The sequence below is a fragment of the Brachypodium distachyon genome, chromosome 2 (genome assembly GCF_000005505.3).
Source record: "Brachypodium distachyon strain Bd21 chromosome 2, Brachypodium_distachyon_v3.0, whole genome shotgun sequence".
Classification (NCBI taxonomy): Eukaryota; Viridiplantae; Streptophyta; class Magnoliopsida; order Poales; family Poaceae; genus Brachypodium; species Brachypodium distachyon.
Window position 1 is genome coordinate 41,910,537 of NC_016132.3, and position 140,161 is coordinate 42,050,697.

The window sequence follows — 140,161 nt, forward strand, 5'->3', positions numbered from 1 at the left end:
TTTGTACCCATGTGTTGATTGGCACGATGAGTTCCCGTTCGCCGGGTAGTCATGCACACATGTCAGGAGAGCTGCTCGAAGGGTGAACTCCTCCTTCTTATGAGCGTCCCAAACCTTTCGACCCTTCTCCCAAAGCTCCTTGAGCTCATCCTTCAGCGGTTCCAGATACACGTTCAGATCAGCTCCAGGCTGCTTAGGGCCTTGTATGAGCATTGATAGGTAGATGTACTTTCTCTTCATGACAAGCCACGGGGGGAGGTTGTATATGAACAGGATCACCGGCCATGTGCTGTGTTTGCTGCTCAAGTTTCCGAACGGATTGATCCTGTCCGTACTCATCCCGAACCTGATGTTCCTGGGCTCTGTGCCAAACTCGAGGAATTCGTCGTCCAGAGTCCTCCATTCGGCCGCATCTGCGGGGTGTCTGAGGACTCCATCATCGTTGCGGTACACGCCCTCAGGATCGATATCCGCCTGAGTCACATCTTGGTAGATGAACCACCTGGCCTCCTTCTCGTTTTGGAACCAACGCTCCAGCCTGGTGCCACACGGGAGATACTAGACCGTCTTTGCCGCCGCACCACGCTTCAATTCTTCCTCCTCGCCGCCGTCAGGATTGGGGTCTTTCTTCCTGTATCGGGATGTTTTGCATACTGGACAGCTATGCATGTCTTTGTAGTCGCCCTTATATATGATGCAGTCCAGCAGACAAGCATGGTATCTGATGACCTCTAACCCGAGTGGGCATGTAACTTTCTTCGCCTCGTACGTCCTCTTAGCCAACTTGTTGCCCGGAGGAAGTACCGTACGTAGGTAACTCAAAATCTCGTGAATCCCGAGTCCACGATGTTGTATTTTGCCTTTATACGCAAAAGCTCGAGCGTTACTTCTAGCACACTCTTATCCACGCCGGCATTTTCATATAACGGTGTCTCGGCATCCTCCGTTAGCTTCTCGAACTTACGGGACACCCTCTCATCCTCGGGGTCATCCAACTGATTCTGCAGATGCTGATCGTCCAGCATTTCAACCATCCTGCCGGTTGGAACGTCCTGTACTGGATCCAGGCCACGGTATGCTTCTTCACCAGGCTGGTCGTCAGACTCCATGTTTTCCATCTCAATGCCGCCATCAGCTTCAATGCCATCCTCCCCGTGAGAAGTCCACCTTGAATAACCTGACACAAATCCCCGCATGAGCAAGTGCATCTCCACATCCTCTGCCTCGTACAGCTTGCTGTTCCGACATCTTACATAGGGACAACACATCTTATCACCCCCTTTCCTATGGATATCTTCCATGCCGGCATCGACAAAAGTCTTCAGCCGCTCTATCCACTCAACACGTAACCTGTCCTCGTACATCCAAGCACGGCCCATCGAGCCACAACACAATTTTTTTAAAAAATAAACAAAACAGCTTGCTCGACAAAAATGGAAAACTTCGGCATGACCTTTGCTAAAAAAATAGCATTTTGCACTACGAAATTCGATGCCTGCATCAAAAACAAATTACCCCCACCCACATCGGCACGACGGCCGGTATCACATCACATAAGAAATACACGGCACGAAGGCCGGTGTCAACACACATTTAATATGTTTACACACATAAGAAATACACGGCACGAACGCTTACACACATAAGCTTAACCCTAGGGCTAACCCCCAGGGGCTAAGCTCCACCATACCAGCTATATAGAGAGAGAGCTAGAGAGAGAGAGAGCTAGAGAGAGAGATCTAGAGAGAGAGAAGGAGCTCATCCGAGCAAAATTAAAGCGAGAGAGAGAGAGGATCATCACTAGGGTAAGGGGGAGCTCCAGAGACAGCGGGGGCAGCTGAGAGAGAGATCGGGGCCGAATTTCCCGTCGGCGGCCAAGGCACCATTAATGGCCATTTTGCAAAATTGGAGAAGAATAGGAGGAGGAAGAAGGGAGAGGAAGAGGGAGGAGAAGGGGGGAGAGCTACCTTCCGGCCGCCGCCATCAAATTTTGGCAGGCTTCGCCGCCGGTGAGAAGCACAGCCGCAGCTGGTCCAAGACAGACGCGCGAGCTCGAACAGCTTCGCGCTTGTATAGGGGTTATATATAGGGAGGTCTCCAGTGGCAGGCAAATAGAATAACCTCCATTGGTGACCTCCAGTGGCGGGCAGAGACATAAACCGCCGCTGGAGGCCTCACCAGTGGCGGGTAAGATTATACCCGCCACTGTTGAGAATTTTAGTCCCACCTCGCTTGTTTACAAACGATCTGACCAACATAAAAGGGATTCGGCCGCCCATCCTATCGGTTGCTAACTAGTCAACAGTGACTTCTCAGGCCGCTGGAGTACGAAACACGATCAGTTTGGTGCTGCAGCGGTCAAGGGAAGGTCACGGTTGGCTGAGTAGCTAGCCCATCACGTGCGGACTCACCAATGGTGGTTTTTTCAGGTGCCCGCCATTGCTAACAAATGGGGCATCCGCGAGCAGTGTGCTACAGCATCAGTGACGGTGATTTGTTTCGGTGAACAAAATCACCGCCACTGATGGTGTACCTCCAGTGGCTCTTGCTGTATGCAATTTTGAGGTTTAGTCCCACCTCGGTTCTTTACGTATGGCCTTCCTAGCATAAAAAGGCTTCAGCTGCACCTCTTATCGATCATTGATACCCAGTCGTCAGTGTCTTCCCGTTCCGTTGACGGAATATACTGATGACTGGGTATTGTGATCACCTATGGTGATCACTATCTGTGGCGGTTCTTTTGGACGCCTGCCATTGGTAGCTTTTAGGGTTTCCATGGGTAGCGCCAGTGGCGGTGGTTATCACTGCCACTGATGATGGACCACCAGTGGCGGTGACTTTTTTCGGGACACTATTCACCGCCACTGGTGGTGAGGCACCAGTGGCACCGCCACTGGTGGCGCTCGTGGATGCCTCAAGAGGCCTCCAGTGGCGGTCTGTTTTTTGGTCCGTTTTAACCGTCACTGGAGGGGGATCACGGATGGGGTTTTCTGTAGTAGTGCCTGTGCAGTATTTATTTTATACATTTCTAATGAGCTAACTGTGTACAAAATCTCGTCAAACAACATGATGCTAATGACATTGCAAAATGAAGATGATGACATGAGCATGATAACATGATGAAGATAATTTAATTACAAAACAGTCCAAAAGGGTTTAAAAGGAAAAGGGTTGCTCTTGGGCTGTTACATGTTGCCTCTCAAGATTTGTGGATATGGCATTCTTTTTTTGGGCTTCCAGGTTCTTTGAATGATATAAATGTGTTGCAGAGATCAACATTGTTTTAGAGGCTCACTTCAGGGACAGCTTCGGAGTTGGAGTACGTGGTGAATGGGAACAAGTACAACATGGGATACTATCTTGCTGATGGTATCTACCCTTCTTGGTCAACATTTTTGAAGACCATCAGCAATCCATAAAGGAACAAGAAGAAGCATTTTGCAACTATGCAAGAAGCAGTGAGGAAGGATGTTGAAAGAGCATTTGGTGTGCTACAAGCTCGGTTTGCAATGGTGAGAGGGCCAGCAAGATGGTGGGCCAAGGAGACTCTTTGGTACATCATGACAACTTGTGTGATCCTACACAACATGATCATTGATGATGAGCGCGGTGAGGACGTGGACTTCGAGTATGATCAAGATGATACTGAAGTGTTGACAAAGGCAGACTACGAGCGTTGTGATCCATTTGTGCTACGGAAGTTCTTGGCGATACACGGACGTATTCAGAGTAGGCATACTCATGCTCATCTAAGAGATGATCTTGTTGAGCACTTGTGGGCGCGACATGGTGCTCAGTAGTTTGTTTATTTGCTTGTTGCCATTATGGAACTATTTGATATGCACTTGTTTAATTATTTGTGTTGTTGTGTATATTTAAATTGTTCGTAAAATTTGAATGTGGTTAAACCATATGTTATATTTTGGAAATATTTAATTGCACAAAGTATATGCATTGGACATATGAACTACATGTTGTATGTGATGACATGATATAGAGAAACTGATTTTGGAGGCTGTGAAATAGGGGCTCCTGCTGGAGCAAGCAACAGTTTTTTGGGCCCTATTTATGGGGGTTGGCCCCTATTTTCATATTTAGGGACTCAGTTTAGGGGCTATTGTTGGACATGCTCTAAAATAACAAGGAGAGGATGAAAGGCGACAAAGAGAGGCCGGGGGCGGCATCTGTTGCCATGGACTGGCGCTTCCGTTTCCGCTTCTCCTCCGAGGATGTGGTGCGTGGGGTGATTGCGCACGGGGCATTTCTTCTTCTGCCTTGACTCATGAAATCCGAATCTTTTCATCCATCGATTTCCTGTGTTGAGCAAACCCAGCTAAAAATGTCCTTTTATATGTCTAAAAACGACAGACCCAGCTACACATTAGTAATGCTCAATGTTCATTGACTACTAGGGATGAACTAAAATACAGTATTCACCTTTCTGTAAAATTTCTGGTATAGAAAATCCGATTCCTAGATGTAAGAAAGTAATAGTTTCAAGATGGTGCATTACAAGTCTGAAAGAATATCTCAGCTAGAGATTTAGATAGTATTGTTCTTTACAGTGTGATTGCTTTAGTATCTTGCATCTTCTTGTTCTTTTGGTATTGCATTACTTGGCATAATTGTGGTATCAATTTTAACGTAAGGTTAAATATAACTGCATCTCTTTCTTTTTCTTTTTTGCTACCTGATTGCTGATCGCCTGTCTTTTGTCTAGCCTGGCCAGAATTTGGAAGAGCACATACAAAAGATTGTTCATGAGTTTCAGATGCAAGCCTCGCAGGGAAATAAGCAGGCTGTCCATTTCAGTGGTGCACCGTTTTCCAATGGCGGAACATCTTCACCTGTTCAGTCCTTTCCTGTTCAGAAGTCCCAAACAAATCAGATCCCACAACAGTCATGCATGTTTGGAAATACACACCATTCACATATCATGATGTCCCAACAACAACACCCACTTTCTGTAGTGCCAACTTTGCAGAATGGTTCACAAATGCTACAGTAGAGTGCAGGCAGTGATGTCCCATCTTCACAATCACAACCTAATAAGCAACATCCTGCACAAAACCCAGAAGATAGTTCAGTGCTTCCCAACCAGCCTGCCAATAACACTACATCGCATAAGCAGAAGAAGCAACAGAACCAGAAGCAAAGGAATCAATGTAGCGAGCAAGCTAAACTTATATAATGCAGCAGAGCCCCCTAGTTGATGCCACTCAAGCCCAGCAGCATTTCTGCAACCTCGAAAAACCAAGTTTCAGATACAAATTTGGTGCAACAGGGCCCATCGTATTTTGCTGGTAATAAAGGATTGATCCCATCGGTGGTTGAAACTAGGAATCAATCGAAGATATATGCTGCTCATATACATCAATCACCAGATATTGGTAATCAAGTTTCAATGCAGGGTTCTCCCAACCAGACTTTGCTAGCTTCCCAACAAGTTCAGCTCCATTCATCGCGCAATTGCGGCAGCAACAACAACGGCACTTCAATACATCACATAGTAATATTCACAGAATCATGATACAGCAAAACCGCCATATGAACTCTGATGCTATAATAGAATTGCCCGTTGCACAACTCCAACATAATCAAGTGGTTGCATCGACATCCAATGCGAGGGGTACAGATTCCATAGCCCAGGTGTTTCATCCATACAACAACGGAAACAAGAGTCATCTCATGATCAAACTGCAGTTACCTCAGCCTCACAGCTGGAAATGTAACGTTGTTGTCTGGGTCTAACCAAGGCTTGCTGCGAAGGCAGATGTGAGGGGGTGTGCCTATACATGCACATGGTCTTGCCGCCCAGCGGCAGCAACAGAAGGCTCGACATCAACTTCAGCCTCAGAAGCATCAGAGACCTATTTGAGGCAATGTTATCCTTCAAATTCCGAACCTGGATGATGATAAAATCTCCCCGGGTTGATAAAGACTACAGAACCTGGTACATACCGGCACCGGTTCCACCAATCGGAGCCCCCCACCCCACGTGCTCGGCCGTCAGCAGGGAAGATGAGGAATGAAAATGGGATTGGACTTTGCTATTTTGTACTAAGACATTTTGTTGTTTGTACAGATTATTTAATGGTACAAACAAACTCAGAATTTTATGAAAATTTTGAGGATAGTTTTAAGATGGGAAAATTGACCTTTAGTAAAAGTTTCATAAATTTCAGGGTAAGTTTGAAAATTCACTATTGGAAATTGATATACCATATATCATTCGTATATCATATATCATGCACCAATGGCATATATCACATACCGTTCCTTTATCATATACCAGTAAATATATCGTATAACGAGGACATGCCATATGCCAATAAAAATATATGCCAGATTTAAATCTGGCATATATTTTTATTGGCATATGACATCTGAATGATATACTTACTGGTGTATGATATAGAATGGTATATGTCATCGGTATATGATATATTTACTGGTATATGATAAAGAAATGATATGTGATATATGTCATTGGTGGATGATGTATGATATATGAATGGTATATGTCATTCGTATATGATATACGAATAATATATGTCATTGGTGTATGGTATATCAAATTTCAATAGTGGATTTTCAAATTTGCTCTGAAAATTTTGATACTTTTACTGAAGATGGATTTCCCCATCTTAAACTATCCTCAAATTTTCATAAAATTCTGAGTTTATTTGAACCATTAAATAATTTGTACAAACAACAAAATGTGTTAGTACATAAATAGCAAACTCTAATCCCATTCCCATTCCTTCTCTTACCTGTTGCCCGATCACGTGGGTGGGTGGAGGGAGCTTTGCTTTGCTCAGCACGTGGGGAGGCTGTGATACCGACACCGCTAGAAAAGTGTTTTGCAAGGCCCCTATGCTTGTTTGTTTTGGAATTTGGGTATCTAGGGCCAATTTTATTTTAATTGAGTGGGATTCTTTATCTGATGCGTTAATGTAATTGTAATGACATATTTCACATAACTAGTGATTATCTTGTAATGACATGTTTCAGATCATTAGTGAATAGTGATTATCAATGTTTCATCACTTTTGTCATTTCTTCCCTTGTGATTTGCCTAGGTGTCCGTGCTATGGAAGCTGCATGGATGATAGCGCTCTTGATTCCCCAACTTTGAAGCTAATTGCAGTCACCCCAACGTCAGTTAGATAATTTGTTTGGTTTCATTTTGGCTCCACCTTACAGGCAGTTCGGTTCTAGATTGCTGGAGATGGCTCTTGTAACGGCTAATTTCTTTCGTTGTTGATTTGTAACCCTAGTTTGGGCCCAGCTGTATATTTTGTCCAAGTTGTTAGAGACAGTTCCTGTGTAAAAGCCTGTATATTCACCTCACAAGTGAGTGAATGCAAAGTGCTAATTTGCATCGATGTCTTCAGAAGGGTCATGCCATTTCCAGGAGTTCTATTGGCGTTCCTTATGTTTGTGTTGGCACATGCTGCTGGCTAAAAAAAGGAAAGTAGCTTTTGAATGTTGAAAACCCCGAAAAATAGTACATGCAAATGTCGTATATTCTAATAAAAAATTTAGCATACTTTGCGTCCTGTGCATAAAGAAACAAGTTTAGTGCATGGAAGTTGTTCCTTTGCATAGGCGCAAAAATATACTACTTGTTTCCTCCAAAAATTTACAAAACATTTCCTGTTTCCATAAATTACAAACAGCCGGGAGAATTGAATAAACTTGCTATACCTGGATCGCATATTCATGCATCTATGCCTGCCCCTCTTGATTGAGAATTATAGCTAGGGCTACACTGTTTGCTAGTTAAGGGTATATTTGTTGTGTCAAAATCTGCTCTACCGAAATTTGACAACCATTGGCTAGCCTGCAAAAGATTTGCCAAGAATTTCTTAACTCTTGTATAGTAAAAAATTTGGTATTTCCTCCAATCCAAATTAATTGTCGTGGTTTTGTATAGATAAGGATATATCTACACACCAAACTGCGACAAAGCTGCCACAAGTAATTTGGATAGCAGGGAGTAAGATTTGTGAAGAAATCGTGAGATGGTTTGATAAGATTCCATATACACCATTGTTTGGACAACCAACCAAAGCAAACAAAGACCAAGGGTGTGTTTGGTTCTTGACTATTGGCCCCTACCAATTTTTACCAACTATTAGCTAGCAAAAAAATTGGTAAAAATGTGTTGGCCATGATATATCAAAATATTGGCAAAATTTGTGAAGATAGATGTAAAAGTATCTTCAGCAGGGGCCCTAAATAGAGTCCCTATCCAGTTTTTAGGGGGCGGAGGCAAAAAAACCCTCTTCAATAGGGCACCTAAAATAGGGAGGACCCTAAATCACCTCCTCAAGCCCCATCAGGGACCTCGAGGGAGGGGGAGGCTAAGTACTGGCTGGTGCGTTGTTGGGGATGCCCTTTTTCCAGTGATAAGTTGGTTATATTTAGGAGATTTCAGTTCCATGGACATGATTCGTCCCAAATCCCACATGCTGAGTTGCTTTTAGTTAGTTATTATTCATTCCGTTTGGGTTTATAAGACCCACGAAGAATTTTAACCCAAACTTTGACCAAAAATTACATTGGTTATATGAAATTATTGTGGCACAAAATATATATTGTTGGATTCGTATTGAAAAACTCTTTCTAATGGTAATTTTATATACATATACCAAATATAATTTGAATAGTATTGGTCAAAGTGTGGCAAAAACTTCAATAGAAGCCTTGTAAATCCAAATAGAGGGAGTATCCTTTTATAGGGGTTGGAAATAGCCGAAGTTATCTCGGATTGGCCAAGAGCTACGATTCATCAAATCCGAGTTCAAAAGTGCAACGCTCATGCTTTTTTATTCTAAAACTTTGGCTGGCCACCTTCACTTCAGGTTGCGCAAATAAAGGTCTAACGGTTCGAGTCTAACTGAGACATTCTTGTGTAGGGAGTTAAAAAAAATTGTGTGTAAGGGCTTGTTTGGCATAAGTAGATTTCACGGGATTTCAAAAGAATTTTAAAGTTTTTAATTAAAATGTCGTGAAATCCATCCATGCCAAGGGCCTAAAGGTGAAAAGAAAAATCGGAGCCAGGGATGGGCAGGTTAATTCAGAACGTGATCGATCACACAGGCGTAAAGCCGAGTGGGAGTGGCGACGAGAAGAGACAAAGAAAGCGGCTTGTAGCTTGCGCGTCGCAACATGGGCACAGGGCACAAAAGTGGAACATGGGCACAGGCCAGGGAAATCTCACCGCAAAGTCACTCAACTCGAGAGCACAATGCCTGAATGCCATCGTCTGGGTTAAAGAAAGACAAGGGCAGCACCGCAGCAGGCCAAGCAGTTGATTTTCCCCTTTGGTTAATGTGTGCGTTGGCGACCCCAAAAGGACTCACGCGCGCCACCAAAAGAAAAGAAGAGAGGCCGGGGGCGGCATCCATCGCCATGGACTCGCGCTTCGGCTTCCGCTTCTCCTCCGGGGATGTGGTGGGTTGGGGGATTTTGCGCGCGGGGCTCTCGCCTTCGTCTTCTTCTTCTGCCTCGAATCATGGAATCCAAATCTTTTCATTCATCGATTTCCCGTGTTATTTGCAGACGTCGGGGAGCTCGCTGACGGTGGGGGAGCGGGTCTGCGCCGTTTTCTTCCCCTTCCTCGCCATCGCCGGGGCCGTCTTCTTCGCCCTCACCGACTGCATCACCGACATCTGCCCCCCGTCCTCTTCCTCGCGCCTCCGCAGAGACTCCTCTGCTTCGTCTTTCTTCCTCACGGTCACGGCCAAGAAGAGCCGCCGCGACCACGACCACCTCCGCCGCCGCCGCATCGGGCCGGGATGCACCTCCCTCGATTTCCACAACCTCGCCCGTCTCGCCGAAGAGTCCCGATGCTGTACTAACAACCGTCTCTTCTTCCCCCCTCGATTTCTTACCTGGAATTGTTTGCAATGTCGTTTGATCCAATCTTCTTCCTTTTCTTGTTACCAATTGTATTGAATCTAGTCTCGGTGAACGAGGTGGAGGCGCTCTTCGAGCTCTACAAGAAAATCAGCTGCTCCATCATCGACGACGGACTCATCCACAAGGTAATCGCTTCAGTTCTTACATCTGACGTGTTCTTGGGATTGGTTGATTCTCGCTGTTATTCAAATAAACGGGCTACTGCTTATTTTTATGTTTTGAATGTTAGTCCACCCATGTTGTTTAATCATGTATACCTCAGTGTCTTCCATCCGTCCTCGCTGTTTTAGGTTTTCAATCTGAAAGAAATTAGCGTGCTTGGGCTCATCAACAGTCACGAATTTGATAGATGCGATGTCCAACTGAACTAACCGGATGGACTGCATGTGGTAGATACTTTCCTCACCGGATGGACTCAAGGGACACTGCCAAGCGAGCAATAGTATAAAATTTGGCCCAACAGCCTACAGAATTATTTGCCTGTATTTTTCCATGTCAGCTTGTCGTGTGGCCTCCATGTGCAGTGCGACCTAGCATAGTCACTGCATCTCTGTATGTTTCATTGTCACGTACTCACACTCCTCTTTGTTGGCCCTCTTTATCAAAAAAATAAACAGTCCTCTTTGTGCTATCCGAAGTGACCGGACATGAATTTGATTGATGTTATTTTATTAAGCTAATGCTGTAGTAGTTTTACATTTTACTTTGACATCTGTGCAAGTCAATGTCTGCATAAGAAAATTAATTTTATAATCTCAGCAATATCTGTTCTGCATGCACAAAAAATGTGTGGGAATGAAAAATTTAGTCGATTTAAAAACACAGAAGGAACCGGTAGAGCCGTAGAGGTTTGGATGCCCTTTTCTGTATGTACACTATGATTGGAGTGTCAGAGATATTTTTTTTTCTTATCTGTTTTGTCTGTTGAGTTTTATTTAGGAAGAACTTCAGCTAGCATTATTCAAGACTCCTAGCGGACAGAATCTTTTTCTTGATAGGGTGAGTGTTTGCAGCTTCATTTTGCTATCTTTAAGTGCTACAAGTAAATTATTTACCATGTCATACTCATACACAAAGCTATTGTTCTCCTGATTCTTATGAAATTATTCCCATTGCATTTTATTGTACTAAATAACATCGTTCAACTTTTCCTTGGCGATCCAGGTGTTTGATTTGTTTGATGAAAAGAAAAATGGAGTAATAGAGTTTGATGAGTTTATTCATGCTCTCAGTGTCTTCCATCCATGTGCACCGTTGGAAGACAAGATTAATTGTAAGTATGGTTCCTGCAGAAACTACATGATTGACATTAACTTGCCGAGATATATTATATTTACAGTTGGGGCTCTCTTTCTGTGTTGTTTCAGTTGCATTTAAGCTGTATGATTTGAGACAGACTGGCTTCATTGAGCGTGAGGAGGTTAGTTCGTGACGATGTTCTGTTTTTATCAGCACCATGCATGTAGCCTGTAGGGATCATTTTATGTTTAACTCCAGCAAGGTGATCTATTGACATCCCTGTTTTTTAGGTGATGCAAATGGTTATTGCCATTTTGATGGAATCTCGTTTGAAATTATCGGATGATCTTCTTGAGGCCATCATAGATAAGGTAAGCAATCATTTGCTTTGGCTTTTCTGGTTATTTATTTCCATTTCACATGGATGCAAGTTTCTACTTGATTCAGACATTTGAAGATGCTGATGCTGATAAGGATGGAAAAATTAGCCAAGAAGAATGGAAGGAGTTTGTACTACGCCACCCTAATCTATTAAAGAACATGACCCTGCCGTATCTAAGGTTCGAATCTGAAAAGTACATAGAAATCATTGTAAATATCGTCTGCAACTTATGTGCAGTATATTTAGAACTATTCAGAAATACATACATTGGTTGGCATTTTGTTCTATGAAATGTTCATCTGTATTTACTTTGAGCAATTTCTTGCCCACCTATACCTCAGGGACATCACAACAGCTTTCCCTAGTTTTGTCTTCAATACTGCGGTTGAAGACTAAACAGTGCAAGACTTGTACTTGTCGGTGACAAGTTGGCTGGTGATTATGGCAGCAGCTGAAAATGGAGATGCTGAGGAACATCACCTACCAAAGAATCGACATCGGTGATTGTTGATTAGAGAAGGCCATATGAAAATCAAATTGGGCAGCGCAGCAAACCTAGGCCCGTTCATGCCGGCAGATTGGCAATGAAGCATCTTATCCCACGCCTGTTGATTTTTCAACTGTACATACCCTATACCTTCAGGTCTCAGAAGCACAGGACAACTGTACATATGCAGTCATCTGCTTCCATTGTCAGTCATCTTATGAATACTGATATCTGGTATTCAATCTTCCATTATCAACACTATGACCAGGATTGGCACATCCTTGGGAACGTATGAGCTTTATGATGATGCATTTTCTTAAAGTGAAAACGTTTCTGAGACGCATACTTTTGCTTGGCGATAGCTACAACATAAACGCCCCAACAATCTGCCAAGTGTTTGGTTCATGGACCAATCATACCATCCGCTATAGCGATAGCAAGCAGATTTAGTGGATGTTGTTCCTTGGTGATGCAAGGGACAGTTTATCTATTTATCTTTTTTTAGTGCTAATCATAGATGTGATCTATAGTATTTATCCTTCCATTCGGGTTAAGATTGCACGGCTTGTTGAATAACTCACCAGAAAGCGAAGTCGCACAAAAGAAAGCATAATACCTATGATGCATATTTGACCAGTTGATCCACTAAATGTCTAAATCGTGTCACATCCAAAAGTTATCAACAACAAATAGAAAGGGAAAAAACAGTGGATTTGAACTCCATGAGCACTCTACATTAGTTAAGGTAACTACTGTCATCGCGGCAATGGTGTATGTGTCATTGTACATAGCAAAACATTTTGTTGACAAGAACAGGGCCAACTCAACAGGGGAGGCCTAGGTAAGTTGCTATCAGAGTATGTCAGTTTACACGGTTCCTAATCCAGTTTATGTCTCGTTCTTGATCCAACAAACAAGGCCTGGAACATATTATATCTGCTTATTGGATTGGCATATTATATCTATATATATTCTGATTGAGTTGCTTCCAAATGGATAACGCAATAAGTGTAGATGCCCCAAGCATGGGCTCTCATGACTTTGTTAATAAGCAGTTTTCCTCAGAAATACTAGTAATAAGCATAAATCCCTGCAACCTCTAAGCGTGGGAGAATCGACGCCCTCTCCACGCTGTTACGTGGCCTTATCCTGGCCGCCCTGTTGGGCCTTATCTGCGCCGCCGTTGATGCGTTTTGCCGGTCTGCCATTCTCGAAGATTCTCTCGCCGTGTTGCTATTTTTTCTTTTTCTTTTTTGCGAAAAGCCGTGTTGCTGTTGTCTTGGGCGGTGCTACTGCCGACTGCCTAGGCGGGGACGCAGCTTGCCTGTTTCGCCGGCGTGCTCCCACCAGACGTGGCGCTCATCCGCAGGGCCTCATCTTCTACTGCCTCCCCCGCGTCATTTTTTCTTCCAAGAAAAAAAAACAGGAACTAAAACCTGTTCCCCAATGGTAAAAATCGAGAGCAGAATCAGGAAACTTCTTCGTCTGACCTCACCAGTAAAAAAGAAATCTGAACAAGACGGTAGTCCTACACGTATCGCAGATGTACATTGTAGCAAAAAACAAATACAAAACTCAAGTCTTAACCTAGATGATCTAGCTATTTATTTAGGAGACAGCAGAGGATAAGCCGGCGGCGCGCTGGAGCTTTTCTTGGCTGCTACGACTCGATCCCTCAGAAAACGTGAAACGCTGGGCCGACCAAGCCCTCGATTGCAAGTCATGCACATGGGTCAGCCCACTAGTTGCATTGGTACTTTGGCAAACATGGCTAAGAATGCTGATGCATATCTTGATATTAAAGCATCTAGCCGGGCCCCCTATACTAAAAAACTAAACTTACGAAATTTCATCAAATTAGGCAAACATTCATCAAATTAGGCGACATTTCATTAAACTTGTAATAATTTACATAATTGAAAGAAAAAACCTAGTCGTCTAGTTGGTTCATCCACGAGTCGCCGTCGTTGTCGCTAGTGTCGAAGTTGAAGCCGAAGTCATCGTCGAAGCCGATGAGATGAAACCCGGCTCCTGCTTCACCGGCACGAGTGCCGGCGCCACCTTCTTCGCCTCCTCCTTGGCCGCCTCGGCCGCCTGCCATGCCTCGACCTTGGCCTCGGACGCGTAGCAGAGGAGCCGGCGCCGCTCCTCTGCCTGCCGCTCCGCCTCCTCCCTGCTAGCGCGCTCGGCGGCGCGCTGATCCGGGAACTCCTTCGGGTCGGAGTCGCCGCGGTGGTCGATGGTGGCGCTCTCGTACTCCGGAGGAAGCGCCAACTCCTCCGGCTCCGACTTCGGCCGCCGTGCTCCGGCCGAGGATGAACCCGGCTCATCTTTGATGAGCCGGCGGGGCGCGCGCGAGGACGAGCCGGAGCCACCGCCAAGGTAGCGGTGGCGTCCGGCTGGTGGAGGAGGGGGAGGGAGGGCCGGTGGAGGAGGGAGCGGCGCGCCTCCGTCGAGCCGTGGCTGATTGCCGGCGGCGATGTGGGCAAGGACGCTATTGATGGTGTGCCCCGCCAGAAGGCGCGCTGGCCGTCTGACGGTGCGGAACATCTTGGACGACGCGCTGGTGTTCGTCGGCGAAGAAACCGGCGTGAGACTTAGTATAAGTCTTCGGTAGCCGCATATAATGGAATAATATGCGCTGGGCAGTTTTGATAGCTCTGAATTTCTGAACATAACACGTGCGACCATATATGCAGTGCTCCGAGTATGTTTTGTTAGATGGAAACAAATTCCATTACTAAACTATACGAGCAAGCTCGCTCACAACAAGGTCTTGTACTCCTCGGAAAAAAGAAAAGAAGAAGAAGAAAAAGACAAGGTCTTGTACAAAGGTAAGGTAGCTAGGAGCACCATACGACTTGGGAAGCGTGATCCATTTTGCACCGCTGCCGCTAGGGCATCTGCTACTACACGATTACAGTAGCTAACATTACCGAAAAGAAAAGTTCATTTTAAACCATAAAAATGTTGAACTTGTCTGAATCAAACTCTACTTTCTAATCCTGAGTTTTCGGCACCTAACCTATCTAATCCCGATCAATTAAAACCTCGGCTCGAGAATACTTGTTTGGTTTGGACGGAATAATGACGTGTCATGAGATTTTGTGAGAAGCAATGTATGTGGGTCCCAGGTCGCTGTGGAAGAAAATCCTATGCGACCGGGTCGTTCTCTCCCGATCCATGGTCCCTAACCCGCTGCTGAAGTCTGTCGTCCAGCCTCGCCGCCGGCCATGTCCGACCCCATCCCCCGCTGATTTGTGGCCGGCAACGACCAAATCATGCCCTGATTCCGCCTGCCGCCGCCGTCGATTCCTTTCTACCCCGAGGTACTATCGGTAAGTGCCTAGCTCAATGCTTCTTCTTAGTGGAGGAAGCATGTGCTCTCTTGTGTTACAAGACTCGACTCAATGTGGTGCCGCCTCAAGCATATGATCTCTTTTGCTGCTATAGCAGCGGCTCTTTACTCTCCTTCTATCGTCGAGAGGGACACAGTAGGCTCTCTCTTGCAACACCAAGACACCCAGATCCTAAGCTGAAGACTTAGCCTTTTGTCAAAGGACGTGTATGTATCGTGGTCAGAGAGACAGAGGGTCATCAATTCACCTGCCGGCCGGCAGGTCCTCTCCCCTGCTCGCCCATCTCCATGGATGCGTGCGGCTGAGAGTACTCGTCGGTGCTGGAGGATGAGTACTCGTGGGCTCGCATGCCGGCGGCAAGACAAATCTCACAGGCGACGAGCACTGGGAAGAAGACCAAAGGAATATTTTACGGTGGATGATAGGTGGGACCTGCTCGTCAGTAGGTGCAGTGCTTGCTCACAAAATCCCAGCATTATCCCGTCCGAGCGAAACAGGTATTATCGGGCTAAGGTTTTAATTGGTCGGGATTAGAAGGTTAGGTTTGATTCCTACAAGTTTCAGGGTTTAAAATGGACTTTTCACATTACATAATGTAAAGTATAAGAGTGAATTTCACTTTTTGACCTTCAAGTTCCATTTTTTTAACAGTTTTGACTCCATTTAGTGCAATTTTCGTTTTTGATCTCATTTAGCCAAACTTGTGCCACTAATGCATGACCCTATTTGAGAGACTTTTGCCCAAATCCCTTCCATCCTGACAAGCGGACTCCACTTTTTTGGCTGATGTGGCAAGCTAGATCACCACAGTGTGAAACTCACCGCAAGTTGCCGGCTGCATAAGGCTATTGTTGGGGTAGAGGCACCCGAACGCGTTGGTGCGCCAGCCTCATAGCGTGCGGCACCACTCGCCGCTAGCGTTGCACGCTGCGTCGTCCCCGAGCACTATCCACTCCAGCAAGAAACCGCACCTCACCATATCCTTGTAGTCTCTTAAATGGGGTCATTATTGGCACAAGTGTTTCTAATGGAGTCAAAAAAACAAAAATCCCGTTAAACGGGTCAAATCTGTCAAAAAAAAGTAGAACTTAGGATAAAAAATGAAATTCATTGAAAGTTTGCTTTGATTTCCTCGAAAAGGACACTCTTCATGGAAAGATCATGATCACTATTGATCAGCACCGTTGACCGCTTGCGCCAAAAGGAGGGCATCAGTTTCCACTCAAATCCTCGTCATTCCCCAGTTTTGAGCCATTTCCAAAGCCTTGAGACACGCTTCAGCTTCCGCATGCAAAGGATCCTGGAGATGCTGCAACCTGCCTGCAACCAGAAGCCACTGCGTCTCCATTATGTGATTACGTGCAACAAAGCCCATCCGCCGGACTTCGCAGCAGCGTCAAAGCAGGCATCAAAGTTGATCTTCAGTGTGTCTTCTTCTGGGTGCTGCCACTTCTGTTCATCTCCACTCATCCCTTTTTAAAATCTAATGCATGCTTATTAATTCGCTAGTGCACCTCCTGCAAGCTGAACACACCATCATTTGCATTGATCTTATTACGAGTGCTCCACCAGACCCAAAGCAGCAGGGCCATACATCGATATACCGTATTTCATTTCGTCAGGCAACACGAGGACCGCCGTCAGTAATTACTGGGGGGAGTAAAATGCACCCCAGGTATCTATTCTTTCGTGAAAGTGTCAAATAGGTTCCTAATCTTTGAAAATGCATGTTTAGGTCCTCATATTTTGTTAAGTGGTTCATCCCAGGTCCCTTGCCTATATGCACAGCTCCGGCTGCATGACGTGGCTGCCACCTAGGCTTGAGCCCACACGTCAGGTGACGACGTGGCGTTGCGATCTTATAGAAAACCCCCCGCGTGTCAGATGTTTCTATGAAGAAAAATGTGGCTGTCAAGAGAAGGATGAGTTCTGCAAGAGTGCTAGAAAGATTCCGTTTTTGAATACATGCAGATGTCACTAATCCTAGGTGGCAGCGCCACGTCGTCGCCTGACGTGTGGGCCCAAAGCCTAGGTGGCCGGAGCTGTGCATACAGGCGAGGGACTTGAGATGAACCACTTAACAAATGAGTACCTAAACGTGCATTTTTAAAATTTAGGAACCTACATGAAACCTTCACGAAAAAATAGAAACCTGGATGCATTTTACTCATCCTTGAGACCAGCGCAGTTTAGCAACCGCATCCGGAGATCCTCGAGACCCATTCTGTTCCATACAGGTCGGACCAACTTACAACGCAGGAAGAGATGTCCACCATCCTCATTCAGCCGTAAGCACATAGGGCAGATAGGATCACAGTCCATACCTCTACGCTGGCTGTTTAGACGCATCGTCGGTATGCTATTTTTTGGGTGCCGTCTCCACATGAATGAAGCGTTGGACCTTTATAACCCGTTTGCCACCATCATTTAGGTCTAGAATTTTAAAATTCATTTTAAAATTCAGAAACTACTCCCTCTTATTCTAAATGCTTGACTCAAATTTGTCCAAATGTGGATGTATCTATTATTAAAAAGCGTCTAGATACATTTAATATTTCGATAATAATTTAGGATCGGAGAGAGTAACTTGTTTGGTTGAAATTGGTCATAGGAATTCAATCTCAAATTTCATGAAATAACACTATATCTAACCTCACTTCTTTTTAAAAGCCCATCATTTCTTTAAAAATGGCTCTCACTATTCAAATCCATGTGGCAGACAAACACGATTTTTGATCCGGGAATTCAACCAAGCAAATGAATTCCTATAAAAAAATGGATTTCATTTTATTTCTACCGAATGAAATTAAATGATGAATGCCAAACGAGCTGTTAAGGGACAAGGTGCTTTCCAAATTAAATTCCAATCGAACAGACCTGTTCCACTTGAACGTCTCGACAACTGAGCAAGATCCTTATCACAGCACATCCTGTACAATTGTCCGTATTGATAAAAATGCCAAGCCCACTGATCCTCCATATCCTCCCTGATTAGCAGAGCTAAAATAACATTACCAGTTCGACATCCCAACTACCGACGGTTGGATCAATCAGTTCTACCACCTTCTCAATAATGACAATCCTTCTTGGCGTTATCGGCCGTCGTGACCGGTGTCTGGGCAACCGGGCTAGTTCTTTTATATGTTTGCAAAAGAGACACATGAAACATTTGTCCCTGGCAACATAATTTTTTTTCATATTGTTGCAATATTGGTCTCCCGCAACATCAAAAATTAGAACTAAGCGGATAATGATCGGATAAAGATTATATCGGACCACAGAGTCCGAGTAGACCCGGATTGGATATGGACCAATACCGTGGAGTAAATACCGGAAAGAGCACACAATTTTCTTTCCACCATGTAGACAGCGCAAACAAAATATTTATCTAATGTTTCTTGTTTGTGCTAAAGCAAAGTGTAGCATCAAGCATTCAAACTCACAACTCACGTGCATACGACAACAATAAACAAGGACGGGAACAATGTAACTGCACGCATGGTAGCAAGATACGTATCCCGTGTCAGCGTTTTCATGTGGTGGTTGCGGTCATGCCATACACGTGCGGTGCAACTAGAATTATACTATATGTAGACTGAGGAGCAGTGGGTAGCTAGGACTTCCAATGAATTAATTGGCGGCATCCAGGGCGTCTCAAACATCCAGTGCAATTTTTTCTTTTTTTTCTAGAATACAACCAAGCCGGGCATATCATCGATTTAAGAGAAGAAATGCTGCAGCGCAGCTACAAGCCCGAAGGCTGAGTCCGAGTTAGATTACATTACCCACTATCTCTCCACTCCACACCACTATCACTAAACTAGCCAAAAAGTAAGAGGACGTCTGATAATCAACAAAAAATGATGGATGATCCACATCCGTCAAATAATAGCATGCAATACCATATCCGCTACCATATCCGTCCGATATTGACGGATATCCGGATGACCAATATCCTCAAAATGAACGTGCATTTGAATCAAAACTTATATGCACAATTTACTTACCTAGTCATGGGTGAAATCTTATGGTGGCGCGTGGGCCACTCTGTCCAGCCTTGAGACCCGCCGTTGAAACACATGCCATGAAACATGCGGATAGTAAGTGTTGACTAATCGGTGCTCTCTGCCGTCCCGGTCTACCACATGCTTGTGCTCAACCTTCCTTTGTGGGTTCTTAAAGCTATCGATAAAATTCGTCAGAACTTCCTGTGGATGGGTGCCGTGGAGGCTAAGGGCGGCGCTTGCCCTGTGGCCTGGGACATCGTTTGTCGGCCAAAAATGCTCGACGGTCTTGGGCTTCACAACTTGTCTTATCTCAACATCGCGTTGAGATCAAAGGCTCTTTGGCTCTCCAAGGTCGCCAGTGAGTTTCCGGCGCACGATCGGTCCGTCTCCCTCTCCCGTTCCTTCTTCCATGCTTCCTACTCCTCACGGGTGGGTAATGGGCTCTTAACCTTGTTCTGGAAGGACCGGTGGATTGACGGCGAGTGCATTGAGGACATGGCGTCGTCGCTTTTTCAGTTTGATTAAGCCCAAGGCGATTCTCTCGCGCACGGTGGCGTCTGGCTTGCCCATGGCCCCGTGGGTTTCAGACATTCGCGGTGGGCTCTCGCTCATTGCGATTGGGCAATTCTTGCGCTTGTGGGAGAGCCTCTCCCTCATGCCTCCTCTATCTCAGGATGAGGATTCCTGTGTGTCGAAATGGACTTCGAATGGGGCCTTCTCCTCCCGGTCGGCTTACCAGGCCCTATTCCTCGGAGCTTCGGCTGAGCGCTTTCACTTCGTGTGGCTATCTAAGGGCCCCCTAAAATATCAGCTTTTCGCTTGGACTGCCTTGAGCGATCTTTGCTGGACGGGCAAGCGCCGGCTCTACCGAGGGCTTGCTGAGGGTGCTACCCGCCCCTTGTGCGACCAAGAGCTCGAGACGATTGACCACTTGCTGATTCAATGCACTTATTCACGCCAAGTTTGGTTCGAAGTTGTCTGCCAGAGGCCTGGGGTCTTTTTCCCCTTCCTCCTCCGATTGTCTTCGGTCTTGGTGGGAGAGAACTCTCTTGGCTTGGCCGATCGTTTCCCATAAGTCGTTTGAGGGCATTATTCTCCTCACCCTTCGCAGCCTTTGGCTTGAGAGGAACCGTCGCATCTTCCATGACCGTAGCCTCCCAGAGAGGCAGCTCCTGAAGGACATCGACGAGGAACGCAAGAGGTGGATGACTGTGGGTTTGCTGCGAGAGTAGTTAGTTTTGACTGGCTTCGGTCATTGTATCTGTCGGCTTAGGCCTTTCTTCTTAATACAAATAGACACACCTTCCCGTGTGGTTTCCTAAAAAAAATCGCTAGTTTCATGTGGTCGGATCAGTTTCCATCAGGATAAAATGTTCAATGCATAGACGCAGCACACACTGAACATAGAAGGCATATATATAGACTACACACTGGGAGATAGAGATACACAATCTGTTAAGACTCGGGCCACACATGCACACGATGAACTGGGAGGCACGTATTCTCACTCGTGGTCTGTGCCGCAGAAACATTAAAACATACTCCACTACGTCCGACGACGAACATAACGAACGGAAACCGAGACATGGACAAGATTTGCGACGCTTAAAACTAAGCTGTCTTTTCTGTTCCTTCATTTTATTCCTGGTCCACGATCGACATAGCAAATCATGACCAGTTCATGCGCGGTCAGCTCGATCCAGTATTTCCGTGCCATCCCACGGTGGAACGTGCCATCGCCTAATAACCTCAAAAGAAAGTTAAACTAACAGGCCCGCGTGAACGCAGCACACGTCAGCCTTTGCATGCAACAAGTAAAAATTAACAGCCTGACACAAACAACATATCTGTTGTACCACACACGTGAGGTATAACAGAGATTCACCGTGACAGAAATGAGAAAAAAATTTCACACAAGTAGGTTAAGGACTTACACAATCAAGGGACAGATTTATTTTGCTTTTTGAAAGTGGGATATCCCGGCCTCTGCAATCAAGGGATAGATATACACGTACTTCAATTAAATTGGTTTGGGTATAGTCTTGAGAGGGTTAGCCATGGACAAGGTCACCCCAATATTCTCCGACATATCAACACCATTTTGCTCAGTCAACATAGGCAGCGCCCATTCGAAACGATGCAGCAAAATGGCGAGTATCACATGCAGCATCCTACTGGCGAGGGGCAACCCTAGGCAAATCCGCCTTCCACCACTGAAAGGGATGAACTCCAAGTCCACTCCTAGGAAATGGACCTCCTTGTCGCCCAGAAACCTATCAGGGATAAACTTGTCGGGCTCCGGCCATACCTTGGCGTCGTGGTGGACCCCCCACAGGTTCATTATGACGGTGCTTCCCTTGGGGATGGTATAGCCATGCACTTGCACTGACGCGGCAGCCTTGTTGGGCACGAACGGCACGAGCGTGTGCAGCCGGAGTGTTTCCCTGACGACTGCTCAGAGGAAGGGGAGATGGTCAATGTCGGAGTGGTCAACGTGTGTCTTGCCGCTGTCGACGCTTCGGAGTTCCTCTTTTAGCTTTCTCATGGTCTCTGGGTTCTGTAGTAGCTCTGCCATTGCCCATTCGACTCCATTTGGGACCGTCTCGATGGCCGCAAGAAGTAAATCCTGGAAATAGTTAATGTCTCAGGCGCCTGATTTTTAGGAAAGTACTTAAATCTAAGTTGATGTATCAAAGCCGTTGGACTATATAATATCTAGATGTCATTCTCCTCTCCTCTTTCCATCGTTTGTCCCAAATCTTAAAACAGACACCATATCTAATAGGTGAGGAATCAACTTATCTCTACCTTAAAATCAGACAATATAGACAAGAATTATGAAACGGAGGGCCGGCGGAGTAGTTAACAGTCGTATATGTATCGAGCATGTGCATGTGTGCCTGACTGACAAATGTTCCGTTAATTTGCTTGCTTACGTACCGTGAGAAATGCTTTCACCGTATCGTTGTTGATGTCTTCATCCTGTTCAGCCATGTCAAGCATGGCATCCAAGAGGTCCCCGTTCCGACACGCACCGCCAGCAGGAGCAGAAGCTGCTAATTGACGCCGGTCGCGCCTCCGCCGCTGGATCTGCACGTCGATCAGCTGGTATAGCCCTCCCAGCTTCCTGGCGAAGTTGCGGCGCACGCCCTGGAGGTCAGCCGCGGCGAGCACCGGGAAGAAGTCGGAGACGTTGGGTTTCAGCCCAATGGCCCCGACGTGTCGCGCAAGGTCGTGCAGCTCGCGGTAAGCTGACGCGTCCACCTGGCAGCTGAACATGGCGTGCCACAGCACGTCCACCGCGGCCCGGGACGCCACGTGGACGACTTGCACCACGGACGACGCCGCCAGCTCGGAGGACACGTGGCTGACGACGGCGTCCTGCAGAAGGTGCACAGGCCGGAGCAGGTCGAGGCGCCTCGCTGAGAGCAGATTCTCCGTCCCGACCCTCCGAAGCGAGCGCCACTTGTTGTGGTTGGGCGGCAGGACGAAGACGGAGTTGGCGGCGTGGCCGGCGCCTTGCCACGCGTCGGGCGGGACACGGCCGGCGAGGGTGAGGTTGTGGGTCTGGAGCACCTCGCGGGCCGCGTCCGGGGAGGAGACGACGATCACCACGGCCGTGCCCAGCCGGAGCGTCATCAGCGGGCCGTGGCGCTTGGCGAGACGGGCCAGGGAGCGGTGGAGAAGCCGGCTTGTGCATGCCACGTCCAGGAGGTTGCCGATGATCGGGAGCGGCAGCGGCCCAGGAGGACCACGAGCGTTGCCCAGCAGCTGGAACACGTAGCGTGAGACAAGGAGGAGGAGCACCAGCGAGGACACGCAAGCAATGAAGATGGCCATCATATCGTGCTAGCTCTAGCTGCGACACGCTCGCTCGCTCACTTCGTGGAGCAAACTGAGAGCCTAACGGACCTCCATTTATAGAGAGGAAAATTGCCCCGGCCCCATATAATTATCAGCCTGCGCATGCTAATTAATCCATCTAAACCCACCCAAAACCCACCGTACCCACGTCGGCCCAAGCAACCGAACCAATGCTCAGCTCTAACCGACACACTGCAATAGGCTACTGCTCACTGTTTTCATTATGAAAATCACAACGAAAATACAGCGTCTTTTGGCACCCAACAGCAGCAAGAAAAGACACAGGGAAAGAGGAAGTTCTGTAATGCGGTTAAACCCGCCACGAACCCAATCCACACCATATGCCATCACGTATGCTGTATTTCCCAACCCAAACTAAACCATGAATCAAGTTAAGATGTCCAAACCAAACCGCATCATACGAGTTTTCCATCCACACCACACCAAACCAATTTAGAAATGTGAACTGGACCCGCGGGTTCAAACCACGGGTTGGGATTGGGTTGGCAAACTGCGTTAACACAGCAGCACGTCAGCGCTATGATATACTATCCATTTGCGATTTAATTTGTTCACGTCAGCACATCATATGCGTACTTAATTTGTTCATCATGCACGTTGCAAAGCAACATTAAGTAGTCTATCACTCTATCCAGAATTATAAAATTACAAAAAATAGTATTACATCCATTTGGCCATCTCCATTAGGCTCCCAAAATCAGTTGTGGCGCTGCCGGGTACGGTTGAAATGTTGGAGTGCTCTCAAAATCAGTTGTGGCGCTGCCCGGTACGGTTGAAATGTTGGAGTGCCTGATGCATGTTTGCTTCTGCGGCTGTAGGAAATGTGTTGATGAACTAAATGACCATGTAGTTCTGTAGATCGAGTAAGTGCTGACTATACCGTTTTAAATGTAAATTAGCCGTTTAAAATTCAAAACACCTGTAGATGATCAATTTTTTACTCCATTAGACAATGTATACACATGACTAATTCAAAACACCGGTTATTTAAATTTTTATGTCCCAGCAATCCATTCATTTATGAACATACATATCCGGAAGTTCACATGCACTTTCATAAAACCGAGAGTGGATTTTTAGCTCAGTAGTACCGCTGCACCACCCCATGATGAGGATCCAAGGAAAGAACGTGCAACCTCTGGATGCGTACTAACTGTGCATACAACATAAACAAATCTTGCTTTGGGAGCGGGCCGGGACAACATTGTTTAGATTTCTTGGCTCGTTATGCGCTGACAGCCTGACACCTGACCGCTTTCTGCCACGGCCCAACAGGTTGATGTTACTTTTTTTCTTCTAGCAGGCCAGAAATAATTCATATCATTCCCCCACCTTTGTCTATCCAGGCGTGCATGAGGGGGTAGTCAACGTACCTCCATGACCAATTAATACAAAGCGAGACTCAAATTAAAATGCGACAAAATATTATGATTAACATGTATTTGGATATGCCTGGCATACTTTTCTTGTTTTTAGCGACGACATAGATTTTACTCAGACGACAGAAAACACAAATAAACTACTCTCTTTTCAAAATATTATGCATTGGAGGTTGTGCAGTCAACTCTGACCAACTGTGTCAAAAAAAGAGTTAATATATGAATATTAACCTAGTCCGTGTCACTGAGACTACTATCAAAATTATTTTTTTGCTGCACCTATTTGACGGTGCATATGTTGGTGTTTTATTTATAAACTACTATCCATGGGCAGAAACAGGAATTTCCTGCGTATCTGTGGACAAAATCTGACGCCACGGTCAGGGCCTACAGGTACACCATCCATAGCGCGACCCTGTTCCATAATTAACACCGCGGCCGGTAATCACACTGCAACCTGAGCCTGGCTCCCATCCTGATGCCTGGTTCCAACGGCTGCTGAGGGTGGTGCAGCGGTACCACGGTCCCAAAAAACATTTTCGCATAAAACCTGCTATGCAGAAGTACTCCATTAGACGCAAAAGAAAACGCTTACACACATGCATAGTGACAGCCATCGATGGCTAACAGCCTAACAAGCAAGCAACACAGGAACAATATGGATCTGAAAAAATTGCCATGGCACTTCATCTGCAGCTATGCGTCCAGAGCGTGAGCGGGGAACAGATCCAAGGGAGCATAGCGAGGCTGGAGCAGCAGGGGGCAGAGGGAGTTAGGGAGCTCGCGTGCGCCGGTTGCCAAAGCTCAAGCGGCGGCGGCGGCTCCGTTCCGCGACGGCATGGAACACCACACACTTGGCCGCTGCCATCATACTCCATGGGCGCTGACGACGGAGGGTGTCAGCGACCTCTTCGACTGGATGGGATAATGGGCCGTCTTGTTGGGCTTGACTCACCTGGATCCTAAGAATTGAACCAACTACATATACCTGGAAGAGGCTACCAGAAAAATCGGTTTGGACCGAACTCTACTGTTCATCTTCCTCCTCTAATCCCCACCTTTCTTTGAGTTTCTCTTCCAATTCAACTGTAATTCCAACAAATCCTTGAGTTGAACTACTGGGATCCTCACACCTGGTATCAGAGCCATACACCACCCTTCAAAATTTCCCCCAAAAATCCACAAATTACCACCAGACATCTCTTCCTTCATGGAGCACGAGACTCGCTGATGAAGGCGATGCGAGAGTTCGCCATGGCCGAGCCCAAGAACTGCCACAAGGAGTGGACGGCGTACATGGCGCTGGTGAAGGCGAAGGAGACAGCAGCACTCGCCTCCCCAACAAGCGCTACCTCGCCTCCACACTCCCGTGCATGCCCCGTCGCCACATCAGCATCGGTTTCATCCACCAACGTCCCCGCCACCGGCCGCGCAGCCACGGCCACACCCTTCACAACGGCTCCACACACCGAGTCGCCGAAGGACAAGTGGGCCGCCAAGTTTGAAGCCTTGATCGACGAAGCGCTTGTTGCTATACGTGCTGAGTGGAAGGCGGCTGCAAACAGCCAAGGAACTTCGTCTCCGACGACCTCCTCACACGCCCCCGCAGCAGAGGCCCTGGACTCGACACCAGCCCTTGTCCGGCCTGTGTCCACCGTGGCACCAGCGGCTTCCTTCACCCCCGACCCAGCAGCAACAACCGCCACGGGCCTCTCCTTGCCGGCCCCAGGTTATGCCGCGTCTGCATCCTGCGACATCGACATCGACATCGACATCATCCTCAAGACGCCCGCTACCTGTTCGACGGATTGCCTGCAAGGCAATACAAGCGCAGCTTCCACATTGGGTGTCCCATGCGTTGGACAAGCACCTTCCATGGTGAGCGACACCATCTTCAACGCTGAGTCGCCAGCCATCGGCTCGACAGTATGCCCCAGCCAAGAGAAGGACATGACACAACAATTGGATGTTGGTTTGGTCGCGTCTTCTGCTACTGAGGGTATCGAGCTCAGCAACACTCTGATGGTGCCACGCCCACTCAAGTTCTTCATTGTGCAGAATGTCACGGCACTTGTCTTTGGTCTACTTGACATTGGCCTTCACATCGACATTGCCTTGAAGGGCCACAACAGCGACTCTGCTTCAAGCCTCCTCATCAAGACACATACCTGGTATGCACAGTGTAGATGTCCTCCTATATCATTCTATGGTCCTGGCCTTGTTTTAAGTGTTGCTCAACATGTGTTTTTGGCAATGAGCAATATGACTACAGTAGTTTCAGAGAAAGATTGGTTATCATTTCTGTGTGCTAACCTTCGTCAACCATGGCCTCCACCCTTTGGAGTACACTCTAGTGCATTTCTTATTGCGGCTCACATGCTGGATAACTTACAAGTTGAGTTAGTGCAGCTTCAACCTTGGCCCTCATGGCAGCTATTTCTCTCATTTCTCACTATGATGGGTTATTTTTGTGATATCCTTGTTTCCACTTCTTCTGAAGTTAAATGGAAGAACAGATTGGTGCTCAACAAGTATGGTTCTTGGTCCAACACTATGCTGTTCCATTCTCCTTCCCAGATCTCAGGACAATCTTGTGCTATTCCTGATACTTGTTACAAGTGTCTGATTCTTTGCGGAGGAATTGAGAGCAAAATTATCATAGTGCAGTTTTTAAATGGTTTGCCTGAGAGATATTGGTCCAGCAAGTTTTACTGCAAGGGGAAGCAGCTGCTCCATTGTGCAAGTGGCCATACCATCACTCTTCACCCAGCTGTAGCATCTGGGCACTCTAAAATTGTACCATCACTGCAGTCTAGAGGGACTCAAGCTACTGTTGTGTTTGACCTTGTGGCATCAGTATATTTGGTGGTTTCTAGTGCACATACAGTTCTGAATTTTCCTGGCACGCAACCAAGTCAGGTCCTTGTTCTTTGTCTTGCTTTGAATCAGATTATTGAATATTCCACAGACACGAGCTCATGGATTGATGCAACACCTAGTGTGGACCATGCTATTCAAGGCGGTTCTGAACTTGGTTATAGTTGGCACTATTTTCAGCTGGAGCTACTAATTGATGGTTTCTTGCACACCTTTGTTAGCCGCAACCTCAGTGGTTACATTATTCTATATGGTTCTGAACATATACAATTGCATATTGCCGGGTTATTCAGTCAACCACTATTGAAGAATTGGGTTCAGCTTTACCCTACTAGGAAGGCTCTCCTATATGATTCTACAGAATTCCAATGGCAGATCGCATGGTCAATTGGCTTAGTGTGCTCTGATACCTGCAAGCAGTACTTCACAGTAACACTGTGAGATTATTTGGCTCACGGTATGCACCTGCGTCTTCATCAAGCTACAGGTACCATGGTGTCTCTTAATATTGGACAAGGGGTTACGGTGCCATGGGATCCTGGTGGTGGTGTGGCTGGCTTGAGGGCAAGCCGGATTTTATGGAGGGGGGATTGTCAGCGACCTCTTCGACTGGATGGGATAATGGGCCGTCTTGTTGGCCTTGACTCACCTAGATCCTAGGAATTGAACCAACTACATATACCTAGAAGAGGCTACCAGAAGAATCGGCTTGGACCGAATTGGACGGCGGCTTCGGCCGAGGCAGGCATGGAGATGGCTCTACTGATCATCTTCCTCCTCTAATCCCCACCTTTCTTTGAGTTTCTCCTCCAATTCAACTGTAATTCCAGCGAATCCTTGAGTTGAACTACTGGGATCCTCACAGAGGGGCAGCCGGGAGGGGGAGGTGCGCCACCGCAGCAGTTCCGGCGGCCGGGAAATGAGGTCGGGGCGGGGGAGCCCGTTCCTCCCATCTTACGAGGCCAGAAGCACCGGTCACCAGAGATCAGAAGGGTGGGGCGCGTCGCTGGTGGGTTTTTTTAGGCCCGTCGCTGGTGGTTGTTGCGGCGGAGAGAACCCTGTTTGTTCTGTCGATCGGGGAGAGAGAACTGGAATAGAACAAACCGTTCAGGGGTAATTGTTGTCTAATATGGAAATTGGTGGGAGGGTAAACCGGTAAAAAGGGCGGTTCGGAAACGCTGCAGCTGAACCTCGATTTTGCAGCTTCCGGGTCGCAATGTGTTTTTTAGGAGCTTCTTCTTGGAGTAGTCCAAAATTGGATGTTTGTTTGGGCTCCGGTTTTTATAGCACAAAAGTTGTTGGAGCTGTTCCTTGGAGCCCAAACAAACACATCCTTAATGCTCAACTTAAGCTCTTTCGTTATAACAAGGTAACAAATCATGTTCATTCAACAGAGGAATTTACCATTGAATAGGAAAACATACACAAATAAAACTACAGAAGATGATTTATATAAAAAGGAAGTGAAATGATACTTACCCACATGCCCAACATTTTCCATCGCATTACACTTTGTTAGGATACTGGCAAGCAGATCCCAAAAAATTCGCCCTTGCCAAGTAGGAAGTAGCGGCGGAGAAGGTTACTTGCGCTGGATTTTTGACTTTCTGTTGCGTGGGAGAGGGATAGATGGATGGGTCGATGTTGCACGGTATTTCAGCGGCTTGTCGCCGGGGAAAGAAACATGCGGCGGCAGGAGGCTTCTGTGGGGAGAGTTGGAAGGGCGATCTGTGACGAGGAAGGCTGCGACGGCAGCGAGGAGAGATGGAAGGCGGCAGGCAGCATTGGGAGGCGGCGACGGGAAGGGCAGGAGGCGACGATGGCCAATGGATAAGGGCGACCTCCCCATGCTGTGTTGCCGCGGAGGAGAGCCTGGGGGACATCGGTGGCGAGCAGATTGGGAGGAAGACGAGGACTCAGGAGGCGGAGTGCTAGAGAAAGCAGGTGGCGGCAGGGCGTCGGAGGAGGCAACCTATTGGGTTTGGTGACGGGGCAGTGCTTCAGATGGGCTAAAACCCAAGTCGACTTTGAGTCCAACTGAATCGTTGTGTTTTTTTTAGATAACAGTGCACAGCAAAATCGCTGCCAACCGAGAATGCAGCGGGTGCTGGTGCCGCGGCGGTCATGGTTTCGCCGGCGGGGGCGTGGGAGGGGACGGGGCCGGCGGCGAGAAAGGTGGCAGGAAAGATTTCGTCTGCCATGGTGAGGACGCACGAGAAGGCATTGTGGAAGGTGGGATGGACAGTTCAAATGGGGTGGTAGTCACAGACATGAGGGCCAGGGATATATATCAAGTGCGGACGAGCGACGGTCGTTTCTCGTCCAACACAGGCGCAAAGCCGGCCCAAATTTAGGTTGGGAATTTGTCTTGCCGGACTGAAAAACAGACACGGGCGGAAATGCGTCGCCGCACTGGGCTGCTATTTGGTCCGTTCGGACCGAAACGGACCAGTCCGGATGTAATCGGTCGCTCCACTGAAGTTGCCCTAAGTGCATGTATCAACATCAGTCAGCACATCTATTCCGTACCACTTGTGTCATTCTCCACAGCTCGGCCTGTGTCAGAGCCTGAATGAATGCCTCCCTTCGGCCTAAGAGAGTCGTGCAGGTGGTGCAGTTTGCCTGCTCCAATACTATCCCGAACTACAAAAGCGCAACCACCGTCACTCATGGTTGCATCGAAAGAGCCGTCTATATTGATCTTCAATAAGTCACTAGCGGGGGGCTTCCACTTATCAAAACTACTCCTTCTGATTCTAAATTTTTGTCGTGAAGTTTAAATTGGAATGCTACTCTCTTCGACCATAAATTTCTTGTCGTGGAATTCTGTCACGACAAGAATTTAGATCAGAGTAGCTTCTACCTGTGGCTTATTCGTCTGCAAGAACTCCTGGAATTAAAATGCCCCCCGTGAAAAAGAAATACTGTGATTCAGGTGTCGATTGTCCGATTGTGCCGATCATGATGGAGGGCCAGGATTAAAGCCAAGTGAAGAGGGAAAATTACTTCACGCAGGCATCTTGGTCTCGCCGCCGCTGACAACCTTGCCGTCGCCCCGGACCGGGATCTTCTCGTGACCTCGTCGCCATGGCCACCCCCGGCAAGCCCGACCCGGCCGCCGCACCACCAAAGGCTCCGCAGCCAGCGGCGAAGGGAGCCTTGATGCGCCGCGTCTTCCCCTTCCTCCTCGCCACCAACGTCTTCATCGGAGGTGAGAGAAGGCACTTTCCCCGTCCTCGATCTCTTTCTTTTCCAATACTTCTATCTCTACATCTGTTCACTCTCCGTCGTTGAGCTTGCCTTGTCGGTCAGTGCAATTTGCTGCCCTACCAGTCTGTCTGCAACTGCTAGGGTTTTTGGTGTTATTTCCAGTGTAGATTTGCGCAAAGAAAGATTGAAATGTTGGTTGCTCGCAGCAAAGATTACTAGTTAGCTACGAGTATAAATTGTTAGGAGCAGTTTGTGCCTGTCGGGTGGCTCCAGCCTCTTGCTGAACCCTTCATGATTGTGCATCTGGGTCACCTACTAGTGTTTGCTGGACAGATGTGACATTTCACTAACAGGGAAGTGGATATGGGATGATGAGATTGAAAGGATTATGAGCACATCTGCACATACTAGCTGCAGGATTGTCTAACTCTGGTGGGTTGACATGACCGTAGTTAGTTCCAAACCTGGACAGCATGATGGAAATAAGGATGTCAATGGCGTGCTAACCGGCGCCACCAAGCCCGCTCAACCAGGCTTTCCGCACGTTTTTAGTTTTAGCGTTTTGTCTTTCTCTGTCAAAGTCTGCTTGTGCACAGGGGTCAAACGGGCTCTAACGGCTGCCCATTGACATCCTTAGATGGAAAACAACAAACGTGGATGTCTTTGTCTTATGTCATAGTATCAGTGGGACTATATGTTCAGCTGCTCACATATAGCTGAGTACTTTGTAGAATTTTCTCTATTCTTTCTTTCTTGTGATAAAACCTAGACCAAAGAACTATAGCAACCAATGATCATTAAAAGCTATTTTTTATCAATGAATGGAAACTAAAGATATAGTATTAGCATTGGGTTTATCTTTATGCTAACTGAAATTCAATAATGCACGAATAGATGGTTCAGAAGTCAGATTGTGGTAGTATGAGTGTGATCACATGCCAGGTGATGAAACATGAAATCCACCGGTGGAGTTTGATGCCTACAATTTATTTTAGAATTTAGGTACTCAGTATTTCATTATATCTTTCCTCATTCAGCACTGCAGACCAAAAAACCACAAGGAGTGAATGAAATATCACCATGCATACCCCTATTAAATAACATAATACAAACATTCAACACACATAGTGAAAAGGATAATTGTTATTTTGAAACGGATAATCCTGAGTTTTGAGGACACACATAATGAAAAGGAGGGAGTATGATGTTTATGTGAAATTTCGAATTTCTTAGATAGAAATTTACCATAACAGGTGGTGTCCGCTCTATGGTTCAATATAGAAGTAATAGGTGGGATAAACTCAACCTACTCCAATCTGATCAGCTCAATTTTATTTTTATACAAAAATCAGTGTTTTCTTAAGGAGTTCACCTTTTTGGCCTTTTCACTATTTCAATGAACCATGTAATCAAGTCATCGTACCTTGTAGAGTTCAGAAATTATGGTGTCCAATACTCACAATTCTGTCATCAGGGGATGTGCTGGCTGGCGACTTGCTTGATTTGCTTGTATCTTGATTGAGATGGATGGGATAGACATATAGTTCACGTATGGCAGGATGTATTGTGATGACATTTATTTAGTAGATTTCTTCTCTTAAAAACAAGGAAAGTACTGTAGTGCTCATGTTCATGATTTGACAATAACAATTGGTAGCAACCTTTGGGTTTATTCCTTTCTGTTCTGGGAACAGAAACCAGACGTTGCAAACCCCAAACATACTACATTGAAGGCTGCAGTTTGTGAGGGAGCCATGAAAGAAAAGATGTAGTACAGATTATTTTGTTGCTAAATAATAATGGGCTGTTAGACACTAACATTTATAGCACCGTGCTGTTGTTACTGGACAGATTACTCATGCTGTGTAGGTCTACTGATAGAGACTAATTTCTGCTAATGGCATTTTTGTCACTGTGCCTGATCCTTTCCCCTTTCCTTTTTCCTTTCCTCTTCTTTTCACCTTCATCTTCTTGCACACAATAATTCAGGGGTGTACTTATATCAAGGCATGCAAAAGAACTTAACATAGTTAATCCAGGTAGGCATGCCTGCTGCTTTATTGATTGGTCATATCCACTGTATTTATTACTGCTTGGTCATCGATCTTCAGGCTCTGAAAGCTGTCACGAATATGCATTCTCTAGCACTTATTTTATCAGATGTTTACTCACATCTTTCTGTTAGTTGACATCCTTGTAATATGCAGTTTATGTATTTGCGAAGACCTACAAAAGAGACCAGGACAAGAAAATTGCTCAGACCGCAGCTGCAGCAGCGGCGGTTGAAGCATTGTCATCACCTCCTGCTGCAATTACTAAGCCTGCAGAGCCTACTCCTCCACCCAAAAAGGTACTCGCACCGCCATCAGAAGATGAGCAGCGCCAGGTCTACAAGTGGATGCTGGAAGAGAAGCGGAAGATCAAACCACGCAACACTGCTGAGAAGAACAAACTCAACGAAGAGAAGGCTCTTCTGAAGGAGATCATCCGGGCAGAGTCCCTCCCTCGTTTGTGGTGATTTCATCAGCTCTCATGCGGGCCTTGGATGTTCTTTTTTTTACCCTCTACAGTTCCACCAAGGCTGTGTTGTCAATCTAGTCTTGTTAGCTGGCACTAATGGTAGGTTTTATAAACTGATACATCATCATGTGATATCCAACAAATTGAGCAACTACTCCAGTCTCCCTGAAACTGTTTCCTTTTGCTGCAAATTAGCTTGATAGGGCTATTCTAGAGATATTCTTGATTGCTTGAATACTACGGGGCTGTTTGATGGCCACTAGCCCGACTGAGAGGCTGCTGGAGATGTGCTTTGGATGAAGGCCTGAGACCCCACGTCCAGGTCTCTCTGAATTTGGTTGCAGAAATGAACATGAACATTTCTAGTGTGATGACTCGTTGAGTATGCTTTCAAACACTTCCTATTTTGTTCTACAGAGGTATAGAAGTAAGCTCATGGTAACCCCGTTATTGTACTTTGAATTATGTAAAACTATTGATATGACCTCTCACTGCACTGGTCATGTTTGCAGATCGTTGTGTGGGCAGGGAAGCTCTCGCTTATTTTCTGTTTTGAGTTAAAATGGAAACTATCAACTTACAGAGTTGGGATCCAAAACCAGCCACTCTCAGTATCAAGGCTCAAGCCAAATTTCACAACGCTCCGTCGGCGTCTTTCCCAACGCCGCCCATCGATCGTACTTCGTACGGCACGGCCGACCTTTCTCGGATCCTTTGGCTTTCTTTGCCCCATCGCCCCGATCGGCCGTCCGGCCTGAGCCTGACCTGGGCACCTTCTTGCCTAGCCTACCCGCAGCACGTTGGCGCTGACACCGCTAAGATCGGAATCTTAATCGTGCACTCGCCCCGCCGGCCTGCTGCTGTGTTGCCGAGGACACGTTACTACGTATGTGACCCATGAATCCATGATTGGCAGGCCAGTGGGCGGCTCTCCCTGAGCTGCCACGGCCTCGGCACAAGCACAACGAGCAGTTTTGGCCTACTCTGGGTCACCCCTCACCCGGGACGACAACGCCATCAGAAGCTTCAAGGTGACCCCATTCGACAAGCGTAGGAGGGACTTTTGACCCCGAGGTGTTCTCAGACAGTCAGACTCCAGACCTCCGACCATTTTCCGATGGGCCTTTGGAAGCATCGCTCTTCCAAAAAAGCAGTCAGCATCCATACTGCCATACATGATCACCGACCGAACAGGCCATCACCATGCGGAACCCAGACAAGCTTCTTACTCTCCATTTCGATGACATGCCATCCCTGCACTACGCAACACAATGTGGCCAATCACGTCGTGTTTCAAGGCTTTCTTGACAACTTGTTGTATTTCAATAGTTAGTTCCAAAGATACAAGTTTGCAATATTACATTCTCGAACAAAAAAGGAGTTGAATGACCATCATCTCTAATTGCCATAATCAGATGGAGCTCCAATAAGCTTGGAAGTTGTCCGAACAGATGTCTAAAGCAGCAATCTATCAGAAATCATTATCTTTTGGTAATGAGGTATCCCCTGCCTGCAATGAAAAACAATCGCCACAGTCACATGAAAAGCACTGGTGAACATATTGCAAAAGCAATACCTACAGAGAAATAACATTTGTTGATACCTCTTTGGATGTAATAAAATCCACTACAGCATCGGACAGTTCTTTACGATGTGCTGTGTAGCAGTGATTTGCTCCCTCGATGACACAGAGTTTGTGTGTAGGTATATGCTTTGCAAACTCATATGCATCTTCCACCGGAATGATCTCATCAGCTGAACCATGAACTGTTAAGAAGCTGAAGAAAGACAGTAAATTGCCTCAAGTTCTGTAACAAGTGGATTTACTCTAGTCCGACAGAAAACCTTTAAGCAGATACACAGGATATTTCTTGTTTTAAATACTGGATGTGTAGGTATGACACTTCTAATGAAGGTACATGCACATGTTGGTGTCACGGTGCCCCTTGTTTCAGTTGGTAGTTCAAATATAAGAGTAATGATTAATGATGCCTGAATTACTTTCCTGACCTGCATTCTTTTTTGATGGAAAGGCTTGTTGCACGCATATCAGTGTTCAGTCGTTCCATCAAGCTCTCTTTTGTTACCCTGTATAAAACCTTTCCTACATTGCAACCAAAGAATAGGTTAATATAATCATGAGACAAGTAAGCTATGTATACAGCATATACAATTATTTTAAGCAAGCAGCTTTGCAGAGGTAAACGATCCTATACATTTTGTTACCTGACTTGTCTGTGACTTCAATGAAACCTTCTTTATTTATTCTGTCAATAAATTCTTTCCCAAGGCGTTCTTCAATGCCTTGCTCCAAATAAAATCGGCCAGACAGATTAACAACCATATGTACATTGTCATACAGAGAAGCATACAGAACAACCACATCTCCTCCTGGACAGAAGTAAACACAAATCAAATGACCCAATAATTTTCGAATTTGTCAGTTTAAAGTGTATTAAGATATGGTAACACTCAGCTATGACGGGAAGTGACATATGAGTGTCAGGGGATATGATCTAGCCTATAGTACCATTAGAGATAAGGATAATGATAGGAAATATATCTATGTAGTTAGGAAAGAGATTATTTTAGTTATGAAGATAAAGAGGTTTATTACGCAATTAGGGAACCTATTCTTAGGGGCCAAGATAGTCTTCCCTATAAAAGGGATACCATGTACTCCATAGTCCATACATATTATCCAAGCAATGAGGATACTAATAAAAATCCAATACCAGTGGCCAACCTTCTCCACCTGTCATCCCTGGCAAGAAAACTGCCCTGCCATCGCTTCTTGAAATTGCACCGCTAGTTTTGTCACGTTCATCGGTCTTAGGACAGGTACCAGGTTTAGCATTTTACAGTAGGCAAGTAGAACAATGCCGGCAAAGGTATTGTGGTGTACTTTTAGGAACTTCATGGTATTTGCTAGTAGTAGATATACAAGCAAAAATCAAAAGTAGGAACAAAATAAGAGAACAATATACTGGATGAAATATGTTGTGTTTGACAGAGCAGCAGTTTAGGATGCACAAAAGGAATACTTATTGCTTAAACAGATAAAGACATCAAGTTTCTTTTACAGATAGTGGCATCAGCAATAAATTCGACCCACAGAGTTGTGAGAACTAGATATCGATGTTATGACCAATTTAATACAGGCAAGAAATGCTCCACCATTTTAGCTTTTGCACAAACTATGTCCAAGTTTTGTTGAGGGACTAAATAAACTCTTTCACCTTCTAAATTCTAAAGAAACATATTCAATGAAACGACTTAACAACCATAATAAACGACTATACAACCCAAACAATGTATATCACCCACCTTTGCTGTGACCAACAATAGCTTTTACATCATACTTCTCCTGAAAAAGATACAAGACGACTGAATGCAAGTCGTCAGCCTCTTTCCTGTAGTTGCCGTACTGAAATTCTCCTCCACTTTCTCTGAAAAGTATATGATCAATGACATAATATAAATGAGGTTATTAACCACGCATGTTTATTTAAATAAATTTAGATAGTTTAAAACTATGTAGCAATCATTAAATATGCTATCTAGTAAGATAAAAATGAAAAGAAATATCTGAGAAATTCTTCTGCCCCAGATTGATGGTCTACCAAATAAGTGACATCTGAAATTCAAAGAAGTAACATATATGAACCTCGGACTACTTAGTAGTAAGACTACACTATAGAAACGACGATTTTGAAGCCACATGGACAAATGATAGATTATAATTCACTGGCAGAGCCACATCAGGGCAAAGGACGAGGGGGTTCTGCCAGCCCACCCCACCAAGATTGTATTTTGTCCACTGACTGTAGGTACCTATGAAGTCATAAACTAGCTGTTTACAGAAAGTATAGATTGGTACATCCTCTATCCTTAGTTAATTCCCTCTCTGGCACTATAAAATTAACCACAATAACTTTTGTGAACTTAAGCTAACATCATATCCACAATTATATGAGCAACTTACCCATTTCCACTGAAATCAAAGCGAAAGATGCTTATCCCTTGTTTTGTTAGTGCATCTGCCAGATCAACAATGATGCTATCATTCTGAAAACAAGCATTACACTTCATTAGAGAGGTAAATACAAACTACTCCACTGACAATTTAATTTGTAACATCTCACACAATAATATGAATCTTGCGACCTACATCTTGAGCAGGTGAGGTCTAGGTAAATTTTCTTCTGGTCAAAGCATAGTTATGTACCTTGGAGGCTGTAAAGCCATGACACAAGACTACAATCTTGTTCGAACCAGCAGGATGCAGCAGCCCCACAAGTTCCTCTCCATGCTTGTTCGTTATCAGCACCCTGTGCTCTGTACCAGTTGTTTCAGAAACCAAATAGTGTCAACAATGTGGACTCAAGATAAGTTTCATTTATCGTCATCTCTGTGCCAAAAATATAGTAACCGATAATCACAAGAGATCTTCCTTTTACTCAATAAGGTAACATTTCAAACCATTTGGATACACTAAGTAAACAACTTCCAAAATCCTGTAGGTTTATGTGACAGGTTGATGTGGGATCTAGTCGTTGTTTAGAGTGAGATGGTTGTTTCTTATTTTTTGTTGATTCGCTGATAGTCTGAATTCTGGGTTCAGGTCCAGCTCTGACTGGGTGCTGCTCTTGCATCATTCTTCCTTATTAACAAAAGTTCGGCCATGTACCTTCCGATTAGGTTTATGGGACCATCTGAGCATTTTACGTTAGTACAAAAAACATCTACTCCCTCCGTCCCATGTTAAGTGACTCAAATTTGTCAAAATATGGATGTATTTATATCTAAAAAGCATATAGATACATGTAATATTTCGGCACTTAATATCGGACGGACTGAGGGAGTAGTGAAAAATTAGCTGTGGAGATTGTCAGTATCAAATTTAAGTATCAAGTATGGTCTAGTAGCCACCACTCACTCGCACACAGCACACTCGGAGAAGATACAGGAAGGTGAAATCGAGAAAGGGGCTTACGGGGATTGGAAGGATCCTGGGAGGAAGAGGAGAGCAGGTGCGCCATGGATGACGGACGACGGCAGCGGCGGCCTCGCGCAGCGGCTGAGAACCTGAGATGGGAGGACCCGGACGCTGCTCACGCCGCCGGCTGCCGCAGGACCAGGAGCAGATGAAGAAAGGATTCGCCGTGCAAGTCGAGGAGGAGGAATCAGAGGGCGCGGCACCCAGGCTACAGTATTGGTGGCCACCGGGCCGGCCCGTCGGCGTCCAAAACCAGTACAGTATCAAGGCTCAAGCCCAATTCACCACGCTCTCCGTCGGCGTCTTTCTTTCTCAACTCTGTAGCTTGCCACTTGGCAGCCACCCCACGATCGTACGGCACGGCCGACCTTTCTCGAATCCTTGGCTTTCTTTGCCTCATCGACCGGATCGGCTGTCCGGCCCGACCATTTCCGTGTGTGATTGAACCAGGAGGAGGTTGCCGAGGCCACGTTAGCGAGGCGATCGATACAATGTGCAATCGAGGTTTTTGAGCTAGTTGGGCAAGGCTCATTTCCGTGTGTAATTGAGTTTTTGGGTCAGTTGCTCATGCCTTGTATTTATGTGTATTGAATTTTTTGAGTTTGTTGCATCTAATCCTGCACAATTTACTTTTTTACGCTATGAGTTGCACATAAAGAGTCTTTATTTTTGCTATTGAGAAGTCGCATGTTTTTTAGTTAGAAATTTGTCGACATGTTAATCATCGGATCTAATCCAACAATGGTAAGTGGGAGATGAGAGAATGAGGATAATTTCGGATTTTTAATTCAACGGCTCTGAACGTCGACTGAGATTTAATGCTCTTTTTTTAAAATGAGACGACTTAGAAATAGTCAAACCCTTCCCAACGACTAGTTATCACTAATTGTCTGAGAGAACAATCACCCTTCGGGTGGACATTCTTACAAAAGAAAATCGGATGGACTAAGCCATTTGATAGGATTTTTACCGGTTGTAACTCAATGTCAAGTTACACGTGTCCCAGCTAGCCTGTTTGCTTTGACTGGCTGGCTCCTTTTCCCGTTGACTTAACGGGTCGGGTCGGGTCTAAATCTGTAAGGATCTCGTTGTTCTCAGAGCAAGATTAATAGCTATATCCTGTTGCTGGCTGTAAGAATTGCCATGTCATTTTTAAGTAGTATAATATATAGCATGTATAATAAGTTGACTATAAGAAACACTACTTTATATAGCAGGCACACATTACAGTCTCACAGGGTGTCTAGGAACACGTGTTGCAGCTGATTACTAGTTAACAGCCCACTTATCTTTTCTTTCCTCTTCTCTTTTCTCCAACTAAGCATCAAAATAATATTTAACTCTTGTAGCCAGCTTATAGTCCACTATTATTCTTGTTCTCATGCGCGGGGCCAACAACATTGCCCGTGAGCTGGCTAGACCAGAGACAACCTCCTCCTGGTTGAATTCTCAAGCTACTTGCATAATTCCCCTATTGCTTAGCGATGTAACTTTGCTTTCCAATGATCAATAAAATGGAGTCTTAATGCCTTATACTCCCAAAAAAGGATTGCCTTATACATTAATGGATAGAAGGAGCAAAATTATTGCCAATTTACAATCAGCGACTGGCCTGCAACTGCAAGGAAGGGTAAGACGTAAGACGGACATTTTAATCTAGTTTTCTCGAGAGGTTGTTGACGTTGTCATCTCTGCACCTGTGGCTGCCCCCTCAACCCCATACTCGAACGAGTCATCAATCTCTGACGTTGGCGTTTCCTCCGGTGAAGAACCGGCGTTCACCTCTGAGGGGATCGACACACTGAGCGGACTCGTCCCGCCATTCCTCGGGCTCCATCTAGGCGTCCGGTTCGCCGAGCCCGAGCCGTCGCCATTCCTCTGGGACTCATCGTTCCACGTCTTGAAAGTGGGGGACCGGAGGTCTTTCTTGTCGTAGTGATGCAGACACGCGCGCAGCCTCCGCAGCGACACGCTCCCGGAGCCGGCGGCGGCAGGCTCCGCTGCCCGGAGCCCGTCGCGCTCGCGGTAGGCGAAGGTGGCTAGGTAGAAAATGAGCATGAGTCCAGAGGCAATGCCGGTTATGAGGAACAACCCGCCGAAGTTCTGGAAGCTCAGGTTGGATGAGCCGATGGTGCTGCTTTGGCTCAGGCACGCGTCTGGCTGGCCGAAATACGCCTTCTCAATACTGGACAGCTTCTCCCCTTCCGCCAACGCCAATATCCCCCGCGACACATCCCCTGTCATCGGAGAATCCATGGGGAACACCTGCAGTTGGAGCCGAAATTAGATATCATGACACGAAATCAATAGCATCTTCTTCAAGTGAGGTACATAGTTGTGTTGAGCTTACAAATGCGAGGCCGTCGGTCTTGTAGACGGGGCCGACCATCATGTAGCCGTCGCAGTACTGCGACAAGAAGAGCTTCAGATAGGGGATCTCGTCGAAAATCGCCGTGACCCCGCCGTTCGCCGAACCTTTGGACAGCGCGTCGGCGTACTCGTCCTCCGAGTTGTACGTCTTCATCTTGCCCTCGTCAAAACCCATCTTTTGGAGAGATGATCTGATGAAGCTGCCCTTCTGATACCCGATGTGATGGCCACGTCTCTGGAGTTCCCTCACGTCGGTCACCGTCGGCTGGAGCTTCTGGACGGTCAGCATCGACGTCAGGCTCGCCGTGTAGCTCGACGTCAGGATCAGGACGACAAACACCCATATGGTCACCACGAACCTCGACAGGTTACTCTCCAGCTTCTCCTCTGAAAATCAACAAAACAAGTAGCTCTTGATTTATTAGGACATCGTACGTTCGTGTCCAACAATTATACTGCTGATTTTGAAACCAGAAAATGAGGATTCCTACTGTGTGAGAAGACGAGGGTGGAGAAGGCGAAGTAGAATATGAGGCCGAACTGCTGCCAGGGCGTGCCTCGGAACTCGGGATTGATCCGGTGCTCGATCACCCACACCACGAAGCCGGTGAAGCAGAAGAAGGCTAGGCTGGCGAGCCAGAGGCTCGTGCTCAGCGGATGCACAAAGACCCACATGGTGGAAGATGTGTCCTTCTGCACTGCCACGACCATGGACCACCCCGACTCAGTGAACGGCATGGTGAAGTCCGCCTTAGCCATCCTGCTCGCCGTGATCGTTACGTCCCCGACAATGATATCGGCTTCCTGCAATATAACCATGAATAATTACAGCGATATTAATTCGTACTACAATGAGCATATAGTTTCATCAAATTAAGTGCAAATTAAACGGATCGGTCCGTCGTATGTGTACTTTTGTCGGTACTGACCTGATCACGCACCACGTCCACAAATTTGTCGTAAGACTCGCTAGCATCAGTTGGCACATACCGGTAGCTCACAGGATAGGCCAGATTCTTCATGACCTCGTCGAACACATCAATGGCGTAGCCCGTGATCTTCATCTCTCCGGTCGTCGAGTTCTCGGAGATGTCCACAAACTGCTTGAACCCGCCCTTCATCGGCACGGCAACACGGAGCATTGGCGCGTTTGGCGACACGGTCCATCCTTTCGGGGTGGACCGTGGCTCGCCTGGCCAGAGAATCTGTTTCAGACCCTGTTTGGCACTGATCATCAGTTCTTGCGAGATCCCAGACTCTGGCGTCCAGAACCCAACCGTCCTGGCCCCTTTCCCGATAATGTTCACAACCTCGTATGCCGACAGCTGCAGCTGTCCGTCTACCAGCTTGAACTTGCCTGCTATCCCGTCGAACGTCGTGGCCAGCACTGCCTTGAGAAGTGTTGTTCCGGTGGCCGAAACGCCTAGGTTGTCCAAATCTGTCAGGGCCGTGCTCCCTTGTGGTGTCTGGAACGCCGGGCTGCTGGGGACACGGGCCGCCTCCTCGACCGCCGACGCGATCGCCCATATCGTGTCGTACGCCCAGAGCCTCATCAGGGTCGAGTCAACGACGTCCACATCGCTCGGGTTCTCCCGCCGTGTCCTGGCCTTGAACCGCGCCGTGAAATTCTTGACGGCATCAGTCGTCTGCACGTAAGGTTGAAGGCTGACAACCCCCTGCATGGCGTCGACATCCTCAGGACTGAACCTGTCCATGAAGCTGCCAACCCCGTCCGTGGCAACCCAGACGTAGTCCTGGGACATCATGCCAGCCTTCTTAGCCCGGCGGAAGAGCCGCGCGGCGAGAGGGTACAACATGTGCACGACGAAGACGCGCGTCGGCATGGCCATGAGGCGGTAGAGCACCGCATCGACGCGGTCGTCGGTGGCGTCGCTGGGCACGGCCGTGCGGTCCATGGTCTTGGCGCCGACGCCCTGGAGCGCGTCGGCGAGCGCCGGGAGGATGCCGGCCCCGTAGGGCGAGTCCTCGTACAGGATGGCCGCCGCACGCCATTTGAACGCGCCGAGGATGGCGGCCACGGGCGCCGCCTGGAAGGAGTCGTTGGCCGCGGCGCGCACGAAGAAAGGCGTCTGCTCCGCGGACAGAGATGGAGAGGTGGCGGAGTAGGAGAGGATCGGGACGTGGGCACGGTCGCCGATGTGGGACACAAACTCGGCCTCGGCTGAGGACGGTGGCCCGATGATGGCCTGCACCTGCACGTTCTTGATCAGGTCCACCACTGCAATGCAAGCAAGCTTACTCAGTACCCACGTTCCTAAATATAAGAAATCTTAGCTTTCTGCTAAGTCCTGCCTCCGATCCATGTTAGTTGTCGAAATATTACATGTATTCAGACGATTTTTAGGCATAGATACATTCATATTTTGACAAATTTGAGACAATTAATATGGATCGGAGGAAATAGTTTATACAAAAATGTATCTACATCTAAAATATCAAATAAGTATAGTATGAAAATATATATCATGATGAATCTAATAAAACTAATTCGAAGTCATAGATGTTGGTAGATTTTTGTATAAACTTGATCAAATTTTAATCTAATATCTAATTAAAGTAGCAGAAATTCTATGGTGTATATTGTTTCAAAGTTATCGAACGGTTGAGAATAAATCAAAACCATGTCTCAATTGATCAATCGGTTATGAAAACCACCGTTATGGAAATAACAACCAAAAAATAATCTCAATCCGGTATGCAAACAGGTATGGAAACAACGGAAGCAACAGCAACAACAGAAAAACAATCTCAATCCGGTATTGAGACATGTATGGAAACAACAAGAGAAACAAACCCCGAGTTTATTTGTGCGTATATCTCTCTTTCTGTTCCTGTTTTCCTTCTCCCACGACTCCTCTATCCCCGGCAACTCCTTCGTCTCTGATGACCCCGACCCGTCCTCTTCCGCGACCTTCAGCACCACCATCGTCTCTCTCCTACGCCAGACAACAGATCGTTGCATCGCTTAGCACCATCGTGTTCAGAGGCAGCTACCACTACGCGAGCGTCTGGCGGCTGCGTTGTTCTGGGTGTAATCAGGAAATCAGGCAACGGAAGTGTGCCCCTCGATTCTCCCTTCAAACACGGCCACTAGGTGAAAAGATCGTTTCATTCCGATCTGAAGTATTGGTTAGTTTGAGTGTTTGACGTTTGTATAAAAATTCATGAAGAGATCCTTGAATCGCCTTCTCATCTTCTGTACCTTGCTGATTTGGAGCACTGATTATTGACTATTGCGGTGTTTGGAGCCTGCCGAGATGGGATATCCAATGATTTAGTTTTTGGCATTGATGCAACGCTGCCTTCGGTCGTTAATATTAGATTTAATTATTTGGTTTTGATATATCTAAATCGACTGATTTTTAGTTAGTGACAAGTTCATTGCTCAGCCGTTGAATCTAGATCGTGCTTTAAGATTCAGGACGATTGATGAAAAAAGTAACTGGTCTTGTAGCTATGAAAGCCAGTGCTAAGTAAGCAAATCCACATTTCCAATCTACGAACCAAATAAAAAAGATGCCATACATCAACTATGAAGGGAAAAAAAAGGAGAGAACTGAAAATTATGCAAATTTATCATATGTTTGAGACCTTGAGACTCGACCGAAAAAGCCAAGAAAGAACCAGTTACTTTGCCTGTCGGTGAGGTCCTGCCATGCCACAACCACAATTTCAGTAAATAACTTCATGCTAAAAGGGGATAGATTTGGAAGAATAGCAAAGAAAACAACACGGCGCAGATGCTAGCAATCATATTCGGCTTCCACACATCCACAGATGCACCGTCGCTGAATCCATTCATGCGTCAACATCCGTCGGCCAGGAGGAGCACCCTCGCAACAAAAATGCCAGCCAGAAGCCAATCTACCAAAGCCGCACATAAATCCACGACTACAATCGCAAACTGGAAACCTAAAGCCGAACACCTCTTGCTAACAGCCACCAGAAGGAGCAACCAAAACCAGAAACAACATGGCAAAATAAGGGAGATTTCGTGTCAAATGTATTTTTTTCTCTCCAAAGAATACATATAAGGCAAGGTTTAATAGATACTCCCTCTGATCCTAAATTGTTGACTCAAATTTGTCCAAATATGGATGTATCTATTCTTAAAAAGTGTCTAGATACATGTAATATTTCGACAACAATTTAGAATCGGAGGGAGTACAAACTGGGCTGGATAAAAATGAAATACTTATTGCGTCATTTATACAAAAAGTAATTAAGGATAAAAACACCTAAACATCCATAATCGATGTCTAAAATGAAACTTTTCAAATATCTATAAGAAAAGGCCAACAAAAATCACATACAGAGTATGTTATTTGTAGAAGCTGGACAATTTTGTATTTGCACACGATGCTAATAAATATGGGGTGTGGCTATATCCCGGGCACCTGATTTTTAAGCAAAATTCTTAAATCTCAATTGACGTATTAGAGACCTTGGATTAATATCCTCTTCCATTCGTTCGTTCTGAATCTTAAAAGACAAATCATATCCAATGGTTGAGAAATTGATTTATCTGTAACTAAATATCATGCAATTTAGATACAGCAAAACCGATAAATAGACTCTTGCGCAAACATGTAATGATGCAATATGTTTTGTAATGAATTTAAAACCCATCTAAGCATTCATAGCTATATATTTTGGTAGGTAAAAAAAATATAACATATCAAATATTTCAAAAAATATATAATTGAATAATTCCAAATACAACATCTAAATTGCGTATAAAAGAATCTATTAGAAACAAAAAAAAACTTAAAAATATCATTTTTGTTATACAATTCTAGCCTCACCCCGCTAGTTTTTTTAAAATTAGGACAAGGTTAGTATTTTTTTTTTACATTTAGGAACTGAAGGGGTGCAGTGTAACGCACTGCATGCACGCTCGCGGAAGAGAAGAAATCGACCCGTCTCGATTGTTCATCCCAGGCCAACGCCCAACATCAGCACTGGTCGAAAACTAACAAACTGCTGTCCAGAAAATCCAGTCTCCAGCACTGGTCAGCATCCCTGTTGTTTTCTGTTGACTACTGACTAGTCAAACCTCAGTTCAGCCAAGGAAGAAGGCGACATGCATGCATGGAGCGCATGTGTCCAACAGTCAACTAAACGTTGGACACGTACACCGCCCTGACAGAACTAAATGAACGAATGTTAATACTTTCTAAGTCTTCTGACCAGTAGAGTCTCTGCTGGAGAAGGAGAAAACAAGTGCCAGCTGCGTCCACCATGTAGCAGGGACGGATCTACCAGCTGAGATTCTAAAACAGAGATATGATTGAAAACTATGCCAGAATAAGCAGCAGCAGATTGGGATTTTAGTAATTATCTCTTGGTCAACGTTAGCGGCAATAAGATACACGGACCCCACGGATATGTTTATCGAGAATGAAACCAATATGGGAGTGTCTACGGCTCACTCGGCTGAGAAATCGTATTTCTAAAAAGCATTAGTCCGTCCCACATGGTGATGGTTCGTACGCTGCTAGGCGACGCGCGGGCGATTCTGTGCACCTCCTTGCTTGCCGTCGGTTTACTATTTTGGGCTGCATCCTGACTGCCCCGTTTCAAGCTTTTGTCCCTCGGCCCTCTCCTCCGCGCCCATCTCCTCTTTGGCGCGCAGGAGGTGCTCTGTTTTGTCTCCCGGCCGTGGAGTGAGGTGAATGCCAAGCCAGATCCAGATCCTTTCTCTAGGGTAGCCACTTCCCCAAGCCTTCTGCTCGCTGTCCGGGGCGGGCAGTCGTAAGAAACCTAGCTGTGAGATCCTGGGTGGAGTATGGCGGTGGAAGGAGTGGAGGCGCTGCTGAAGTCTCTTAAGCTGTCAGATGCTGAGAAGAAGAGTGTGAAGCTTGGGCTGCTGAGTAGCTCTATGCAACCGGATGTTGAATCAAAAGCTGTGGGGAAGCTGTTCTCGGAGAAGCCACCGCTAGCGGAAGCCCTGGTCCAAACTTTGGGGTGGATTTCGTGCCCGAGGGTGTGAGCTATAAGGGCTTTGGGGGGGGCATATTTTTTTGTTCATCTTCTCCCAGGCAGCGGGCAAGAGGAAGGCGTTGGAAGAGGGGCCATGGAATTTCAGCAATGACTTGCTTGTGATGGAGGATTTCATGCCGACCAAAACAATCGGTGAATATGCTTTTGAGAAATTTCCTGTCTGGGTGCGAGTGTTCAATGTTCCATTAGGAATGATGGACAGGGAGGCGGAATTGATTGGGAATTTAATTGGAGAAGTGCAGGAAGTCGGCAGGGATGAATCAGGCTCTGCAATTGGAGGTTTCCTCCGTATTAAGGTGAAAATCAAGACATCAGAACCCCTGATGCGAGGGGTCACACTGGAGGTGGATGCGGATGAGAGGAAGGAGGCCTTGGTTGAATCAATGGACAACGGTCAGGAGGTGGGGGAGAAGAAGAAGAAGAAGGTGAAGCTGTTACTCTGCAGGTTGGAGTATGAAAACCTTCCAGAATTCTGTCATACCTGTGGGATGATGGGTCACTGTTACCGTGAATGCATCTTCCGATCGAAAGCTGGGGAGGATCAGGGATGGGGGAAATGGTTGCGTGCTGATATGCAGGGGGAGAAGGGCAGGGATCAATCAAGGTCCTTCTCGGGAGAAGGGAAGAGAACAACCTCTGGAGTGGCTCATTGTCGGGCAGTTGTTCAGGTTCTTGGAAGAAACAACCTGCTAAGGAAGGAAAGGGAGGAACAACAATAGTGTAGGAAGAAAAAGAAGTTACGAGCCCTCTAAAATTGCTGCCGCCTTGTAAGCCTCCTGTTTCTGCTGACAACATTGAAATGCAGATTGATTGCCCTGCAAATGGTGGATTGCCGACAAATGTGTCTGATTTGGTTGGGTATGAAGATAAAAAGAAGAAGAAAGCCGTGGATGGAAAACATGCACCAGGGGAGACAAAAGAGCTGAAGCTGCAACAGAAGGAGAGGAAAAGCAGAAAGAAGCTAGACATGGGGCCTGTTGGGTCAACTGTGAATGCATCAGTGTTAGGGGGAAAAGGGACCTAGAAGAAATGGAGGTGGCTGGCGGTGAAGCAAAGAAATTGAGGGTGGAGCAAACAGAGATGCGCGTGCCAAACAATGATGGAGGGCTGTCGGAACAGCCCAACATGCGCCAATGAAGCTCGTGACTTGGAACTGCCGGGGGTTAGGCAACCGCCCGACAGTTCGGGGGCTTCTGGACATCCAGAAGTCTGAAAATCCAGATGTTCTGTTCTTGAGTGAAACGAGGTTGACGAAAAGTAAGATGGAGAAGTTCCGTTGGATGCCCGGGCTGCCAAATATGTTGGCCTGGGATTGTGATGAGACCGGAGGTAGAGGAGTGGCAATTTTTTTGGAAAAGTGGTACTGATGTGACTTTGCACAATCTTTCGGGGTCCCATATTGATGTTACGATCACGGAGGCTGACAACTTCAGGTGGCGGTTCACAGGAGTCTATGGTGAATCACAGTCTGAAAAAAAGCATGTGACGTGGCGGCTTTTGAGGGAGCTAAACGCCAAGTTGGATATGCCATGGCTTTGTTCTGGCGATTTCAACGAAATTTTGTTCGCGCATGAGAAAGAAGGGGGAAGGCAAAAAAAGCCAACAAAAGATGGATTGTTTTAAGGTGGCACTTGAAGTGTGTGGACTGCATGATCTGGGGTTCGAAGGGGATAGGTTCACTTGGCGTAACAACAGCAAAACCAGAGAGGGCTATATTCGCCAGTGATTGATCGTGCAGTGGCTAATGGGCGATGGTTTGCTTGGTTCTCTAAGTCAAAAGTGCTGAATGGCGATCCTCGTCACTCCGATCATAGGCCGGTGATTATCTCCACTGACAAGGGGATTAAAAAGGAAAGATGGCGGGGGGGGGGGGGGTCTCTGGGAACTTCAAATTTGAAGCTAGATGGCTCGCCAAAAATGATTGTAGAGCAATTGTTGAGAAGGCGTGGGAGGATGCTATTCTGGAGGGGGATAGCTCGGTGGTGTTCGCCTTAAGTAAAGTGGCTAGAGAGCTGAAGGTGTGGGATAGAGATGTGCTCGGCGATTTAGAAAAAAGAATGAAAAAGGCAAAAAGAGAGCTCGAGGTTTGCAGGAGAGGGAATCTGAGCACAAATGCTGTGATTCGGGAGGAGAAACTGAGATTCAAGGTGGAGAAACTTGAAGATGAGCTTGACACTTTTTGGAGGCAGAGGGCACATACTGATTGGTTTAAGTTGGGAGATCGAAACACTTCCTTTTTCCATGCGAAAGTCAAAGAGAGGCGCAAGAACAACACCATTGGGAGATTGCAAAAAGAAGGAGGGGGCTGGGTAGAGAGTGAGGCCGACAAGAAGGAAGTGATCACTAACTACTTTGTGGATCTGTTTCGATCTATAAACCATGGCGAAGCAACTGAGATTTTGGAGGCTGTCGATACCAAAGTAACTGGAGAAATGAACACCTTTTTGAACGATCCCTATTCTGCTCAAGATGTAAAGGAGGCTGTTTTCTCCATAGGGGACTTGAAAGCTCCTGGTCCAGATGGGATGTGTACAATTTTCTACAAGACTTACTGGGATATTGTGGGGGAGAAAGTGTCGAAGGAGGTGCTGCAGGTGATGAATGGAGGGGAGATTCCTGAAGGTTGGAACGCAACTGTGATCACTTTGATCCCGAAAACTAAACGACCAACCAATATCAGAGATTTGAGGCACATTAGTTTATGCAATGTGATTTATAAGATAATAGCAAAGATGATAGCAAAAAGACTGAAGTCTATTCTCCCAGACATTATTTCTGAGTCTCAAAGCGCCTTTGTTCCTGGGAGATTAATTGCGGACAATGTATTAAATGCTTATGAGATGTCTCACTTTTTGAGAAGGAGAAGGAAGGGAAATGAGGGGTTTGCTGCTATCAAGTTGGATATGAGCAAAGCCTATGACCGTGTCAAATGGGGATTTCTTAGAGCTATGATGTTGAAACTTGGCTTTTCCGAGAGATTTGTTAACCTGACTTTAAAGTGCGTCGCTACAGTGAGCTACAGGGTGAAAGTGAATGGGGATCTATCTGAAGAAGTCACTCCGGGTAGGGGGCTACGGCAGGGGGATCCAATCTCCCCATACCTCTTTTTGCTCTGTGCCGAAGGTCTTTCTGCCCTCCTTTACAAAGCAGAGCGAGATGGGCTGATTGGAGGGATCAAGATCTGCTGCTCTGCCCCCCGTGTTTCACATCTGTTTTTTTATTGCAGATGACTCCCTCATTTTGTGTAGAGCTAAGGAGGGCGATGCGACTGCCCTTAAAGAGGTCCTTCGGTTGTATGAGTGCTTCTTGGGACAGGTGATCAACAAAGACAAATCTGTCATCATGTTCAGTCCAAATACGAGAGGGGCAGATAAAGGAAAGATCATGGAAATTTTGTCAATCCAACAAGAAACGATGAATGACAGGTACTTAGGTATGCCAGTCCATGTGGGGAAATCAAAGAAAAAGGTTTTCAATTTCTTGAAGGGCCGTGTGTGGATACAAGGGTGGAAGGAGAAGCTTTTGTCCTAAGCAGGAAAAGAGATCATGATTAAGGCCGTGGCCCAATCCATTCCGACCTACACGATGAGTTGCTTTGATATTACGAAGGGGATTTGTGATGATATTTCCACCATGATTTGCCGCTATTAGTGGAACCATCAGGATAAGGACAATTCAATGCATTGGTTAAGTTGGAGGAAACTCACTAGAAGTAAGGATGTCGGGGGCCTCGGTTTCCGAGAGATCCACTCTTTTAATCTGGGCATGCTTGCTAGACAAGGTTGGAGGTTGCTGCAAAATCCAAATTCTCTCTGCTCTAGAATTCTCAAAGCTCGCTATTTCCCTAATTCAGGCATGCTGGATGCCAAGCCAATGCCGGGAATTTCTTATACTTGGAGAAGCATCTTGAAGGGAATCGATACTCTTAAACTTGGAATTATTTGGCGTGTCGGCGATGTCAGTTCTATTAATATTTGGGATGACCCTCGGCTGCCGAGAAACAACTCCAGGCGCCTAATGACCCCGAGGAGGAACAGTGAACTTCAGATGGTTTCAGAGATTTTGGATCCTTTTAATGATGGATGGAATGTGGGCCTTATCAGACAACTTTTTTGGGAGGAGGATGTTGAGTTGATTCTAAAGATCCCTGTTCATCCGGCCTTCAGTGACACAATAGCTTGGCACCCCGACTCGAAGGGCATTTTTACTGTGAAATCTGCTTACTATGCTTCTGTACGTAACGAAGAGGAGAAGAACAATGGAGGAGATGGTGAGTGTTCTGCAAGCCGTGGGGGAGATATTAATTGGAAGAAGCTGTGGATGCCAAACAAGATTAAGCATTTTTTGTGGAGGCTCGCGCACAATTCTATTGCGGTCAGAAGGAATCTCCGGAGAAGAGGGATGGATGTGGAAACCAATTGTGTCATGTGTATCTCCAAGGATGAAGACACCGGGCACCTGTTGTTTAAATGTAAACATGTGAAGTGCTTATGGTAAGCCCTGGATCTTGAGGATCTGAGACAGAATCTAGCTGATAAGGTCACTGCTGCTGATGTTTTTGATGTCATTCTAGGCTTAAAGGAGGAGGATTAGGCACTTGTTGCTAATATTCTTTGGAATTGGTGGATTGAAAGAAACAAACTCCGGGAAGGGGGCAAGGCTAGGCCAACGGATGAGCTGGTGTATATTGTCAAGAATCAAACAAAGGCATTTCTGGAGGTGCCTGCGAAGCAAACGGTGAAGGTTCCAAAGCCTATCTTGCGATGGCGAAAGCCTGAAGGAAACAGGGTGAAAATCAATTGTGACGGGTCTTTTTTGGAGACCTCTGGTTCTGGTGGATGGGGGGCTGTGATGAGGGACAATCTTGGTTCTGTGCTTGCTACTGGGGCTAGCAACCTGCCTTTTCTCCTGGATTCCCTTCAGGCAGAGGCATGTGCTGCAAATCGTGGACTCCTGCTGGCTGCATCTAATGGAGCTTCTAATGTGATTTTGGAGACAGACTCGTTGAACCTGAAAGAGGCGTTGCTTTCTGAAGCTAGGAACCTATCAACTGCAGCAACGATCATTGAAGAAACTAAGCTGCTACTTTTGTCTCACTTTAATTCTAGTCATATCACTTTTTGTGACAGGTCTTGTAATGTTGTTGCCCACAAACTTGCTAAGATTGGGCGATCTTTATCTATGGGAACCTCTTTGCATGTAGAGGGTGTGTAATGTCTGCAATGGCAAGCGATTTGGCTTTGCCTACTAGTTAATGCAAATCTGCATTGCCCCCAAAAAAAAAAGAAATCATATTTCTCAGTCGACCGGCCAGCATACCGTCCATGTGTGTGTGCACCTAGAAATAATTTCACATTACTAGCTGCTGCTTGGAGTTTGGACAGCTAAATGCATGTGCGACCGAGTGTTCTTCGGTTCTATTTTTTGGCCACTCCGTTGGTATTGGCTTGAAGTCCATCTACACGTAAATGATCGATCCTGGCCAAATTACACTTTCACGGTACAGCCAAACTTCACGGACAAAGGAAAAATGCAACAAAAAAATTAACAATCAAATTTTTAAATTTGCAGGTAAAATTTTATGCCCGATTTTAAAATTGCATGTTAAACTTTATGCGCGATTTTAAAAATTACGGGTGAAATTTTATGCATGATTCTAAAATTGCAGGTGAAAGTTTATGCGTGATTCTCAAATTGCAGGTGAAACTTTTTGCGCAATTCTAAAAAGTCAAGTGAAACTTTATGCCCGATTTTAAAAATTGTAGGTGAAGGTTATCCACGATTCTAAAATTTCATGTGAAATATTTAAAATTGCGAGTGAAATTTTCGGAATATGCAACTTGTCCAAAAAAAATTTGAGATAGAAAAAAGTGTACAAATTATAATTTATGTTAGTGCACATATATAAAGTTAAAAACAAAATAGTAAGAGAACAAAAAATTAAAATGAAACGATTTATAAATTAGAAACCAAAAAGAAAAAATAAAAGGAAACAAAAAGCAAAAAGAAACCGGGAAGGATGTGAGTCGAACCTGGGACGTCTGCAACAAAGCAGACCTCGATACACCAACAGGCCAACTGCCTTTAGCTGATTTTGTTCCGGTTATCCTTTTAATTAAATATTTTATTTTCCGCTGTCGACTGAGAAAATAAGTTTCTCAGGCGACTGATCCCTAGGAAATCCGAACCAATATGTATGCAAGTACTGACCCTCGATCAAAACACAACACCAATCAGGACGCAAACATCGATCGGTCACTTGGTAACACAAAAGGCAATGCACGTTCTACTCTCCGCAACATGCATCAGCATACATATATAGACGTTGACAAAGTATGCAGACACAGTCTACGATCGGAGGAAACAAAAGCAATCAATCCTAGCTTGCACATAATTTGAGCGAAAGAGATAGGCGCGACTGAATTTATATGGTGAATTATAGTGGAGGTACGGTGAGGTATGATCGAGCTTAATTACCAGCGGAGGCGGCGCGGAGAACGTCCCCCTCGGAGTCCCTAAAATGGAGCTCCACGTTGGTGGCTGAACCGGGGTGCGCCGCGTAGTAGTCCTCCGCCGCCATCTGAATACCGGTCCGCCGCTTGTGCCCTACCGGCGACGTCAAGTCCAGGATTACGCCGACCCGGACCTGCGTGATAGCCACCACCAGGAGGCTCAGCTGGTGGTGGTGCCCAACCAGAGCCAGGGCCGACAGAAGTAGCTGGAAGGAGAACACCAAAGAACGGGGACGACAGTGCCTGATCGCCATATGCAAGCGCGGCAACCATGCATGCACTAGCTGCCCGGCCCGATCGACCGATATATCCCTTCAGACAAGCTTCGGAGTATACAGCTAGCGCCGTTGGGGCGCAGTTAATTTGATTACATGCGACTTCAGTTCAAGGGTCAGCCTCACACCCGAAGCCAAGGAAACGTTGATTAAATTTTATTGAGGTGCCGTATTGCGACGTTTGCGTACGTCCGTAGTGTTCTTGCATGAGACTTGTTGACTTGACTTTTCTGCGCTGCATGTCAGCGTGTGGTAGCACAAGTACTACGTTGACAGCGCACCAACTGGCCCAAAGTCGCGGGATCGATCAAAGGGGAACACCGGCCCCCGAGACCTTAACGCGACATGGTTTTGAACTTCTTGTTTAATCCCTCTTGCTCTGGGTGGTTTATGTGCTCGTTCAGTTGACTCAGCTGCTCATCGATCCATGCGTGTGCAGTACTATTATATGTGGAGATTTGTAGCTAAAAATCTTTTTGGGAACGAAACGAACATACAGTGGACTAATTCTATTGAGAATCTAGCTAACAACCTGTTTATAAATATAAGATGTTCTAATATATTGTCCTAAGTACACAAATTAAGTTTGATCAAGTTTACAGAAAAATATTTAAAAATATATATATATATATGTGTGTGTGTACGCAGATTTTTCAATAAACTTGATTAAACTATAACTTTTTGACTTGGCACAAAATTAGAACATTTCATATATCTAAGAACCGATCTGAGGGAATATTTACTTACCGAAGTAGTTGACCAAAGCTTAATTAATCTGCAAAAAGACCAGGTCTACCCCACAAATTATCAACTTGCATGTTGTAGCTAGGCGTAGCTTGCAAATGAACAGATATATTTTTGTTTGTTTGTTGATCTTGCTGGTAAGTACAACCTAAATAACTAATGATTCCTCTCTTCCAAACTTCATGCCTACCAAGATATATATAACACACCTAATTAATTCCGAGATTGACGGATCCATATTATCACACCAAGCTATGCAAGCAACCAACAAGAGAAAATTACATCAAACTACCACTTCAGTCAGGGAAACTTACTAAAGTTTGCTGTAACTTTTTTCCGTATGGGAATTGGAACACCATGTTCGTCACTAAGTATTTTCAACAAGCACCAAATAAGGTGACGCCATTTCTAACTGTCTGGGTCCATATGTCAGGTTGACTAGGAAAATGAAATACGTGGTGGCAGACCGTTGGGCTAAGCCACGGAGTAGAGCTCCGATCGGGACAGCCTTCCACCAGCTTCTCGAATCTCATCGCTCGCGGTGAAAAACTATTGATATGTTCAAAACGTATCCACTTTTTTTAAAAGTTTTTAACCATGCTTTTATTGTTTTTTATCAGACTTTATTAAGAACTACTCTTTCCGTTTCTAAATTTTTGTCGTTGTTTCAGTTCAAATTTGTACTCAAACAACGACAAGAATTTAGGAACGGAGGGAGTATTATAATTCTCTCCATTGATTGTAGGTACTTATGAAGTTATAAATAGCTCTTTACAAAAAGTGTAGATTGCTCCATCCTCAACTCCTCTATACTTAGTCAATCACTCAATCCCCTCTCTGGCACTATAGCATTAACCACAATAACTTTTGTGAACTTAAGCTAACATCGTATCCACGATTATATGAGTAACTTACCCATTTCCACTGAAATCAAAGCGAAAGATGCTAATCCCTTGCTTTGTTAGTGCATCTGCCAGGTTAACAATGACGCTAGAATTCTGAAAACAAGCAGTAAACTTCATTTGAGACGTAAATACAAACGACTACGCTGATAATTTAATTTGCTACATCTCACACAATAACATGCATCTTGCGACCCAGATCTTGAACAGGTCTAGGCAAATTTTCTTCTGGTGAAAGGATAGTTATGTACCTTGGAGGCTGTAAAGCCATGCCACAAGACTACAAGACAATTTGTAGTGCGTAGGCCTACTGATAGATACTAATTTTCTGCTAACGGCATTTTTGTCACTGTACTTGATCCTTTCCTTCTCTTATCGCCTTCATCTTTTTGCACATAATAATTCAGGGATCTACTTGTATCTGCGTCAAGGCATGCAAAAGAACTTAACGTAGTTAATCCATGTACGCATGCCTGCTGCTTTATTGATTGGACGTATGCACTGTATTCATTACTGCTTGGTAATCGATGTTCAGGCTCTGAAAGCTATCACGAATATGCATTCTCTATCACTTATTTTATAATTTATACTCACATCTTTCAGTAGTTGACATCCTTGTAACATGCAGTTCATGTGAGACTGCAGCGGCAGCAGCGGCGGCTGCAGCATTGTCATCACCCAAAATGGTACTCCCGCCACCATCGGAAGATGACAAGCGCCAGGTACACAAGTGGATTCTGGAAGAGAAGCGGAAGACCAAACCACAGAACACTGCTGAGAAGATCAAAATCAATGAAGAGAACTAGAGAAAAGGCTCTTCTGAAAGAGATCATCCGGGCAAAGTCCCTCCCTTTGTTTGTGGTGATTTCATCAGCTCTCAACCTGGCCTTGGATCTTCTTCTTTTCCTCCTACAATTCCACCAAGGCTGTGTTGTCAATCTAGTCTTGTTAGCTGGGACTAATGCCTAATGGTAGGGTTTTATAGACTGATACGTCTGGCATTTGATATACTACAACAAATTGAGCAACTCCAGTCTCCCTGAAACTGTTTCCTTTTGCTGCAAAATTACCTTTATATGATCTACTCTAGAGATATTCCTGATTGCTTGAATACTAAGGGGCTGTTTGGTTCGGCATCATGATGCCCAGCAGCCTGCCTGATCGACCGAGAGGCTGCTGGAGATGTAGCTTTGGTTGGTTTCCTGAGACTCCACGTACAGTACAGATCTCTAATTTTGGTTGCAGAAATGAACATTTCTAGTGTGGTGACTCGTCTGAGTATGCATTCAACGCTTTCTGCTTTGCTCTAGATCAGAGGTGTGGAATTAAGCTCATGGTAAGTAACCCATTATTGTACTTTGAGTTATTTAAAATTATTGATATGACCTAACACTGGTCATGTTTGCAGATCGTTGTGTGGGCAGCGAAGCTTCCGCTTATTTTTCTGCTGAGTTAAAATGGAATTTATCAACTTAGAAAAGTTGGGAACGTCGTCCTTCCAAAACCATTCAACTCTGCCACCGGCCGATCGCACGGTACGGCCGACCTTTCTCGAATCCTTGCTTTCTTTCTTTACCTCCTCCTCGACCGGACCAGCTGTCCACTGCAGCACACCGGCGCTGACACCACTAAAATCGTAATCTTCATCGTGCACTCGTCGGCAGGACTGTTGCTTTCTTTTTTTCTGAGAGAAGGCAGGACCTGTTGCTGTGATGCAGTCATGCAGAGCGAGGCAACGTTAGCCCGGTACACTATACTACCACGTCTGCGACCCATTGGCCCGCCGGTGGGCCTAGCCGCTGTCCCTGAGCTGCCAGGCCTCGACACAAGGAGCAGTCCGACCTACTCTCGGTCATTGGGGACGACGACGCCAGCTTCCAAGCGATCATATTCGACGGAATTCGCAGTAGCAGGAGCCAGGAGGGTGCAAGAAGTGACCAAAAGTAATGTAATCAGTGGATCATTTTATGATTTACTGGTAGATCCGTAGATCACCAATTTAAGTGACCAAAAGAAACGAAGGGAGTAATTTTAAGATGAACATGGGACATGGCCCTTCCAAAACCAGTCAGCATGACATGCCATGAATGCCATCATTGCACTAATGTGGCCAATCACGCAACACACCACATAAACCTTCGCAACTTCTTGTATTGCAAGGCTTGCAAGGATTTCTTGACAAGTTTTCCTACTTCAATATTTAGTTCAAAAGATACGCTCCGACAGGAAAGTAGAATGGCCATGGTCTCTAATTGTTTTTATCAGAGGGGAGCTCCAATCTTTTGTTCTTTTTTTGAGAACCGGGAGCTCCAATCTGCACGGACGGAAATCTACAGCAGTAATCTATCAGAAATCATTCATCTTTTGGTAATGAGGTATCCCCTGCCTGCAATGAAAAACAATCCCCAGTCCCATTAAAAGCACCAGCGAACATATTGCAAAAGCAATACCTACAGAGAAAATAACATTTGTTGATACCTTGTTGGATATGATGAAATCCACTACAGCATTGGAAAGTTCTTTACGGTGTGCTGTGTAGCAGTGATTTGCTCCCTTGATGACGCAGAGTTTGTGGGTTGGTATATGCTTCGCAAACTCATATGCATCTTCCACCGGAACGATCTCATCAGCTGAACCGTGGACTGTGAAGATGCTGAAAGACAGTAAATTGCCTCAAGTTTTGCAACAAGTGAATTTATTCTAGCACAATAGAAAACCTTCGCCTAGATGCACAAGATATTTGTCATTTTTAAATACTGGATCTGGATACGTGTAGGAATGGCAATTCTAATGAAGGTATATGTGGCATGTTGGTGTCATGGTGCCCCTTGTTTCAGACTTTCAGTTGGTAGTTCGAATAAGCCTGAATTAATTTCCTGACCTGCATTCTTTACTGATGGAAAGGCTTGTAGCATGCATATCAGTGTTCAGTCGTTCCATCAAGCTCTCTTTTGTAACCCTGTACAAAATCTTTCCTACATTGCAACCAAAGAATAGGTTACAAATGACCATGCAAGACATGTAAGCTATGTATACAGCATATACAATTATTTTAAGCGAGCAGCTTTGTACAGGTAAATGCTTATATACATTTTGTTACCTGACTTTTTTTTTACCAGAAATTTTGTTACCTCAATGTAACCTTCCTTATTAATTCTGTCAATAAATCCTTTCCCTAGGCGTTCTTCAATGCCTTTCTCCAAATAAAATCGTCCGGACAGGTTAACAACCATGTTTACATCATGATACATGGAAGCATACAGAACAACCACATCTCCTCCTGGCAAAAGTAAATTCAAATTAAATGACTTAATAACTGCAAGTAAAACGTGTAATAAGATATGGTAACACTCAGCAATAATGGAAAGTGGCGTGTCAGGGGAAATTGTCTAGCCCCTGTTACCATTAGAGATAAGGACAATCATAGGAAATATATCTATTTAGTTAGGAAAGAAATTAATTTAGTTACGAAGAAAAGGATATGGTTTATTAAGCAATTCAGGACCTATTCTTAGGGGCCAAGTCGGTCTTCCTATAAAAGGGATACCATGTACTCCACGGATGATCAAAGCAATGAGAATGCTAGCAAAATCCAATACCAGTGGCGAACCTTCTCCATCTGTCAGCCCTGGCAAAAAAACTGCCGTGCCCCTACTACTTAAAATAGCACCCCGGAGTTAGGACCGGTATGATGTTTAGCATGCTACAGCAGGCAAATTGAGCAATGCCGGCAAAAGTATCATGGTCAACTGATAGGAACTTCATGGTACTTGCTAGTAATAGATATCCAAGCAAAAAAGAAAGGTAGGAACACAAATAGAGAACAATATACTGGATGAAATATGTTGCATGTGTTTGACAGGGCAGCAGTTTAGGATGCACAAAAAGGAATAGATTTTATAGCTTAAACAGATAATTATCAAGTTTATTTTACAGATAGTGCCACCATCAGAAATCAGTTTGACCCACATAGTGTGAGAACTAGACTTCAATGTTATGACCAATGCACAGGCAAGAAATGCTCCACCATTTTAGCTTTGGCACAAACTATGTGCAAGTTTTTGAAGGACTAGACAAACTCTTTCAGCTTCTAAATTCTAGTTACACAAATTCAACGAAACAAATTAACGACCATAATAGTAAAAAACTATACAAACCAAACAACATATATCACCTACCTTTGCTGTGACCAACAATAGCTTTGACATCATACTTCTTCTGGTGAAGATAAGAGACAACTGAATGCAAGTCATCAGCCTCTTTCCTGTAGTTGCCGTACTGAAATTCGCCTCCACTTTCTCTGAGAAGTATATGATCAAAGGTACAATATAAATGAGGTTTTGAACTATGCATGTTTATTTATAATAAATTTAGATAGTTTAAAATATGTAGAAGCATATATTTAATCATTAAATATGCAATTTAGTGAGATGAAAATGAAATAATTAGAAATTCTTCTGCCCAAGCAAGAATTGCAGGTTTAGCCAAAAAGTGACATCTGAAGCTCAAAGCAGCAACATATATGAACCTCAGATTAATTGGTTGTAACTTGTAAGACTAATATTTAGAAATGGCAATTTCGAAGCCGCATGGACAAATGCTAGATTATAATTCACTGGCACAGCCACACCAGGGCCATTAATTGTAGGTACTTATGAAGTCATAAATAACTCTTTACACAGAGTATAGATTGGTCCATCCTCTACTCCTCTATACTTAGACAGTCCTCTCTCTGGCAGTATAGCATTAACGACAATAACTTTTGTGAACTTAAGCTAACATGATAACCACAATTATGTGAACAACTTACCCATTTCCACTGAAATCAAAGCAAAAGATGCTAGTCCCTTGCTTTGTTAGTGCATCTGCCAGATCAGCAATGACGCTAGAATTCTGAAAAAAACATTAAATATCATTAAAGAGGTGAATACAAACTACTACATCGACAGTTTAATTTGCTACATCTCACACAGTAACATGTATCTTGCGACCCACATCTTGGAGGCATAGCTATTTGCTACATCTCACACAGTAACATGTATCTTGCGACCCGCATCTTGGAGGCATGGCTAGTTACGTACCTTGGAGGCTGTAAAGCCATGGCACAAGACTACAATATTGTTCGAACCCACGGGATGCAGCAACCCCACAAGTTCCTCTCCATGCTTGTTGGTTATGACCACCCTCTGTTCTGTAATAGTTATTTCAGAAACCACATAGTGTTAACAATTTGGACTCAAGATAAGATTCATTTATCCTCAACTCTGCCAAAAATATAGTAACTGTTAATCACAAGCTGCCGTCCTTTTTACTGAATAAGTTAAACAATTTCAAACCATTTGGATACAAAGTAAACAATTTCCAAAAGCCTGTAGGTTTATGTGACATGTTGATGTGGGGATCTAGTCCTTGTTTAGATGGTTCTTTCTTATTTTTTGGCGACTCGCCGACAGTCTGAATCCTGCGTTCAGCTCCAGCTCTGACTGGGGGCTGCTCTTGTATCTTTCTTTCTTATCTTATTAACAAAAGTTCGGCCATGTGCCCTGCGATTAGGTTTATGTGACCATCTGAGCATTTCACAGCAGTAAGAAAATTAGATGTGCAGATTGTCAAGATAAAATTTGAAGTATGAATTATGGTCTAATCGTCACTCCTCACTCGCATACCCAAGAGAAGCTGTTACAGGAAGGTGAAATCGAGAAAGGGGCTTACGGGGATTGGAAGCATCCTGGGAGGAAGGGGAGAGCGGCTGCGCCATGGATGACGGCCGACGGCAGCAGCGTCTGGGACGGAAGGAACCGGAGGCCGCTCACAATGCCGGCTGCCGCGGGGGCAGAATGAAGAAAGGATTCGGCGATTCGCCGTGCAAGTCCAGGAGGCGTCACCCGGCAGTCCGGCACGCAGGCCGCAGACCCGCAGTTGCGGGTGGGTTTAGGGCTCGGACAGGGTGGTTTTTCGGTTCGGTGTTGCGGGTGGGTTAAGGGCTTGGACAGGGTGTTGGACAGGAGTACGGCTTTTGTATTTCGGTAATACAGATTTGTATAGCATAAGGTATGTTTTCGGTAATAACCAATCAGTTTCGGTAATAGCTAAATTAACCAAATTTGATGCGAACTTTCGAGCAACACATAATTTTTGTCACATGTTTCGACATTGTTAGACTTATGGAAGACATGAAAATAAGCGGAATTTTGTGTTGTGCTGTCTTTATGTGTATCTCAAGGTGTGTGGTGCATTCTTCTTCAAAGTGTAGCTCCGGAACGGCGGAATCCAAAAGTACAACCCAAAATCATGGCCCAGAGCTGGCTCAACGGACCAAAATGAAATTCGGACAACTGTCTTGTAAGATTCCAACGCATTGGCTTTTTTCTTTTCCCTGATCATCGTTAAAACCCATTTTTAAATTCTATGAAACAACCCACTTTTGAGGTGGTCCATTTAACTTGAGAATTTTTGGCACAAGCTCACATATGTATAAGTTGAGCACCTGCAAAGTTTCAGGTAATTTGGAATTGTTTTAATACCATTTTGGAATTATACAAGTTTTAAATTCAAATAAATTTTAAATTTTCAAAGTTTCTCAAAAGAGTTGAAACTTTACAATAGGTGAAAAAAAAGGCCACTTGTAAAATTCGATAAAATTTGGACTTAGTTTGGACCCCTAAATCATTTGAAACAACCGTTAGTTTAAAAAAGGAAAAGAAAATACTTCAAAAGTAACGCCACATGTCATCCTCCCATAGGTTAGATCTAGCCCCATCGGCCAAACAGATCCCATGTCTGTGGAAGATCCCGCCAAGATCCAACCCAGATCTACCCCCTCTCCTTGCCGTGGGTCGCACCCGAGTTTGCTGCCTCTGTTGTGGGCCCCGCTAGCTGGCCATTACTCCCTCTCCTTCTTGCACAGTGCCCCTCACCTCACATGTCACTGACCACTGACCCAGCATCCGCCTTTCAACACTGTCACGCGTCCTATATCTTTTTCTTCCCCTCTCCTCGATCCAGCACTTCGCGCTTTACCTTCTCCACCACAAGCTCGTCGAGATTCCTCCATTGTCGGCACCACCAAAGCCTTCTCTACCACGGTTGTTCCTAGCCGCCTCCTCTACTCTTTGCTGTGCCGCCCATCGCAAGTCCACGACACAGGAACCACTTGGGTCACTATTCAAAACATATGTGTGTCGTTGTATATTGTCAAGGACATTTATCTGTTTCTAAATAGGATTAGCAAACAAAAAAAAGTCGTTCGTGTCATTTAACATCAATGATTATATGCTAACTTTGCGCCTTCCTACCATGACCTAAGTTCTACTCATCAAATCATGAGAATTATAAGAAGCACTAAATCAATTTATTAACTCTCCAAAATTTAAATACTTCAGCATCTTGGATAGTACAACGTGGTAATAAAAATCATGCACACTACAATAGAAATGGAAGCGGTAGGGTCCAATTTTATGCGTGAGTTTTTCCAAACCCCGGTACTCCATAGATAGAGGAGGGAGTACCAGTCAAATCTAACCATCCATTTGAAAAGGTATTTTCTACTTTTCATCTATAATAAGTTTAACGTTTGGAATAGATCTATCCCCTCCTGATTTTCCGATCAAGTAGTAAGTACATGCGCCCGCTCGCCTCCTGATCACGCACGTTTCTTTCGCTCTCTCCCTCTCCATCGCATGCGCCTCCATATCTTTGCCCACGGAAACTTGGCGCAAATTGCCTGCGAGGACTCCCAGCTGCCCCCCGTCGAACTCGTACCAGGCCGTGCTACCGCTTTGCCCTGCACTTCTAGTTCTGGCATCCTGCAATTAGCAATATAATTACGCATGTTCGTTTCTATTGCGCTTATTTTCCTCCGTAGATGCACCTATATACAGATTCCATCTGCGCATGAAGCCACACCCGGGTCCCGAGGGTCACCGGCCTCCGCCGCTTCTTGTTCGTCACATCCGTAATTGGCGGGGTTAACTAATGTTAATTATCCGCTCAGATTACTAATTTACCCTTTAAATCAAGGTGCTCCATGCTTTTGCCTATAGTACTCCCAGCCAAATAAGTTTTGTGGGTACCGTAAAACAACTCTTTTATGCAAGCCAAGTGAACCATATGTGCCATTAAACTCTGATATTTAGGTGTCTGGCCTACAGTTCTTCTACATTCTTATGCTTCGTGTTATGCAGACTGCAGAGGCAATTGTCTTGGCCTATGTCTTTTGCGACACATGGTATGTCATGCCCTTTACCATCATACCAGCAGCTTCGATTGGCGACAAGCTCTTCCACGAAGCCATCGAGCTTCTCTACGCTGACGTTTGGCATGACCACCACGTGCGCTATACTGCCCTCGCAAGCGAGCTGCCACTTGTGCACAAACGCCACATCTCGTGGCCTCTCGAACACCACCGTGCTACTCAGCATGTTCAGGGAAGCACTCACTCCTTCCTCTCTGAGTCGGTTTGCAAGGTAATGAGCGTTTCTCAAGCACTTCCGGACTTCTTTGCGGAAGCCTCTGTAACCCTTCTTGTTCAGCGTGTACCACAGGAATATCGGAGCATGCCCGTTGCGGCTCCCCATGATTGTAGTGTCTCTGGATGATAGGTATTCGATATCGGTAGAAAGCACTTTTACGTGTGCGAGTCTGGTTATTACCACGCCGCATGGGACTGGGCATCCCATGAACTTGTGGCCCGAGATGCTCACGCTTCCAATGGGCTTCTCGAAGGTCACCTTTGGTGCCTAGAGAAGAAGAAGAAAAAAAGCCGTTTGGTTAAATCAGTTTAGTGAAGTTGATTTTGTTCCTCGATTTTGAGATTTATCAGATTTTTCTTCGAGGAGATTTATCAGAATTGTTAAACTGAAATAGTCTAGAGCATAAAAAATCATTAACATGACCCACTTGTTTGATAAATGGCATCATAAGGCCAGCTAGAGCACCATCACAGTGGATATAGAACCGATCTCGAAACCCACACTTTTCAAGTATTCTTATGATCTTGTCAAGATCATCGATAGCTCCCTTCACAGTGGTCCCTGCAAGAAAAGCAAAGCCCAAAAGTAACAAAATCAACCGTCAAACACTTAAGCAAAAAAAAACTGGATCAATCGACCGGAACAAGCAAGCACGTAATGAGGTAACGCAAGATGCTAACCTATATTCACATTGACAATCGCAGGGCACCCGGGGTTCATCAGCAGCTTGGACTTGAAATCTGCACAGTCCATCTCCCCAGAAACCAGGGTGTCAATTTTGACACATTCGACCCTGTACATTCTAGCTGCCTTGAAGACGGAGTAATGTGATTCATGAGATGCGTACATGATCCCATCAGGAAAAAGCTCTCTCCTGTAGAAAGCACAATCAGGAACGGAGGGAGTAGTTTCCAGAAAACACAGTCGTTTTCTCATTTCGCACAGGAAATGAAATGAAATAAATTGTTTAATTCCTACAAACCCCTATGTTTTGGTTTTGGATAGGCAAGATTCCTGGTACTCACCCGACTAATAGGCCATGCAGGTTCCCCTCGGTTCCGCAATTGGTGATGTAGCCCCAATACTCGTCTTGCTTGAGCTCCCAGAGGCGAGCGAACCAATCTAGCACTGCGACTTCGAACTGCCTCGAGTGCACGCCGTAGTTGCTCTCGATGAAAGGGTCGCCCAGGTTGTTGATGGAGAAGCTTTGGAACTGCGTTAGTGGGCTGAAATCGAAGTCCAGATTGTATGGGTACCCTGCAGGTGCAAAACAGACAGCACCGAACGTGTGAGAAGTTTGTACCAAGACATAGGAAAGTATGGATTGATGGATACTTGCATAGAAACCTATGACTACGTGAGTTCGCACGGGTAATAACAGCATTCCTCGTGTTGATGTGGCGTTGATGTGCTTGTGTGTAAATAAAATCCTCTCTGTAGGAGTATATTAGTCAATGGCAAAGGGCCTACTGATTGTTTTTTTTATTAGTGTGGTGTGTTGGCAACGACCAAACATGTGAGATGCGTGTACCTTATGAAATACCACGCTCTCTCATTTTCTTAATACATGGTGTATTAAATTAAATTAAATTGTGTTAACACAATATTTTAACAAAAAATACTTCGTTGACACTCTGGTATTTATAAATCCACCCACCCGCAAACACTGCGGCCACACTCAATTCCAAAGCATAAACAGAACATAAAATTTGTACTATGTGATATTTATGATATGAAACCGCGGTATTTTTTTAACGCGTAAAACCACGATAAATTATTAATAAGTACTTTTTAAAACGAACACACAGTGGTATAAATTTCATATCATGAACCACATATCAATTGAAAATAAGTCTTGACCAAAGACTTGATATACATTGAGAAATGAAAGAAAGTATTAGTTTAGTCAAAATAGTTGTTATTGCTATAAATTTTATTACCCCTAATGATCTAATTAAAAAATGAATGCATTTTCTAGACAAAATTATATGTATGCGCGCGCGCGCGTGTTTTGGTGGGGAACTGGGGATGCGTGTAATACTAAGTAGGGCGGGCCCGCACGCTCGTGAGATGCAAGCATTCCGCTGGCGCTGGCCAAGCTAGAGAGCTGGCTGGGCTGGGCGTACCCAGATGGTGTGCGGTCCTCTCGCGGAGGTGGTGCCCGAAGGAGGCGAGCAGCGCCGCCACTTGGGCCCGCCTCTCCGCGGCCGCTTCTTCGTCCGACGGCGGCTCCAACACCGGGAACCCTTCCACCAGCACACGCCCCTTGTTGCCCGTGTCTCCTCCTCCCGCCACCTGCAACAGATGATCAATCGGAGGGACAACAGCACCCACGTCCACACCATGATAATCCCCCGGCGTGGAGCCTAACACCACCATCTCTCCTCCTCCTACATCGCCGGTAGCACTACTCTTGTTCACCACCATCTTGAATTAAACGAATTTGCAAATGAAACACTACCAACTCTCTGACTGATCGATCGACTACCGACTACTCCAGAGTAAGAAGAAATACGAGAGGAAGTGTACGTGTGCGTGATGGTGGGAGGAGTATGGGATCCTGTGGCTTGGTATTTGTAGGCGAAGGAGAGAGCCAAGTGGAGAAGCGAGCGCATGAGCATGCGGGCTGCAGGAGCGCGCGGCCCCTCGGGCCGGATTGAGCCGCCAGCCACGCGCCGCGTCCTAGCCGGTACTGTACATTTATCTATCAGCATCAACAGTGACACATACGCGCACGCACACGTGGTGCGTCGTCGGCGAGCGAGAGAGAAACGTGCACCTGTACCGGCTGGCTTCCGTCGTCGTTAGGGGAGGAAATATTTGGAGTGCCGTGCAAAAGCTAAAATGTAAACTACAGTGTGCATTACTTTTTAGATTAGGTCATCAACGATATTATTATTTCCTCCTGCCCGAATTACTTGTCGAAATATTACATGTATCTAGACGTTTTTTAAACATAGATACATTCATATTTGGACAAAATTGAGACAAGTAATATGGGTTGGAGGGAGTAGTAAATTTCACAACACCGCACATTGTGTGGCATCGGTAACACAAAACACCGTTGTGACTAAGGGCTTCCACAATGTGTCAAATGCCAAATTGATCACGTGTGTCTTATTTGGCGTACGTTGGTGATAAATTTCATTTTCTCTCCAATGCAGTCATGTCAAATTTTCATGTAGACGAGACCCACAAAAAATAAATTATTCCAAATAATTCCTCCCCATCTTGTTTTCTTATCTCTTCCATAGCCGCACCATTCCTGATAAGGACATCCCAACCAATGATACAACCGTAACCCCTACAGCACCTACATAGTGACGGAGCTACTATAGAGCCATTGGGTTCAAATGAACCCAATGAAAAAGGTAATTCCTTCACTAATTTAGTCTTTGTTTTGCTTATTTAGTGAAATTATACCATAATTAAAGGGATCGAACCCAATAGCCTAATTTTCTAACTTCGCCACTGACCTACACCTCAAGTACCGGAGATACATGGACCGATTACCAGAGCTCCTGCGCGCCAACTCAATTATCAGGTACTCTCGTTTTTTGATACTATGGGCAATCTAAATGAGAATATGATGCTGTCTAAATCAGATGCTCTTATGTTGATTAGGAATGAACGACCAAGCCATGACACAAGGGATTGGAGCGAGTCGAATTTCAAGGATGACGGCATGCATTCGAAAGGAAACGGTACAGCAACTACCACAAGAATACGAGAAGATGCAGCCACTTAAAGTTATGGGAAGAGAAGAGATGATTGAGCTGTCACTTGCCCTTCTTATGGGCCCAAGGCCATGTAATAGTCCAGCCTATCTTAGGATCTGAAACCCTAGATTTCTCCCACCTCCCACTCCATATAAGAGCAGCCACCCCCCTTTGGCTAGTTGGGTTTTGTTTAGCTAAGTTAACCATTGATGCAACTTCGGATTCACTCTAGTGCTCAACGGCCTATTGGAGAACCATTATCGGAACCCCATCTTGTTACTCGTCTCCTTGAGATTATTGTACTTCATTTACACCTACAATTTCCAATTGCTCTATCTCGATTCTTTCTTGTTCTCGATTGCTAGCAGAGATTGGAACTTCGTGTTCAAGTTGACAGCGCCTTCGGTTCCGTCAATAACCACAGGAGGTTGGTTCAACGATTACTAATGCGCATCGTCATGTGCACGGTGTAGTCGGGTCATGAGATTCAACCCCGCCCAAATCGTACTTATCCTTCTCATCGAAAGATCGAGCAACCCCAAGGAGCCTAGCAGGGCGCATCATTCCCCGCCGCCCACCCGCGCCCTTCTCCCGCTGCCTTGCCGCCTGCCCGCGCCCTCCTGCCCTCTCCCCACCCGGCCCGCACCGCCCCGCCTGCCCTGCTGCCTCACCCTGCCTTCCCTGCACAGCCACCGCCCACCGCCCTGCTGCCCCTCCCGCGCCGCCTGCCCGCACCGCCTCCCCGCCCACCTCAGCAGCTCACCCTACAAGAAGACGAGCGGAGGAGAAAAAAAGGAAAAAAAGCGAGGGTCAAATGAAAAAGACGTCGTGCCTGACATGCGGGACCCACATGTAAGAAATACCGTCAACTGCGCTTAAACCGTTGTTTTGGGTGACGTGGGATAATTGGACACAAAACGTGTGGTTTTGTGGATAAATTAGCAAAAGTGGGGGCTTGGTTGAGAAGCCTTCCTCAAAACCTGTGGTTCTGTGAAATTTACTAAAAAATAAAGAAAAACGGTCCAATTCTCCCGACCGACCACTGTTCCGCGTTGGCTGCACGACGAGCCTTCAGGTAAAATCTGATCGAGCATTAGTATGGAACATGACAAAGTTATGTTTCCGACTGCCTCTCCATCTTGATGTCCGGTGGCAACCACTAGAGAAAAACTGTGTCGTTAGCCCTTTCCGGCCTCTCTTCCCCACTTTCCTTTTTTCTTCCCCCACTTGTCTCCTTGATATGTGCTTCACCTCCGCTATCCTCGGACCTCCTTCCCCCAATGTCAAGATTGCCCTTTTTTAGCACCCTGCACATGTCAATGTCTCCTCTAACCCACAGGAGATGAATCCACGCGGTCTCTATCACTGACGAGACCAAGTCGGTACTTCAGTGTTCGTGATGGAGGCAATTAATTGGATTTTTCTGTGATGAGAATGCATAATGTTTCTAGGTGCTCCAAACATGTTATATTGCAAGGACTCTAGGACATCAGCTGCAAGGGCTTGCTTTCATGTTGCAAACATGTTTCCTAGTTGTTGCATGAGTTGTTTCCATCTGCTATTTGTGTTGTTTTTATCGTGTTGCATGTGTTGCACGACCTCTTTTGAACTCTTATGCAAAGTACTCCCTCCGTCCGCTTTTACCGGGCGTGATTGTATTTGCACTAGTACCAAGGCACTGCTTTATGGATGAAATTGCCAGCGTTTGGGCCCACTTGCATTCAGTTGATTGGCTGCTTTGATTTTGTTGCCCAATCTACTGAGATGGATACATTGTTGACAGCCTGCTACAGGGCCTCAAAGGCCAAGATGTCTGGTATAAGTGGACATTGCTGCTCAAATAAAACGTCTCGTAATGGCGGACGGAGGGAGTACAAATCCTGTAGCATTGTAATTAAACATACGCAAACAGGCATCGAAGCAAAACAACGCGACAAATCTCCGTTTTACTTACACGCGACACGGGAGTGAATGATCATCAATGTACAATTACAGCTAGCAGGCAACTGCTCGAGAACGGCCTTTCTGTCTGAATCGATTTTTTTTCTTTCCTTTTTACATGGAACCTTTCTTACGCATGCTGGATATGGGGAGTCGTGCGAGTCGATAAAATAGAACTGTATGGTTAAGAAATCCGACGTATGCGATGACCTCATTTAAGCTAAGTACAATCCCTCCTCTTGTGTTTTTTGCATGTGCTTGGTCGATCGTATATTGAACACAAAAAAACTGCAACGTGCATGGACTCGGGTCAAAAACAATTGCACATATATGGACCGCACACCCAATTATATGAGGACTATAAGCATGATCCACAAGAGATTAATTATAGCTCCAGTGACTAACTATACATTGGCACAATTGAGTAAACTAAAAAAGTACTCTTAATATAACCACAACTGAGTATACAAAAAAAAGTAGGAGTATATAAGCTAAAAAATACGAAGACCGTAAGTCCGTGACGGCCGGCGAATCTTAATATAGCTGGTATGGTTTGATCGATCAATGATTGATCGCGATGAGTAAATCAACATGATCTGACTTTGGAACTCGGTCGGATTAAGTTAGTTTATAGTAGCTCCATGCCATTTACAGCGAGATCGATCATGCATTGAAGTAAAATATGGTATCATGAGGCTGAAGTTCGTTGGAGGCGCATCCGGCCAGCTGAAATGACTTATAACTAGGTTGTCACGCAAAAACGACAACCTTTGTTTAGATAGAGAAGCAAATTAAAAGGATTAATTGCTCCCCAGTCAATTTGTAAATTACGTACTCATACACAACTCCTAGTGTTTTTAGCGTGTCGATTTGCCGCACCGACCGTGACAGCAACTCTTAGTTAGGGGGAGAGGCCACGCCATACCAAGGGCTCGAGTTTGGCCTTGATAGTGGTGTTGATGACTCGGAAGCACTGTGTGTTACTCGTATGAAAAGGTGCATTGAAAATCTAAGGGCAGCCTATATATACCTAGAGGCGATTTCAGATCTGAATAACAAATCATATTGAAGAGCAATGTCTTTTGCTAGTTTCCTACTCAATCAGACAAAGGTAATATAACTGATATCCATGTGCCAGTGAAATCTATACCGAACCTTCTAGAGAATTTTGTTCAACTTCCCCAGGACAACGATAGGTGAGAACTGATGAAGACTGAAGAGTTAAACATTTTACATGCAACTGCAGCAGATATAAGTCATCGAAATCTAACAAACGGACTGGAAAGGATAAATTTGACAAGATATTGTTATGTAGTTCAGTTCGGCAGCAGCTTGCTTCCTCTTAGCAGCGTCGACTACACCAAGGACCTCCCGACGCCTCCCGTCCCTGACCTAGTGACCTCAGCCGGCAGGCCAGGCACAGGCAGCCATGCGCCCATGCCTTGCTGCTCCCACACCTCTTCTTCTATCTTTCATCTGCAGCCCGTCTCGCCAGCGATACGTTGTCTGACATCAACCTTGCAAAAGAACATAATACACATCTCCACTCAGTCCCCCTAAAGGCCCCTCCTAAACGGGCTTGGGAGGCACCGGCGTTCAAAAACCCACCTAGCCGGCCTCCAATTTGTTTTTTCATCCGGCGCGGCCTAAAAATTTATCCGGCGCCCCCCAGGCCAAACCCAGCCCACGGGGCGAGGGGGGGGGGGGGGGGGGGGAGAGCGGGGGCACCGGCGCAATGCGTTACGGCGACGGGCCCGCCTTGTCAACGACCAATTAAACGCCCCACAGGTTTCTCATCGGCCCCTTCTCGGCTCCCAATTAATGGCGGTAGCCCGCCGGTTGCCACGCGGCTGCGTTTAACGCGTGTTCACACGCCCGTCGGTTCGCATTCCGGCGGTATAAAAAGGGACGACCACCGGCGAGCATTTGGCATTCACCTCGCTGCACCTCCTCTCCTCCCTCCCGCCCAAACCCTCCCTCTCTCTCTCGTCCTAAACCCTCCTGCCGACAAGTCCATGGCTGCCGGCAATAAGACATGGCGCCGGGCGACGCTCACGCTCGAGGAGGCCGAGGCCCTCCACGAGCACGAGTACCCGGCGCCGCCCGATTGCCGGCTGTCGGCGCACTGGACGCTCAGCATCAGCATCCCGATGCCGCCGGTGCCGACGGGCCGTACCCGGACCGCCGCCATCAATGCCCATTGGTGGCACGGGCTGATGGCGGCGGAACGCGACGACCCCGGGTGGAACCGCGCCACCGGGGCCAACTGGGGGGCGTTCTTCGCCGACCACCACGCCGCCGACATCGCCCGGTACGAGGGCCATGGAGAGCGCTCGCCGCCGGGTTGATTTAACATCGACGGCCGGCGGCGGTACTGGAGTGGGCGATCCGTGGCGGCGGTGCTCGGGCACATCGCCGCCGGCGATCAACCCTGCCTGGAGACTCCCGCACCACCCCCATCGGCACCGGCGGGAAGGCACCGGTACGGCGGCTCCAGCGCCTCCCGCTCCCTCGGCTTCGGCTCTTCCCACAGCGCCTCCTCGCCAGCGCTGCGCATCAAGGAGGAGCCGGGGGCGTCTTCTTCCCGCCGACGGGGGCCGGAGCCGCCTCACGGCTACCTCCGCCTCGTCCGGCCAAAGCCGGAGCCACAGTGGGCGTCGGTGCCGGAGTACGAGCGCCTAGCGCTCGAATGGCACCAGGACGGCGACCCTGAGGAGTTCCCGAGGCGGCGGGCGACGGAGCGCGCTAGCGAGCGTGAGGCCGAGGAGGCAAAACGCCTCGGCCTCGCCATGACGGATGCCGAGGCATTGGCGTGGAGCGCCAAGGAGGCGGTGAGGGAGGCCGCCGAGAAGAAGAAGGCGGGGAAGAGGCCGGCGCCGGAGGTGAAGACGAAGCTAATCGAAATCAACTCCGACGACTCCGACGAGGCGTACCTCGCCTACTTCAACGACCTTGATGGCTAGGCGGCCTTTTTTTTTATTTTAGAATTATGTAATGAAAAAACTTTGTGTTTAATTAAATTCCGCCGAGTTTAGTTAAATTTCGCCTACTTCATTTAAATTCCGCCGAATTTAGTTAAATTTTGGTCTATTTTGAAATTTTGGGGGGATTCTTATTGGGGGAGCGGCTGGGTCACGGCGGAACCCTAAACAAACACCCCCCCCCCCAAACGGCCTAAAAAACAGCTGCGCCGGACGCCAAATGGGGGGTGCGGCTGGAGATGCTCTGATACACAGTCCTATAGGCTATGCTTAGAGTATATTTTTATCTTATTGAAAACATGCTTAGAGTACGAGGCCTTTTACGATAGGGATGGATGAATATAAGCCTTCCATTAGACAAATCAAAGGGATGAAATCTATCCATAATAGGAGACCAAACGAGTAGTATTTCCTACTAACATGACAAAACGGGTATAATTACCAAATAAATTCCAGGACATGACTTTTTTATTTACCAAAGCAGGCGATCCATCTTCCTCCTCACGGGCTCACCGCTTCTGCCTCGTCTCCTTCAAGTCACACGTTGCTTTCTACCACATCGTCGGTGTCGTTAGAGGTGCAACATGGTGACCCTTAGGGTATCCTTTGACCCTCCTAAGTTCAAACAAATGAACTAGTTTTTCAAAAAGTTGTGTGATTCTAAAATTTTAGTTCATTTGGTTGAAGTAAGGAGGGTCAAAGGGTACCCTGAGGGTCACACTTTTGCAGCCCTAGGTGTCGTCCATCGCCTCTCTCGCCTGGAGGTTCCCGCCCCACGGAAGGCACGCCGTTGCATCCCCGCGTCGTACTGTCCCCCTTGTGGTCGAGCAAAATCCTGTCCTGTCTGGCATCGGCGGCCGCAGGTGCTGGAGCCGAGACAGCAAGGACCATAGCGTGTAACGGCGTCTCAGACTCGATTTGGCATCGCTCTAAGGTCGCCCGCCGACGTATCACCTTCCTTCTCGATTGTGTAGAGCGCACGCCACCGTGGCTGAACAGCGCAACAAATTCGTTCAAGTGAGAATCTAGCAGATTTGTTCACAAAGGCACTCTCTACTTCAGTATTCAAGAAATTGGCACATGGTATTGAATTGCGACGGCTAAAAGACATCAAGTGATGTTGCCATCAAGGGGAGTGAATATGCGTGTACTTTTTTCCTTGACCATGGTTTTCCCACTGGGTTTTTCCTTGGCAAGATTTTTAACGAGGCATGTAATTCACATGTCAATGAACATCCAAGGGGGAATATTATGAAATATTAATGTGGATGTCCATGACCCCTATACCATCAAAGGTACAACCTTCTATTTCAACGGTGTAACTCTCCTAGCATTAATACTTGTAACTCCATCTCACATGTATGGCTATATATATATGAGAACTTATGTATTGAAAAGGGAATAAGAATTTCCAACTTCATCTCTCACTTACTAGTTATTTTATAACATAAACTAATAATTAAACAGATAATTAAAATAGCCACATGGAAATGACCAAAACACCCACGTCAATCCTACTCTCCACCGATGCTAGTAAATTGTACCGTAAAAACACCCTAGTGTACATTCAGAAAACGTTATCTGCTTTCTCACTGAAACAGGAAAGACACATAACAATACTCTGTTTCAGTACAAAATCAACAACTAATACGCAGGCATCCAACGCAAAGTAGACATACATGCAGTGATGCAAGATCAAATAACGGAAGTAAAGTTTGAATATGGAACATGGCGACTTTATGCTGGCACAGTTGACCAACTCTGGAGCCAAAACACCTTACCAATTTTTTTGATCATGACCAAAACTTTGGTGTTTGGATTGTAGCCAATAATTTGGCAACCCAATGACTTCTTACCAACTCTAGCTAGTTCATTTTTGTTGTCAATTTTGGCCAACTCATGGGATCAAAACTTACACCAATTTTTTGCAGTTGTGGATACACGTTGTAGGGTATGTTTTTAAGTCTAGAAATTGGGATAATTAGTGTTATTTGAACCCACTACACTCACATGGTAGAAATTTTGGATCCGTCACTGATTTTTTTTTTCAACTTGGGCTACCCCCATTTTCCATTGCAAAACAACGGAAACACCAGGTTCAAGTCTTATAGCATTTTCAGCAAAGGAAAAAAATGGGGGAAAGGCCCTAAACCGGCTGGAAACCCACTGCGCCATAACCGGCTCGGTTATTTTGCCATGGGACAAAAACCTGCCGCTACAACTAACAGAAGGAAACAAAAACAGTCTCAAACAGGGCATCAAACCCAATAAGTACTCTTCATTACAGACCTACACAGAGGCCAAATAGCAAAGTCTTAACCAATCTTCCTCCAAAAACAAACCACCTGAAGAGCTTGTTCAAACCAGCAGTTGTCTTCCAGCAACATCATCCAGTCTTGCATCAGAGCCCCCAGCCGCTCGATCTCTTCTCAACATCACCACCGTCTCTTGCAGCAATCCACTCGCCCCATCCATCATGTGCTGACGTCTCGGCTCCCTCTGCAGCCCCGCCCAGTACTGAAGCAAAGCACATAAAGAGAAAATAACGGATTCAGGGTGCCTCAATACTTTTTTGTCAAAACAAACTGCATTTCGAGTTTTCCATAATGCCCATCACACAACAACTAATCCTTCAACAAAACACATGTTATTCATGTGCAACAGGCGCCCTAACCAGACAAAATACTGCCAAGGATTCCTGGAGATCACCATCGTACCCAGGAAGTGGCCACTGCAACCCCAAACAAACTTGGCCACAATGCATTCAAAAAATAAATGCAGAATAGTTTCATCCTTGTGACAGAAAAAACATTTTGGGCTCCTAGACCAGTTTCTGCGTTTCATAACATCTTTAGTGAGAATAGCCCCCAAAAACATTTGCCACACGAAGATTTTAATTTTCAAATGAAGTTTGGCTTTTCATATAAAAGAATAGTCAGGACAACCATAGTCCTGCAGAGATGTTTATAAGTGGATTTAACAGAAAACTTTTTATTAGGAGCCCATTTCCAAAGCACCAAGTCATCCAGATCATTAAGGGGAAGCTGATCCAAAAGGTTTTTCAAGCCATCCCACTGCACAGCTAAATCACCATGAAGCCATCTGGTGAAAGTAATGAGATTCCAGTTTTCTTTCATAAAAGCAACAGTCACTTTTTTATCATCACATAAAAGATAAAGCTCAGGATGAATGCTACAGATAGTAGCTCCCCCCCCCCCCCCCCCGTCCATTCATCTTCGCAAAACAGAGCATGTTGTCCAGAACCAATAGAAAAGTATCTCCTAGCCAGGTAAACATGCTTAACTTGCATAATATCTTTCCAACAAGGGGAATCAGACATTTTAATAATAACAGTACTCACAGAATGATGCTCCAGATACTTCTTTTTAACAATATCCTGCCACATGCCAACATTGTGCTCTAGGCAAGCTAGTATTGTAATAGTCTAATCTGCTGAAACCAATCCCACCTTTATTTTTTGGTCTACAAACCCTTCTCCAATTGACTAAATGATTTTTTTTTCTTGTTACTATGACCTTGTCAAAAGAAGGTTCTTCTTGACTTATCAATCTTTTCCACCACCCCTTTAGGCAACCTATACATGGCCATATGGTAAGTAGGGACACTTTCTAAGCAGGACTTAATTAAAATAGCCCTGCCACCAGATGAGAGGGTACCTCCTCTCCAGGTTTCCAATCTCTTAGCAATTTTAGCACATAGGAAATCCCAGTGTTTGCTGAGCAGTCTGGATTCCCCCACATGAACACCAAGATAATTAAAAGGGATCTCACCCATATTACAGCCAAACAAATCAGAATAATGCTGAGCAACAATGTTATCACACCCCACCAAATATAACTCACTTTTTAAGAAATTGATTTTGAGACCGGACATCAGCTCAAAAGTGTAAAGAAGCAGTTTAAGGTTGACAGCTTGTTCAAAGTCATGAGAAAAACACAAAATAGTGTCATCAGCATACTGTAAAATTGCCACTCCAGGAGGGAAAAGGTGAGGAATTAAACCCTGAATGAGATTTAAGGACTGAGCTCTAAACATCATTCTTGTAAGGCAGTCAGCAGCAAAATTTTATAGATAAGGGGAGAGGGGGGTCCCCCTGTCTTACCCCCTTATGACTCTGTAAGTAGGGGCCCACATTATTATTCATTTTCACACAAACAGTCCCATTATATAGCACTTGTCTAATCCAAGTCACCCATTGAGGACAGAAACCCCTAGCCTCAATGCAAGCAATCAAAAAAGGCCAACTCACCTTATCATAGGCTTTCTCAAAATCAAGTTTCAGGAATCATGTATAATCTCATGCAAAGAAAGTATCCCATCCACAATATATCTTCCAGGGATGAAGGCATTCTGATGAATGCTAATGAGTCTATGGATAACTAGACCCAGCCTAATGGTCAACACTTTTGTAATGAGTTTATATAGACAATTAAGCAGACAAATAGGACGAAATTGTTGAATCTTACTAGAATCCTTAAGCTTGGGCAAAAGAGTAATAACCCCATAGTTCAATCTTTGAATGTCTAACCTCCCACAATGAAATTCATGAAGCATAAACAGCAAATCAGTTTTCATAAAATCCCATCCAGCTTGGAAGAATTCAATTGGAAATGCATCTGGGCTGGGTGCTTTATTATTCTTCATAGAGAAGAGAGCACTTTTAATTTCATCCTCAGAATAAGGCTGAGTCAAACTGATGTTCTCCTCCACAGAAACATTTTCAGAAGCATCTCAAAGAGAAGGGTCCACATTAATAGATCAGGGATTAGGGGCAGGTCCAAACAAGTTTTATAATACTCAGTAGCATGGTTTAGGAGAATAACAGGATCATAAATAGTCTCTTCCTCAATTTCAAGGGAGAAAATAGTGTTTTTTCTCTTCCTTCCATTTGCAAATTTCAAGGGATCTCCGTCACTGATTTTTTGGCTAGCCAAATGTTGACGAGAATTTGGAGGACAAGAATTGTTTACAGGCTGGGCCATGTTTGTTTGCTACGAGGCGACAATAAGCGTGAACTTGAGATGCACCCAAGTATAGTTGAAATAAACCTTGTATGCCGCGTCTCTGCCACGGTAGCATATCCTGCCGAGACAGCAAAGCGGTAGCTGCTGCTTAGTGCCAGTTTACTTTCCGCTGATCCTCGATCGGCCGTGAATATATTTGCGGCATACTTAATTTATGTGAAATCATAGGTGATGTGTAACATTGGCAAGTGTTTTAGATGAAACATTGATGGGGATACTTTGGATAATATGGATATTTATGTGATGACATGTATCTTGTTTGGACTTAGGGCTTTGCTAGTGGTGTGCTGATCCATTAGTTTCTTATGTGAAAACATGGCGTGAGTTGTGTGAAACTTACCCTGAGTCAAGTCGTGGACTTGTGCTCGTACTGGTTATTTGTGTGTTCGCTTTCAGGTGTTGCCGGAGCTAGAGGAATGTGGTCGATGACGGGATCGAGGGACGAAGCTTGGGAAAAGCTGAGGTCGAGGATCAAGGTCATGCGGGACGTTCGTGCGAAGGAACAATGGAAGTGAAGGCTATGATGATCCGGGAGGGCACCGGTTTGTCGTACGTTGTTTATACCGGATATGTACGTATTGGAGATATTCGATACATGATGGTCGAGTTTTGAAGACATCACAAAAAGAGTTGATGGCATGGAGTGGCATCGACGTGAAAATATGTAGGTCCAGCCGTGGCTGAATGAGAACTGTTTAAAGATTAAACAGTAGCGTCATCAAGATGGCGTCGGAAGACGAACAACTTTGTTTTTGGAGTCGTCTCAATCCGAGGTCGTCTGTGGGCCCCATGGGCAGAATAACGACCGGGACAGAAGAGTTCGTGTTGGATTCGGACTCGGTTTAGGATCGCGAATTTTCCCTTATAAATAAAGGACGTCCTAGCTAGGGTTTTAGCAAGGACGTGAGGGAACTCAGAGTTTTGGATCTAGATCAATTCTTGGAGAGTTCTTGGATGCATGGTTGCATCTTTTGTAATCAATCGACATCGTTGCAATAAAGAGATTCGTTGGCGGTGTCATCTCTGTTCTTCTCGGATCTTCGTGGATTCTTCATGCTAGATCTTTGTAACATTTTGCTGTAGGTTTATCATGAGTTCATAATACTTTTCTGCAGGTTTACCACAAGATCAAGGAAAATCTCGATTACTTCATCTTTCTTGTTATTCCTCGAAATCGATTATATATTAATTCTCGTAACTTTCTGTCAGCTGTTACTGATTTGATCATATCTTTTGATTGGTAAGTCCAATTGAGCTGATTCTTATTGCGTTGGTTAGATAATTTCAATACTTTTTTTTCATACTCATACGTATTTTTTGGTTCATCCAATCAAAAGTTACGGTTGTTTTACTATCATGGAGAGAAAAGTGATTTAGGGTTTGAACATTCGGGAAAAGTTTTAATTTGCTTCCGCGCAATCATTCACCCCCTCTGATTGACTATCTCGATCTCACAATTTAGTGTTGAACTTTCATGAGCTTCGCGACTTAGGGTGTGTTTGGTGGATAAATTGATACAGTATTCTTAGTCTTCTCTCGATCATTCCATGCCTATGGTAGTAGGGTACAGGTGCGTGTGAGTAGGAAGTGTTGTAATTGGTACAGTAGTTAAAACGAAAACAAGACCTAAGCACTGTGAAAGGTATTGATGAGCAACCACATTGATGCATGCTATTTATGCCGACCAGTGAATCTGCAGGGAGATGCAACGTACACGGACAAAGCGATAAATCACCGATTTGCCCAGTACAGGCGGTACGTGCGCAGCAGGTGCTTTGATCAGTACCCAAGCAGGCAGCTGCTAGGCATGCACGCGCCTAATTATTAAGCGTTAATTAAGGCTGAGCTCTATCGATCGTGTCCGTATATATACCTGGAAACTCCTAGTAGAACGGACCTGGGTACACTTTTGATAATTTGGCAAATTCATGTTTCTTTATTTTAGAAAGTAAAAGAAAGATCATGCAAGTAATTATATACGAGTAGAAACTTAGTTTTGCTATTTTTTTAACCACCTCTGAACAAAATTAAGAGTCGCAGTTTTAAACTAGGTTTGAACTAAGATTAGTTCAAAACTGAGACACTTGTTTTGGATCGGAGGGAGTACAAAATATGATTATTTGCAAGCACATAACTCATACGATAGTAACTTCTCCTTCCGCAGGGTTCCACAACAAGCTGGCCCACATGCCGGCCACACAAAGTCAGGCGAAGCCATAGAGATAGTGTGGAATTAGAGCATTTGTGCCGTAAACTAACCCATATTTTGTAATCCTTTATGGAAAACAGTTGCTGAATTGCAAAAATTGTAAAAACTGTCATCTATCGGAATCAAAGTAAACTTTTTCAAAAAATCCAATTTGATCCTTCTCAATATGAGCACTGTTAGAGGCCTTCACTTTGCTCAGATCCTTGGCTGCCAAATTGGCACTTTGCCATTTACATATCTTGGACTCCCTTTGGGCACCACCAAACCTAAGCCATTTCCTTCCTATGATCCAAATAGTGCAAAAAAGATTCACATACTTCTCCGGTCAACTTTCATATGTGGGTAAGGTTCAGCTTGTATTTTAATGCCCACATTCCATATGAGCACTTTCTTGCTACCTAATGGTATTATATCTCAGATTGATAAATACATAAGACATTGCTTATGGAGAGGTCAAGATCTAACAAAACAAAATCCCCTTTTTGCCACCTCGGAAATGGTTTGCAGGCCTAAAAATGAAGGAGGACTTGGTGTCCTTAACCCAGAACTGCACAATCAGGCCCTGATAGTAAAAACCTATACAACTTTTTCAACAAGGTTTGCCACCTGGGAATAGCAGTGTTTGCATTTCATCTATTTGGCCTCATCCCTTCTCATTTGCTAATAATCAAAACATCACAGTTGCAGAGTATTCCACCATCATGATAGGCCCATGCTCAATTCCAAGACTTCATGAATCTAGTCGATCAACTGCACCTTTTTGAAGTCAATGATATCTGGCTTTTCCCATGGACTCAAACCAAATATATTATTCCTCCTCAAGGGTCTATGCGACTCTCATTGATCATTTGGAGATCCCATCCTCATTTAATTGGCTCTGGAAATCATATTGCCAACTGAAGCACGAGATGTTCTTCTGGCTCCTTCTCATTAACAGGTTGAATTCTAGAGGGATGCTTATGAAGAAGAATTTTCATCTCCCCTCATACAACTGTGTATTCTGCAATGGGCAACACTTGGAAAACAGGGACCATATGTTCTTCTTTCGCCCCTTTGCCCTTAACTGTTGGAGATACCCGTGCCCACAATTTGATACCGAAGAACTGATTCATGAAAGTATTAAGCTGCTAAATGTTCCATTCCACATGGAAATTACCATACTGGCCACCGGAAGCATACGGAAAACTAGGAATGATTTCATCGGCAACGGAGTCCCTCCTTCACTACATAGATGCAGAAGAATCTTAAGGAAGAGCTTAATCTTGTTTTCCATAGAACCAAGAGGAAGTCCTATTCATCATTCATAGCCTGGGTTGACTCATTTTTGTATTTTCTGTTTTGCGCCATTGTGCTTAACATTTCATTTTAATATCGGTTTTGCCATTTCAGTTAGAGATTAAGATATTTAAGGCTCATTTCTTAAAAACTGACGACTTATAAATAAACACACCCTTTTAATATATGACGTAGATCACTGATTTACCGTTTTTCTAAAATAAATAAATTTGTACATAAGTCTACAATGAATGAAAGGAAATTTTGTTTGGCTCAAGAGATTGATCCTTGTATGCTAAAAAAACATCTTAACAAAAATTTAAAATAAAAAACGATAATTAATGGTGAAGAAACTGAAACGATCGATAATATTTCCTCCGTCCAACAAAAGATGTGTCAAGTTTGTCAAAATTTAGATGTATCTAGACATGAATTAGTGTATAGATGCATTCAAATTTGGTTAAAGTTGAGACATCCTTCGTTGGACGGAGCAGCTGTCTTGATTGCTGGGGCGTCTTCTTTTACACAAAGTATAGTTACAGTATAGAGTAGCACTCCTGTAATCAGGATGCATTTACCGCGCTGCTGTTTGAAACATCTTACCCCCGACCTGTCATTTCGTATGGTTCGGAATCTTGACTATCAGTGCGCGCGCATGACATGACGAGGTACGTGAGGTTGGAGAAAACTAGAAAAGAGTCTCGGGGTATCAATGAAGTGGCAAACTGATGCTTGTGCGCGCCTTTATGATGTACCAACACACCCAAACGGACTGTGGCGGCAAGCGGTTAGTTTCAGTTTGGGCCAGCACGTGAGTACGCGAGACGATCGATCTGCATTCTCCAGCTCGGCTTTCTGCTTCCGTGCGTGCCCATGAAACATGGCGAGCACGAAGATTCTCAGAAGAAACGGGAAACAGGAAAAGAAATTAAGATGGCATCGGCAGTTGCTTGTTGGGCAGCACCATATCGGCATATCTCTAGCAAACGCGACATGGGGCCAGTGTAGTGTAGAGTGCTGAAAGTGTAGTCGGCCAACAATCCACGGAAGCAACGTCGTGGGGTCCTACGGAAAACAGACGCCAAAACAGGAAAGAAGATTTATCGCTCAATAATCACGGCCGACCAGCAAGCTCCACCAAGATTTATCGCTCAACAATCACACTGCCTCCTTCCCAGCAAGGAAATGAGCAGTAACCGTGAACCAGCCGTGTGAAGTCCGAAACAGCAAGAAAGCGTGTGAAGTCTCCGATCTGCACAGACCCTCGGACAGACATCCGTCCGTGTCCTGTTGCGCCGTCCTCACTGGCTCACTCCACACTCCCACTCCTGCCTCTTCCAGTGGAGGGAAAAGGCACCGAAAGGCGCGGCGTCTTCGCTTTTTTTCTTTTTCACCACGCCCTTCCCTCCCTTTCTTGCTTGCTTCCTTCCCCATGGCCTCCTCCGCGCCGCCGGCCCCGGCCGTCCTCGCCGTCGCGCTCACGGTTGCCCTCCTGGCCTCGTCGGCGTGGGCGGCCGTCACCTACGACCGCAAGGCAGTCGTGGTGAACGGGCAGCGCCGCATCCTGCTCTCCGGCTCCATCCACTACCCGCGGAGCGTCCCCGAGGTGCGCGCTCCTACCCTGCTCCATTCTCCTGTCTTCTTCCCTCGCTCCGTTTCCCCGGGAATGCCGCGCAGGTGCTGGCCGCTGCAGGCTGGCAGTGTGACTCTTTGCTTGCTTGTTTTCGCTCCCGGCGCGTGCAGATGTGGCCGGATCTGATACAGAAGGCCAAGGACGGCGGCCTCGACGTGGTGCAGACGTACGTGTTCTGGAACGGCCACGAGCCTTCCCCTGGCCAGGTCGGTGGTTACCTTGCCAGCGCCATGAACCTCAACTGACGCCTTCTCAAAACAGTCGGTTCATTTTGTTTTCTGATGCTGGTGGTTGAATCGATTTGAACAGTACCACTTCGAGGGAAGGTATGATCTGGTGCACTTCATAAAGCTTGTGAAGCAGGCCGGCCTCTACGTGCACCTCCGCATTGGCCCCTACGTCTGCGCCGAGTGGAACTTTGGGTATGCAAGAACTACTTTTAACTACCCTGGTTTTTCTCGCATTTTGCTCTGGAGATTTTGTCAACATTTTTCTGCCAAATTTTTTTGGTTTGCATGATGCTTAAACAGCCGGCATTCGTATTTCTCCTAGTGTGCGTGGATTTTTTTTAGTGACGAGAAGTGGACAAGAATAGAAAAAATGTGGTTGTTAATTTGCTATTTGAAGGTAGTTTCCATTATCTTCTAGCTGATGGATTGACCGATTGACTGTTGGTGTGAAATCATTAGTTTTTGTGGGGTGCAATTTGAGTCATGAGGAAATATGTAGAACATGACTCTTGACGTTGATTTGATTTGAAACATGCCAACTTATGCTCCATTTCCCCCCTTTTGGCTGCAGTGGTTTCCCCATTTGGCTGAAGTATGTCCCAGGTATCAGTTTTAGAACTGACAATGAGCCATTCAAGGCAAGACTCGTTTTGGCAGTTCTACCTTTTTTTGTAACCTTTAACTTCTTTTTAAAATGTTCACAATCTTCTTTTTGTGATTTTTCAAACAGGCTGAGATGCAGAAGTTCACCACGAAGATCGTTCAAATGATGAAGTCAGAAAGGCTCTTTGAGTGGCAGGGAGGGCCGATAATCCTCTCCCAGGTATGCTTGCAATCGATGATACATTCTTGATCTGTGTTGATCGCGTACTGGAGTCCCGTGCAATGAAACCTACCTCTGGATCCTCATTGATCTTTCAGATTGAGAATGAGTTTGGGCCCTTGGAGTGGGATCAGGGCGAGCCTGCCAAGGACTACGCGTCGTGGGCAGCTAACATGGCAATGGCGCTTAACACGGGTGTTCCGTGGATCATGTGCAAAGAGGATGATGCCCCAGATCCAATTGTATGTATTGTACTCCGTTCTTTCTTTGCTTTAATGTGCGTACCATGGCCAGAAGTTCTTTCTTTCGTTTAATGCCAGCAAGTTCCTTCTTTCTTTTAATGTGCTGGGACCATTCACCTTTGTGATCACATATCCTGGATAATTTGCCAAGCCATCCATTTTTCTAAAATAGAACTTCCACCCTTACAAGATATAATTAATCTAGAGTTTTTCAATCCACTAGATCTTACTGTGATTTACTGGTGGCAGATAAATACTTGCAATGGATTTTACTGTGACTGGTTCTCTCCAAATAAACCCCACAAGCCTACCATGTGGACTGAAGCTTGGACAGCCTGGTGATTCCATTTTCTTTCTCAAAAAGGCTACCGTAAATGATTTTCATATGTTGATCTTTCTCCTTCTAAATCTTCTTCTCTTTAATGCAGGTATACGGGTTTTGGTATTCCTGTTCCACATAGACCAGTAGAGGATCTAGCATATGGTGTTGCCAAGTTTATCCAGAAGGGTGGTTCTTTTGTTAATTATTACATGGTAAGTGTCCCATATATCCTTTCTGTTGAACTGAAGCTCGTCAAGTTGCCAAAATATTTAGTCGCAAGTTGTGACACCTCTTTAGTATCATGGAGGAACAAACTTTGAGCGCACGGCTGGTGGTCCATTCATTGCAACTAGCTATGACTATGATGCTCCTCTTGATGAATATGGTGAGTTCAGGCCCTCTGCATGTCTTCTTTATCTACAATATTTTTTAATGCATATACATGCGCTCTCCTGCATGTCCTTGATTTTTTTTTTTTGCTATACTTCAGCACACAGTTCAGTTACTACTTGTACCTTTTTTGTTTGAGACTGCCTTTTCGTACCAATTTTGCTTTCTAGTGAACTTGAATGAAACAAACATGCAGTTCGGTTATTTTCTGAGAGCTTTATTAATTGAAAGTATAAAGCGATATGGTAGTGTGCACAATTGACACTGATGTATTCAAATTCACATCCCCTGCATGAGTTGAAGAGAAGTTTTCATCCATTGCATACTTTTTTTAGATAATTGAAGCTTTATCACCGCCGGCCTCGTATTCAAATTGACATCCCCTGCATGAGTTGAGAAGTTTTCATCCATTGCATGCATTTTTTAGATAATGGAAGCTTTATCACCCCCGGCCTCTGCATCCAGGATGCATACAGCTACAGCCTAGTCTTACACTATTCTCAACAACCTAAAACACATGACCACATCCACATTTGTGACAGTCAACGATGCATTCCAAGCCTCACGGTGATGACCCAACAAAGTCTTCTGAAAATCAACGTTCGTCTGAGTTGCTCCTAGAACTGAAGCCACCGAGACATGCTTGTTCCGCAGTTGTCTCATAAAGCAATGTCTCATAAAGCCATGTCCATAGCATGCTTGATACAATGAAAGAACATTAACCTTTGAAAGATATGTTTGAAAGGAATTTATATCTCTCCAAAATGGATTAATTACAATGTAGTCTCTTAACAAATGTCCTTTTATGGGATAAGAGCCATGACATGGTGACAATTTTTTGACATGCATAATGTGACATTTGGTGCTACATCACAAAGGAAATTTTAAGAGGCACCCCTTTTAGTCTAGCCATTCATTTCATAGTCCAATTGTTGATATAACTACTAGTCTACTACCCCTTCAGAGGGGAGACAATACTAATAACCATATCAGGGTTAGTAAAATAAATTCTACCCCTTATAAATTAGGAATCAAATAGTGGTATAAGTGCTCTGCTTAGCATTTAAAGCTCTGCGTATGCTTGGACGAAGATATAGATGCTAATTGAGGTTAAGTAGATGAAACCACGGTGCGTTACTGCGGGACTTGCAAGTTTTTGTGGTCAACTGGTTTTCTGAAGCTTGGTCAACCAATTGATAAATAGTTTTTGACAGTATGATACTATGCACTGTAATACTGATGAATATGTAAATAAGTTGTTCAAGTACACAGGTGGAGTAGTAATGGAATCTTATCTTACAAATAAAACTAAGAGGCCCCAAATGTAATGACGAAATGATAAATGGGAAGATTCAGCTGAAGAAATTACTTCAATTTTTTTTGCAAACAAAATCTTATTGTATTACTTATCTCATAAATGTGCGCACAGTGTGCAAACTTTACCTGTTAAAAGGCATGGCATGCCAATTTGGTCTAAACGTCTAATATAGAAATAGAGTGCCATGAAAATAAATGATTAGGCTAATCACCATATTGCATTGGTTCTAGTGTTAACATATGCTAATTGAAGCACATAAGAACATCCCATATTTAGTATTGGAAGAAAGCATCAAATTATACGAACCGTATAACAAAAAACCAATCAAAGAGAAAGAGCAAAAGGGAACGAAAACGAAAGAAACCAAAACAAGTAGAGGAAACAAAAGATGTTATTGGGTGGTTTATCTCTTAATGTCACGTCTGGCAATTAATGCTCGCGTTATTACAATGGCCTTCTCTTTGTTCTTTCTCTCTCTCCAACTCAATATAGTCCTTTTTTATAGAAATTGTACTCAACATAGTCCTATGTCCCTCTCCTTGTCTCTGTTTCTACCACCATTCCCAGAACCAGCGTTTTCTGCTACGATCGCTCCTCGTCTCTCCACTCCTCCTTTCGTTCGACTATCGCCCATGCCTGGGCCTCCACCTCGCTCCCCGACACCACGGTCCGGATCGTGGCGCGTCTCCGGCTCTGCCACAAGACCTGCAAAACCTAGACTAGGCGTCTCATCCCCACGGCCCAACGTGAAAAGGATCCGGCTCCATAGTCCTACATGGTACAGTATCTTTAAAGGAAAGCTGAGGTCATTGTATTGTTAGTGCCCTAAGTATGGACCTTTCGTTAATTAGATGATCTACAAGAATAGGCATGTACTTGGAAATAATTCATGCAAACCATAATACTCCCTCCTTTTCATAAAGAATGGCGTCCACGCTTTTCGAGGTCGAACTTTGACCAACGATTAGACCAATTTTATGTAGATAATACGTTACAATTTATCGTTGGAAAGGTTTTTGAAATACGAATCCAATGATATAATTTTTGCAACACATAAACCTGAAATCATTAGTGTAATTATTGGTCAAAGTAAAATCTTGAAATGCGTGCGTGCCATTCTTTGTGAAATGGAGGGAGTACTATAGTTGCTTGGGAAATCATTAATGGGAAAGGAACAACTCAATCCATTTAAAACCTTCCTGATTTACTCAGCCAAGAACTTACCATAAGCAAAAGGCTCATATGCCCAATTTTTCCCTTGATCAATGGATGGCTCTGATTGGATTCCTGTCTTTACCTCTCACAAGGTAAGTGGAGCATCTTAAAATGATCTCTAAATTAAAATCATTGTTTTTCTATTATCTCGTTGGCATATATTACTTCCTCCGTCCAACAAAGGATATCCAACTTTGACTAAAGTTGAATGCATCTATACACTAAGTCATGTCTAGATACATCCAATTCAAATTTTGACAAACTTGAGACATCTTTTGTTGGACGGAGGGAGTACTTATTTTTTCATTATATACTACTATTTAGCAAACTGAATGGACTCCACTGCCTTGCCCCCTCGTTTCCTCAGGCTTGTTGAGAGAACCAAAATGGGGTCACTTGAAGGAGTTGCATAGAGCCATCAAGCTTTGTGAACCAGCCTTGGTTGCAGCAGATCCTATTTTATCTTCACTCGGGAATGCTCAGAAGGTTGTCATGACATTGCGTTTGCTCTTCTCTCCTTGTTGAAACCTACAATATTTTGTTCAGAACTGACTTCTTGGTAATTTTCTGTTCAGGCATCTGTTTTTAGATCAAGCACAGGAGCTTGTGCAGCTTTTCTTGAGAACAAGCATAAACTATCCTATGCGAGGGTATCATTCAACGGAATGCACTATGATTTGCCCCCATGGTCCATAAGTATTCTCCCGGATTGCAAGACAACAGTCTTCAACACTGCTAGGGTGAGATCAGCACTTGAGTTATCTTGTTCATGCTTCAGCATGTTCCTCCAAATCCAATAATTTGTTTGCTTACATTTGATATTGTCCCAAGTTTAATCCATGTAGTTTCCTCACATACTACTGTTATTTCAAATCTGTGTCCAATCTGAATTTATGCCTTTTATCATTATTTAACGATATGCTTATACAGGTTGGCAGTCAGATTTCACAAATGAAAATGGAATGGGCAGGAGGACTCACATGGCAGTCATACAATGAGGAGATAAATTCCTTTAGTGAGTTGGAATCATTCACAACAGTAGGATTACTGGAACAAATAAATATGACGAGGGATAACACAGACTATTTGTGGTATACAACATAGTAAGTACCCTAACTCCATAGCAAATATTAATATCGATTCTTAATTCTTAACAATACAAAGGTACTAAGTTTCATTTTTCAGTGTTGATGTTGCCAAGGATGAGCAGTTCCTCACCAGTGGGAAGAACCCCAAACTCACCGTGATGTCGGCTGGTCATGCTTTGCATGTTTTCATTAATGGACAATTATCAGGTAAATCATGAGAATCTCTGACTGTCAACAGTATTTGATCTTTAATATGCTCTCCAATCTATTGGCAGGAACTGTGTATGGCAGTGTAGAAAATCCAAAACTTACATATACTGGGAAGGTGAAACTTTGGTCAGGGAGCAACACTATTTCCTGCTTAAGTATAGCAGTTGGTCTTCCAGTAAGTGGATCTTTTAATCGCTCTCAGACAGTACTCTTGGTTATGTGTTATTTGAACTTCCTGTATCCATTTCCTTTTCCTCTGCTGTAGAATGTCGGAGAACATTTCGAGACTTGGAATGCTGGAATTCTTGGTCCGGTGACACTTGATGGCCTGAATGAGGGAAAAAGAGATCTCACATGGCAGAAATGGACTTATCAGGTGACATATGTTATTGTCATATCTTCTCAAGTATTAATATTATGTGGAATGTGTTGAACATCAGCCTAAAACACCTACTGTGTTTGTGCAGGTTGGTTTGAAAGGCGAGGCTATGAGTCTTCATTCACTTAGTGGAAGCTCATCGGTAGAGTGGGGAGAACCTGTGCAGAAGCAGCCTCTAACATGGTACAAGGTAATGGAGAAATATGCATGCGATTCGTTGCTATCCATGTGGAGAGAGAACCATTATTTCTCAGAAGATTTATCCCGTGGTTCCCTCTTTTCAGGCTTTTTTCAACGCACCAGATGGCGATGAGCCATTAGCTTTGGACATGAATAGCATGGGGAAGGGGCAAATCTGGATAAATGGGCAAGGAATTGGTCGATATTGGCCTGGCTACAAGGCCTCTGGAACATGTGGTCACTGTGATTACCGAGGTGAATATAATGAGACCAAGTGTCAAACCAACTGCGGCGACCCTTCTCAGAGATGGTAGGCATTTCATTGTTGAAAAGTACTACTAGAAAAGTAGCCATCACAATGTTTACACATGTAGATCTTACATCTCTTGCATGTTCTTTCAGGTACCATGTTCCTCGACCATGGCTTAATCCTACAGGTAACCTTTTGGTGATATTTGAGGAGTGGGGCGGTGATCCTACTGGAATCTCAATGGTGAAAAGAACCACTGGAAGTGTTTGTGCTGATGTGTCTGAATGGCAGCCATCCATAAAAAATTGGCGTACAAAAGACTATGAGAAAGCTGAGGTCCACCTCCAGTGTGATCATGGCCGAAAAATAACTGAAATAAAATTCGCCAGCTTTGGCACACCGCAGGGGTCCTGCGGGAACTACTCAGAAGGTGGATGTCATGCCCACAGGTCATATGACATATTTAAGAAGGTAATGGATTTACACCATTCCGTGTACTCGACCCAAATCCTTTTTTAGTAATAAACACAACTAGGTAAAGGATTGTGGTCAAAATCCTTTACCTAGCTGTGTTTATCATACCTACAATTGCTTTGGACGTTTATACTTACAATAATTGGTGTTTTTGCAGAACTGCATTAACCAAGAATGGTGTGGGGTAAGCGTAGTTCCAGAGGCATTTGGTGGAGATCCATGCCCCGGGACAATGAAAAGGGCGGTTGTGGAGGTTACGTGCAGTTGAATCGCAAATGTCGAACCTCACAAATCATCTCCAGGTACATCGACTGTGCCAGTCCACAGAGTCTTCTTCTGGCAAGAGGTGAAAGTCACAGCGAAAGTGACGCATGGACTGTCAGAAGTTACAGAAATTGGTTGTATCATTAGACTGAATCATCAATATATGTATGTACATTGTCCACGTAAGAATTTGCAGCGAAGGGAAGATTAGGATTGTAGGCTTGCAAAGGGGTTATGGCTGATTGGTATTGTTCGGAGAGGGCACATTTGATGAGACTCTGCTGTACCTGAGTCCATATGTGCAATAGCTTCTGGTTGGAGGAGGCCAAGACCCAAGAAGCAACCCATTGATTTGCATGAGACGATTCATTTCTTTGCTCATTGGAGGGTGCAAGATGTAATGTGCAGGGCAGTGGCTATCATTTATTCATGTATTGCCTCCTTGATTAATGGTAAAACCAGGATAATGGTTAAGCTCATAAATAAAACTGCTCTGTTCTGTCCTGATGTATCTGTTTTATTCAGCTGCGCTCTTGATGAGTGGGCGAACCATTCTACCTGTCTAAACTGGCAATGATATGATTAACCGACAGTAAATCCACCTTTTTTATTTGTCGGTTTTCCATGTATTAAGTTATTAACCCTTTCATACACTCAACGGAGCCCCACCAACTGAAAGCTTACAAGATTACTTAGGGCATCTCTTGTATTTAACGTCGTCGTTACTAAAATCATGCATGTGGAGGAGAGAAGACAAGGAAAGAGAAAGAAACCAACATTTTGGTGATAAAGGGAAAAAAATAAGGAAAGAGAAACAAAGTGTTGGAGAAACCACTTGGCTTGTCTACCAAGATGTTAGTACAAAAAAAAACTTGGCCTGATTTTTCTCTGGCGTCTGCGTTGGTGGAAGGCAGCGGCGGACGGCAGGCATCGAGGAAGACGAGGCTTCATAATTTACTGATCCTATTCTTCTTCAACTGTGAGTTGTCGCAGTTGTGTTGTTACTTTGTATCCTCCAAATTTTGTTGTATTCGTACTATGCTGTATGGTCTCTTACACGTATGAATACATAAAGTACTTCCTCCATTCCATAATTCTTGTCTCAAATTTGACAAAAAATGGATGTATCTAATCTATTTCTAAAAAATGTCTAAATACATGTAATATTTCAACAAGAATTATGGAACGGAAGGAGTAGCATATACCTGCAGATGTACGTATTAGAAAAAATATGTTAGTACCAACCACTAAGGATTACTCCCGTCGTCTTGCTATATTTTTCTTTTTCTCGTAAAAGACGTTGTATTAGAGGTAATTATGTACTCCCTCCTTTTGCGCGTATCTTTAGATCGTTAATTCGATCAATATAATACTCTCTCGGTCCAACAAAAGATGTCTTAAGTTTGTCAAAATTTGGATGTATATAGACATGACTTAGTGTATAGATGCATTCAAATTTAGTCAAAGTTGAGACATTCTTTGTTGGACGGAGAGAGTATAAATTTTCGCAAAAGTTACACCTTAGAAAATAAAACATTTGAAATTTATAATATCCTGTTACATTAGTTAAACCATCAACAAAGAGAGTAGTGTGTGTTCTGGTTTCTGCATTGCATGGCCAAATTCTACATGCATATGCGTGCGATTAAATATAACCTGTGTGATTCTGCTCGTGCACTGGTCGGAAGGCCAGACAAAGCGTGCGCGGGGCGGTTTGAGGCCCTAGAATTAGTGACCGTCTGTTTTGCACTTTTGCTATCTTGGATACCAGAGGAATATCTAAAACGACCTATAGATTGCGAAGGAGAGAGTACTAAAATTGTGTGGCTTCCACTTTCTCAAACCAATATGTTTTCTTTTTGGCATAGGCTAACCAGTATTGTTAGTAGTTCCACCGTGTCTAGATTCTTGTCGTAATTTAGGAACAGAGGAAGTAATAGTTTGTTCGTTGGAGGGCTCGTTACTATAAACTAGACGATGCCCCGCACGTTGTTGCGGAAATTTTTAGTTAATATACATGAGTGAAATTGAGTAGCAATGAAAAATATCCAAAACTAAAAACATATATTGAAATTGTATGATAGACTCTTCACATGGTGAGGATAGCATGATGAAAAATATCATGCATGCATATGTAACAAATATGAGTTTTTCACTAAATAAGTGTCAACATAATAAGTGTGAACATATTAATGATGTGATGATGTGGCATGCTTGTATGTTGAGAGAGTTGTGAACATATTAATGATGTGATGATGTGGATTGCTTGCATGTTGAGAGAAATCAAGTAGTGGGTCTCTCCTACTTAGATATAGAAGATAATTGGGTAAATTTCACAAAATCGCAGTTTTTGTGGCAGTCAGACGCCACGTCGGTCCTGAAAACTTGCGGGAGTGAGAAGAGGATTGGGGCTTTAATCACGGGCTAACGGGTCAGGTCAGGTTGGGGCCGACGTGGCGTACAACAGGTGGGCCGACGTGTAAGAAATAAAGTAAAACCGACAAACCACTCGCTTCGGGCTGACTGAGACAACTTGACTCAAAATGTGTGATTCTGTGAACGGTTTTCCGTTAACTGTGGTTCAGTGACACAACTACCCAAAAAACGGTGGTTTTGCGAAATTTACTCTAAATAATTTCATATATTCTCTCATCGATAATTAATGTTCTTAGTAACCACTTGTTTGGAATGCCCTAACTCTTATCTTCGTGAATCCTTAGGGTGGAATTAAAAGGGCTGGTACTACTTACTAGTTACTAGGTGGCCGGACTTTCCCCTTCTCCTCCCCTTCTCCTTTGTTCTACGAGCTTCTCCAGGGAACTCCAGGGAGCCCAGCCCGATCCCATCTTCTTGCCGCCGGCAGAGCCGGTGGGGAAGGAGGTGGAGGAGGTGCCTGGTGCTCCACCGTAGTTAGGTCTCCCTTAGAGGGTTTCGGCTTCATGCCGGGGTGTGGCGCTATGCCATTAGGGAGTAGGTGGCAGCCGTGGTCGAGCAACGACGGTCGGCGTTTGGCGGCAAAGATGCTCGTAGGGACTGGAGGGCCGTCCGTGCGGCGGTTGACGCCAGCAGCTCCAAGAATAAGCTCGATGTTGTCCTAGATTTGTAGGAGATCCAGCGGCTTTCCCTTTGAGGTTGTGGCCACCGTGGAGGTGGTACTTCGACGAGGTGAAAGCGACGGGCTGAAGCTGATGTGTCGTGGTCGAGCACAATCATGGTGGTCACGGTGGAGCTACGACGCCTGCAAATGGCCGCCGTATCTTCAGGCCGAAGGGCGGCCATCTTCATTCCTCCTGTCAAGTGGCCTTATGGGAGGCAGTTCAACCGATTGGGGGCCATAGTCTCCAATTATGGCAGCCTCGTCGCCCCAAGTGGTTTCGTCCCCGGCAACGGCGAGGTGGATCCCGAGAGGATGTTGAGGACCCGATTGCATGTCTTCTTTATTGTTCTGGGTCCTTTCTGCAATTTTCAGGGACTTGCGTGTAATTCTCAGTCTTTAGAGAGTCCTGTTGCAATATGTGCTAAGTTCACTACTAATGAATAAAGATCTCTGGATCCTCCTGGATCCACCTTTTACAAAAAAAAAAAACCGAGTTACTAGGCACGGGGCGACATGCATCACCCTCTGGTCCTTCCACACACAAAAAGCGAAAAGAAAAAAACAGAAATCAGCAGAGCAGCTGCATCAGACGTCCCAAACGTCATCTCACGCGAAGACGATCGAGCGTTATAATTCCCGGAACTAAAGCAGTGTTTTTTTATCAGTGTCCATGTGAAGGATGACACGCACAAAAAGAATTAAATTTTGCCCTCTTAACAAGTGTTAATTGGTCTTTTCGAAAAGAAAAAAAAAGTGGCAATTAGAGTTCCCTTCTACCCATTCCAAGCTAGGTCGTGTGGAAGACGTCTGAGATTGCCGCCACATGCATTTTGTGTTTGCCATAGGTCGGAAGAATGGCAGCAACACGAGAGTGCGGCGGCCGGCACGCCATATATGCAACAGTCGCCAGCGCGGCCCACGCCTAGATCTACAAATAGGCGTACAACGCACAACACGACCAAGAACGCCGAAGGTATACTAATTTGACTCGCCTTATATGCTTGATCCGTACGCGCCACATGCGCGCAGATCGACATCGACCGACCAACCACCGGCCTGTTCGATCGCTGCTTCCATTTGGATCCGTGACCGTGAATTCACGCGCGTGCATTGCAGCCAGGTCAGTGTCAGTTGCGTTGGTTAGATTGGCCTTTTTGATCGCACTGGATTGCATTCTCCGGAAGTCCGGAGCAAAAGCACGCCAGCAATGACCCGCTCCATCCGGAAAACCACTCCAAACTCCAAACCAAGCAGCAGAAACCAGGGGCAAATATACCGCGATACCGCATTCGTGAAGGTGGAGTGCTGGGGGTTTTGGTTGTGGTGGCGCGAGTTGGAGTTGTCACACACAACGAATTAACCGACCGGCCGGCCACTTGCGCACACTTTTGTACGCCCTGTAGCCCGCAGGATCACGAGCTACAGGAAGACGCGCTGAAGCAATTAAGCAGCCGCCGGATGAAACTAGACTAGATATCTGTGGCAAATGCGCAAAGCAAGTATCGACGACAAGTATATATGTGTAGCGATTAAGCGTGCTTGTCGAGTATAAATAGGAGCTAATTACATCATGTTTCTCCAGTACATACCCAGCCGCGCTAGCGACACACTAGAACAAATACATCAGGTGAGCGGAGAGTAGATCGATGGACATGGAGATCCCCGTGATCGACCTCAGTGGGCTCGGCAACGGCGACGCCACGGAGCGGTCGCAGACACTGGCGCGGCTCCACGAAGCCTGCAAGGACTGGGGCTTCTTCTGGGTACGTACGTAATTAATTAATTGAGATCATTTTCTCTTACAGCTAGTCACGATAATTTGTGGCAAGACGTTAAACAAGATCGACGTACGGCGTGCAGGTGGAGAACCACGGCGTGGACGGCGCGCTGATGGAGGAGGTGAAGAGCTTCGTCCACTCCCACTACGAGGAGCAACTCAAGGACGAGTTCTACGCCTCCGACCTTGCCAAGGATCTGCACGCGGCGGCAGCCGGCCGCCCTGAGGATCAGGATTCTTCCAACAAACACGTCTCCGATCAGGCGGTGGACTGGGAGACCGCCTACTTCGTCCGGCACCACCCCAACAGCAACGTCGCCGACTTCCCGGAGATCCCGCCGGCGACACGGTTAGTGTAGTGCCTGGCCTCCAATTAATCGTCGATCTCCACGCTCGCATGCACTTGCTTTTTTTTAGATTTTGCTCGCTTAATTTGTGCGTGTCACACACACACACACGTTTGATCAGAGAGGTGCTGGACGTGTACATCGGCCAGATGGTGTCCCTGGCGGAGCAGCTGGCCGAGGGCATGAGCCTCAACCTGGGCCTGAAGGGCGGCCCAAACCACATCAGGGACACCTTCGCGCCGCCGTTCGTGGGGACCAAGTTCGCCATGTACCCGGCCTGCCCGCGTCCGGACCTCGTGTGGGGCCTCCGCGCCCACACCGACGCCGGCGGCATCATCCTGCTCCTGCAGGACGACGTCGTGGGCGGGCTGGAGTTCCTCAGGCCCACGGGCGCCCGCAGGGAGGAGTGGGTCCCGGTGGGCCCCACCAAGGGCGGCAGGATCTTCGTCAACGTCGGGGACCAGGTGGAGGTGATGAGCGGCGGGGCCTACAGGAGCGTGCTGCACCGGGTCGCCGCAGGCACCGAGGGCAGGCGGTTGTCCGTGGCCACGTTCTACAACCCCGGTGCCGACGCCGTCGTGGCGCCGGCGGCGAGGGAGGCGGAGGAGAAGGAGCCGTGCTGCTGCTACCCAGGGCCGTACAGGTTCGGCGACTACCTCCAGTACTACCAGGGCACCAAGTTTGAAGACAAGGCGGCCAGGTTTCAGGCCGTCAAGAAGCTCTTCGGTTAACCGGCCGGATTCTGCACGTATGCAAGCTTGATTAGGTGTGCATCTTGGGGTTTGACTTTTACGGTTAATCTAATCAACAGACGTCGCCATGCTTGTCTTACCGTGGGACGGATTCTCTTGGACTGTGTGTCCGATTTGGATCACCACGGGCGATACCAGCGTGAGGAGGAAGAAAGGGGATGAACAGGAGATAGAGAGCAGAGGGATGCTAGACTGTTACATTCGACGATTCTCCCTTCTCTCAGGTTTTTTTTAATAACAACGATCTGACTTTATTGATTCATGAAACAAGTAATACAATAGATCGATACACGAACGAACACAAAATAAGTAAGATACTCAGCAAAACTAAAAGCTTCATTGTAGTCCTTCAAAGTAATTTTTTCTTGATCCATCATTCGCATCTTGATGATTTTCCACGAATTCGTTCACAAATCTTAGAATAACACGCTTGCACAAGCTGAACTAACCTTAAAAGTTTTGAAGAACTGTATGAGCCGCCCACCTCAAAAGGTGAGAAGTTAATATCATTGAACGCACCATGACCAGGGACATACCACTTGCAAGACAAGTTGTAAACTGCTTCTCCGTCGATGAATCAACAAAGAGAAGATCAAAAACAAGAAAAGTTCTGTCATGAGAACCACTAACTTCAAGACATAGGTTGCAACGCCTACACCAGAACGATGAAGAATACACAAACCTAACAAAAGAATGTACAAAACTAATTTTCTAGACGACGACGTCTCCATCGCCAAGACGTCAATTTTCTAGCTAGACGACGACATCTACATCGCCAAGGCGCCACCGAGAAGAATACACAAAACCTAACAAAAAAGATAGCAAAAATAATGCCAGACGTTGTTCTCTGGTTCCCCCGTCTCTCAATGCCAGATCGGCCGTGAGAGACGAGGGGAACCGCCTGAGATCGAAGCTTGCTCGAAGACGGCGGCTAGGTTTCCTCGGTTGTTTCCCGAAGCAGATCTGTGAGAGAAAAAAATCTATCATAATCCTATTTAAGCACACCAACGTTACACGGGCCAGGCCCACTCACAGAGACACCACAACGGCCCAACAGCCTTGCCATAACTGGAACAGGGTTTAGGAGATAAAAGATTTTAAAAATTCCAAGCGAGGGAAATCACGTAGGTTTGTGAAATCTAGCCAGCGCCGTATGCTAAGACTACGCTGGGCACGTTCCCCAGGTAGTCCGGTCCAACTATTATGTCATATGATCCGGAATTTAAAGAGTAATTACAATTAGCTAAACCCCACGGGTCAGCTCAAATAGTTCAACATCGGAAAGCAAAGATACATGAGCTACACAACTCCACAATGGTAACATGTTGGAATGTAAACTCACAACATGAAACGTTGCAGCCGATAGGGGTCAATACATGGATTGTATTGACAAGTCCACTAAAATGATGTAACAAACCTACCAAGTACATGCATAATTTGGTTAAGTGGAGTTCAGGCTATTTACATAAAAACATTTTTACCTAAACATCTATAAATAGTTTTCACGCTATTGGACACTAGATAGAAATCAACAGTGCTCCTATTAATCTATTGGACACCGGATAGAAATCAATGAGTGCTCCTAATCCCAAGTTCAATCATCAAATCGTATTAACAAATTAAAATGAGTGAGACCTTCCTTACAGCCCTCATAATCTAGTTGCTCAAAATTGTCCATGACCGGGGACATGACTAAATACTTAGTTTGACAGTCTTCAGAGGTTGTACACTTTACCCAAAAGACTCAGTCCCACCTCGATAGAGGAGAAACTGAGACGAGGCCTTTCAGAAAAAATCCCCCAAACCACTTGAGTGATGCGCCTCCACCTACACTGCTACATACCGATGTCACCTCAGATCTGGCTTCAAATGAGTTAGGCTCAGTTTGGCATTGCTGAACAGTGCCGTGCTGAAATTATTTTATAATCTGTCGTGAGAAAATACGCACGAAAGCAGGCAAAAGTTTGTTAGCCAAACACAAAAATAGGGATAAGCCGGTTGAAAAAACTGGATTATCATAATCCGCTGCAATGCCAAACTCATCCTTACTCAATCAAGTCAGAGCCCATATCAGCATGTGGTTGTATTGGAAGCTACTAAAGAGGAAACCAGTCCGGTCTCTGATACCCTGGGTGGCATTCCACATTTGCAAATGCATGCGCACCCATAGAATAGAAATGGACCAACAGAAATGAACCTGACGTTGCATCTCCACCGAAATCTCAAAGCAGCCCACCCATGACGGTTCATTAAATTACTTGTTTTGCCATAACTAAGAAATCGTAACTTTTCTCAACAACATTGTCATGATTTAATACTCCCATCCTCGTATACTAACATAGCATGACTAAGCATTCAATCTACACACGATGGCAATTGGTTGAACAAGTCATGAAACATATGGGTATCTTACCTAGGTTTCATAGCTAGCATAGAAATACGATAAATACTCCTATAAATGCATTGTAATAAAACATCTAATGCATAATTAAATATTTGGGAGAATGATCAAAGTGAACTTGCTGGTCACTTGTGTTGTAGTTGCACTCCTCACAAGCACAAGCTTCGCACTCTGAACAATCTAAGCAATGCAAGCATACACACGCATTCAATCACAAAAGAAAATATGCCATGATGAAATGCACAAGATGATGCTCCTAACTTGGTTTAATTAATCCATCTAAAGTTTTTGTTTTATCACACTCTAACATTTTCTAATTTGATTGTGTTGTTGTTCTCGACAACAATTAGAGTAAGGGGTGCCAAAACTCGATGGCACGAGTGCGAGTATAAAAGTAGGGCGTGTACGCCGGTCTTATAGCGAAGGTCGCCGTACACTTGGACAAGTTGACACGTCGATATTTTTTGAATAGGTTCGGTCGACCCTGCGGGTGCGACCTAGTCCTATGTTAGGAGAGACTTCGAGGGGTTTGTTAGCCAAAGCGTTAGGGTCGATCAAGGCTCCCCGAATCACTTAGCGAGAGGTCGAAAGGGGCCGCCTCGTACTTGTGCCGAACGAGGCTTCCCAAGTAGTAAGGTCGAAATACCCTTAGGACTCTAACCCGATTCCCTCTCCTTCGGGCTCGGGCTGAACGAGGCTTCCCGAGATCCCGAAACTAGAGCTCCTCTCAAAGAGGCTCTCTAGCCCTTTCCCCTTGAGTCTATTCAAGTGAGAGTGAATGGTACATGCCCCCATGTGGGGTATTTATAGCCCAGGGGTCCATGACAAAAGATCATGGTTACCCTTGAGGGAGAGAGAAAAGTGAGGGCAAGATGGTAAAAGTAACCTCTTGGTCCATAGCTTTTGTGTGCACCAAGTGGAAAAATGGGGGCTTGGTCCCCTTCTCACACATTTCTTGCCCCCTACTCAAGCTCAATTCTCCTTTTGACCATGACATGAGAGGCTTGACTCGTTGACTTATTTTCCTTTGCCACGTAGGATTGACCGCGCCACGTGGGCGTCTTGACTCGTGCTTGGAAAATGTTGACTTGGTCGTCGCCATGTAGGATTTACGGCCCGGCCCATATAAGGGTTTATTTTACTAGAACAGATTGTAAAAGATTAAAGTTGCAATTAATACAAAAGAATTCAATAGCGAGTTTTAATAGAAGCTAAAACTTGATTTTAATAACATGAAGCAAAATACTTGGAAAGGCTTGATTAATATATCAAAATAATTCACCTTCTAGTCCTACTGGACAGAGGGTATAAATTAGGCATTTTCAAATCGATTTCATGTACAAAATAGTTTTGGAGCAATAGATATGAATTAAATACTATAATTAAGCATTCTGAAATATTTCACAGTACAGGTTACTCATATCTGAAAAATAACAATGGGAAAAGATTCTATATGCCATGAGGATTTCAGAAAGGTAAAGTTTGTCAAATTTGGTTGAACATATTAAAAGTTATCATGATTTGAAATTTCAGTTTTTTTTTTTTGCAAAAGAACCTAATTAATTCGGCATGGGGTTTATGTTTTCAATAAACTAGCAAAAGACCCGTGCGTGGCTACGGAACAACGAAAAATTGTATGAAAACGTCAAATCAAATGTTGATGTGTTTCGTGCGCACATATGTATATAACGATAATGATATGTTTATTTTCTAAGCTATACTCCGGTCTTTTTCTCTTTTGCACATGTCTTATTTCTATATCTCGTGTAAAGTGACACATGCTCAACTCTTTTACTCTCTACCTCCAGGTTATCACTGTTCTCACCTACACCACACTTGAAAAGTCATGTGTGAGCGTTTTTTTTAACTTTTTTTTTGCTGAATTCATGAAGTGATTCTCAATATAATCATGAATAATGAAGAACTTGTAACAATGATAACGTTGATCACTTCCATCCGTCCAAGCCGCTCGACCGCCCGTGTGGTGATGATTTAAACAGGAAGCATCGGTATATCGATCAAGACAGCAAGTAGCCGCAACCATCATATAAAGCAAGCGGTGGTATAACGCAGCCTTCTTGCTCTCCTATTACTCCTACTCCCTACTTTATTTCTCAAATCACTTCTACCAATTTCTCTCGCTCTCCCTCTGACTATCCTCTCCATCCACCCTGAGTGCATACTCCTACTCTCCCCGTCCCGATTCATCCCGCCACTGAACATTGCGCGGCCGCCCGCTTGTGCGCACCCCTCTGCCCATCGATTCCCGCTGCCCGTCCGCTCCAGCGCGCCACCTGCTCCCACTTGCTGCCCCGTACGCCTGTGCACCCTCTCACAGCCTTGTCCGCCCGTTTGCCGCGGCCGTGCGCCGCCCACACATCGCATCCGGCCTCTGGTCACCGCGCGCCACTGCCCGTCGGGAGGGCCACCGATGGTTCGCACCGACGCGGTCCCTGCTTCCTTGCGCGAGGCCACCGCCATCCCGGCCTCGGGCTCATCCCATCGCCGTCCAAGTCCCGCGGGGAGCCACCGGCACACATGAGCCGGTGGAGGCGGCGGTCGGGGCGCGCGACGGATCGGCGGGTCCGCAGACGCCTTCCGCACACGGACGCCGCCGATGTGCACGAGCTGGTGGAGGCGACCAAGAGCGGTGGTGGGCGCTGGCGAGATCCGAAGGGCGGCGGCGAGATCCGGATCGGGTGGGGGTGAGATTCGTAGGAGAGGAGGAGCGAGGAGGGCTATGTTGTTGTTTTTTCTTTTTTGGACGGTACGTGTTTTTTCTGCGCTTGAGAACCGCAGGAGCCGGGATTAAAAGGCGCGTGGAGACAGCGGTGGCAGATTCGTAATTTCGGTGAAGTGACGTACCGCGATGCCCGTACCATCACCACGAACTCCAATTAAATATATTGGTATAGATTAGGGGACACGTGCTTGGTAGCTTCTGGTTCGTCTGTACCGGTTCGGGATCGAATAAAACAAGGGCCGCTGGATCTAAATTTAGTGAAGATGGGTGGCTAGGATTAAAAGATACCAGCTCGATATAAGTGATCTAATCTAGGTCGTTGGTCAAGATCGGGTGGCTGAGATGCGACCGACGCGGTTCCGGGGTCGATTCTGGCAGTCTTCAGGCTCAGGAAGTGGCGGAGAATATGCGGCGTGACGAGACGAAGCTCCTGGTGGTCGTGATTCTCCTCGGGCTCAGCAGAGATGAGCTCCCAGTCCTCAGAAAGACGGCGGCGGTTGCTTCAGCTTGATGATGACGGCGAGCTTCTATGCACCAAACAGAAAATGGTACGCATCAAAAGGAGCGCAAAGACGAGAGAAGAAGAAAGAGGCAAGTGGCGGCACTTCAGACCTATTGGTCCGCCGGCGACGAGCAAACGACGACGGCGGCAGATGCGTACGCCAGCAGCTAAATTGGGCAGCCTGGCGGCGTGATCGAGCAAGAGAGACATGGAAAAAGGCTGCGACGGCTTGGGGCTTCATAGTGACGCGACCCGTGGGTCAGTTGGGGGTCGTGGGCAAGTAGAACTCAGAGTGCGCGTTCGTGCCTGGCGCGGACTCGGCGTACACGGAAGAATCGGCGTGGCCGTGGTTGACGAAGGCGCGTTTGACAGGTGGGTCCCGCTCATCAGCGGTAGCTGGCTCAGGTGTGGACTTGCTCGGCTGGCAGGCCTGCTCCGGCGGGTGGCAGGTAAGTGGGCCGGTTGGGCCGCTGGCTCGGTCGGTCTGTTTTTTTTTCTCTTTTTCCATTTTCTTTTTACTGGGTTTACACAAAGCTTTGGATTGCATGCTCCAAATTCAACCAAATAAAATTCATCAAATTTTATAAAATCTTATCTTCAAATGCTTTTGCTTCTGGGACTGGAATTCGCTCAAAATAAAATGTATACAAATACTTTTGCTTATATAAATGCCTTTAGGGCTTTATAACTTAATAAATCAAAATAGTTTCAAAATCATATTTTTCACTTTGATTAATAAACTCAAATGGAACACCAAAATACAAGGTCATCATATATTTTCATTAAAACCCCTCTTATAGCCAAATCCCTATTGGGTTAAATTCCAACTTGCAAAAGGAAGAAAAAGGACAACTTTCAAAAGAGAAGCTTTGTTATTAGGATTTGAATTTTAATTCCAAGTGTCAAACTGTGATTAAAATGCATAGGGGGCATGATGCTCATGAATGCAATGCATGATGCAAAGTTTTGAAAAGTTGGCATGTTACAGATGGGAACCTTTATTGATTCATGAAAGAAAATAGAATTGACCGATACTATCCAACTGAACAGAAAACATCGAAAACTCTTGATAAACCAAAAGCTTCATCTTGCTTATTCGAAATGTACTTCTCAAGATCCATCCTTCGCATCTTGAGTTTCTTCACGTATTAGGTAACGAAATTGTAGAATATCATGATTGCACAAGCTAGAATAACCACATAGGTTTTGAAAAGCCACATGAGTCTCCCACTTCTTATAGTGAGAACCTAAATCGTTGAACGCCAAGCCAAGTTGTAAAATCGATGCTCCATCGATGAATTGGCAAGTTAAAAAACTCGCAAACACATGCACCAGGGCAAGGATGGAGCCAGGACACAAATCTTCTAGATGGCGCCTCTCTATCGCCAAGACGGCACCGCCAAGAACATACAAACCTAACGTAAAAGGTAGCAAAACTAGATGTCAGACGTTGATTCGTGATTTTCTCCTCTATCAGTGTCAGATCAGATGTCGCAGCCGAATTGAAACAATCGGAGATTGAATCTTTCTCCAAGAATGCTGGATAGGGTTTTCCTTGAGCAAATTCTGTTTTTCTTTTTGAGAATTCTATTTTATTAGAAGCATATGGCTTTATTGAATCAATAAGCAGAGTACAAAGGACTGAAAAACTGAAATAAACAACAACAAAAATCCCTAATGAAACTAAAAGTTACCCCGGTCAAAGAAATGAAACTAAAAGTTATGTCAAGATTCATTTAAGTAATAATCTTGAAATCCGTCATCTGTATCTTGAAAATTCTCCATGTCTTTGGTGATGAAATTGCAGAAGACTAGATCTGCACAAACTGGACTAACCTTGTTGGTTTTAAATAGCCACGTGAGTCGCTCACCGCAACCGATGAGAACCTAAGATCTTTTGGGCGGGGAAACACCCCTTGCAAGACAGGTTGTCAAACCGCTCATTCATCGCTGAACCGAGAAGGAAGAAGACCAAATAACAAAATAAAAAAACCGTGAAATCCACTAGCTTCATAGAGTAGATGTGTTGGAAAAGAATGGAGCCAGGAGACAATTATTCCATACGATGTTGCCTCCTCTGCGAAGGCGCCGTCACGATGACACAAAACCTCATAAAAAAGGTACACAAACGACGTTGATCTATGATTCCTTTTGTCACTCGATGCCGGATCGGCGATCGAAGATGAGGGAACCGAAAGAAATTCGTTGCTTCAACGGCTCTTGAAGTCTTGATTCCAGCGGCTAGGGTTTCAGAACGAGGGGAACCCTACGTATCCTAAAGAAATTGCCTTGTCTCTCCTGTCCGCTGATTGGTAACCTGTTCTGAGAATTCTGTTGTTCGGGCTGATTGGCGCCCCAACGATTAGATAGTTTTCTTGTTTGAGTTTTTTTTAGAGGAATAGCGAGCTTTATTCATTCAAAAAAGTAGGAAAAATACATGATCTGGTGGATCAAATAACCACACATGTCTCCCAACATGTACTCACTTCGTTCCGTATTAACTGACTCAAATTTGCTCAAAGATGGATGTATCTATGTCTAAAAAGCGTCTAGATACATGTAATAGAAAGCTACTTAATATGGGACGGATGGAGTAGACAAGTAGCTGACTTAGCAAGCATATCAGCCTCCTTGCTAGATTCTCGCCGTTCATGGTCGAATATGGCCTCATGTACCATGATCTTCTTCGCCTCAACTTCACGTAGCACCATGCAATACTTATTAAACAACCTGGGCCAGTGCAAACAGCCCAAAACTTAAAAAGAAAAAACAAGCCCATCCGGCCAGCAGGCCACGGTAAACTGAGCGGTTCGCAGATCGCCTATTGCCATCATCGCCAGATCGTTGCATTGCCTCGTCGAGCCAGCATCGCCGACTCACGCCGCCGGGGAAACTCTTCGATATCGATCCAGCTTCCAAGCGTCATCAGAAGGGGTCAATGGGGAGATCCATGGCTACACAGGCGCACGGGCACGGTTAGTCCTTCGTCTCGCAATGTTTAGTTTGGTCAGCAACTACGTATTAGTCAAGCACATCAATCAGATACGGTCCCAAGCACACGACCGACTGAGAATTCGTGAAACCGCGCGTGATCAGGAATTCAGGATCGATATTGGCATCAGGTTTCTCTTGTCGAAATAATAAATAAATAACTGAGATGATCCCAACGGTTTTTTCGTGTCCTTTTGCTCAGACACACTCTTCAATCATGCCTTTGCTGAGTACCATTATGATTGTGTGGTCACTTGCCACAACACACTCTGACATGCGGAACTTCCTTGTCAGCCACTCAATAGCTTTCTTCCTTCCCTGGCATGACCTGCAGTCTGCGCCTGTTGGTTTCAGACCAAAAGATCGCAACACACGAGCAGGACGTCGATTAATTTCGACAGACGCGATGAACTCGGACGAGATGCGTGCGTACAACTAGCCTAGCAAAAAACGATCAGCAGCTGGTTGTAGTATTCACGTAAGAAAACACACACATACGCGGGCGAGAGTCGATTCGATGGATTGATAGAACAAGGGAAACAATACACAGATCACAGATGGCTCTCACGATCTGGGGACCGCTCACGTGGGCTCGCGGTGGCGAACAGTGGCGGGGCAAGCTCGGGGGCTCGTCGGGCAAGCAGGGGCACGAACCACGAAGAAAGCAGCAGCGCGAGGCACGGTGGCCGGCGGGGCGCGCGTCGTGCGGTGGTGTCGGCGCGGCGCGCGCGGCCACAGGCGGCGGCAGGGCGCGCTGGCGTCCGCGGTGGCGAGCACGTGTGTGGCCGGCGACACGATGACATGAGATCTCTCCTTCCTCCGCTGCTCGTGATCGGACGGGTCCGGCGCCGTTACTCAGCTCGTCAACTGACGGGAAGCGGCAGCAGAGCAGACCTGCAGAGAGCCCAGGAGGCAGAACGTTACGAGCATCGTCGCCTTGAAGGTGTTCGATGATATGTCAACCTGCACCTGCGCGCACGATGAGGACGACGAGTGCGAGAAGGAGGAAGAAGAAGGCCATGAGTGGCTGACAATGAAGCTCCACATGTCAGAATGTGTTGTAGCAAATGGTCACAAAATCATAATGGTACTCAGCAAAGACACGATTGAAAAGTGTGTTTGAGCAAAGTACACGAAATAACGGTGTCCAGGAGCAAATTTCCCCTTTTCTTATATTGCAAGCTGCAGCCATCTTGCAGAAATTCAGATTTGGAGTAGTTGAGAGACAATACTAATTCATATTTTACTCTAATCAGGTTCACATTATTTGTTGCAAACTGCCTTACAAGCTACAAGTCCATTCCAGTTTTGTTATGCACCACTCATATGTTTTTGTTCAGCAATAACAGAGAGACATTGACATGGTAATTGAGCTTCTCTTACCTGGCTTACCATACCAGGCTTAGTACGGCAAATATAACCTTTCTGGTCTTCCCTTGTTGAAGTTCAACTTCTTTAGTGCACTTCTCCTCATTTGAGCGAACAAATTTTCTGAATGGTGTGACTATAAAGCTTGAAACTGGATTATTTGACTCTTGAGCTACGAGATCCGCTGCCGATGCATTGTTTTCTATCTTGCCATGAATTAAATGCACAGGAAGTTGCTTGAGAAAAAAAAAATCTCGAGTATGGTTAGGTCCGTAAAACAGTCGGATATTCTCAATCCATTCTAGTTCTTGCTTGAGCTCATCATATTATATGTGAAATCAACCATAATCGAAAGATCGTAATACAAATATCTATAACATAGAATATACGATAGTTATTATGATTTGCAAACAGTTCTTCGGTGAGGTGAGCAGACGATGAACAACTCAATTCTTTATAAGAGTAAAACTATAGTTATATTTTGATTGCAAAGATATCTTCATACATGCTGACTTAAAAATATCAAGTAGATATTTGTCGAATAAACAACACCTTTCTCCACACTTCGAGAGATATGCTATTTTATGAGAAATAGCTACACAATCTGAAACATAATCTGTGAGTCTGTCAAAATCATAACTCATTAAACAATAATATACCACGTGGGCATGCTTATCATATCTACTATCATTAAGTAAGATGATTTCTCTATCAACTTTCATTAAGCAATAAATATGAGTAAATGTATGATAGTTAAGACATCAATGAACAATCATACATGGACATCAACAGTAGATAGCCAAAATAACTAAAAGTGCAGAAGTAGCGTCTCCCGGAGAACCCGTCTTTGCAGGTCATTGATCGCGCAAAGTCACGTTGGAACGCCACACACACCACCTCACATAGGCGTTGAAGACAGGCCGATGTAGGCGATAATTGACCCGTCGTCACGGCCTACTACGACGTCTTTCTCAGATTCCGTCCAAATGGATAGCTTGGCAAGTCATCGCCATCGCTGCCTCTAATGATTCAGAGTTAAATTAGTTGAAATTTTGCAGATTTATTTTATATAGAAACACAAATGCAAAATCTAAAGCACTAAACAAATGTACATCTAACAACGATTTAATAATTTGTCTTAAAATTAATCCGAATAACCAGTAACTTGATGCAATGGTTATGTCACCTAACACGAGTTTGTCTTTCTTCATCTTAAACATTACGAGTAATCACGTTATTCTCATTTGATCAAGCGTAGTTTGCCCAGCCTCCTCATCTCCTTGTCTCCTTGCCGAGCGACCCAGCCCTCTCGCTCCGCGGATCTTCTTCCTCCTCGCGCGAGCGCCGCCACTCATCACGCTGCCGAGTGCCGAGCGCCCGAGCCCCCTAGCTCGTCTTCCTCCTCGCTCGAGTGCCTCCACCGCAGGTTAATCTCCCCTTCGATTCTCTCGCTCCCGACCGTTTCTCCTCCCATCACCCCACGAACGAATTCCGCCCTTTAGATCCCCGTTTCATAATCTTCCCCAATTCGTAACTGAGGCAAAAATCAAGGTAGGGCGGCCACCCTACCTTGCCCTACTGGGTCCTCCGCCCGTGATTCCAAATGCTTGTTCTTCTTTATTGCTAGTTGCTCCTTCATCAACTATCTTTACTTTTCCCTTACTTCTTGCAGACTTTGATAGAAAATCTTTTTCTTCCTCTGTTTTCTTTAGTGACTCTTCACAGTTAAACCTCCATCTTCTGGCCTCAATAAGTAGATTGGATCCCAGTTTACATCCATTGATGAAATTGCTATCAATAGCAGCATACAATTCATCAGATCTTGATGCCTCTGGGAGGTGGAGGATAAATGTCTCTCCGGCTATTACCACCGGTATTTTCTCAGGTTCAGGTTGAATTTCTTGGACTTTCTTGTACATTGTTTGAAATGAATTTATTAGACCTAAATGTCCAAGTAAGCAACTTGCAGCATGCACATATCCACCATCCCATGGGAGAAACTTCGCATTTTCAATATAAGGATCATCGTTGAGTTCATCAGGAAGACTTTGCCTTGCTTTGAGATCTCTGGGATTCCCTCTGCTGTGAGTAATGTACCCATTTAGATAACCAGATGGTCCATGAATTACCGCACAAAGCCACTTGCCCATGAAATGAATATAGACCAGAAAATGTCCAGAAATAGGGAGCATGCAACTCCTCCTGTCTTGATGACCAAACTGATAACGGTCTGGACTAGAATTAAAACACCACAACCTATACTCCTGTACAGTCGCACGCCAACTAGCAGCAACATCACAAAATCATAATTGTTAGGAAATGCTAAATAGAGCGAAATCTTGCTTATGCGAATTAACGCAAAAACACAAAAGCCCAGAACTTGACAAAGAAGGTCAATGAAAATACAAGAACAAGGACATTTACAAAGTAAGACAACGAAAAGGTAACAACTTAAGGGACTCTGATCACTGCTTGATCACCAAGGCTGCAGAGACGATGCGTTCGACAAACACCTTCTGATTGGGAGCCAGCCAAATGTTCCAGAGAATCACGATACAACTTCCCAGGCATCAATTTTATCTGCAGCAGCTTGAGACTTAGCTTCGACAAACAGGTCGCTAACATGCAGAATCCCCAATGTGTTAATGCCTAGTGCTTGAAAGATATAGCTGGACCTGGGGCACGCAGCAGCTAAATGAACAGGAGATTCACTCGCGTTGCAACCAAAGGGACAGTTATCATCAGTGAGGATCCTTTGTCGCTTCAGAACCTTCCGAACTTTGATTCTTCCTTTTACCCAAAGCCAGGCAAAGACTATGTATATTTGGTGCCAAACATCTCCAGACTGCAGTGGAAGCTTGGTCAACAACCCCTCCGAAGTTTTCTAGCTGATAAAGAGTTCGAACTGAGAAGGTATTGGAGTGGCTCATTCTCCAGTACCTGGAGTCAAACATATCTTCAGCCGGTTCCTAATTTGCAACAATCGTGAGAGCATCCTCCAGTTCAGCCACAGCTCGGTCAGAAGTGAGGTATCTTAATGGAATTTCCCAATCCTCGTTGTCGTAACAACTAGCATGGTGTCCCGCGCAATCGCACGGGAAATATTTTTATACATCTTTAATATTTTGATTTGCGGAGATATATGTATTGTTGTCATATTTCAAAAGTATGAAATAAGTGATATATAGGTGTGTGTCATCTTTATGTGCTATTAGACCAGCATGAGAACAAAATTTGCATCCCAGACCATGAATGAGTGCTTGTTAGAAGCGCAGAATTAGTAAGCCGCACTACACAGATACACTTAATAAAGTTCAGCCGGTGCATCGTTATATAGTAAGAGCTAAAAGAACGTATATCTAAAAAAGTAGAATTAACTAAGCACACTACACCTAGAAGCATGAAAGTATGTTGTGTTTTGAACAAAATTATTATTATGTAGTTTTAGATCTTGGCGCATAACTTTAAGTTCACAACACCTTGGTTGATCAATGTTCTCATCGAATTAATTGAATGTTTGTTGTGATATTAGTTGATTACCTGGAGTAAAAGTCTAGATCACGTGTGAGACGATGGTACTTGCCTAAGGTGACTGATCATGCGCATGATATATATAAATATATATATATTCACAAAAATAAAGTTCGCAATCTGAATTGGCCAGTAAGGCAGTAACTTGATTGCATCAGTAGGTTATGTGTACGCCAAGTTATATTCGTAGGTTTTGTTGTTTGTTGAAAATGATCACGTGCGATTAAATTTTCACGTGCTTATGCTATCAATACTTGTATTAAATTTTAGATAGTGAGTTGGTTGTTTCGTTTTTGACTTTGCAGGGATATCTAATTAGTAAGTGTTTTTTTTTCATTTCCTATCCATCCCGTTGCTCATATATGATGTTAATTAGTAGGCATAGATAAATTTAGGATCATGTGTTGGTATGTGGAATTATAATTCTTTTAATGCCCATTAATAAACTTGTTTACAAAATATAGATTTTGGCGAACAGTGGGCTTATTACTTAATAATCTTGTTATCCGTGAAAAAACGTTGTCATGTCATAACATATTTATCTTCTAACACGGTATGTTGTGTTTGACACCATACAAATAAATATTGACTTAGTTAGCATAATGGCCTACGTGGGCCTCAATCCACTTTGATATTTCTTCCAAACCAGCAAAGGACTACGGCAAGGGGACCCTTTATCCCCGATTCTTTTTAACATTATTGCCGATATGCTGACTACCCTCATCAACAGAGCTAAGGGTGAGGGCTTGATTTCTGGAATCCCTCATTTATGATCTTGATGTGTCTAAGGCTACTAATCTAAAGCTCGTCCTTAGTGTTTTTGAACAACTCTCGGGACTTCAGATCAATTTTCATAAAAGAGAGTTATATTGTTTTGGGGCTGCGAAGGATTTTGAAGCTGATTATACTAATTTGTTTGGTTGCGAGGTGGGCTCGTTTCCATTTAATTACCTGGGGATTTCCATCCATTTTTGCAAGCTACGTAACCGTGATTGGAAAAATGTTGAAGATTGCTTTGAGAAGCGGCTGAGCAGCTGGAAATCCAAAAATCTCTCCTATGGGGAACGATTGGTGTTAATTAATTCTGTGCTGAGCAGTTTTCCAATATTTATGATGTTCTTTTTGTAAATCCCAAAGGGTGTGAGAAAGCGGCTGGATTGTTACAGGTCTCGTTTTTTTTGGCAATTCGATCATCATAAAAAAAATATAGGTTGGCGAAATGGGATATTTTGAGTATGCCAAAGATCAAGGAGGGTTAGGCATCTCCAATCTAGAAGTAAAAAATAAATGTCTTCTTAGTAAATGGCTTTTGAAGCTTCTTTCTGTGGATGGTGTTTGTCAATCGTTTTTGCGTAACAAATATCTCAGTCAAAAACCACTCTCTTGTTAAGGTCCGCCCCACGGATTCCCACTTTTAGAAGAGACTGATGCGGGTCAAGGATCTTCTAGGTTACTTAGTATGTAGACCGGTTTCATGTGTGGCTTGTCACACTTTTTGATCGTGTCATGTATTTACAAATTGTCACAAATAATATAAGACTTTATACCGTATGCATCTTAGATGCAGAGGCCGGAGGTAATAAAACTTCCAATTTTTGAGCTTCCAATTTCTAAAAGAATTGGACTTCTTGCCAGCAGTCACGACTTTCATGAGTTCTCCTTGCTCACAACCGCATCTCTCACCAAGGTATAAGAGGTGCTCGGCAGCAGACAGAGGCCTGAGATCACCCGCTTTATTTAGCATAAAAGTTAGCTCTGAAATAATTCACGCATCCTGATGTTTTGCCTAAAGCGTTGATACCAGCGGCGCAGAGCTGCAGCAGTGTTACGAAGTTTTTGATGAAGGATCTGGAAGGCCGAGGCTGCAGACAAATCGGGCTTGGCCCAAGCATCAGACACCGTAAGAAGGAATCCAGGTAAAGTTGTCCAGATATTTTTTAACCTGAACCGATGACAGGGCTGAAAACCGGCATTGGTGACAAGAACCAAAGGGCAGTGGTCAGAAATATTTGATGAGGCAGCATTGAGCAAACAATTTGGCAGGAAGGAGCTCCAGGCAGCATTGAAAAGGACACGGTCCAACTTTACACATTGGATAGCTAATCATTTGTCCAAGTGTAGCAACGGCCATGCAGATACATCTCAGACAACATCAAGTCATTGATGAATTTCTCAAAAAGCATTCATCATCCCTCTGAATATTCCTATTATTTTTGTCAGAGGCAGAAGCAATAAGGTTGAAATCCCCTGCAAGAACTAGAGGTTCGTTGATCTGAATCAGAACAGCACGCAGATCCGTGATAAAACTGAATTTGTCAGGTATGGCTTGCGGACCATAGACGTTGATCAACCAGAATATCTAGCCAGAAGTTCTGTCCATGAATGTGATAGCAAGCAAGGACCGAGTACTGCTGCAATTAAGAATCTGAAAATCGGTGTTGCACCAGACGGTGATAATGCCTCCTCGAGTACCAACTGAAGCAACAAAACTGAAATTGTCGAACTGTGAACCGCAAATCTGCTTGATACCATTAAGAGTAACATGAGCAAGCTTCGATTCTTGAAAGCAACCGATTATAGCATGCTGATCAGACAACCTTATTTGCAGCGCAACGATGTGCAAGGGAGTTAAGCCCCCTGACATTCCAAACTAGCATTACACAATGATCCATGACACAGTTGCAACTAATGATAACTAGATGGACGAGCGGACACATCAGACAGCAGCAACAGCCCTGACGCCCGTCCCCTTCTTCTTGTCTGCGCCTCTCTGCGCCAAGGCAGTCAAAGCAGCAATATGAGCTTCAGATAGGGGCTTGCTGAAGGACTCGGTCATATCTGGCAAGCAAGTCAGCATCATCAGAAGCGGCGTCATCAAACACCAAACCAAGCTTCCTGCAGATCAAACGCTTGGCCTTGTCCATCATGTTGGCAGGGACCACTGTACTCTTCGCCGCCAGGCAACGACTGTGGCGGAGGGTAACAAAGCTTTTCATCGGCCGCCTAGGTGGAGGCGGGTTGGGGGCAGCAAGCTGAAGCAGCCCGGGCATGATTGCCTCGGCGACGCAGTGGAGGAAGTCACCCAGGGACGGCGGCCTAGCTGTCGTGTCCGTGGCTGCCATTGAATTCACAGAATGCGGTGGAGGAAGATCTCGAATTTAGTCACTGATATTGTCCATGTCAGACAAACTAATACTCCCTCTGATCCAAAGTGTCTCAGATTTAGTACAAAGTTAGTACAAAATTGTACTAAGTCTGAGACACTTATTATGGATCGTGAGGGAGTACTAGTGTTGCTCTTCCAATGACCAACTGAGCATATACGTTCGTGTTGAAATCACAGAAATTGGTCCTAAAACATCCAGAGCAGTGTTATTCATGACATTGAAAAAGCCATCTAGTCCTGATGTGATGAAGCACATACACTTTGCTCAAGACATGAAGAATTTGTAAAATAGCGTATATACTAACTACTAGAGCTTATCCGGCAATAGGTGGTTACTGTAGCTTATCCGGCAACAGAGTTAGCCTGTGTAGTTGAAATCCTAATCTCTTTGTAAACCCTAACTCTTGTTTTTTGACGGAAATGCCTTAGGTCAAACGACCTATTGCAAGATATTATTAAAAAAAATATTCAAAGCATATTTACATCCTTCTAACCAAGACGGTTAGAAGCAAAAAGAGGACAAAAATAAGAAAATCAGCGAAAAACTGAGATCCAAGCATGCAAACTCGCATATCTCTTTCTTCTGGACCTGTGGAAGACCAGGTTAATTTCCTCTTTGAAGATTCTACGGCAAGTGTAGAGGGAGGGAGATATCCCATTAAAAATAGCATCATTTCTGCACTTCCAGATACCCCGGCATGCTAATGTGATGATTTCCATATGGAATGGCACATTGAGTTGCTCCTTCAGTGCCTTGAAATTTGCATGTACATTATTCTGAGGATGAAAGCGAGGGCACAGATATCTCCAGCAGGCTCTAGCAAAAGGGCATTGGAAGAACAAATGATCTCTAGATTCATGAGCTTCCAGATGGCAGAGCACACAGGTATAAGATTGGAGCTGAAAAGTTTTCCTTTGCAACATGCACCTAGTATTGAGCCTATCAATGATCAGGAGCCAGCCAAAGAATTTATGTTTCAATTGTAAGCATGACTACCATAGCCAGTGAAAGGTATCAGCAATGTCAATGTGCTCAATGAAGGTGAGATAAAGCCTGGCAGTGCTAAATTCTTTTGGTGAACATTTAAGGCTCCAAACATCTTGATCCTGAGTCAATTCCAGTTGATCTAAAGTGTCAGAGAAAACCTGGAATTCCTCAAATGCCTCAATGGAAATTGGAAGCTGAAAATGGTCAGTTCTGTCCTGCATCTGAAGCAGCTCCTGAACAGTTATATCCTTGTTCCATGCAAAGGAGAAAAGATGAGGCCATTCTTCACAAGGCAGTGCATTTCTCCAATTATCCTTTCAAAATAGGGTGGTTTGGCCATTTTGAACCACACAGGAAGATGAGGTCTTGAAACACTCCAGAACTTTCAGGAAGTCCTTCCACTAGAAAGATACCTGATTAGCACATTTGGAAGGATTTCCATAGGGATAGTGGGAGCTCCAGACCAATTTAACCCATGGAAGATCAGCATGGTTGAAGAATTTATGGAGATTCTTACAGATCAATGCCTTGTTCTGTAAAGCAAGATTCAGGATACCCAGCCCCCCTTCCTTCTTGGACCTACATACCATCTCCCAGGTAGCAAGGGGAGGATTTCTCTTGGTGATTTCTTGACCACGCCAAAGACAATGTCTTCTATATTTATCAATTTGATTGATAACCCCAACAAGAAGGAGGTAGGTACTCATATAGAAAGTGGGAAGAGCCCAGAGCAATGAATTGACAAGTTGCAACCTGCCACCATATGAGAGCATGGAAGAGAAGCAAGTTAATCTCTTCTCAATTCTCTGAATGAGGGGGAGAAATTCCTCAATCTTAGGTTTAGTGGTGCCAAGGGACAGACCAAGATAGGTGAAAGGGATGGAGCCAATCTTGCAGGCCAGGATCTCAGCCAAAGCCTGAGTTCTTTCAGGAGCCATATTGATGGCAATCAAACTGGATTTGTGGAAATTCACTTTTAGGCCTGTTGATGCATGAAAGCCAGTGAGAATATGCTGCAACTCTGGAAGCTGAGTCTCATCTGCTTGCATAATAATCAGGGTATCATCAGCATATTGGATGATAGGGAAATCTAAGCATGCATCCATCTGAATAGGCTTAGTGAGTCTACCCTGCCTCAATGCATCATTAATAACTGAATGAAGAAGGTCAGCCACAATGACAAATAGCAGAGGTGAGAGTGGGTCTCCTTGCCTAACTCCTCTTTTGCAATGGATAAGTTTACCAGGTACACCATTAAGGAGAATTTGGGAGGTAGCAGAATGCAAGATAGAACTGATCCAATTACACCACCTGTCACCAAAACCCATGGCCTGCATGATCTGTAATATAGCAGAGAACTCCACTTTATCAAAAGCCTTTTCAAAATCAAGCTTAAGCACCACCTCTTTCCTGGATTTATGACAGGCATGGAGGTACTCAAATGCCCAAGCCAAACAATTCTGAATAGTCCTGCTTTTAATGAAACCATATTGATTCTGATGGATAATCTTCATGATGACAGCCTGAAGCCTATTAGCAAGCAACTTGGTGATCAATTTAAGTGTGCAATTCAGAAGGGATGGGTCTGAAATCATTAACCCCATCTGCAACATCACTCTTAGGGATAAGAGTGATATAACAAGTGTTAATAGCAGCCAGGGAGATATTGCCAGAATGAAACTGATAACATAGCTCATAAAAATCAGCTTCGATAATGTGCCAACATTTCTTAATGAAATCTGTATTGAAGCCATCAGGACCTGGTGATTTGTTAGTGGGGAGATTCTTAACAACCTCATCAATCTCTTCATGAGTGAATGGATTTTCCAAGGAAGAGAGATCAACTTGATTATTTAAAATAGCATGCAGGTCAAAAGCCATCTGATGACCCTCAGCTCTTCCGAGTCTATCCCTGAATGCATTCCAAAACAGAGCAGCTTTAGTCTCATGGTCATACACATGTGAACCATCATCTCTAGGGATGCACGCAATTTTATTTTTCCTATTCTGAATAGTGGGCAGAGAGTGAATTTTTTTTGGAATTCTCATCACCAAGCTTAACCCATTTAATTTTCCCTCTCTGTCTCCAGTAGGCACCCTGGGAGTTATGGCAGGACTGGAGCTGAGCTTTGCAAGCTCGTCTGAATTCAGACTCTCTTTGAGACAACTGTCCGTCCTCTTCCACATTATTCAGAAGCAAGATAACATCATTCAAATCATCAATTAAAGAGTTAATATCAGATTTGATTTTAGTCCATTTTTTCAAAGCATTCCTCACTTCTCTAAGCTTAGCAGAGATCCTTTTGACAACATCCTCAATGTGCCATTCTTTATTCCACACTGATGCAACAAGCTGCATAAAGTCAGGGTGGGTAAGCCAATTGTTCTCATATCTGAAAATTTGTGATCTTGGAAGAGTGGTACCAATTTTGATAACATAAGGAATGTGATCAGATGTGGGTTTTGCCAGAGCATATGCCTCAGTGGAAGGATAGTTGAGAGTCCAATTCATGAAAGTGAAAAACAAGTCAAGTTTCTCCAATAATGGATCCTCTTGCATATTAGTCCATGTATATTTTCTACCAGTGATGGGCAGTTCCACCCAACCCAAGTTACTGATACATTCATTAAAACAAAACATATCTGGGATATGCCCACCAGGCTTATTCCTATCATCAGGTGATCTGATGAAATTAAAATCTTCCAAACCGAGCCAGTCCAAATGGGGTGAAACATCGATATTGTTAAGCCATGGTGATGAAATCAGGTGTCTGTTCATCATAGGATGGGCCATAGATGTTAGTAAGGACCCATTTTTTTATTGGACGAGAGACAGGTAAACTCCACAGAAAGGGAAAAGTCATTCATATGTGAGAGAATCCCATCAAATTGGTTGCCATTCCAAATGGTGATGAGGCCTCCAGATCTGCCATGAGCCAGAAGGAATTGAAACTTATTGAATCTTTTGGGACAGAAATTTAGGAGAAACCTGCTATCAAATTCAGATTTCTTAGTTTCTTGCATGCAAATGATAGAACAACCACTTTCTTCAATCTTATTCCTAATATGAACCCATTTATCCTTCCCATTCAACCCCCTAATGTTCCATGACAAAATTTTCCAATCCTGTGTACTCATGGGAGAACATCTAAATTTGGTGTCTCAAACACCCAAACAGTTGCAAACCGAGTTTCAGATGCAACAACACAGGCACCTTGAGTGCAACGAGAGGAAGGGAGTGTGCAAATATAGTAAAGATACATAAAGTCTCTTACATAAATAAGCTTGCACAAAAGAGGTAACGAAATGTCTCTAACATCAATGTCACTAACTGAACAACTAACAAAAGCAGACTGTACAGTTGGGGAGAGCATCACCATCTGATACTCAACTGTGGAGCTCCTTATAACCCACACCACAAAATCAACTATATTATTCTTATCCATCCAAGTCCAGCCTTCACTTCTTCCCCTTCTTGGTTGTGTCACATCTGCAACCTTGGGATTAGACTTCTTTTTTGGCACCTCAGAGGAGGTGGCCACATTTGCCACAAGACCAAATCTCTTAGACAAGTTTCTGACCACTCTTTTAGGCACCTTAGGTGGTTTGGCAGCACATGCCTGGCAATTCTTGTCAATACATTCAGGTTGCATGAAGCCTGCCATTCTCTTGCGAACCCTCTCACTTCTTCTCACCTCAGTGACCACAATAGGAGGTTTCCTAGCCCTTCTGACTCTGAGTGCAGAGGTGGTAACATTGGGTTTGGGTGTAGCCAGAATCTGCTTGTGAGCCTGTGGAGTGGAAAATCCTTGGCTGCATTCACTAGCTCTAGTAGCCAACTTACAAAATGGCACCACAGTTTTAGAACACTTCTCAGGCAGAGTGAAGGATCTGGTCTGATTCTGTCCTAGAAGGAAAGCCTACCAGATGTTGGAGAGCAGAATTCTCTTGGCCCAGTTAAAACTCTCAAGTGAGATCAGTTTAGTAGTAAAGTAACCCAACCAATGAGCAGTGATAGTGACAGAAGCCAGATCAGGTGAAGAAGCTCTGAAGAATTTATCCCATAGCATGGTACCTTCATTAGAGACCTCAAGCTTCTCATAATGTGGCATAGTGAGATGAGGCCCATTCAGTGCAGGGAAATCATCCAGAGAGTGAAAAACTTCAGGAATGTTGACCCTTCCCACAATCAGATCATGATTATTGACAGGATCAACCTGATTAAACTGATGCATTTGCTCTCCATTTACAGATCCTTCAGAACTAATAGCAGGGGCATTGCTACTCAGTGTGAGGGTGACAGCACTATCATCATCAAGTTCCTCAATATCAGCCAGCATCTGATCCATATCCATTGCAGGATTTACATTGCCCAATGGATACAAATTCACCTGCATCAGGTCTGGGAGGGGATCATTGTTCCCATTTCCTTCATTCTGAACATGGTTAGCAGGCCAGGCAAGCCAGTCAGCATGGAAAGGTGGAGGCTGCAGTGGTTGGTCCATCTGAAAGGGAACCAAGGGGAGCCGATGAGGAGGTGCTCCATCAGGTGGTGGCAGATCTTCATCAGGGGGCTTTCCACCAAGCATACTCTGGTTCAGGATATATACAGGGACTGACCAAGATTCATCATGAACGTCATGTCCATGAGACACAACAATGCTATGTGGAATGTGACCCAACTCAGTAACTCTAACTTTGATAACAACCCTCGCCGTATTGCTGACAACTCTATCCCAGTGAATCAAAGTACCCCACTTAGCAATAGCATTAGAAAAGTGTTTGGAATCCCACAAATCCGGTGGAAAACCAAGCAGCATCAACCAGACTTCTTGGTTATAGGTAAAAGCACGCCAATTAACACCTTTGTTATGCTCACAGAAGGTAAACTGGACGCCATTATGCACATGAGGACTATTACGAACGAGCCAATCCCGGTCACTAACAGACATGAGGCGGACATATGCATGGCCAAGTGGGCAGCGATGGATAGCGTCGGTCTGAATTCGAAGGTGACCCAGCTCAGTGATGGCACCTCTTGTGAAGTCATAAGGCGCCTCGGGGTCCGGCGGCGGTTCAAGGTGACGATGGCTAGGTCCTCGCTGGTCGCCGTGATGGAGCCGCTGACATGGTAGCGGCACCGCTGTGGTCGTCCCGGCACCTCCACAATGTCGAAGAGCCCCGAGCGGAACGACATCGGGTCCACCAGGAAGTTCGCCATGGCCGGAGCGGCACCGGCGACAGGGGACGGCGATGAAGGTGGCGAATGGGGTTTAGTTGATGGGACAGCAGGGGAAGGCAAAGGGGCAGTAATAGCATTAGAATACTCGGTGAAGGAATTAAAAACCCGGACAGGTGGAGTTTCCTTTTGTGTGCCCTCATCAACCGTAGATCTGAACCACGTGTCAAGTGATCCCGGTGGCCACGCTGAAACCGGTATCTCCTTGAATTTTGGCCAAAAAATAAACCTCGTTTTCCTTCCTCATTAGCCGATTCCCCTGATTCCATCTCATTAATGTGCATCCGACAGAAGCGAAATATATGGCCCGACCGAAGGAAATATCGGCAGCAGACAGCATCGCGGCAACGGGAAAAGTGGTGACCCGGACGCAGACAGCGCGAGCAATTGGGCCGAGGCCCATCAGTAGGATTAGGGGCAGGGTCTGCGGCCTCTTCAAGCTCATCAGTGGGACTTGAATGCACGGTAAATTGCCCACCGGGCTGACCGTTGGAGGATTCGAAACCCGTCTTCCCCATCTCCGGCGCCGGCGGAAATTGCAGCCGCCGGAAAACCGATTGGACACTGATCAAACTGGACTCTTTTTCCTTGGCTCTAATCTCCATCCTCCTCTGATGTTCCGCCTTGGAGCGAAGGATTTCATCCGCTGAGTAACCACATTCAGCAAGCTCCCTCTCCGCATCAAAGTCCCAAGAGGCAATAGAGGCATGGGGTGATGGAGCGGCAATTCTCTCAAAAACCGGTTTGTGTCCAATTGGGACGATATTAGCCCCTGAAAGTGGCGGAGCTGATCTCCCCTGAACACTAGAAATTGTTTGAGCAAAAGATTTACTTTTGGGTGACTTCCATGAGATCGATTCCTCATGAACCCAGTTCTCATATTCCTTAACTAAATTAGGCCCTCCAAAACCCCACAGATGAAAATAGACCACAAAACTAGCATAGGTGTAGGAGATCAAACGGGCAATGTGAAAACCCACAGACTTAAACGAGACCGAGAAGCAGAAGGTGCGGTCCCGAAGGTGCAGAACACGAAATTCAACGGCCTGTCCTCCCAGGCAAGCCTGAAGCAGAAGACTCACCGTGGTTTCCTCCAGACGATAGCGACAGCGGCCGAAAGATGCCACCATGAAGAAGTCGGGCCTGGAGGATGCGGGAACTGTGATGGGAGATCTCCAACGCTTCCATAGCTCCCGTTGGAGCTTTTCACCCGGGCGCATGTCAAGCCCAGAGAGATCAGGCAGTGTTGACACCGGCGGTGGACTTGCCACCGGTTCCTTACCCGTGGGGGGCCGCCGAAGAGGGAACGGCGGCATTCTTTCCATGACGGAGAGATCAAGGGAGGCTGCCATGGCGTACGGGCCCAGGCCACAGCCCGGGGAAGTTAGGCCACCATAGCCTCAAAGCTCTCCCGTTTCCTCCAAACAGTTTTGCTTATGAATCACTTGGTGTGAATTGTGGTCGATGTACCCTAACTCTTGTTATATAAACTAGTACAATGCCCGTGCGTTGCCACGGCCTGCACACGAAAATTCACGTTTATAGAAAAGGCAACATAGTTTGGTGAAACATGTTAATTCACATCTATTAGTGCAAACATCATATGTATCATGCAGACTAACGAACTAACATGATATGCTAGAAACTTTTAGATAGAAGTGTATAAATTGATGCAAAATGTATTAATAAATCTAAGCTGCATGATAGTTTGGATGATGTTAATACTCTCTCCGTTTCATAATTCTTGTCTCAAATTTGCCCAAAAATGGATGTATATCTTCTTAAAAAGTGTCTAGATACATGTAATATTTCGACAAGAATTATGGGACGGAGGGAGTATTAAAAACATGGAAATGCCAACACTCCATTGTAATTTGACATCCTTTTGGTATACTCAGAGAGCTTCAACTGCAGTCCTGCTACATCAAGCCTTCAAAATAAGAATTGAACCCAGTTACAGAAAAAGAAGAAAAGGAAAATTTGGGGCTGTTTCTGCAGTTGAATCTACAAGTTGTAAGTCCTTTGCCAACTGCTCATCAACACATTTTCTGTACAATGAAGTATTTTTTGCACCAAACATCCCTTGTTCTTTATGGTGCTTGATAATATTAAATCTGAAGATAGCCAAATTATCAGAAGCTGATCAAGGTTTATGTATAATCAGCATAGCATGTATACCAAAGGTAATCAAGTGTAAAACCAACCTCCATTCTGGATTGTCGGCATAGAATATAGCTTCCACCAAGTCAGCAATTAGATGGAGGAGCTCCACCCGCTCCATAGCAACCTCTACCCTGCAATCCCAAAAAAGATGAGACACACTAAATCTAAATTTGCCTTTCTCACCACACTGAAAGAGATCTCGTGAAACAGAAGCATAAACACAATAAATATAACCCCACAACAGCAGTAATCACACTTAACTCTCACCTGAATCGCCTGAAGGCATTATACCCAGGAAATTCGCAATCTCGGCCAAGTCTGCAAAACTCCAAGCATTCCACCAAGAGCACCACATGACATGAAGCATCTCAAATGCAGAGCAGCTAAATCAGAGCATGATTCGAGAAATCAAGGGACGTGAGGAGGAGGAGAGAGCACCTGATCTGGAGGGGATCTCCAGTGATGGCTGCTTCAGGGATGGAGAGGAGGGGGCGGCGGCCAGAGGAAGGGGCATGCATCAGCGATCGGAGGGGGAGGAGAGGTGCCATGTGAGGAGGAGGAGAGACGCCATGTGATGTGAGGGGAAGAGAAGCTCCATGGTTGGTGAGGGCGAAGAGAGGCGCCGTGGCCGTCGATGCGCGGGCCTTCTGCTCTATCTCTCTCTGGCAAGGAGAGCGAAGAGATGGGGCTTCCAGTCCCTACGATGGAAAAGGGATAAGGTGGGGCGACGCGAGGAAGCGCGGGGTCGGGGCGGAGGCGACAGCGACCAATGCGGCGACCGGCGGTGGCACACTGGACGGAGTTGGGGCGCTTCCGGGGACCTGCAATGCACTGCAGTGGGAGGGGGATGCGCCGGTGGAGCAGAGTTAGTGGAGGCGGTAGTTCTGGTCGGCAGCACAGCAGCGGGCGAGAAAAAAAAAAACGCTTCGCGGGTTGAATTAGAAAAAGCTGAATGGCTAAATTGCAAAACGAACCGACGTATTTTAATGTTACGCTTGCGCCAAACCAAATACTTTGGCTCAGTACCAGAGCTAGATTCAATCTATGCGCTCTCCCGTTCTGAGCTAGTCGGAACGATCTCGTACTCTGTCGGTGCTACCATGTCCGTGTTGACGCTCGGCGGTCTCATCAGCGTTCGGCTGAACCGCGACAACTTCCTGCTCTGTCGCGCGCAGGTTGAAGCAGCTCTTTGCGGACCGAATCTTTTCGGCCACCTCGACGGCACCATCGTCGCCCCGGACGACATGATCACCGAGGGCACGGGCGATGCTGCTCGGCACATCGTCAATCAGGCCTACATGCGCTGGTTCCAGCAGGACAAAACTGTCCTCAGCGTCCTACTCTCCTCGATGACGGAGGGAATCCTGGCGCAAGTCACCAGGCTCAAGACTTCTGCTGAGGTCTGGGCCGCCCTCCTCGCCATGTTCTCGTCTCAGAACAGAGCTAGGACGGCTCAGATCCGCTACCAGCTGTCCAACCTGAAGAAGAAGAACATGTCAGCGGCTGACTTCTTCCACAAGATGAAGGCACTCGCTGACACGATGGCATCGATCGGCAAGGTGCTCGACGACGAAGAGGTCATCGGGTATATGCTCGCTGGACTCGACCTCAGTATGAATCCCTTGTATCCTCTATAACCACACGTGCAGAGCCTGTCACGCTCAATGATTTTTACTCGTACTTGTTGAGCCATGAAACTTGCATTGAGCAACTCAGCTCAACCATGGAGTTTCAATCGTCCGGTAACAGCGCAACCCCACACGGGAACAACAACCGCTCCCGCTCCTCCAGCCGCGGCGACCGTCGCGACCGCGGTGACCGCGGCTAGGCGAACCTCGGCTACCAGCCCCAGAACTGGGGCCAGCAGAACTCCGGTGGTGGCTCTGGCGGTGGACGCCCCAAGTCCAAGTGACAAATCTGCCACAAATACGGGCACGACGCGCTGCGATGCCACAATCGCTTCAACCACGCCTACTCCGTGGAAAGCTCCCGCGCCGCCAACTCTTCACCAACTGGCTACCATGTTGATACCAACTAGTATGCCGACACTGTCGCGACCGATCATCTCACAGGTGATCTCGACAGACTGACCATGCACGAGCTAGCGCTACACCGGCAAGGATCAAGTTCAGGTCGCCAATGGCGCGGGTTTGAAAATTTCGCATATCGGTCATTGTGCATTGCCCGGCTCTTCTTCCTCGTTGAAAATTCGCAATGTTTTGCATGTCCCTAATATACACAAAAATCTTCTTTCTATTTATCGTCTCATCTGCGATAATGATGTCTTTGCTGAATTCCATAAATACTTCTTTTGTGTTAAAGACAACGCAACGAAGAGGGTTCTTCTTCTCGGTAGAAGCAAGGGTGGGCTCTATCCAATTCTTCTGCATCGTGGCTCCTCGTCATCCAGTCGGCAGTGTTTTGCCAAGCAATGGCATCAACGGCTTGGTCACCCTTCTCCCGCTGTAGCCGACACCATCCTTAGGGCAAATGATATTGCACGCTCCTTAGATTCTTCAGTTTGTGATGCTTGTCAACAGGCAAAGAGTCATAACTTACCCTTTCCTGATTCGAGTCGTGTGTCTAAATTTCCTCTTGAACTTGTTCACTCGGATGTCTGGGGACCTGCCTGTACATCTGTCGGAGGTTTTAAATACTATGTCAGTTTCGTTGATGATTTCAGTCGTTTTACCTGGCTTTATTTGCTTAAGCGGAAATCTGATGTTGAGGCTGCTTTTCATAATTTTCAAGCACATGCAGAACGCACGCTCAACACCAAAATCAAGGCCTTCCAATCTGATTGGGGTGGCGAATATCATCGACTTCATCAACACTTCGAGACACTCGGCATTGCCCACCGTGTCTCCTGCCCACACACCTCCGCCCAGAATGGCATAGCAGAACGTAAGCACCGCCACATTGTCGAGACATGACTTGCCGTCCTTGCCCATGCCTCTCTTCCTTTACGCTTTTGGGACGAAGCTTTCCTCACCGCTTGTTACCTTATTAATCGCATGCCTTCTAAAGTTATATCCAATGACAGCCCCATCTCTCGCTTGCTTAATATCACTCCGGATTACTCTTTCCTTCGCACTTCTGGATGTGCCTGCTGGCCATACCTTCGCCCGTACAATAACCAGAAGTTGGAGTTTTGCTCACGTCAGTGTGTCTTCTTGGGCTACAGTAGCATGCACAAAGGATACAAGTGTCTAGATCGCTCTACGGGCCGTATCTATATCTCTCGCCATGTTGTGTTCGATGAGAATGTTTTTCCTTTTGCCTCCGACGCTCCTGGCTCTCCTTCCGATCCATCCACTTTTCCTTCTGCCGAGCCGGTCGTGCACCTTGACTCTATGCGTTTTTATCATCCTGTCAATGCTAACAATGGTGCAGGACCTGCCACTCCCGTGGATGAATCTGGATCGGACGCTCCCAGCTCGCCGGATGCCTCGACCCCTGCGACACCAACATCAGCATCTACTCCTGCCGCGATGCCTACCGCGGAAGCCGGTCGCCCATAACTCCTTGCCGCGACGCCTGCCGCGGCAGACTCCACCGCCGCATCTCCTGCCGCGGCAGCGGAGTCGCCCCGGCCGGACGCACCTCCCTCGCCCCTGGCCGTGACTCCACCATCCCCGCCGCGTTCCACGGTGGTCACGCGACTCCGCAACAACATTCGCGTGGTCTTGAAGCCAACCGACGTGACGATCCGGTAAGATCTGACTCACCGGGTGTTCCTTGCAGTGCCATCGTCGCATTGCCTCGCCCTCTCTGAGCCGTCGTGGCACGCTGCCATGGAGGCAGAATTCTCTGCTCTCCAGGCAAATGGCACCTGGAGTCTAGTGCCTCTCCCTCCCGGGTGGCATGTGGTGAGCTACAAATGGATCTTCAAAGTTAAGGAAAACTCTGACGGCTCCATTGAAAATATACAAGGCACACCTAGTCACTCGCGGCTTCACCCAACGCCCGGGCATCGACTACCTCGACACGTTTAGTCCGGTGGTCAAGCCAGCCACCGTGCGTCTTGTTCTGTCCCTGGCCGTCTCCAAGTAGTGGCATCTCTGCCAGATCGACGTCAGCAACGCGTTCCTTCACGACATGCTCACCGAGGAAGTCTACATGCAGCAACCACCCGGGTTTGAAGACTCGCAGGCTCCGACTCACGTCTGCCGTGTCCACAAGTCCCTCTACGGCCTGAAGCAATCACCGCGTGCCTGGTATGCTCGGCTCAGTGACAAACTTCAGCAGCTTGGTTTCGTTCCTTCCACCGCTGACACCTCGTTGTTCATTCTCTCTCATGGCTCGGTGACGATCTACATGCTGGTTTAAGTCGATGACATTGTTATTGCCAGTTCCTGCCCCCGTGCAGCCGATCGCCTCCTGCTGCCACTCCAAGCCTCCTTCCCGATCAAAGATCTTGGTCCCCTGCGATATTTTCTCGGGATTGAAGCTACGTCCACTTCAGGGGGAATGCACTTGTGCCAGCACAAATATGTCATGCACTTGCTTCACTGAGCTCACATGGAGAACTGCAGGCCCGTGTCTACTCGCATGTCGGTACAAAAACCTCTTGCCCGTGACATTGGCACACCTCTCCAGGTTCATTATAGAAGTATGGTTGGCGGCCTCCAGTACCTCACCATGACACGCCCCGATATTTCCTTCGCCGTGAACAAAGTGTGCCAGTACCTTGCTGCCCTGACTGATTCACATTGGGACGTCGTGAAGAGAATTTTGCGCTATGTCAAAGGCACTGTCAAAATTGGCATCAACATCCGCCGCTCAGACTCCAACCTTCTTTGCGTGTTCACTGACGCAGATTGGGCAGGCTGCGCCGATGACCGCCGGTCTACTGGCGGCTACGCCGTGTTCTTCAGCCTGAATTTAATATCGTGGAGTGCTCGCAAACAGCCCACTGTCTCACATTCCAGCACAGAGGCGGAGATACAAGGCACTTGATAATGGTGCTGCCTAAGTAACCTGGGTGCAAGCTTTGCTAAAAGAACTGCAGATTCCTTAGCCTCGACCCCCTGTCATTTGGTGTGATAATCTCGGTGCAACCTACTTGACTTCTAATCCAGTTTTTCATGCCCGCACCAAGCACATTGAAGTGGATTTCCACTTTGTTCGTGAGAAGGTAGCACTTGGTGCTTTGGAGGTTCGCTTTGTCTCCTCCGGCGATCAACTTGCAGATGCATTCACTAAACCGGCGACCAAGCTTATGCTTGACAAGATGAAGTACAATCTCAACCTTGGAACCTTTGGTCGAGATCGAGGGGGAATGTAAAATAGCGTATATACTAACTACTAGAGCTTATCCGGCAATAGGTGGTTACTGTAGCTTATCCGGCAACAGGGCTGTTAGCCTGTGTAGTTGAGATCCTAATCTCTTTGTAATCTCTTTGTAAACCCTAACTCTTGTTGTATAAATACAAAGCACCGGAAGGTATGTTACCCTTGCGCCAAACCAAATACTTTGACTGAATTCAATATTACCAGTTCTGGAAAGTTTTTTCACTGACTATATATGGATGGGAAGATATCACAAAACTGTCAAGGCAGTTTGCAATCCACACAAGTGCCTTTAGTCAGTCAAAATAGAAGAGCCTACTTTGTGCGGCAATAATTGTTTCGCTTTGAACTTGCAACTGCACCAACTTTGCTCAAGCACACCATCTCTGGCTTTGTATCTGCGATGCGCTAAGAATAAAACGCCGCTATCTGTATCTCCATTGCCACATCCATTCCAATTTAGAATCTTCATTGTGTATCCAAGGCAACCTTGACTGCAGCAAATCCGGAAATAGACAGGCAGAGTCGCAGAGAGATAGTACCAAGAAGGGCATAGAGGCTAAAACAACAGCAGGAAAGCAAAAATGGACCAAATGCAAAAAGGAAGCTCGCATTCCCTCCCTTCCAAAATACGATGAAGTTTCCAATTTTGCAGTCTCGATAAGCAATTTTGACTGTTAATTTTTTTATGAATATGCAAGTAAATGATTATAAAACCGTATGGAAAAAGGTAAATAATTATAGAAAATAGCAGGAACCATTTTGAGGAAGATCATCTGATCAACATGATTAGTCTCGCCTTTCCAGGTGCTGTAATAGCTATTTTTGTTAAATAATATGATTTTATTAATCATTTTTTTAAGAAGGGAAGGAGGAGAGAAAGAATAAAGAAAAAGGGAAAGAAGAAAGGCTAGTCGGCCCTCGCTAAGCCGAAAGGCCAGTCGGCCTGGGCTGGGCCAACTGAGGCCCCAGTCGGCCGGCAGAGAAAGTGCCGGGCTCCAATCGGCCTGGCCCAGGCCGACTGGGCCTAATGAGCTTCGGCCAGGCCGATTGGGCCTAATCGGCCTGGGCCAGGCCGAGGCTGTATTATTTCTGAAATTTTTGAAAAACGCGTATTATTTTCAAAAATGATTAAAAAAATCGTATTATTTAAAAAAAATTAGCTATCAACTCGGTTCATAAATCCACACCAAGCATCGGAAATGAAGAAGATTAATTGTTCACGTACCCTGCTTTGAATACGAACAGGTGGTGCTCTCGTGAATCGAATCACGGAGGGATTCGAGCCCTCTGCTGGTGCCTTCTTCATCCCACTCGGATTTGAGCCCCGAGATGAGGCGGAATGCCGAGCGTTGCTAGCCATGGTAGCGGGCTGGCGTCGAGAGCAGGCGAGAGTACCGTCCAAGAGACGATGAGCTCACGGTGAGGAGTGGAACCGACCCGAATCAAGAAGAACTGCGGAAACCCTGGATGCGGGTTGGTCATTGCTCACAAGGCTCGCTCGTCCTTCTTCTCCCACTCTCCAAAGTCTCAACCTTGGTTACAGTGCCGCTTAAATCTTTAAACCCTAACTCCTGCAAGATGGGGAGCCTCCTTCGAGCTCAGCCCATTTTGACCATCCGATCTGTGCACCGTTCGATCTCAACCATCCGTTCTGCGGACCCGTTCGATCTCAACCATCCGTTCTGCGGCAGTAATTAGTTTACGTCCAGACCATTGGAGGTGTGTCAAATTGGTCAAAATTCTATAAACTGCATATTTGGTCCTAATTATATATAAATGGTACATTTATGGTCCTAAAAATGCTTGATAAGTCGTTGACCGGCTACTCGGCCAGATGGCACGAAGGTTCATATGATATGTGTCTACCATGTCACGAAGTTTCAACTCCAAATGAACCTACTATATGAGTGGAATTGAGTAGCAAAAAAAGTACCCAAATTCTATATTAATCATATAATAAAATTGTTTATAATAGATTATTTATTTTCTAGACAACAAAAAAGTTACAGCTAGAAAATGGCACTCCTTCCAATGCAAATTACTTGTCGCTGTTTTTTTCTAGACATGCGTGTATCTGGACGCTTCCCTATACAAAGATGCGACAAGTAATTGTCCAGTGTGTCCATACATGTGCTAGATGTGCTAGATAGATGCGTCTACATATATTGATCATCTCGATATCCGACGGATACGGTATTGCTAATATCAGATGGATGTGGATTATCCTCCATTTTTTCGGATTGTACGAAATCCTTAATTAAAATTACTAGATGATGCCTCGCGCGTTGATGCGGAAACATGTTTAAAACAAACGTATAAAAAATGCTTAAAATTAACTAAAACTAATGAGAAAGTATGTAAAATATTCTTATTTTACATTTTAAAACATAAGAAGTATGTGACAAAGTGGAGTATAAAAAGAAAAATACTATTTTCCAAAAAAGAAAACTTGATTGAATTGATGAGGTGGCATGGTTTGAATTGATAAAATATTACAAAAATTTAAATGAATACATGCATTGCTTAAAAAAAATACACGCATGACTTGATGAGGTGGCATGCATGATTTGCATGTGGTGAGCCTGATGAGGTGGCATAGTTGCATGTTGAGAGAAATCATGTAGTGGGGTCTCTTATTTATATATAGAAGATAATTTGCATATGGTGAGCCTAATGAGGTGGTGAAAGGGCATTTTCCTCCCTAAGTGTTTTGGTGTTAATAACAACATGACTCATGGACTAACAGTGTGCTCGAGTGTTTCAGATTTGAGATCAAATAGCACAAGACGGTTCATTGCCCTCAAAAAGGAAAGAAGCGTAGAAAGATTTACGGCTTTTTATTTATATTGAGTCGTAAGAAATCCGTAACGCTACTGACTTCAAGCGGTAGTGGAGCGGTACTACCGCTGGCGGTATTACTTCTCTACTACCTCTCTACCACCCGGCTGCGCAAAATACACATAACGGTCAGTGTATGAGGCGCACTTTAAATAGGAGTCGTCCCCTACCTCTGGACGGCTCCTCCACCGAGCTATTCCTCTCCTCCCCAAATACAAGAGCTTCAAATTTCTAGATCTCCCTCCCTAGTGCTTCCCCACTCTTGATTCTTTGAGGATTGGAGGAGAAGATCTTGATCTAGGGTTTCACCAAATTGAAAAGTTGATTTCCCTGGTTTCCTTTGTGGATTTTGTTACTCTTGGGGTTTTGGGATCCCTAGTCGGAAGGTGTCTCTTCAATCTTGTGAGGAGGCACTTGAGGATTCGGGAAGGAGCCTCCAATTAAGTTGTGGAGTTGTGCCCTTCTCCTTGTTTGTAAGGGTTCAACGTTCGCCCTCTAGGAAGCCACTAGTGGAACTCACCTCACCTTTGTGGTGTTGCGAGAGCTCATCCCACCTTTGTGGTGTGGTGAGTTGGAGAATAGAGTGAGCCTTTGTGGCGCCTCTACCTTTGTGGTAGAGCACTCCTCCAAACGGAGACGTACACCGACCCTAATAAGTGGAACTCCGGTGAAATCTTCGTCTCCCCGTGTGGTATCATTCTTGCCCCTTTACTTACTTGCTAGGCTTAATTGTTTATCTTGTGCTTGAGCTATTGAATCATACAAGGGGTGTTCATCATTTAGACGTTTTAGTGAACCCATGTATTGATGCTTGTATCCTTAAAAGTGAAAAGAAAAAAGAAAATTTGTTAGTCGGCTATTCACCCCCCCCCCCCTCTAGTTGACCATACCGATCTTTCAGTTGGTATCAGAGCCTCGTCTCTTAAATAGGGCTTAACCGCCTTAAGAGTATGGCCGACGTGAGTGAGGTGGTTGGAAACAAAGCTATTATGGGCACCAAAGTGAGTGACGTGTTGATTAAGCTTTTGAGATATCTTACAACGTGTTGATTAAGCTTTTGAGATATCTTACACCACCCATACTCATCGGCGTTAAATCTGTAGTGGCCAAGAGCATAGGCGGAGCCAGCGCTCTGGCAAAGCCTGGGCACCAGACTGAACAAAAATGCTTTGCGTACGACGTTTCTTGTCTGATTTGCGTACCACTTTCAGATCTTGCGTCTAGCGTACATGCAGCGGTTAAATCAAACAGCCATGGGCAATCGTCGTACGAGTGTAGGACACAAGCACAACAAAAAAAATTACTACCAAGTAACGGATATTCGATGCGTATTAAGGAAATATAAATACTAATTTTTCCATTTCAGAAAGAAAATCCACGATAATCACAATTAGATCATAGTAGTGGTACATGAATAAACACAAAATGCGATAGCACCACTGGACAATACGCCACCGCAACTTACAACATGTCGGCAAGAAAAATCTAAAATCCAATGTCAAGCCGCACGTCATCAAGTCACAAGGTAATCTAGAGAGAGAGAAATATTAGTCAAGCATACATCTTTCATCGGATTGGGGTTTTTTCTCGCCTGGGAGACTAACGGGCAGGTTCTGGTCGCGAGGGGGGGAGGACTGGGACGAAAGGAGGAGGGGAGACCACGAGAAATCCATCGGCTTCTTCTTTTTTTTAGAGGAAGAGATCGATCGGCTTCAGGCTGCCTTCTAACGATTCGCTGGGAGAGGACCGTGCCCAACTGTCAAAGCCCAAAGGAGAAGAAAAGCCCAGAGCCACGGTTAGAGGCCCAGAAAGAAAAGGAAGGAGAGATAAACGTCCCGTGGCCCAGTCCGGACAGAACAGATGGATCTGTTCGACGGTTCGTCGTCTTCGGGGGCACAAAAGGTTCCAGAGGGCTCGATCCTTCGCCATAGCTTGCCGGAGCTCCGGAAGGAAGCGGCACAGAGCCCGGGCACGTGCCCGTGGTGCCCCCACGGTGGCTCCGCCCATGGCCAAGAGAATTAAAACCAATGTTCCCACTACATCAATTCCGTGTTGCCCAAATTCTCATCCATTAAGGAAATGGACAAACCGGGTGTGGATGCCGAAGCTTCAAATTCTAAGTCTAATACTAGTGATGTGGGAGCAAACCATTCCCAAGGAATAGGTGGCTTGGGGTCATATGGTAAGGTGTCCTCGTCTCATCATTATGCATTCCCTTTCATTTACATGCCTCATTTTATCCCTCAAGGCCCTCCACCAAAACTAAATGCATCTAAATTTACTAATTGGTTATTTTCTTTGAGATCATATATATTTAGAACTTCAATAGATTTATGGAGGATGGTTACAATCCACATGATCAAGAGAACTTATCTCCGAGAGAGTATATTGATTATCAACTCAATGCAAGTGCATTGCATATTATTCAAAAGTCTCTTCAAGTGGAGAATCTTCCTCGTATCCATTTGTGCACCACCACCAAAGAAGTTTTGAATTATCTTGTGCATTTGTATGATAGTTCAAGTGTCAAGCGATCCAATCTTGAAGTTATCCAAGATGAGAGTGAAAACTTTGTCATGCTTGATGAAGACACTCCCGAGTCTCTTTTCCGAAGGGTCATGGCTCTCGCCGTGTCCATGAAGGATCATGGGAGCCTCGACATAAACGATGATTGGATCAAGCAAATGTTTCTCAAGGCTATCATCCCCTACAACAAGACAACATCGGTGATGATTCAACAAAGGACAAACTTTCACACCATGTCTCCTAGTGAGGTGTTGGGAGAGTTTGTTTCTATGGAGATCCTCAACAAGACCGCCGACAATGTCGTTGCTCATGCCCGGGGACTCAAGGACACAAACCTTGCTTTGAAGGCTAAGGTGACACATCAAGAAGAAGAGGAAGAAGAGAGAGAGGAAGTGGATAGTTGTCCCGAAGAAATACAATATGCTTATAATGAGCATATGGCTCTAGCTTCAAGAACATTTTGGGACAACAAGAAGAACTTCAAGCCAAGTAACTCAAAGTATATTACAAGCTTAAAGCCACAAAGTGTGTTGGTAGCTCAAGAAGAATACTTGTCGGGAGATGATGAAGAAGGACAAGATGACGAGGTAGTGGGAGTGGCCCTTGTTGCCATTTCCACTTCCTACTCAACTTCAATGTCCCTATTCGACTCGCCCAACGAAAACAAGAGCTTCATCAACAAGTGCCTCATGGACAAAGGTAACATTGTAACTCCTTCCAATAAAACAATCATGCAACCAAGTGTATCTTTGATGAATTGTGTGGAAGAACAAGATGTGGCCAAGGTTGAGGTAAATGGCTTTGATAAGTTCATGGCTAGGTTAAAGGGAAAGACCAAGAGGTATTTTGAAGCCCTCTTGGGACAATTAGATGAAGCCAATGCCCTTCTTGAAGAGAAATAGGAGACCATCATTGAGAAGGAAGGTTTTGAACGTGATACTGCGATTGAGATCGTGGAGCTCTCTCAAGCTCTGGAAGAAGAGCAAGCAAATAGAGAAGCTATTGAGGAATCTCTTACTTTAGATATTTCTAAGGTTAAAGGTTCTTATAAACATGCTATGTCGCTTGCGGATGAATATTTGGCTAATATTGCAAATATTGAGGATGGCCATGATAGACTCCTGGAGGACTTTGAGCAACTTGAAAAGGACCACAAATCCTTGAAAAGTGAGCTTAAGACACTCAAAGAGTCTCGTGATCATTTTCAATATTATCTTGTGAAAGAAATGGTTTCTAATAGTCATCCTAATCTTAATGTTGCTTCAACTAACCCTTGTTGTGAGCATGTATCTCTTGTGGAGGATAACATTAGGTTGAAGGCCTAAATTGAAAAGGGTCTAGCCACTTGCATCTAAGGGGAGAACAACCTAAATGACCTTTTGAGCAATCAAAAGGAATCTATTGGAAAGGAAGAGCTTGGGTATGTGCCTAAGTCCAAAAGCAACAACAACAAGAAGAAGACCAAGCCTACTCCCCAAACTGATGTTTCTTTTGTAAGGAGGGGGAGTTGGCTAAGGAGAAGGCTAAGAACAAGAAGAGTGGCAAGGCCACTTATGATAATAGTACCGGGGATTTTAACCCCTCATATGTTCTTTGTCGTGCTAATGATGGGCATGTTTATGCTAAATTTGTTGACTCTCCTTATGAATATATTGAATGGTCTATTTGGGTTCCCAAGACCCTTGTTGATAACAAAAGGGGTTCCATTGAAAAATGGGTTCCTAAGACCAAAACTTGATCTTGTAGTTGTTTTCTTCCGATGGTGCGTCATGGATAATTGTTAGCGGTGCTACAAATTATATGACTGGGAGCATGCAAGGATTTGGTTGTTGAGCTTAAACCTTATACATGTAGCTACAACCAAGTCATATTTGGAGACTCTTCAAATTAAAAGGTATTGAGTCTAGGAAAGGTGATAATCTCTTTGGATTCCTTCATTGAGAATGTCATCCTTACTGAGACTCCTTCATTCAATTTACTTTCCATTTGTCAATGAGCACTTATGAGCTTTTCATCTTTATTTGGTCTACACCATGTGACCTCTGTATGGAGCAAGACTCTTAAAGTATTCTTTGTTGGATATGTGAAAATGGTTCTTATGTGGTAAATTTCCCCAAGAAAACCTCTAAGACCGAAACATGTCTAATGACTAAATTTGATGTGGGATGGCTTTGGCATTGCCATTTAACCCATGTCAATATGAGATCTTTGCAAAGTCTTCTAAAGGGGGAACATGTGCTTGAACTAACCAATGTGAATTTTCCAAAGATTGTGCTTGTAGTGTGCTTGCATTGAAGGTAAATTACATAAGAAGAGAGGCATCCCCACAAGAACGTTATCACTTCCAAAAGGCCCTTGGAGGTCCTTCACATGCATCTCTTCAGTCCTCCAACTTATGATAGTTTTGGTGGTAAGAAATATTGTTTGATTATTGTTGATGACTATTATATGTACAAATGGGTATTTTCTTGAAGTTCAAGAGTGAGACCTAAGAAGTCGTCATCAATTTTGTCCATGAAGCCCAATGCCAATATGATACAAATATTTTGGCTTTTAGAAGCGACAACGACACCGAGTTCAAGAACTACACCTTGGATGTATTTTTGAGTAATGAGGGTATCAAACGTCAATATTCCGCTGCATATTTCCTTCAACAAAATGGTGTTGTGGAGAGAAACATTGTGACTCGTATGGATGCGGCAAGGACACCGTTGGAGGAGTTAAGTCTCCATACTACTTTTGGGCCAAAGCAATTAACACCGGATGCCATGCAACCAACCGTCTCTATCTCCAAAGATCATGAATAATACTCCATAAGAAATTTTTGCAGGACACAAGGCCAACCTCAAGTACTTTCGGCTATTCGTTTGTAAGTGTTTCGTTCTCAAGAAAGGTGTTCGTTTAGCTAAATGTGAACTTAAACTTATGAGGGCACATTTGTTGATTATGCTTCTTACTCCCACGCTTATAGAGTCAACAACAAATCCATTGGAATTGTTGAAGAATCTTGTAGTGTGGAGTTTGATGAGAATAATGGCTCCCATGTGGGCAAGTTGATCTTGTTGTGTGGATGTTGAAATTCCTCCCCGAACCGTACGAAGAATGGGCATATGTCAGATAATGTCCATTGAGGAACCCCGTGTGGAAGAAGGAGACGAACAATGCTCTACTCAAGTGAATCTCTCACCTACACAAGATCCACAAGCAGAACCAAGAACAAGAACAAGTCCCTCATGTTGGTGACCAAGTTGATCAAGGGCAAGATAAAATTCAAGAAGTTGATGATTCTTCACCAAATGATGCCCAAGATCAAGATCCTCAATATGATCAAGCTTTCATTGAGCCTCAAGATACATCTCAAGAAGCTCTTGATCATCGTGCTATGAGGGTCGCCTCACGTCTTCAACAACAAGAACACACCTTGGACAAGGTCCTAGGAAGCGGGAGGAAAGGGGTAACAACTCATAAACAATTATCTAATTTTAGTTTACATCATGCTTTTGTCTCTTGTGTTGAGCCTCAATAGGTACATGAAGCACTCGAAAATCCGGATTGGCTTAATGCCATGCATGAGGAATTGAACAACTTTGAGCGCAACAAAGTGTGATCATTAGTTGAGAAGCCAAAGGATTAATTGCAAGAATGTCATTGGGACCAAATGAATATTCAAGAACAACCAAGATGCCCTTGGGAAAGTGACACATAGCATGGGAAAATTGGGGACTCAAGTTTTCTCCCAAGTTGTGTGTCGATTACGGTGAAACTTTTGCTCCCATATTTGCCTTGAATCTATTCATGTCTTGCTTGCATATGCATCGCATCATAATATTATTTTGAACAATTGGATGTGAATAGTGCATTTCTCGTTGGTCCACTAAATGTTTTGGTGTATGTCAAAGAACCACCGGGATTTATGAAAGCTCCACGTGCGTGGTATGAGCATCTTAGAGAGTTGTTAGTGGATTGTAGGTCTGAAATTGGACTAATTGATTCCACTCTTTTTACCAAGTGATTTGGTGGTGATTTGTCGCTATGCCAACTATATGTTGATGACATTATATATATTTGGTTATTCTAACAATGCTTCCAGTCATCAGTTTGCTAAGCTAATTAATAACCGATAAGTTTGAGATGTCTATGATGGGTGAATTGGAGTTATTCCTTCGATTCAAAATCAAACAATAGAGATGAGTGATTTTGATTAATCAAGCTAAATATACTCAAGACATGCTCAAGAGATTCAATATGGATGATGCCTAGTGTGCAAGGACTCCAATGCCAACATCAAGTTCTCTTGATCTCGATCCCAATGGTAATATGTGGATCAAAAGGTATATTGTTCTATGATTGATATTTACTTTACCTTTGTGCATCTAGACCGGATATTTTGTTGAGTGTGGGTGTTTGTGCAAGATGTCGATCCGCACCAAATGATTGCCACTTAGTGATGGTCAAAAGAATCTTTTGATACTTGGTTCATACCTCAAACTTTGGATTATGGTATCCTAAAGGATCAAGTTTGAAGCTTATTGAATATTCGGTTTTGGATTGGGTGGAAGATAAAGTGCAAGGATATGCAATTTATTGGTAAGTCTTTGGTGTGTTAGTCTTCTAAGAAGCAAAATTGTGTGTCTCTTTCTACCACCGAAGCCGAGTACGTCGCAGCCGCAAGTTGTTGTGCACAATTGTCATGGATGAGGCAAACCTTATTGGACATTGGAATCACTTGTGAAAGTGTGCCTCTTTTGTGTGACAATGGGAGTACTATCAAGATTATCCACAACCCCGTGCAACATAGCAAGATGAAGCATATTGAGATTCATCATCATTTCATTTGAGTGCACGTGGAACGTGGGGATATATATTGAGCTCTCATTTGTAGCCACCGGGAAGCAACTAGCGGGACATTTTCATGAAGCTACTTCACGAAGCAAGATTATGTGAATTGAGGTGTGAGCTAAATATCATAAGATTCAAGTAATGTGATATGAGGAACTTGCACACCTACCCACGGTTGACATTTATCTTGTTTTGGTGTTGGCATGAATGTAGGGGGAGCATAGCTCTATTCGTAGGCAAATGCTACTTCTACTATGCATAAATTGTTTTATAATTTGAGCTTCATTGCGAGTTTTGATTCTTGAGCCCAAGATTTATCTTTGCGGTGTAAAGATCATATATACTCAAACTTGGTGGATAAGGCCACTACCTCCTCATGTGAGGAGTTGGTTCTTATTTGAAATTCATTGCATATCTAGTCAAGTATGACATTATATGCTTATTTATGGAAAAACACTCATAATTGGCTTTAAATTTGCATCTTGCAATTTGAGTGTATATTGCCATATTATATCCTTTGTGTGCATCTTATCCTAAGCCTTTAATCTTACCGAGGTTATTGACCACGCCGGAGCTAGATCAACCTGATCACGAAAGATCAATCCCTGCAGGCAACCGAAGAACCAGCAAGAATAATAGATGCAATTAAGATATTGCGAATAAAGATGAAGCTTTATATATGGGATTCTGCAAGTGCGTAGTACAGGAGGTCGATTTGACTCTCGTGCCTATGGCGAAGATTAGCAATGGCTAAGTCTTAAACTAAACAAAATCCGAGTCTAAACGATGACCTAGAAGTGGTTTATATAGAGGGGTATGCGGCCGGGAAGTGGGCCGAACCCTCTATAGGTCGGTTTACATGGGCCTGGCCCAACTTGAGGTGACGCAGCACCATATATTCACGTGGACGTAAATAGGATTTGGAAACTCTATATGTCGCCCATGTCTTCATCTCTCCTTATGGTGGCTTCAAAGTTCTGAATTCTCCCGTTGCGGCATCATCTTCAATCCTTACACGCTTGCTGCCATCATCTCCATGCGTGATCATGCTCTAGTGCTTGTCCCTCTCATCCATGCTAGGTCCATCATTCCTAAGTGTAACAAACACATCTGATTTAGGCAGCATCATATGCTCATGTATGGAAGGAATCGTTCCAAGAAACGAAAGTACCTGATAGTTAAGTTGGCGTGCACGAGCTCTTGTGAGAGGTCCTTGTATTGTAGCTGTAGGTGAGCGGTTGTATCAACATGGGGGATGTCCTCATCATTTGAACTAATGATGACCTTTTTAGGTCCTTATGCTTTGATAAATTATGTGTAAGACATGTTCTTTATATGTTTGAGATGTAATAGCTTGTCACGTGCTAAATGTTCACTTTGTGATATGCTCTATAGCTATTGTGACTTGCTATATCTCATATGTGCTTTATACCTATCTCATGTCTTACTAATCGTGTGTGGAGATGCGTATAATTTTGCCTTTGTAGAATTTGCTCCATCACATGATCTTTTGGAAAAATGTATGCCATTCATGGGATGGTTTGTGAGACATGGTTAACTTTTATATGCACGAGTCTTAATAGTTTAAGTCATTTGGTGTTATTGTGCTTTGCTCTATAGCTATGACTTGCTATGCTTTTATGATCTATGCTTTCATGCATATTTGCTCTATGACTATATCATGTCTTGCTAATCTTGTGTGTAGATGTTGCTAATTTTTGCCCTTATAGAATTGCTCCATCACAAGATACCATTGCAAAAGGTATGATTTCAATTTTCAGATTTATCTAACCCATTATGCTTCATGGAAGCATTGCTCTATATATATTGTTGGATAAGTCCATGTAGGATTCATTCACTTTTGTTATGCCTCTTGAACGTATGCTCTATATCTTATATGAATGTATCTTACATATCTCATATCTTTGTGAACCTCTCATTGAAATATCTTTGATCCTTTGCAATTGAGTATTCGCTTATAAAATTTAGGGGAAGCGTTGATCCTAGCTTATATGTGCACTTTGCAATCCAAAAGCAAATTCAAAATAGTGCATATAGCTAGGGGAAGCCCGTCTATATTTTATTCGCTTGTGTTAAGCTTATTGCATATCATTATTAAGCTCTATTGTTATATCTTATTGCAAATCATTGTGTTGTCATCAAACACCAAAAATGGGGAGATTGAAAGGGCATTTCCCTCCCTAAGTGTTTTGGTGTTAATGACAACATGACTCATGGACTAACCGTGTGCTCGAGTGTTTCAGATTTGAGATCAAATAGCACAAGACGGTTCATTGCCCTCAAAAAGGAAAGAAGCGTAGAAGGATTTACGGCTTTTTATTTATATTGAGTCGTAGGAAATCGGTACTATTAAGAGGGAGTCCACATGGGAAAGGTTTGAGTGAATCGACTTCACGTACACAAATCTACTATATTTGCACCCACAAAAAGCCGTTTCCTAAGTGGGAGAGAGACCACCGCATAATCTTAGCCTAAGGGTTTAGTGCCTAAATGTCTCCAAAGCGGCAGTGCAGCTCTGTCCAGGCAGGTAGTACCGCCCCCGTACCGGAACCGTGCCAAAATGCTACAGACTTCAAGCGGTGGTGGTCCGGTAGTGGAGCGGTACTACCGTTGGCGGTAATACCTCTCTATTACCTCTCTACCACCCGGCTGCGCGAAATACACATAACGATCAGTTTTTGAGACGCCCTTTAAATAGGAGTCGTCCCCTACCTCGGGACGGCTCCTCCACCGAGCTATTCCTCTCTCCCCCAAATACAAGAGTTTCAAATTCCTAGATCTCCCTCCCTAGTGCTTCCCCATTCTTGATTCTTTGAGGATTGGAGGAGAAGATCTTGATCTAGGGTTTCACCAAATTGAAAAGTTGATTCCCCTTGTTTTCTTTGTGGACTTTGTTACTCTTGGGATTTTGGAATCTCTAGCCGGAAGGTGTCTCTTCAATCTTTTGAGGAGGCGCTTGAGGATTCGGGAAGGAGCCTCCATTTAAGTTGTGGAGTTGTGCCCTTCTCCTTGTTTGTAAAGGTTTGGCGTTCGCCCTCAAGGAAGCCACTAGTGGAACTCACCTCACATTTGTGGTGTTGTGAGAGCTCATCCCACCTTTGTGGGTGTGGTGAGTTGGAGAATAGAGTGAGCCTTTGTGGCGCCTCTACCTTTGTGGTAGAGCACTCCTCCAAACGGAGGCGTACACCGACCCCAATAGGTGGAACTCCGGTGAAATCTTCGTCTCCCCGTGTGGTATCATTCTTGCCCCTTTACTTACTTGTTAAGCTTAATTGTTTATCTTGTGCTTCGACTATTGCTTCGGCTAGTGCTTCAGCTATTGCATCATACCCCCCCCCCTCTAGTCGACCATACCGATCTTTCAGGTGGCATGGTTGTATGTTGAGCAGTAGGGGTCTCGTATTTAGATATAGAAGATTTGATAATTACTAAATATTTTAGGTTTCTCTTTTGTCTGCAATTTAATTTAGATATGTCGGGCCGGGGCTCAAGAGGGGGAGGATAATCATTTGGGCTGAAACCAATCGGCCTACAAAGCCTATGTTAGCGGAAAAAATGATGATTGGGCTGAAACCAATCAGCCTGTTAAATCTATGTTGGCGTTGGTCAGTTCCTATCCCTAACGCCCGTCGTAAAGGGAACTCCAGCAGCCCGACACAAATTAGGTCCGTTTTGAGTTTTTTTGGTCCGTTTGCATCGCAGCCCGAATAGAAAACACACCGAGTCCGGCCTGCGTCTGTTTGGGTCGGGCAGTGTGTCCAAGGAGGCGACGCAAATTGGGAATATAAAAATAGGTTTGTAAATTGGGGAATCAATT

At 45.0% G+C, this 140,161-nt stretch overlaps 11 protein-coding genes and 2 pseudogenes across 17 annotated transcripts; 6 read left to right on the forward strand and 7 right to left on the reverse strand.

Annotated features, from left to right (window-relative positions):
• The first annotated feature begins 9,237 nt into the window (after positions 1-9,237).
• LOC100846918 (calcineurin B-like protein 9) lies at positions 9,238-12,381 on the forward strand. 2 transcript variants are annotated; one of them, XM_003569206.4, is made up of 9 exons: positions 9,240-9,462; positions 9,571-9,862; positions 9,973-10,055; positions 10,870-10,929; positions 11,095-11,203; positions 11,298-11,350; positions 11,460-11,540; positions 11,617-11,729; positions 11,893-12,381. In XM_003569206.4, the coding sequence occupies exons 1-9, from the start codon at positions 9,265-9,267 to the stop codon at positions 11,945-11,947; spliced, it is 1,044 nt and encodes a 347-aa protein (XP_003569254.2). In that variant the 5' UTR covers positions 9,240-9,264; the 3' UTR covers positions 11,948-12,381. The 2 variants fall into 2 exon arrangements, with proteins under 2 accessions (XP_014753551.1, XP_003569254.2); XM_014898065.2 differs by lacking the exon at positions 10,870-10,929 and having other exon boundaries at positions 9,238-9,462.
• A 1,604-nt stretch (positions 12,382-13,985) lies between these two features.
• LOC104583281 (protein VASP homolog) lies at positions 13,986-14,588 on the reverse strand. The gene has a single exon (XM_010235122.1). The coding sequence runs from the start codon at positions 14,586-14,588 to the stop codon at positions 13,986-13,988; it is 603 nt and encodes a 200-aa protein (XP_010233424.1).
• Positions 14,589-21,012: 6,424 nt separating this feature from the next.
• Positions 21,013-23,279, reverse strand: LOC100837250 (annotated as a pseudogene).
• A 1,628-nt stretch (positions 23,280-24,907) lies between these two features.
• LOC112270827 (nuclear pore glycoprotein p62-like) lies at positions 24,908-30,622 on the forward strand. 2 transcript variants are annotated; one of them, XM_024459161.1, is made up of 2 exons: positions 24,908-26,839; positions 30,481-30,622. In XM_024459161.1, the coding sequence occupies exons 1-2, from the start codon at positions 25,899-25,901 to the stop codon at positions 30,620-30,622; spliced, it is 1,083 nt and encodes a 360-aa protein (XP_024314929.1). In that variant the 5' UTR covers positions 24,908-25,898. The 2 variants fall into 2 exon arrangements, with proteins under 2 accessions (XP_024314929.1, XP_024314928.1); XM_024459160.1 differs by having other exon boundaries at positions 24,948-28,032; positions 30,481-30,596.
• Positions 30,528-33,771, forward strand: LOC100821305. The gene is made up of 2 exons (XM_003569207.4): positions 30,528-30,756; positions 32,963-33,771. The coding sequence occupies exons 1-2, from the start codon at positions 30,633-30,635 to the stop codon at positions 33,271-33,273; spliced, it is 435 nt and encodes a 144-aa protein (XP_003569255.1). The 5' UTR covers positions 30,528-30,632; the 3' UTR covers positions 33,274-33,771.
• A 790-nt stretch (positions 33,772-34,561) lies between these two features.
• Positions 34,562-38,628, reverse strand: LOC100821605. Its single transcript, XM_003569208.3, has 8 exons — positions 38,272-38,628; positions 37,504-37,613; positions 37,261-37,343; positions 36,603-36,724; positions 35,502-35,666; positions 35,286-35,379; positions 34,879-35,053; positions 34,562-34,785 (listed from the first exon to the last, which is right to left on the reverse strand). The coding sequence occupies exons 1-8, from the start codon at positions 38,315-38,317 to the stop codon at positions 34,747-34,749; spliced, it is 834 nt and encodes a 277-aa protein (XP_003569256.1). The 5' UTR covers positions 38,318-38,628; the 3' UTR covers positions 34,562-34,746.
• A 1,161-nt stretch (positions 38,629-39,789) lies between these two features.
• Positions 39,790-53,559, reverse strand: LOC100837557 (glutamate receptor 2.9). Its single transcript, XM_003566754.2, has 5 exons — positions 53,146-53,559; positions 41,574-42,883; positions 41,136-41,448; positions 40,625-41,031; positions 39,790-40,539 (listed from the first exon to the last, which is right to left on the reverse strand). The coding sequence occupies exons 1-5, from the start codon at positions 53,432-53,434 to the stop codon at positions 39,931-39,933; spliced, it is 2,928 nt and encodes a 975-aa protein (XP_003566802.1). The 5' UTR covers positions 53,435-53,559; the 3' UTR covers positions 39,790-39,930.
• A 3,564-nt stretch (positions 53,560-57,123) lies between these two features.
• On the reverse strand, positions 57,124-62,239 carry LOC100837865. 2 transcript variants are annotated; one of them, XM_024460202.1, is made up of 8 exons: positions 60,814-62,239; positions 60,183-60,292; positions 59,912-59,994; positions 59,280-59,401; positions 58,233-58,381; positions 57,983-58,071; positions 57,580-57,754; positions 57,124-57,487 (listed from the first exon to the last, which is right to left on the reverse strand). In XM_024460202.1, the coding sequence occupies exons 1-8, from the start codon at positions 60,857-60,859 to the stop codon at positions 57,455-57,457; spliced, it is 807 nt and encodes a 268-aa protein (XP_024315970.1). In that variant the 5' UTR covers positions 60,860-62,239; the 3' UTR covers positions 57,124-57,454. The 2 variants fall into 2 exon arrangements, with proteins under 2 accessions (XP_024315970.1, XP_003566803.1); XM_003566755.4 differs by having other exon boundaries at positions 57,983-58,076; positions 58,202-58,381.
• Positions 62,240-62,551: 312 nt separating this feature from the next.
• On the reverse strand, positions 62,552-66,134 carry LOC100838169 (serine decarboxylase 1). The gene is made up of 5 exons (XM_003566756.4): positions 65,699-66,134; positions 64,598-64,829; positions 64,253-64,446; positions 64,000-64,133; positions 62,552-63,839 (listed from the first exon to the last, which is right to left on the reverse strand). Exons 1-5 carry the CDS (start codon positions 65,997-65,999, stop codon positions 63,246-63,248), a joined length of 1,455 nt encoding a protein of 484 aa, XP_003566804.1. The 5' UTR covers positions 66,000-66,134; the 3' UTR covers positions 62,552-63,245.
• A 15,899-nt stretch (positions 66,135-82,033) lies between these two features.
• Positions 82,034-90,267, forward strand: LOC100838778 (beta-galactosidase 2). Its single transcript, XM_003566758.4, has 19 exons — positions 82,034-82,348; positions 82,486-82,581; positions 82,685-82,797; positions 83,177-83,243; positions 83,336-83,428; positions 83,527-83,670; positions 83,920-84,008; positions 84,099-84,204; positions 84,290-84,377; positions 87,283-87,401; positions 87,491-87,655; positions 87,846-88,018; positions 88,101-88,210; positions 88,279-88,388; positions 88,479-88,589; positions 88,681-88,782; positions 88,877-89,082; positions 89,175-89,493; positions 89,654-90,267. Exons 1-19 carry the CDS (start codon positions 82,175-82,177, stop codon positions 89,762-89,764), a joined length of 2,496 nt encoding a protein of 831 aa, XP_003566806.1. The 5' UTR covers positions 82,034-82,174; the 3' UTR covers positions 89,765-90,267.
• Positions 90,268-94,247: 3,980 nt separating this feature from the next.
• Positions 94,248-95,995, forward strand: LOC100839084 (1-aminocyclopropane-1-carboxylate oxidase 1). Its single transcript, XM_003566759.4, has 3 exons — positions 94,248-94,620; positions 94,718-94,983; positions 95,103-95,995. Exons 1-3 carry the CDS (start codon positions 94,504-94,506, stop codon positions 95,710-95,712), a joined length of 993 nt encoding a protein of 330 aa, XP_003566807.2. The 5' UTR covers positions 94,248-94,503; the 3' UTR covers positions 95,713-95,995.
• A 14,967-nt stretch (positions 95,996-110,962) lies between these two features.
• Positions 110,963-121,734, reverse strand: LOC104582798. 4 transcript variants are annotated; one of them, XR_002962880.1, is made up of 4 exons: positions 121,093-121,733; positions 120,867-120,956; positions 119,745-120,776; positions 110,963-112,621 (listed from the first exon to the last, which is right to left on the reverse strand). XR_002962880.1 is itself a non-coding variant. In XM_010233647.3 (4 exons), the coding sequence occupies exons 1-4, from the start codon at positions 121,371-121,373 to the stop codon at positions 120,502-120,504; spliced, it is 342 nt and encodes a 113-aa protein (XP_010231949.1). In that variant the 5' UTR covers positions 121,374-121,734; the 3' UTR covers positions 120,322-120,501. The 4 variants fall into 4 exon arrangements, 2 of the variants coding, with proteins under 2 accessions (XP_010231949.1, XP_010231948.1); XR_002962881.1 differs by having other exon boundaries at positions 110,967-112,384; XM_010233647.3 differs by lacking the exon at positions 110,963-112,621 and having other exon boundaries at positions 120,322-120,592; positions 121,093-121,143; positions 121,264-121,734.
• A 650-nt stretch (positions 121,735-122,384) lies between these two features.
• On the forward strand, positions 122,385-122,515 carry LOC112271260 (annotated as a pseudogene).
• The last annotated feature ends 17,646 nt before the right edge of the window (positions 122,516-140,161 follow it).

What these genes read in the sequence shown, in the direction of transcription:
- LOC100838778 (XM_003566758.4), top strand. Translation starts at nt 82,175, where the DNA reads ATGGCCTCCTCCGCGCCGCCGGCCCCGGCCGTCCTCGCCGTCGCGCTC. An exon ending in CAGTCTTCAACACTGCTAGG is followed by an intron (nt 87,656 to 87,845) that starts GTGAGATCAGCA and finishes ATGCTTATACAG; the next exon opens with GTTGGCAGTCAGATTTCACA. An exon ending in TATTTGTGGTATACAACATA is followed by an intron (nt 88,019 to 88,100) that starts GTAAGTACCCTA and finishes TTCATTTTTCAG; the next exon opens with TGTTGATGTTGCCAAGGATG.
- LOC112270827 (XM_024459160.1), top strand. Translation starts at nt 25,899, where the DNA reads ATGAAGGCGATGCGAGAGTTCGCCATGGCCGAGCCCAAGAACTGCCAC.
- LOC100839084 (XM_003566759.4), top strand. Translation starts at nt 94,504, where the DNA reads ATGGACATGGAGATCCCCGTGATCGACCTCAGTGGGCTCGGCAACGGC. An exon ending in AGGACTGGGGCTTCTTCTGG is followed by an intron (nt 94,621 to 94,717) that starts GTACGTACGTAA and finishes TACGGCGTGCAG; the next exon opens with GTGGAGAACCACGGCGTGGA. An exon ending in GAGATCCCGCCGGCGACACG is followed by an intron (nt 94,984 to 95,102) that starts GTTAGTGTAGTG and finishes ACGTTTGATCAG; the next exon opens with AGAGGTGCTGGACGTGTACA.
- LOC100821605 (XM_003569208.3), bottom strand. Translation starts at nt 38,317, where the DNA reads ATGGCGCACCTGCTCTCCTCTTCCTCCCAGGATCCTTCCAATCCCC. An exon ending in TATTGTTGGTCACAGCAAAG is followed by an intron (nt 35,667 to 36,602) that starts GTGGGTGATATA and finishes ACTTCTGTCCAG; the next exon opens with GAGGAGATGTGGTTGTTCTG. An exon ending in TCCATCAAAAAAGAATGCAG is followed by an intron (nt 35,054 to 35,285) that starts GTCAGGAAAGTA and finishes GTCTTTCTTCAG; the next exon opens with CTTCTTAACAGTTCATGGTT.
- LOC100846918 (XM_003569206.4), top strand. Translation starts at nt 9,265, where the DNA reads ATGCCATCGTCTGGGTTAAAGAAAGACAAGGGCAGCACCGCAGCAGGC. An exon ending in TTGAGGCCATCATAGATAAG is followed by an intron (nt 11,541 to 11,616) that starts GTAAGCAATCAT and finishes TACTTGATTCAG; the next exon opens with ACATTTGAAGATGCTGATGC. An exon ending in ATGACCCTGCCGTATCTAAG is followed by an intron (nt 11,730 to 11,892) that starts GTTCGAATCTGA and finishes CCTATACCTCAG; the next exon opens with GGACATCACAACAGCTTTCC.
- LOC100838169 (XM_003566756.4), bottom strand. Translation starts at nt 65,999, where the DNA reads ATGGTGGTGAACAAGAGTAGTGCTACCGGCGATGTAGGAGGAGGAGAG. An exon ending in GATTGTCAATGTGAATATAG is followed by an intron (nt 64,134 to 64,252) that starts GTTAGCATCTTG and finishes CTTTTCTTGCAG; the next exon opens with GGACCACTGTGAAGGGAGCT. An exon ending in TGATGCCATTTATCAAACAA is followed by an intron (nt 63,840 to 63,999) that starts GTGGGTCATGTT and finishes CTTCTTCTCTAG; the next exon opens with GCACCAAAGGTGACCTTCGA.
- LOC104582798 (XM_010233646.3), bottom strand. Translation starts at nt 121,373, where the DNA reads ATGGCACCTCTCCTCCCCCTCCGATCGCTGATGCATGCCCCTTCCTCT. An exon ending in GGAGATCCCCTCCAGATCAG is followed by an intron (nt 121,144 to 121,263) that starts GTGCTCTCTCCT and finishes GGAGTTTTGCAG; the next exon opens with ACTTGGCCGAGATTGCGAAT. An exon ending in AATGCCTTCAGGCGATTCAG is followed by an intron (nt 120,957 to 121,092) that starts GTGAGAGTTAAG and finishes TTGGGATTGCAG; the next exon opens with GGTAGAGGTTGCTATGGAGC.
- LOC100837865 (XM_003566755.4), bottom strand. Translation starts at nt 60,859, where the DNA reads ATGGCGCAGCCGCTCTCCCCTTCCTCCCAGGATGCTTCCAATCCCC. An exon ending in CCAGGATGCTTCCAATCCCC is followed by an intron (nt 60,293 to 60,813) that starts GTAAGCCCCTTT and finishes TAACTATTACAG; the next exon opens with AACAGAGGGTGGTCATAACC. An exon ending in TATTGTTGGTCACAGCAAAG is followed by an intron (nt 58,382 to 59,279) that starts GTAGGTGATATA and finishes TACTTTTGCCAG; the next exon opens with GAGGAGATGTGGTTGTTCTG.
- LOC100837557 (XM_003566754.2), bottom strand. Translation starts at nt 53,434, where the DNA reads ATGGCGATCAGGCACTGTCGTCCCCGTTCTTTGGTGTTCTCCTTCCAG. An exon ending in TCTCCGCGCCGCCTCCGCTG is followed by an intron (nt 42,884 to 53,145) that starts GTAATTAAGCTC and finishes CTTGCATTGCAG; the next exon opens with TGGTGGACCTGATCAAGAAC. An exon ending in TGGACGTGGTGCGTGATCAG is followed by an intron (nt 41,449 to 41,573) that starts GTCAGTACCGAC and finishes GTTATATTGCAG; the next exon opens with GAAGCCGATATCATTGTCGG.
- LOC100821305 (XM_003569207.4), top strand. Translation starts at nt 30,633, where the DNA reads ATGGCCACCCCCGGCAAGCCCGACCCGGCCGCCGCACCACCAAAGGCT. An exon ending in CACCAACGTCTTCATCGGAG is followed by an intron (nt 30,757 to 32,962) that starts GTGAGAGAAGGC and finishes TGTAATATGCAG; the next exon opens with TTTATGTATTTGCGAAGACC.
- LOC104583281 (XM_010235122.1), bottom strand. Translation starts at nt 14,588, where the DNA reads ATGTTCCGCACCGTCAGACGGCCAGCGCGCCTTCTGGCGGGGCACACC.